At 41.2% G+C, this 144,179-nt stretch overlaps 3 protein-coding genes across 3 annotated transcripts in view; all 3 read left to right on the top strand.

Moving 5' to 3' along the window:
- The first annotated feature begins 9,774 nt into the window (after positions 1-9,774).
- On the top strand, positions 9,775-11,251 carry LOC128446366 (uncharacterized). The gene is made up of 3 exons (XM_053429395.1): positions 9,775-10,077; positions 10,176-10,458; positions 10,598-11,251. Exons 1-3 carry the CDS (start codon positions 9,896-9,898, stop codon positions 11,249-11,251), a joined length of 1,119 nt encoding a protein of 372 aa, XP_053285370.1. The 5' UTR covers positions 9,775-9,895.
- Positions 11,252-30,922: 19,671 nt separating this feature from the next.
- On the top strand, positions 30,923-115,187 carry suclg2 (succinate-CoA ligase GDP-forming subunit beta). The gene is made up of 11 exons (XM_053442613.1): positions 30,923-31,069; positions 52,032-52,173; positions 67,139-67,238; positions 68,305-68,395; positions 69,901-70,053; positions 71,047-71,136; positions 71,869-71,965; positions 75,469-75,630; positions 77,222-77,364; positions 105,750-105,870; positions 114,176-115,187. Exons 1-11 carry the CDS (start codon positions 30,923-30,925, stop codon positions 114,286-114,288), a joined length of 1,359 nt encoding a protein of 452 aa, XP_053298588.1. The 3' UTR covers positions 114,289-115,187.
- Positions 115,188-143,170: 27,983 nt separating this feature from the next.
- The window catches only part of LOC128446361 (serine/threonine-protein kinase pim-2-like), a 1,938-nt gene continuing 929 nt past the window's right edge, over positions 143,171-144,179 (top strand). Inside the window, exons 1-4 of the mRNA XM_053429385.1 lie at positions 143,171-143,306; positions 143,507-143,601; positions 143,858-143,905; positions 144,021-144,179. The exon at positions 144,021-144,179 is cut by the window's right edge and continues 63 nt beyond it. Of these exons, the coding sequence (XP_053285360.1) occupies positions 143,171-143,306; positions 143,507-143,601; positions 143,858-143,905; positions 144,021-144,179 (438 nt within the window). The remainder of the gene's footprint in view (positions 143,307-143,506; positions 143,602-143,857; positions 143,906-144,020) is intronic.

The following is a 144,179-nucleotide window of genomic DNA, read 5'->3' as shown; positions in this document are numbered from 1 at the left end:
GTCACTCCTATTTGTTATATTGTTAGCAGCGTATACAATTAGAAAGAAATGGGGGCGAGTGAAGGGAACGAACAGAATAAAACCACCATTTTTCTTGAATGTCACGTGTGTGTGAATAGATGGCTTAAGAACTCTCTTATTGTTAAAACTAACATTATTTTCATTATGTAAGGTTCTGAGATCATGCAGCGATACCAGTAAGAAATCGGACACATCAAGAAACATGAGCAGTCACGCGATAAGTCAAAATGTCTGTTGTAATCAACCAATGTATTTTACCAACTGCCACAGTGTGTCCTTGTGTGGGTTTGTATATGTGTGTACCTATCCTGTGTCACAAGGAGTCATTACCAGCATGTCTTGTGCTTTTAGTGCAGAACCTTTCAAAATGTGTAATCTGATTGTTAATTAATTTGTCTAAACGTCTGAATGCTGGATTGTTTTTTAACCACAGTTTAAATGACCTAGCTCTCACCAGTTACCTTCATTAGTGTGATTTCATCACTCTAAATTAATTTAGGCCCAAGCTATAAAAATAAGAGCCATGTACATTTGTCTAAGGTGAGTTACAGACAGAACGTGAGCTAATTGCATGTGATGGCAGTGTAGAAATAAGACAGAGCAATTTGAAGGGAGACGAAAAGAGCAGCTTTATGATCAACCTCATATCAGAGACAAGGGAATTATATGAGTTCCTGAGGGTTAAACACACACACACACACACACACACACACACTCACAAACACACACATTCAATGTTAGCACAATGTGTTAGCTATGTTACAGCTTTCATTTGTAGTTGGTCAATGTGTTTGTTCAGGACCAATAAACACAGACTGGAGAAATACAGCAGTGGTCAAATGAGTTTGTTAAGTGAGGTGTGAATATACCATCACAGAAGTACTGAGAGAAAAAAAAACTAAAAAAAATTAAATAAGGTAATGAAAACAAAATCGATATAAAAGGAGCATACTCACAATATGTCTTTGTGTCGTTTAAGTTTGAAAATGTTGTCTCATATAATATGTGCTTTTTATATATTTAACTTTTTAATTTTTCTTTTCCCCCACTGGTTATGGTTGTACATCACTGAGCAGGAGACATGCGTCTGCATCATTTAACCTCATTAAACCTGGAAAAATGCAAGAGATGTCCCACAGCTCTTACCTATTCTCCTCTATATGTGCATCATACAGCGTCTTGATTATGCATCATGAATCATCTACATAAGCTCAATCTTTGTATGCAAACACACAGACCCAAAGTAACTCAGTAATTGGTTTTATGTGATAAAACTTTTTTTTGCCAGTATTTCCAGCGAGTATTCCTTCCTGTGTGTGTTTGCGTGTGTATGTGTATGTGACCCAAAGTTATCAACCGACAACCAGACTGGATTGGGGATTTAAGATGAATAACACAAATCAGCTTACTCACAATAACACAAAAGGTCTTGCTGAATGCGGAGAGGCGCTGTCAGCACTTTGCGAGAGGCGGTGGGAGGAAACGAGCTCCACCGATGGTGTAAATCATAGATCAGTTCATTAGCAAAATGGCACTGATGGATTTACAATGGGGTCAGAACATTACCGTGCGCCTGGAGGATCCCGACTCTTTCTACAACCTTGTGTAATGTTCCAGCTCTGTATCCTTTTTTGCTGAACATTTCAATTCTATGTTCCCCCCCCCCCTCAGGCGCAAGTGGAGGAGATATATGTGTCGGGGAAAAAGAAGGCCAGGCATGAATGTATCTTTCTCCGATTCAAGCATGACATGCAAGCTCACAGCATGGAGAAGATAATTTATGTAATGGCAAAAATCTGTATATAGCTGTCTTATTTGCATTCTGTCACATAATCCTCCAAATTTATACACCATGAGAAAACCTGTTACTGACAAAACAATTCTGTATGTCAGCATGAATATGCAACACATGTTACCAAGCAACAACATGCGTGTCTTTGAACTGACCACAATAACGTACGTATCGACGCCACACAAAGTTGCTGCCTTTCTGCTCGGGGCTTGTGAAATGTTCATGTTCTCCCTTTATGTATATCAATGGGTGTGGATTTGAATGTGAATACGTGCAATGGGATAAACTGTCAGTTCTTCATCCTGCCTTTTTTGCCCAAAGCATGCTGATAAATGGCTCAGATTTGCCTGAACGGCTGGAAAAAGGCAAGAAAAGGGAGTGAATGAATAGAAAACTCAGGACCAATCTTTTACCCCACAATCAATCACAATGAGTAGTTCAGATGGAACAGGCCAGTTGTGATCCTATTATAGAACACACAATTGTTCCTGGGTGATTTGTGCCCCTGGCAAAAAAAAAAAGGCCTCAGTTTATGTGACATGAGGCTGAAGTAGGCTCCGAGTCACAGAATACTTTCTCCTGCCCACTCACAGGTTTCGTTCTTTTCTTCTCAGGCATGAATCACTTTGGCCTGGAGCCCTGAGTTTTGAAAGTCAAAAAGGGTTTTCATACAGCGCGTAGAAACTCTCAAACTGAATTACATTTCTGTTGTGGAATGGAGTATGATAATTGATCTCGGGGCAGTTAATTGAAAATGTATTTCGCTGGTCATAGCTTCATGTAGGGAATGTCTGCAGGTGATCAGTGACTCCTTTAACAGCTGTGCTTTCAGACGCGTACACAGCCACTGTATTATTATCATTTAGTTCTTCATAACAGCCTGTAACCCATCTGACCCCAATACAGTCAGCCGCCTCGAGGGGATGTGTGTGTGTCATTGTCGTTGTTCAGTGCTGACGGTGTAGGAGCTCAGGCGAGAGTATTTCAGAGGATTTCATTTCAGAGCTGCAGTGCCCTGTCTTCGCCTGCTGACCGATATCTAGACCATACAAGGTCAGGTAGAGGTGAAGCACTAGCCTCTTTGGCCCTGGTGTACAGTCTCCCATGCTGCTGTGTGAGAAGTGTATTGTAGGCTCTGCTCACACTCCAATAGACTAGAATGAGTGTCACTCCCCTGAGAGGAGCTGTCATGGGGGGGGCAGTGTGCTCCGAGAGGAGGAAGGCACAGCCACCGCAACCGCCAGCCCGCAGAGGAAATGAATGGGAGTGTGGACTGGAGCAGCTAAGGCAGTGGCTCTTAATTAGAGAGCGTTAGCTGAGGAGGTTTTTATCAAATCTTGCGGCAGGTGTTTATGGAACAAGAAATAGATTATGTTCAGAGTTGAACACTCCCTCTGTCAGGACCCTGGAGAGGTCTGCACCGCGGTGACCGGTGAAGTGATTAAAAAACATCAAATCTGAGGTGGTCTCCTGTGAATCTTGGCAGCGCTGCCGTGCTGTAACTCATTGTTTTATGATCTCTAAGTGGCTGTAGATATTTCAAATGCGATCTGGAATGGGATTATTGTCACCATTATCAATTTGATATTATTTGCTCAGATTCACATTTCACAGTCTGCTCAGGATTGTTCTCTCGCTTTAAAAGAGACATTCTATCAGCGTTCCCCTTTTTATAGGTTTTTCTAAATGTAAAAGGTTACCAAAGTAAAAAAAAGGTAAAGTTACCAATAGGTAAAGGGAGCTTTTCTATCTCATAGAAAACACTGATCCTGATGCTCTTCCACATTTACACCATTCACCGCTAGTGTAGTGGACACGTGATAAGACAGAATTCACCAAAGACTGTTACAGTGGTTTACACTAATTGATTGCACTATGTGGTTTGCACGCTTACATACCATATAAGGAGCTGTGGGGCTACCAGGGTAACAAGGGCACTGGGAGTGGTTAACAGCGGATGTTTTGGTGACAAGTTCTCTGTAGCGGTAAAATGTTTGTGAAATAAAACGCACAACGAGAGGTGCACAAAACTAGAGATCTCCTGACTACTTCATCCCACAACTCCTACATTGGTGAACTTGATTTTCTCTGGACGTATCCAGAGAGGGACATGGTGACGAACGCAGTCTCGCTTAAGCTCCCAGAGTTGTAGGAATTGTAAGCAGAGACGCAGTATGCGCACAGAGACATTACAGCAGATACAACAAAGTATTATTATGTCGTCGCAGCTCTCAATAGCACAACAGCGGGCAGAGTGTTAAGCATACTGGAGAATCAACAAACAAAGCCAGTTAGTCTTAATTGCACATGTGTTGAAGGTTTGTATTTGGACCTTAGAGCTTATTTTGGGCTGTTTGACTATTTTATGGACTTTGACGTTTTGTTTTGCTTGGTTTTGGATGTATATTGTTGCACTTTGAGTTCATTATATCCTGTTTCATTTTGAAACTTCTTTTCCATATCACTTCTCAATTTACATTCTGTCTTTGGCTGTTTTTCTTCCTTTTCTTATTATCTTCCCCACCTTAATTTATTTCCTTTGTCTTGTTATCTTGGTGTATTTAGTCTCAGTGTTGCTCTTTGTTCAGTGCCAGTTTGTCTCTATGATGGTCAGCGCAGTTTCCCTAGTGTTTCTCTCTTGTGAGCTTGTTTCCCCATGAGTTTTTGACCTTGCACCAATACCTTCCTCAATGCCTGTTCACCTAACTTTTAAGTCATGATAAAGTGACTATAATATATATACAGTAAAATATATATAATTTACTGGCTGGGGGCTGACATTTCCTACACATACAGGAAGGGGTTCACCAATCACAACAGAGGGGGCATGCGCGCTGGCCAATCAGAGCAGATTGGGCTATGACAAGGGGGACATTAAAGAGACAGGAGCTAAACCCAAGTGTTTCAGGCAGAGGCTGAGAAGAGGAGCTGCAGCAATGGACAGTGTAAAGAAAGTGATGAGTTTGCTGAACATTCGAGCATGTAGACCATGTCAAGTAATAACCCTAATTAAAATGTTGAACCTGATTATTAGCATTACATTACTTTTTTAATGCATGATCAGCCATTATGAAGTATGTACATAAGTAAGAAGTATGGATGAAATTTCCAAACAAATATATTTAGCTTCATATCTCGACAACAACGATCACAGTGTGTAAAAAAGACAAAGTATAAGTAAAAAAATAAAAAATGTTGAACTTGTTGCTGCTTATGACAGAGGTGGTCTTAGACATGGCTGACATCTTTTCTCACACACTCCTAAAAGTGGGAACACACTGTGCACCGCGTAGAGCGCTCTAAAAAACCCTCCAGGTGGAGTGATAACTGATTGATAACTGTTTCAGTTATCAACTGTCTTATGACAAAGTGATGGTTTGAAACCATCCTTGGAGCAGGGATCATACTGGGCCATTCCCATCACTGCTGGAAAGGATGACTTATTTTAAGACAACTGTATTGGGATGAGTCATGTAACTTTGCCTTCTGTGCTTCTTCACAGCTCTATGATGCAGCCACTCTCTTTCTGCCACAGACATAAAAAATTATATTGCATGCAGGTCCCACTGTTGGAAGATGCAGTCTTCTTGCTAAAGGTTACAATCATAAGCTGGTTAAGTTGAGATAAAAAAAGGTTCGCGAAAATACATTTTTGGGGGATAAAATTGACCCTTCTACAATGTGAACCATGTGCAAAGGCTTTCTGGCAGAAGGACTGAAGAAAAACCCATGTGCCCAGGTCCTGGGATTGAGGTCACTCATATCCAACATAATCCACTGCACAAACTGTGTCGCTCCAAGGACGTTGATTGTGGCTCCCTTCCAAAATGGTGTATCAAAAAGAGGAGAGAACAACAAGAAACAGAAACTCAGCGTGTGTGTTTTTTTTCCCTGCAGGACAAGAGAAGAGACAAAATCAATGGAAGTCTATTGTGCAGGCGTGAATGGTACAAATGTTTGCAAGTGAAGGCAAGAATGGACACACACATTATGGGTGGGCAGTAATGGTCAGAAATCCAGTGGGAGAGGGGAGAAGGAGGATCAAGAAAACAGTCCCGTGCAGCGTTTCTAGACTGGGTCTTTCAGCGTGAGTCAGTGGTAACAGACAGAGAACTGTGTGCTCTGTAGACGGGAAACACAGACTGGCTTCAACCAAAACAAATCCAACAGATACTGAATCAGAGGGAGCAGTGTGCAGGATCTCTCTATGTGGTCGACAGCGCTGGGGAGTCATGAGGTAGATCATTTAAAAGGTTGTTACAGTTATGGTAGCTTGGATTTAATTCATCTGCATTCATATTATAATGCATCAAGAAGTCAAATTTCTTTGTCTGTGGTTAACTATAGAAACTACAAACAATTTTGAGTCATGAAAGCAAAGTAATGATTTTTTAAATCTTTATTTCACCCCCTCTGACCAGACCCACCCACTGTCTCTTTCATCCTGACCGCTGTGAAGGCCTGCCCAGGCCCTGCATTCATCAGGCAGTCACCATCACACGCTTGAGACTCCATGTCCAGGTTTGCCAGGTCTGCGGTTTTCCCACGGAAATGGGCTACTTTGAAGTGATGCCGATGTTTGAATTTATTTTGCCAACAGCTTTATATGCAAATTACATGAAGGACATCGATAGATCAAAACAATATTTTAAAATAAATAATTTATTTTTGATCAAATCCTATGAGACTGACTCCAGATTAAAACGTACGCACGTGCTAACATGTCTCCCACATACACAGATACAGTGTGATGTAATGCATGGTACCTGCCTCTCAATCTCAACTGTGGGTATTGTGTAGATTTTGTCACAACAATGTTTGTGTAGTGCTTGTGCAAAGTACAAATATTTAGGTGAGTGTAGTAACACTGACTTTTCTAGCCAATTTTCGGGAAAACTTCAATAAGTTACCCACATTCTAATTAAAAAAATCTGTAGCATCATCTGGCAATAATTATGTTCTATCAAAATCCATCATGTCACTAACAAGCTAATTGCAGGTATGGCGGAGCAAACATCAACTAATGTCAGCCGAGCTAGTCATACTGTTCCAATTATGTGTTTTGTTGCCTGTACAGTGAGGCACAATAAAGTACTGGTCTTTCTTGACACCTACCAGGCTCCTCACCTGTGGAGACAGATTCCATCTTGGCTTCAGAGGGCAGACACCATCTCTACATGCAAGGACATTTTCAGATGTTTAGATATGGTTGTTAGAGCTGTTCTAAAACAGTGCAAAATGAAGACTGTTTTGTTGTTAAGATGTTCAGATGTTACAAAAAAACAGCCCCATATTAGACCACTGCACAGGTAAAACAAAAAAAAAAGCAGATAAATCAAAATACAGCAAACTTCACATTCCTTGAAATTTCATTTTAGTCTAAAACAAAAAAATATTCAAGGTATATGGATGGTTAGTTATAAAAAAAATATGTTTATCAATAGTTATTTAGTGTCTAATGTTTTGAACTAAACATGTAAATATTAGATGTTAATAACTAATGTTTATTGTGTTCAGCGTGTTGCTATTTTAGAAGCTACCTGTCTGACCTTTTTATTCTTACATGTATTTATATACAAATATATTTATTTTTGGTTCATGAACAAGCAGGTATGATCTGCAATAAATTCAATCAAGTAGCACTTTTTGCTGGAATTTGCCTCATTTCGTTTCAGATTTAATTCAAATTATGTATAACCTGCCAACTTGATTGTTTTTCTCTAAGCAGTTTGAACTAGTTTTTCTAAGTCACTTAAGTTAACCAAACTAGATTTCTTCCGGGAGCAGCTTTCCTTTAAGTCAACTTCTTCCAGGGTTGAGTAATTGGTGTCTTGCTAAGCTTTGCTTCCAATGTAGTTTCTCAACAATAGCTGTGTTTAATGCTGTCTTGTAAAGACAGTGGTTCCAGCCAGGACAAAACCCAATGTTTTGGTCCAAAATATTCAGCACAAGCGATAAGAATGTCCTACCCACGTAGAGAGGGAGGACTTACCTGCTAACCAGCATGACAGAAGAACCATGTTGCTGCCAAGTGACACTGCTGCATGAGAAAGTAGATTTCATTTGCATATTATTTACATATCTGTTTATTGCACTACTGCTGGAGAGCAGTGCTCGGTGCTTGCTCATTGTAGTAACTGTTGGGCTTCTGCCTATGATATTTCAAGGTTTTAAGCGTACATGTAATGCGTAATGTATTATACCATGATACAATATATAATGTGATTTAGTGTTGTGTAAATAAAACTGAATTGACTGGATAGAGCCCTGACTCTCCTGTGAGCATGTTGGTCCGAATGAGATGAGGCGGCTCAATGGCTTCACTACAATCCATAACACTCCAGACCTTTCCCTCACCAGCAAATCGATGGAGGAACCTTGCAGTCCAGACAGCCAAAGGGTCCAAAGCACACACAGACTTACAAGGCTAGCTGAGGTCTTCCCCTCCTCCTGTGCAGCCTTGAGCAATTCCTTTTCTGTTTTCCTTAATATACATCTTTCCATTCACCTTGGGTGCATTTGGGCTTCCACGCAATTCAGTATTTGCCTCAATTTCTCTCAGGAGTCCAATGGTTTACTCATTGGTTGAAACTTAATTAAAACCTAAAGTTTGCAGTGAAAGACAACTTAACTTAACATCACGATAACATTAATATATCTAACAACAACCAGTAGTTTACTTATAACATTAAACATAAATCTAAAGCGACTATAGCGGCATTAGTCTTTAGAACACTTTATTTACGATGTTATGTCAGAGTAAATGCATGTGTGAAGCCATAGATGCATGTGTGCTTTATTGGTTTATATTTTTTCTATTTATACAGCGGCTTTCATAGGTCTGAGACCACCTAGAGGTGGACTCAGACTTTTGCTCAGCTGGTGACCCCACACATCACCGACCTCCAGGCTCTCCCTCCTCAGATAGAATATTTTACTGCGCCTCTCTAAGCAGTGGGCTGTGGAATGGCAGCCTCCCAAGAAAAATCCACATGTACGCACACTTCATAAAGTGTGCGTATGTGGGAGAGCTGGCAGATATGGTAAAAATAGTGGCTTTAGGTGCCACATTTAGCTCCGTCAAAGGTTTTGAAACAGTCCGATTATGAAAGCTTTGTGTCAGTGTGGGGGTGTGGGAATGGAAGGATTTCATTTCCATTGTACATTTACATCGGGCCGCTATTACAGTTTTTTTCAGTCGCTAACAAACGTTTTTCTAAACAGTAGTCACATTTTCAAAACTCTAAACACGATTAGCACAACATCGGTCCTTTGTGGCCATACCATTCACACATTTCATGTTGTTTTCACACAATATGCAGTCAGTGAACACATTTATATAATGCTTACATTTTCTTAACAGACAAGCTATACCTCCAAACAAAATTATGGATTGTTTTTGTATTATTTACAAATGTTAACACACAACATCCCACAATTGCAAACACAATATTCCAAACCTTAGATACAGTATAAAAACCTCTGCTTCTGTAATACAGTAATATCAGTTCTAAAACAATATATCTCAGCTGATAATAAACAAACAATTGAATAATTGACACACAGCTGATGTATGTTGGGTATATTGGGTCAACCACAGCTGATTCCACTCTGGCTTAGAATCAATGGCATTACTAAAAGGAGGACTTTGAGTAGTGATGTTTTTGGAAACAGAAACCGAAAAAGATGTCTGGACGAGGAAGAGTTAGAGCAAGGGGCCCAGGGAGAAGAGCAGGCCCAGTGAGAGGAGCAGTGAGAGGTGTAGTAGTGAGAGGAGCAGGAGTAGTGAGAGGAGCAGGAGAAGTGAGAGGAGCAGGAGTAGTGAGAGGAGCAGGAGTAGTGAGAGGAGCAGGAGTAGTGAGAGGAGCAGGAGTAGTGAGAGGAGCAGGAGTAGTGAGAGGAGCAGGAGTAGTGAGAGGAGCAGGAGAAGTGAGAGGAGCAGGAGTAGTGAGAGGAGCAGGAGTAGTGAGAGGAGCAGGAGTAGTGAGAGGAGCAGGAGTAGTGAGAGGAGCAGGAGTAGTGAGAGGAGCAGGTCCAGGGAGAAGAGCAGGCCTAAGGAGAGGGCAAGGTAGAGGTATAAGAATGCGTGGTGGTGGCATTCTAAGGGCTACAAGGGCAGTGGTGAGTGATGGAATTCGTGCCACTATCATTGACCATGTGATAAACCACGGTCTTTCACTAAGGGAGGCTGGTGAAAGAGTACAGCCCAATTTGGGGCGGTCAACGGTTGCGTCAATTATACGCATCTTTCAACAAACCAACAGGTAAGTTTGCATTTTACATGGATTGTTTCTATTCTCACTTGACATGTCAATGAGGCCATACAGTAATGCATATGTTGATTTTTTTTGTCCCTCAAAAGAATGCAACGTCTTCCTCCCTCTGGGGGAAGAGGTAAGCTCCTTAATCATCAACAAGAGCTTGCCATAGTAGATATGGTTGTTGCAAATAACGCAATTAAACTGCATGAGATTCAAAGCAGAATTTTGGAGGACCAAGAGATATTTCACAATATCAATAGCATCAGCCTCGCAACCATTACGCGGACATTGTCCAAACACAGAGTGCGGATGAAACAGCTCTACACTGTTCCCTTTGAGAGGAACAGTGAGCGAGTCAAGGTGCTACGACAACAATATGTCCAGGTATAGTGTGTATATTCAATTCAATGTACAGTTCTATAAGCTTTGCACTTTTCAAGTAGGTAACCTACTCAGTAATAGGTTACAGTACTGTATGGTATATAGTACTATAATGGCATGATTTACATAAATTTTGTTTCAGAGAGTTATGGAATTGGAGGCCAACCAGGCCCCTCATGAATTCGTATACGTGGATGAGGCAGGATTTAATCTGGCCAAAAGGCGTCGACGTGGAAGAAATGTCATTGGAAAAAGTGCCACAGTTGATGTTCCTGGACAGAGAGGGGCAAATATCACTATGTGTGCGGCAATTTCAAATGCAGGATCACTCCTCCACAAATGTCAGGTTGGACCTTACAACACCGAGCGCCTCCTTGCTTTTCTCGATGATCTCCACCAGCGCCTGGTTCCAGAGCAGGATCAGGAGGGTGAAAACAGGAGGACCTTCGTTATCACCTGGGACAACGTGGCCTTCCATCACTCACAAGCAGTTACAGCATGGTTTGAGGTCCATCCAAGACTGATTCGTCTATTTCTTCCACCCTATTCACCTTTCCTCAACCCCATAGAGGAGTTCTTTTCTACATGGAGGTGGAAATTCTATGACCATCAGCCACATGACCAGCTGTCCCTCCTTGAAGCCATGGATGCTGGCTGCAGGGACATCACAGTTGATGATTGTCAAGGGTGGATCAGGCATTCCAAGCGGTTTTATCCAAGGTGTATCACCTTGGATAACATCAGATGCGATGTGGATGAAAACTTGTGGCCTAACCCTGAAGATCGCAGGGATTAGATAAAGGAATTTTGTGCTTTTTTTTAGTTCTCCCTTTTTACTGGGCTTTTTGCTGTTGCTTTTTTGTTCATGGATATTTTGTTAACTTTACAGTAAACAATACTGTAAAACGTTTTCTGTTGTATCATACTGTAAACAGTATTTCTACTATACCTCCTGTAGTAAACAGTAAAGAAAAAAAAACTGATTAGCTTTTTACTGGAATGCTTTTGAATGTGAACATTACATGTGGATATACAGTACAGTTCCCAACCAAAAAATTTGGCGTAAAAAACCGTGGATTGCATGTTTTGCATGCAAATACCTGTAAAACTGAAACATAAAAGTCTATGCAGTTTTTGTAATGTCCACAATAGCCAGTATTTTGAAACCTGGTGTACTTTGATTGGCTGCATGTTCCTTGTGAAGTGAAAACAAGAGTTATTCTTTGAAAGAATAATTTCATTTTGAGTCAGATGTCCAGTGTTTTGGTAAAATTAGTGTGTGCAGAGAAAGATGTCTTCTATTTTGAAATGAAGAGTTAGTATATAGTTAACAAAATGTGCTTTTGAGAAGAAAATGATCTATTTGTAGGTGTAAGTCTGTGTTAAGAGTTTAGAAAAAGTATTTTAAGTATAGGTAAGCGCTCGTTAGCGATGGAAAAAAACTGTATTTGTGTAGCCTACCTTGTCATAGGAGCAGTGATTTGTGTTTCAATGTATAGGCCTATATGCCTTTTCCAGAGAACTGCACCAAAGGCAACTGATAAACACCAGTTAGGCACTTTGCAGCCTGTGCATGAGACTGAGAGCTACAAATGTAGTTTATTATAGACATCAGGCCAAAACGGATAGAATCTAATATAACAACTCCCTTAATGAAGGTTAAAATGTTCAGTCATTACTAATATTGTTTTTTAGAGGGTTGATGATCATTTTGTCAGGTGTAGTTTGTGGTGCTATATTGCATTATACACACAGACACGTTTACTCACTGATATCAATAGTTTGCAAAATGTAATAGATACACCTGAACCCAATGGCCGAGGTCCATAGACTTTATGTAGCGATTAAGTGGTGCGTTAAATCAGTGATTAATTAAGGGTAAATGCAACCTATTTTATCTATGCCAAGGTAATGCTAATCGACCTTAACCACGGCCACATAATGATACCGTCTTTAACTTTATTGCATAATTAGACCTGGCCAACCAGACACACCCCTGGCACCCCCTGATGCTCAGACAATAAATGTAAAGATAAAGTACAGTGAGAGCGGCTCCTCCCTGAATACTGAGCTCTACTTTCCATTGACCTCAGACCATTATGCTGCAACTAACAAGCAGTTAGTCTAAGAATGTCGTTTTTTTCTATTTATTTTTTTCACTTTCTTTAAGATAACAGAATCATAATTTATGGATCTTAATGAAAAATCACTCATGTTAAGGGGACTAATATGTATGACAGTGTGGAATGTGGTGCAGATCGAAATAAAAATTTGGATCGAGTGAATTTGAATGTGGTTTCATAGGGGGAATTCTGGGTCTTGGCCTAGTTCCTAGGTCAAGGCTGGCTAGTGGCTACCCAAGGTGAAAGGGTTTTCTCTGTCAGGGTCCCGAGGCTCTGGAACTCCCTGCCTGATGAGGTTCGGCTCGCAAAATTAACAACAATCTTACAGGAAAGCATTTCTGAAACGCGACTTGTTATTTTTTTCATTACAACAATCAGTCTTATATAGTTCCAGTGGGATGTTCCTGACCATGGCTCAGTTAACGAGAGAAAGAAGGGATACAACAGCCACTGGCAGTCTCTCTGAGGACACATGCACAGAGAAAAACGAAAGGATTCATGTAAATGTGGTAGATGATGCATTGAGTGAGAGATGAGATGCTGTTGTTAATAAACAGAGAATATCTATGCCAAATGACTTCAGGGAAAGTTTAGCATGGGTCTCATTCATTAGAATAGTTTCTTATTTTTATCTACCTCTCCAGTGAGCATGTTGGGTACAGATGCTTTATGTGCACTGAATGCAGTTATTTACTCTGCGCTTTATAAAAAATAACTTCTGTACATTCAACTGTGTTGCAGTTATATTGGTGGCCAGCTCAATCTCAGGATTTGTCTTCTATGTTGATGATGCAGAATGTTCAGTTTGGCTAAATCATATCCAGCCTTAGGACACACACACACACACACACACACACACACACACATGAGACTGATGTTATTTCCATTAAGGCCTCTTTACCACTCAATTTTCTGTTCCATAACATGGTGAAATTTTGTTCAGCTTTCTTTTCTGTTCCATTGCATCCTAAATGCCAGTATCTCTTTGCTTTCACCTCTGAAGGTCAGCAACATTTATGGCAGAGAACTGTCCAGAGTTTCTGAAAATTGATTGCAATATATGCCACAGGGATAAATGGAGTTTTTGATTATGCTCCCATGTTGGAAGTGCATTCTGTCAGTATGTGAATGATCTCCCAGTGGGTTCCTTCTGCGGAATCATGCAAATCCATTCCCATTCCCCTCCTAAAACATTTCAACAAACAATGTCACAGAGTATTACTTGCCAAGCTGCTGCTTAGTCAGCCAAGGGTACACTTTTGAAAATGGATGCCATCTCTTCACCAGACAAACTGCTGTCTATAGCACCTCCTCCTCACACAAAGACAGGAATGCCCTCTCTCCTCGGCATAACTCAGTACTTCATGCAACAATACTGAAGAGGACATTGTCCTTCTCGCGGCCACACTGAACTCTGCACCTGATCCTCCATCAGTGAACTGAACACACGCTCTTACATCTGCCTCAGCCTTGGGCTTGAGAGACTATATGTTCCCTTTAACCTGTATTTGCATGAAAAGGCTGGCTTCTCCTTGGGCATTGTGGTTTATAATCATGTCTCTCAACTCTGCCCTATGGCTTTTTATTCTTTAAAGCTGGGCCTTGTAGTCCAGGGAATGACAGTTTGTTTGCAACCTCTGCTCAACAAGCTGAGTTGTATGCCCTGAGATATGCCTCGGTTTTGGCTGAGATGTAAACTCAACAATGACACCTCACGGAGATACCCTGATATGGATAGAGGCATCCATAACTATGTGCTAACTCTATCTTACATTTTGAGAAAGTTTCACTTACAGGTTTTTGCTAACTGACCAGAACTTAGTAGCTATCCATCCTTTATACGAGACATTGGGTTTGTAGAATAACCAAAGTTTCTCTTAGATGGGAAAGACCATATCAGGAGTTGCTGACCACGGTGAGGGTGGGAGGGAAAGCAGAACTGATCAATGCCACGAGGTGCCAAAAAGAACAGATCAAGATAAAAAGGTTGTACTGTGCAAAATGACGGAAGACAGAGATTTCACAATAGTAGACAACAATCATCAATGGACATTAAGCTTACACAGTTTTATAATTTGGCCATGACACAGATCAAAACATAGCGAATTCCAACATTGTCAACAAGTCAGCGATGCACCTCTAGGTACGACTGTTGCAACAAGACAACAGAGCAAGAGGAGTCATGATCCTAAGCACTCAATTGATAAAAGTGTTTGGGCCTATACACACATTGATCTTTTATGTTTAGATTCCTTCCAATCAGTTTCTACTGGATTATAGCTGTTGATTCTAATAACTTGCAAATGGCAGTTGCATGTACATGTAGTATCAGTTGTAAATGATTTCAAAGCCAATTTCTGGAGGCCTTTTCTAATAAGCAGCCAAGTTTGTTAGCAAGAGTTTTCAGGATCATCGAGATGGTTCACTTCTGGGTAAAAGCAATGCCTACTGACCAATCAATTCTCTCGCAACATGGCTTCACTATTCATAGATGATGAACGGCTTTGATGGTGAGAGGGTTTCTTCGGAGAACAATTTGCTCAGAGACCAACAAACCTCTTTGGCTTTTCCCTATTTGTATAAGAGGAACCCTCATTATTGCAGAGGACCACATCATCAGCAGGAGTGCACGCCTGTGTAGGAGGGACACTCCTGTCTTCTTCATTTAATTCTTTTTTTCTTTTGGCTGCAAGCAACATCAAAGCCATTTTATTTTGCTTTTGTACACTGACTACTCTATCATCCTACAACAGAGACTGATTGAAGAACTAAAGCCTGTTGTACTTATAGGATATGAAATAAAGTATGTTTCATATGTATTTGTTTGTCTGCCTCCAAGTGGTTTTGATACCGCCCGTTTTGGAGCTGAACGAATAAACAAAACATTTTCATACAAAGCCATCAGAAAATATCTAAACAAAATTATTGATTGGAATACAGAAATATTATAGGTTGCTTGAAAATATATCCTTGCAAGTTGACTTGCGCATATTTAAGATTATACTGAAAGACAACCAGTGTAACATCTTGTGGTTCTTAAAGAAGTTTCAGGGTTGTTTTATTCACATCATTTTCATTATTTTACTTATTCACCTTCATTTGAAATGTTTTTGTGCTTAAACCCATTTTTTTGAATTATAAAGATCGAAAAAGGTATTGTCATTGTGATCAGTCAGTGCATTAACATGTTTGAGTGAAATTATTCATGTTTATGTGACTAAGACATCGCATTTAGTCGGTCGGAAAGGCAATAGAGATTTATATCTCTCTGGAGCTTTTACCCTTTCCTTGGAAAAGTTAAGTGGTGTGGGGGCCTAATGTGATCAGGGATCCTTACTTTTTGGGAAAATGACCACTGTTTGGTTATGTTATATGGAACTCAGACCATCTGTAGGATAGATATTTGTGTTTGATGTTGAGCTCTTGATTAAAAAGAGAGAACTGCTGTTCAATTTGCTTTTGTAATAACGCATAAGTGCCATTGTTATCTTTGATGTCAGACTGGCTAGTCATTAAAACAAATTGTTTCTAGGTATCCGAGATATCATTGTCAACTGGGCTTAGTGGGAGCTGTTATTCTAAGAAGAGGCCAACTATAACCTTATCTTAATTGAAGTTTGGTTGGGGAATAATGGTTAAATAGATTAAATTGTGTATCTCACATATGGGTCTTTATATAAATATATCTACATTCATCCAAGTCAACACAGAGTGTGTTGTTTTATTCGTTTGTTTTCATGATCAAATATTCAAGCGTAAAACTCACTGCCTCCACAGGGACTCACTGTGAAACTAACAAAAATCTCTACATTATCTCACATAATGGTAGAAAATTTGTTCTGCTGTCACATCACCTGAACTTCATGGAAAAGTCTTACAATGCTGCTGTCTGTCAGCGTAACTAAAGCTGAGTTTGCACAAACAGAAACAGCAAAAAATCTGAGGCAGATGGAGTAAGAGGTGGGGCATGAGTCTGAGAATAAGGGGATGGTGCACAAACACAAAACAACATAAGAATGATAGTATCACACTGGAATCCAATTTGGAGGCCCAATCAGAGCAATGTGAAAGGAGTGTCAAGCTGAGGTGAGGTGGAACGACTTGTCTGATGAGACTCTGTGAGCGCACATCAGCAACCATCTCGCTTCACGGATAAGAGAGAGATTGTTGGCTGGGAAAATCTCTGAATGGTTGTGAATCTGACATAGTTGTTTAATAGAAAGGGTTGATCTATTTGAATCAGGGTTTGGATCATGAACTGTCAGAGAAAGAGTAGAGCAGAATTGTACCTTTTATAAAAGCTTGTTGCCAGAGCAACCATACGTATGCTAACCTTTCCTTCAAGTCCGTTTCTTTTACTTTGCTATTAGTGCCCTCAGAAGCACAGTGAAAGTGAAAATCAAGTGTTGAAAGCGATCATAATGAATTAAGCAGCACTGAGAAAATAAATGTGTTATATATAGTCCTATTTATTCCTTTATCTCATTTACAAGTCAGTTTCTTTGCCAGTTCTTCATCCTGAACTAAATTCACATTGGATCATTCTGCACCATTAAGTCCAACGCAAATGTTCACTGCACAATCTTTCTCTGTTGCTTTAACTCAACCATACCTCAACACATTTGGTTATTTTCCAAAACGACAATCTCTCCATTAGCTTAACCATTCTGTGTGGCACATACACTGCAGAAGTTAAAAACTTTTTCAGAGATAGTCCACTAATTACCTACTCACTACTAGGAGAAGTGAGTACATGGACGCGGCTCCAAAAGAGGCTAACAAAGTACATTTACGCTAAAAACATGGTGTGAATGGCACAATTTTAGTCAAATTTGAATGTCTGTGCTTTTGTTTCATACGTTTGTATGAGAGCACAGTACGGAGGAGTTTTCTGTTGTTTTTTTCTGTCGTTTTTGTACGTTTGAAGAAGTGATCACCATTTATTTCAATTGTATTGGATTCGAATGCAACGCTGTTTACCCCAGAAACGTGTTTTGTGGAATCAAACATTTCACCAACCGCTCCATCTGCATAGTGGTGAGAAGATAATGAGGGGATTTAGATTTTTGGGTGAACTATCCCTTTAAAATATTGGTGTTGGATAAAAATCCTGAAACAATTGAAGGTGGCGGTTCCTGGTTCTAATCCCAGTTCTGCCGGTGTCTTTCTGTGTGGAGTTTGCATGTCTTCCTCATGTCTGCCTCGGTTGTCTCCAGGAAGTCTTCATACCACAGCCCAAAGACATGCAGATTGTTGTGAATGTGTGCATGAATGGTTGTTTGTCTCTGTGTGTTGGCCTTGCAATGCACTGATGACTTATCCAGGGTGTACCTCGCCTGGCCCAATGTCCGCTGGCATTGGCTCCAGCTCAATCTGCGACCCTAAAAAGATAAGCGTTGAGATAATAGATGGAAGAAACAATTGTCTGGTGTCAACATCCTTCATCTTGGCTCAGGGAGGATTTTGACAGAAGAAGTAAGTGTGTACAGAACAATCAGTGGGGGTTGCCAGCTCTGCAACAAGGTCATGATCTCACTGAATTCCCACTAAACCATCTTTGTTGTATAGGTTCTCATAGACACTGCGGTCCGGCATGGAAGCCTGGTGGATGAGTGACTTGCTCACCTGCAACATTTGCTGTCAGATAAGAGAAACTATACCTTTAGCTGCACTGTTTTATCAAATACCCAACTCTTTTCAAACATAAGGAGCAATTGATCCTGAATTTATACATTGGAAAGTAGAGATGCACTTGTATATTTCTGAATGCAGTTCTCAATGCTTTTTTAAGTATAAGTATCTCACTGCCAGCAAAGGGTCAGAGCTATAAGATGATTAAAGATCTTTCATGGCCATGTAATGTTTTCTTAAAAACCTGAACTTGTCATGACAGTGGCCTGACACGGAACTGTCTTGTAACCGTGGCCTAACCTCAGAGTACACCTTGTTAATGTTCTTGTAAACGTCTTTCAACTCTCCCGAAGCCAGATCATATTTCATTTTTCTATTGAAAAGAGTGCACATTTTAGTTCATAATCGCCTCTGCATTACGCCAGGGGCCCATTCGTCTCTGGCTCCTCTGATTTATGTTTCACTAATCTCTGCTCGTGGGCTTGTACGGAGTGTGAATGGAGCTAGTGGCTGACCTGGATATCTGAGAGCATTATACAGCATTGCAGGGACTCTCCAGCTTTGGGAAATTGTGAGGATGGCACAGTGCTGTGAGTACACATTGTTAACACGTCCTGTGCTTGGAGAGCCAGCTCCATGGGCAAGTTAGTGGCTGCACTTATCAATTAGCTCCAACTTACTGTTGCTGCAAGAGGAAATCACAAAACCACTTTGAGGTGTTTTATTTTCTATGTATCCTTTATACATATAGATGATGAGGTGCAAGACTTTTTTTCCAAGGGAGTCATTAAAATGTTGCACTAACCAACCAGCTATATTTGAGATGAAAGTATTTCTTAATTTCTGTGGTTTATGTGGGGTCTGTGCAAACTGATGTGAAGGTTGGGGTTCTGTGTTGAAGTGGACTAACTCGGCTTTGGCTGTGGTTGTTTTCTGGAGTGTAATTTGCACATCAGGGAGAGCATTCCAGCTGTGATGAAAGGAAGCTGATTCATAATTCATGGAGTTGTAAATGTGGGTGCAACGGGCTAATGGGCAATGTGCTGTTATGTAATGAAACACAGCATAATGAAATTTAGCAATATTGTCTGACCCCTGTGATAGGAACTGGGGATTTCTAATGAATTTAAGACTTATGGTTTATCATGTCAAGATTGATTTAATTTCTCCGTAAAATACGGCAACCCCCCTTTGTGCGAAGGTGAAGTCATTATGAAGAGTATATATCCAACTCTCACATTCTCTCTATATCCATCTCTCATCTTCTCACTGTCACCGCCTGCAATGGAAATAATTGACATGGGTCTCACTTTTGAAAGTGACACTTTAAGACTCTGTTGGAGCACAGGTCAAACATTCTTGAAAAAATAAATCATTAAAACGGAGAGATAAAAGAAAGGCAGGAGGACAGATTATAGAGGGAAAAGGATAAACAGAGAAAGGGTGGGAGAAAGGGACGGCAGCAGCATGCTAAAGAAGTGCAGTTCCTTTGTTCTCATGCCACACGCAGGAAAAGGCCACATCAATGCTGTTGGCTGTTTCCAGTGAATAGCAGGGAAATTTAAAAAAAAGAGTGGCGAGAGAGAGCTCGGCGAGAAAGTGAGCATATGAGATTCTGGAAGGGACTCAGTCCTCCCTGTCACTCGACCACCCTCCCCAGAAAACACAAAGAGCATTATGCATGAAGCCCAGAAGGTCTCTGAGCACGCACCATGCTGTCGCCCAGCTCCGCCATTACAAAGTCGCTCCGACACCATTCCTCCAGGAATTCACAGTGCTGCATAACACAATGAAATATGTTCAAATCAATGAGGAGGTTAAGAGGTGATAATTCTTACAGCTTTCAGCCTTGACCACCTCCTCGCTGCCCCTATTGAAGTGTGACTAACAGCCACCTTTCAGATATGACATCTCCTTCCCTCTGGGTGGAGGCAGAATAGAAATGGCATGCCGGAGCCATAAAAGATATTCAAATACATTGTGTCCTTTTTCCTTTTGAAGTCTCAAAGTGCTGTCTTGGATTTTTCAGATTTTTGTGGATTTTCTCCTGGGTAGAGGAGCAAAACTGCCTTATTCTGCAGTAAAGTTTATAGTGTTGGGACACCAGATATGGGTGTGGCAATCACCCAAACGTTGTGCAGATATTTTTTAGCAGACACAATTAGAAAAGGAAAAAAGACAAAGATAAAAACCTGAATCAGACTGAATGAGCTATGTGATGGCATGTGCTGATAAAAGGGCACCTCATAACACAACTACCGGCACAAATCCCAGCGTGTCAAGGAGTCTCTTGGATAAACCCAGTCAAAGATCTTTACTTTCTGCTCGCTGATATGCATGTTAATGCTGATATATTTCTGGGGTTTCCTTTTCCTGTATTCATCTGCACGGCTCGAGGTTTGTTCTCATTATACCTTTACTGTGCTGTTATAGGGTAAGAAAATATGACTTGAAATTCATATGATGACACAGTCTTGACACTTATAATTAATTTATCTATATACTTTTCACCCTATTCATCTGAAATTAATACATGTGTAACCAAGGACGTGTGCGACACCATTCAGCGCGTGGTGAGACAGTGAACTCTTCCCCTGAAGACTTTAAGAACATCTTGTTCTATGAAAATTGATAACACATACTCTGTATTGCTGTCTTTATATTCAGCAATACATAGTAAATACTTTGAGAAGCTGCAAACATTTTTTATTCGAGAGCCTTTTCCAGTGATGTCTAGGTAATCTATACGTGGTCGAGATTAAGGCCTGAGGATGTTGAACCTCCTACATATTGTTAGGCCCTATGACAATGGATGGATACCGAAATCCAGTTCTAATCAGACACCAGGATGTGCAGCAGCAATAACCACGAACCGAGTGCTGGGAGAAACAGCCAGAGATGGTGGCGGTCTGCACGGCCAGTAAACCGAGGGAAGGAAGGGAGGAGCATACTGCTTGTGTGACACCTGCACACCAAGCTCATCAGCCGTCAGTATGGGGGTCCCTGACCCGGCTGTGGGGAGACAACGGATGACGAATGCGAAGTGGAAATATTTTTCTGTAATAACCACTGAAGCCCTTATTTTGTGTTAAATAAATGTAGTCGGGTTAGGTTTTATTTAACATAAACTCAAAACTGTTAAAAGTGAATCTGTTAAATGTCATGTTCCAATTTAAGAAAAAAGTGTTGGTTCTGGCACCATTTCGGCACCATTATAAAAATATTGATTTAGAGCACCAGAATTGGAAAAAAAAAAAAATGATGCCCAGCCTTACATGTGATTTGTGAGAATGGACCATACAAATATATCTGGATTTGATCAAACATATTCCGCAGTTAAAATGAAGGAAACGGCAGCATTAAGCATTTGGACTTCTGCATGTTGACCCTGACTCTAACGATTCAAGAAGACGCTGTAATAGCATGGACATCTCTGATCAAAACTACATCACTGGAATACACATTCTGTTTAAAGAACCTCACAGAAACCCTTTAAGAATAAGGCCACCATGAAAAGTGCAGTGTAATGGCTGAGCTTTGTGAGGGCCAGAAAGACATGTGTCATTTAGAATTCAGCTGCGTCACCCGAGAGTCCGAGCCAGTCCAGACAAATATTGGTTTTGTGTCAAAAAGCTACTTGAAAGTAAGATGTGATAATCTTTCTGCTAATGGCCTGGCAAAGGCCTCCTTATTATTCTGGCCCGAGCCTCCCTCTACTTAGGGTGTCTCCACAAGGTTAATTAGTGGAGGGTCCCCTGAGGTTCCCCACGCGATGTAGGCTTAGGATAGTGGAGGTGCCTCTACACAAACAAGGTTAATGGAGCCTCAGATAACTGCCCTTCTTCTATTCCCCTCATCCACATGCATCCACATGGAGAGTGCATGCTACTGCTGTGCCTGGGTTATTCATCAGACTTTAAGGTGGAATGGCTGGCTGCCTTGGGAGTTTGAACTGTAGGTATTAGCTATTGAGATGACATTCACATCTGCTTGCGGTCATTGCATTATTTAAGTAATACTTCAGGTGGCTATGGGGAATGGCAGTATGGTAAACAAACAGTTCCTATTTCCGGCTATAATGTGTGTTGAAAACAAAGAGGTTTAATCATCATGTGTCAGAGTGCAGAAACAGCAACAACAGGAAACATTTTCGCTAATAAAAAATGCAGTTGGATATCATTTCGCTGGGAAAACCATTTTCCGAACTATCATCCATCAGCGATCTTGCAATGTAGCAGCTTTTCTGATGTAGGCAATAACGTCCTATTGAGCTAATCTGGAGCCCATGGATGAATCTGTCATCATTTCCCAGGAGAGAGAGAGAAGGAGAGAGAGAGAAGGAGAGAGAGAGATGCAGTAACACCAAGCCGAAATCAAAGAAATAACACACAGAGAGAGAACGGGGCCCTCCGAAGGTCAGGGTGTCACAAATGATTTTGCATCAGGAGTCACACTCCGAATCGCACCCTTGACTAAAGTGTGTCTTGGAGCCACTCCTGAGATGTATGGTTGAGCACATTGCACCTTCACATTCACACCTCGCCTGCCCCACCTTCCTCCTCCTCCCACCCCGGTGACCTCCTCCAGGAACAACATGATTTATCACACCAATATCCCCTTCAGCACCATGCCGATTGCTTTGATTTCTCTATTGACATTTCCTACCATCCTGCCCGCATGCATTTTTCATGCTCGTCCCAGAACGCTGGAGATGCACCCAGAGATGATGGTCATGAAGACCCTCTGCGTTTCAGAAGTTTTATGCGCATCAGTCATATCTACTTTTTGATCTGTAGGTTAAGACGCTGGCCAATGCAGCTCAGTCCGCCTCTGCACATCTTCTTGTCCATGTGATGACATCCCCTTCAGAGGGAAGGGGATGAGAGACATCCTGCTGCTTCTTCAAGGTCACAGGCAAGGTGGGCGCTGATGTGCTGGAGGTCTGTGAAGGGAATGAAAGGCGGGAGAGGAGCAGCTAAAAGTTTTAAAGCATGACCCAGTCTTCCTTGAGTGACGAAGGTGGCACAGCGTGTGCCGAGAGGCTTGTGAGGGAATCTGGCTCCTCTTACTCTCCTATATGCACATCTAAGCATTTTCCCAGCCTCTGCTGTCCCTGCTGCTGTGTTTATGAGTGATTGTGTTTGTGCACGTGAAGATGTATGCGTGTTTGCGGCCGTCTGTGCGTGCTCCTATGTTTATCAGGTGCAGTGCTTGGTTTTGTTTTGGTTGTGAATTCCATGCGCCACAGTGCAGTCATCCATGCTGTGTGATACTGAAGCCGGAAATAAAACGGTGGTGATCTATTGAAGCCGGCATCTCAGATGACACCTCTCCATGCTGTTGAAGTTTTTCAGCATCCGTTTCCCATTGTGGGAATACGAGGACGTCTCCATAACTCCTCCAGTTCGCAGAGCAGCAAAAACTCTTAAATGGATATGATCTGCTTGGTATCTCCAGTGTAAAGATGTTCAGCAACGTTCGCTCATGCATCCGCTCGTGTGCACAGATGATTACCAGATCGATCATCTTCATGAGTGCTTCTCTAATGTGACATCATAATGTGACATCTCTCCTGTTTGATCCAAGCCAGTTATTTCCATCCAGGGAACTGCTGCGAAAACCGTCAGGGACATGGCTCACATGTAGACCCAAAACTTCACAAGCTCTTTTTGATGCGTCCGTCTCCAAGCATGGAGACCCACCGACTGTGTCATTCCGACGCACGTTAATGGAGGGCCTCCAGCTGAGCATGGCTGACAGACATCTGGAGGAGAGAGATAGCTAAGATGTGGCAGCTCCTGTCGCTGTATTGATTCACTCTCCAGCACTGACATCCAGAGCGGACACCAGCCAGGCTTTGGCAGTCTTATGTTCTTGTGCTGTTATGGATTTAGTGAAAGTTTTTGCAGGTGATGCTGAGGTGTGTCAGTCAGCGCCGGGGGCAAAAGTCGTCCCCGCTCTTCTGCTGGAGTGAAAAATGTTTACTGTGTCATAATGTGTCCGAACTCTCAGGGAGCAAATGGTGGGATGAAAGGGTGGGCTGGAGCTCATACATATGCATGGCTGTGACATTGTGAACTCCAAAGGTTACCACACAGAAAATGATGACTAATTATGGTTGCCGTCTGTCATATCAAAGGATGTGCTGAGCACGGGGTGGCAATGACCGTCCCCTCCTCCGCCCATCTCCTTCACTTTCTCTCTTTGTCCCATCTCTGTCAGTCCTGTGTCTATGTGGTGTCTCTCTTGCCTGTTTCAATTTCCCTGTCAGGCAGTCTGCTTGCTGTCTGTGTGACTAAGCTGTTAGATTCCTGGCTTGTTGACTCAGCAGTTAAGTGCATTAATTTCCCATCCCTCTAACTCACTTTGTATTCTGTTGGTGAAAAAAAGAAAAAAAAGAAAAACTGTTCCCTGGTTCGCTAATGCCACATTAATCTATATGTAAACATATAGTAAAACAGTGTCTAAAAGTGCAGCTTTGAGCAGGATCACGGCCCCGTAACCAAGCCCAATAGCTTCTTTCAGAACTTGCATGCACTTACGCCACCTTATTCTGGGATGCGCCGTCTGTACGTCTGGCCTCAGTGTGTCATATACATATATTCACAGAGGTCAGAGTTGGTGCTTGGCAATGTCTGGTTTTCTTGAAATATGACAGACTTAGTGTGAGTGCGGCTGAAGTAAATTGACCAATCTGGATTCAGTAGGAGAAAGGGTCATTAAAGTGTCCAGACTATGTGTGTGTGAGTGTGTAAAAAAGTGTGAGGTAGGCAGGCAGGCAGGCAGGCAGGCAGGCAGGCAGGCAGGCAGGCAGGCAGGCAGGCAGGCAGGCAGGCAGGCAGGCAGACAAGCGAAAGCAAAACCGTTGGAATGCTTGCAGGCCCTTCCCTCTCCCTCTCTGGTGATCTGCTACGCCATGCTGTCACGTTAATAAGATGGGCAGAGCCGGGCTGTAATTGTCTCATTGACTTTTGGGGAGGGCCCTGCAGTCAGGAGCACGGTGCAGAATTCTCCTTTGAACCCACATCTTGGAAACGAGTTTAACAGGCAGCTCAGACAGAAGAAGACGCACAAAGAGGAGAGGGTGAGTGACAGTATAGAAACTAAGAAATACAAGGAGGACAACAGAGGGCAGGAAAAGAGGGGAAGTGTTACACAAAACAAAATAGATTTTGGCCCGGATTTGGCTCGCACTGTCATCCGGCCCACATAACACATAGAATGATGGCACTTGGGCAGTCCTCTCCTGTTTGTCAGATCTGAGCCACAAGTAAGCCATAGTAATACCGCATGACAACCAATTAATTAAATTTGTTTTGTGTTAATTGGGCCAAAGTCATTTTTTACCATATGGGCTTAGTTTAGGTTCACATCCAGATTTCACCTCACCCAGAGCTCCGCACGTTTGCCAAGGAAAGACAACATTTGATTTGGGATATTTTGGCCACATTTGCTATTTTACAGGTGGGCCACTTTCGGCTCTCATCCATTTTGTCTGGGCCATAAGGAAACCAGAAGGGCTGAGTCACCGCCTGAAGTGGCTCAGATCCGTACGATATCTGGGATCCGAGGGTGACATCTGAGACTGAAGTGGAAAAAGACAGTGGGATGACAGATAAATAGAGATAGACAGTGTGGTCTAGACTCTGGGCAGGCCTAGGGTGTTATTTCCCAGCTGTGGTGCCCTGTGGGTTATTGGCCCAGCACCACGCCGCTGTGTAAGTGTGACATGAGGGTCGGACCTGACCGCACAGCCTGTTGGGAGCTGTGGTTCTCCCTCTCTGCTACTCTGACAGCTTGCAGCTCACTGACTGTAAACTGCCGATAGATTATTGAGGGAAGCCACAAATTAGTCGATCTGCCTCCACGTTTGCTCGCATTCCTCGGGGGAGCGGAGCAGAGGGAGGAAAAGATGGTAGATGCAATGTGGTGATTACCTAGGGGCCACTACGACTGGTGACATCCAGGAAAATGATCTAAAGTCTACAAAGTCTGACTTATCACATATGTTTGGTGACTGAAATAAACATTTGCATTTCCACAGCTACACAGCCATATGTGCTGTATCTGTAAATTCAGATGTTTGATATCAACCCACACATGCCGTAAAAAGTATGAGTTTCAGTCTCAAGAATTTCAATGTGTGTTTACCCGAAATATTCAATATGTTTTTTTAAACTCCATGTATTTGATTCAGTTTCAAATTCACGTTCTCTATCTTTGAAACAAAATGCTGTTTTGCTCTTTATAAGTGATTTTTAGTCTGCTTTTTGCTCCCTTATAAATACATATTTTTTCATTTAACATAAACTAAGCTTAATTCGGTGTCATAAAGCTGTACTGGAAAAAATTCAAAAAACCTACAAGGCGAAATAGTCCAAGATATAAAATCATATAATCACTATGTAATCTTTTAAAGTGTAGGAGGAACACATGATTGCAGCAGTTAATTAAAGCTATCTTTAGCAGCTAAACTAAACTAGCTAAAGCTCTAAGATTTAAGTTTGGTGTTTAGTGTGTTGGCTTTTATCCTTTGTATTGATTTAAGTTTTAATTAAGCCTTCAAGGCAAGTAAGAACTAAATACCCGGCTTTTCTAGTCGTAGGTTTTACAAAGCATCATGGATTGTTTTATAGAGTTCATAAATTCTGAAAGCAAGAGTATCTTGATGGAAGCAATTCTGAATGTTTGGGTGAGATAATGTAAAAATATACGAGATAAGCTTCTCCTGTGAAGGGCCCACTGAGCTTTCAAATACAAAATGTAAGATGGTTTGTAAAGAAGAAACACCAGTTGCTTTGTATTCTGGCAGAATAATGACATGATTGGGATCAGACTGCAGATAAAAAAACAGAGTTTTTGTTCTGCGATAAAGGACTACATCCCAAATGAGAAAAAGTTGAATTGCATTAGTTAGGGCCGTTGATATTCTGACAGTCCTGTCTGAATATCAATACCCTCGGGAAGAGAAAACGTCCCTAGTGAAACAAAGAAACAAGAAAATGTTCAAGCGTATCATATTTTAGTCACTCTGCTCGGCTTTGATTCTTAGTGGATTCTTAGACTTAAGTTGCTAGTTCCACTCTTCACTGAAACATGGCGACAAGGGCAGGCGTTTTACGCATGCGGCAAGAATTGTTGACATATTGAAATATTATGCCTGTGCAGCTCTTTTCACTTCATTTGTGCTCTGACTCTGTTTTTACATTAGACAGCAACCAAAGAACGTTTCACTAAGAATATGGATCACTGACTGCCAAAACCTCTCGCTCAAAAGAAGAGAGTTAAGAGCAAAATATCAAATAAACATGAGGCAAATTCCCTCCTTCTTGACACTAAAATGCTTCATATTCACATTTTGAACTTGTTTCGAGGTTCTACGCTGGAGATTTGGGTATTTGACCATAGCAGGGCTTAGAAAGAAGATCTATTGGCATTTGGCTGTAACTGTTCATCATCATCATTTCCTCCCCTCTGACTTGCATACCTGCCAAATTTTTTCCCTGGAGTCTCATATTCAAGGTCACCACCTGACACCCTCCTGTTGTGTCATTTCTCTTGGGAAACTCGATTAATCTGCATGGCCCTCAAACTTTTTTACAAATTATCATCACACATGGATCCATTAGTTCTGTAAGTTTGTCTGATGTTATAAAGGAGGCAAATGGTGCATGAAACAGAAGCAAGACAATTTTAACCTATGTATCCATTAGTTAGTCACATCCCGAAATTCAAGTGGTGAGCACAGTGCAGGCAGGCTTTATTTTGCAGAATGGAAGCTACTATTCCTTCCATGGAAGGGCTCTTCCACCCATGAACTTACTATTACCATTGGCAACTCTGTGGTAGCCCCCACCCAGACCACAAGGAACCTGGGTGTGACAATCGACAGTCAACTCTCCCTTACCACCAACATTGCCGCAACAACCCACCCTACCCTCAACAAAATCCCGAATGCTTTCCTGGCCTACTAATTGGTAAAACGAGCTCCCCATTGACATAAGGAGAGTAGAAAGTCTGCACATCTTCCGCCTCAGGCCAAAGACACATCTCCTCGGACTACACCTTGGTTAAGAAGATGATGTCTAATAAACCACTTTCAACTCTGATGTTGTTGCACTTTATACATTGCACTTCAATGTAGCACTTTGTAGGTTGGCTTTTTTAAGCTAATTTACTTGCATGATTCTTGTTGTTTTGGGTTTTTCCCCTCATTGTTGAATGCACTTACTGGAAGTCCCTTTGGATGAATGCGTCAGCTAAATTAGATTTAATGTAATGGATACTTACAGCGTATGTAGCTCGAAATGTCAGGGCCGGTGCGGACCAGTGGATAAGACTGCTGCAAAGTCTTAATTTTAATATGCGTAAAAATATATATGTATTGCGGTGTTGGTTTTAAAACCGCTTAATCTCCGAACGTGATCGCACATTTAGAAAATGTAATTATCATTTAGAAAAAATTCTGATGTTGTTAAAGAAACTACTGTGAACTTGCATCCTGACGGAAAAATTGCAAAGAATACAGAAACACATGTGAACCCTGATAATAAATAAGGAACAGAAGAAACAAATACATATCGTGTAATACCAAACTTTAATGTTGGAGGGTATGGTCTTGTCCTCCTCCGCTTCCTGACCCATATGGCTTCTCAAAGAGAATCTCATCCCCTTCTCTCTCTCCCTGTGTCATAATCACAGCTCTTTATGATTGGTTTGCCCTCTCTGCCCTTTCAAGGCGCGGCATGTAATGAGGGCTCTGGAGGAATGTGTGAGTGGGCTATTTAGTTATTCAGACAAGATCAGCTCACACATCCCACACTCTCTAACTTGACTCCCTACCAATACCTCTCAGCTGAGCACAGTGACTCTCTGTCCCGCTCACAAGGTCACATGCTGGATGAAGCTGCGGACAATTAACATCTGCGTCTGGACATGAAGAGTCTGATGAGTGTGTGTAATCACATGGTTAAAAGTATCCATTAGAATATTTAACTCCAGTCCACTGACAAATGTAAAGATGGATTGTGATTGTTTTAGAGTTTAATTGCTATAAACCCATCTAAAAGAATTATCTCTGCTAAATTACAAGTAACCAAACTACAAAAATGCAAAAAATAATCCATTAGTGTCCAAAGACCTATTACATGTTTGAATAGATTATTCCATTTTTGTGCCTGCTTATTTACAGAATCCATTCCTCATGTGTTATTTAGAACCACAATTCCTGCACACACATACACACACACACACACACACACACGCACACAGACAGACACACACACACACACACACACACACACACACACATACACATCCACTAACACTGAGTGAACTTTGTCACGATTCAAAGTTACATGATGCACACAGAACCTGACCTTTTCTCTAATGGGATTATCCAGATACATTAATCAGCAACTATAACTAAGATAACTATTTTTAAGCTGCACTCATTAACATCTTACAGCACAGCAACAAACAAAAATAGCATATTGGCCTCATGAATCCTTAAACATATACACACAGTCTGCTTATATAAAACCCCAAAAGAGCTCCAACAGTGGGATTTGAATAAACACATGCACACATCCCTGTGTAGGCATTCATCCATCCTTGCATGAATCCAACATGCACAGCCATAATACGAAAAATGCATAGCCTATATGCAGCAATTCAATCTCCAGGAATGTTTTATGAGCCAAATTCAAGTCCTACATACTTACCTAAACCTAATCCCTAAAACATTTAAATTTTATTTTTCTTTCTTGTCTTACAATTAGTTTAGTATCATTTCCCCTCTTGTTTTAGCATTCTAATCTTCTATTCATTCAGTCATCCTTCGAATATGAAAATATAAGTCATCTGTGTCATCATTATCTCAATTCTGGAGAACACATTATATATAAATAGATAATACATTAATAATAATTTCAATAATTTAATCATATTAAGACGCGAAAGTCAGAGGCCAAGCCAAAACAGACACACATGCACGTACACTCACACAGAGGTTTGTGAAGGTATCCTAATGAGCCGTGCTGAGGAGAATATTTTTTCATCTGTATTATTTATTTTTATTATATATTTTTGTCAGCTAGTTTGCAGGATTTCGCAAAAACTACTGAGTGGATTATCACAAAAGTTGTTTGAAGGATTCATTTTCAGTGCATGTAATTTGGCAGAGTTATGTGCTCTCTGAGTGCCCTTTAGCTTAGGACATTGTACTGACTTCTATTCATTGCATATAGCCTATCAAACCTTGTTCCCAACCTTAACCGAGACCAATCCATGTCTAACACTAACGTTCACCTAACCACACATCACACACAAACACATATTACTGAGAACATGACCTTGGTGTCATGGTGGCGTCGACCTTTGCAGGAGAGGTTTCCTTTTCTTCATATCAGTTTTAACATGAGCAGAGCAACAGTGGTGAACATCATATCATGTATATGTGTTTGTCAGGAAGATCATTTTCTAAAAGCAGTAAATAATGTGTTTGTAGCTACAAATAAAAAGTCAGAAGCAGACCTGAGAACTTTTCATGGGACAGAACTTTCAGGCTCTAACCTCTAACATGTAACTACACTGTATGGTTGGTTCACAGTTCACAGTGCACGTGTGTTCGCGTGCACACTGGACTGTGAGTGTTCACGTGGTGCATGTGTGTGTGTATCCCTGGAGCTCCGCCTCCCTCTGCCCGTTGACCTATGAACGGCTCAGCGTTAACGCGCACATGCTCGCTACGTCATTACTCCGTGGCTCTCCGTGTCAACATGGCGGCATCCATGGCATCCCAGGCTGCGAGAGGACTGAGGACAGCAGCTTCTAAACACGTCCTCCTCGACAAACTCAAGGTACAGCTGCAGCGGACATGACCGGGGATGAATGTTCCTCCTCTCCCAGCTCTGGTTGGCTGACGTATGTTTGTTGTCATCGTCTCAGGGAGCTGTCAGAGTCGTTAGCTTGCTAGCTAGGTTAGCATGTGTAAGAGGTGTCAGATCAGAGTTAAAGGGGGGGGCAGACCTCTGCTCACAGCTCATGTCCTCACTGTGACCTACAGCTCCTGTAATGACTTTAGCATTCATATGATGGAGTTTTAGTAGTGTTCGTTAAAATAACGCGGACTTTGCTGGGACTTAAACTGGCCAGTTATGCACTCTTGTCTTGTTGCTACAGTCTTTTTCTACCACTCTTGACTAAAGTGTAAAATACATCATGTTTAATAGCTTTGACTAACCTGTGGATCTGAATCAATCCCTATGCAGAGGCTCCTCATTAACAGAACAGACAGTCCATGTTCTCAGTGTGGCCATAAAGCTCAGAGAGATAATGCTGTGCCTATAGTTTCAGATAAGAAGTGTAAAGGTGAACTCCTGCACTTCGATCCCGATCTGTCCCTGAGCTGCAAACAACTGCACAATTCTCCTGGTTTGTCTGTTTGTCAAATGATCCCGGTTAACGTTGTCTTCTGCTTTGCAAACCGAGCATTAGACCGAATATTTAAAAACAGGGTTTCTCAGAGGGCTGAGGTACTTTGATGGTGTTTTCACACGTATACATTATGGATGAAAGGTTCATTGTGTAGAATTTAGTGACATGCATCCACGTTGCAGCTGATAACCCCTCACCTCCACCTCCCCCTCCAAACATGAAAGAGAACCTGTGGTAGCCTTCAGTTTTTATAAAAAACTCAAAAGTTGTTAAGTCTGTCCAGTTTGGACTACAGTCAAAAACATTGCAACCTTTGTAGAGGACCCGCTCTAGATGTAAGTATTTAAAGGATAAATAAACAGCAATTAATACAATTGAGATGATTACTATCTGGTGAAAACGTCACTAGGATGACTAGTTTTGGCCAATAGATCCCTTTCACGTAAATCTTAAACACTGGACCTTTTTTAAAGCAAAACACATGTTGTTTTAACAACATCTGCCCTGACTGCTCCGACCAGGATTTGTCGGTGCTAAGTACAGCTGTGAACAGACCCAAATGTGTCCTGTGATCCCATCACTCAAACCACATTCAGAGGGGATCTGGGAAGCATGTGGCAACATCCTCTTTGCTGAGTGTACGCAAATGATGTCTGCTGATCTACAGTTTCACAATGAATCAAACACCCCGTTTCTCTGTAATTGCTCTCGCTTATAGTGACACACACACACATTGACAATAGACACATCTGTAAACTCTGTACTGGGTAAAAACAACATCATTTAGTCTTCCCAAACAGAAATGATGTACGTGTGTCTTTGCATATAAAGCAGGGAAGTGAGATCTAATCACAAGTGGTCACAGCAGAGACATTCAGGATACATTTTAATGCCATGTGTTACCAGACACACTTTAAGTCCTCTTGTGATCAGATCTCTCAGCAGAGATGTTAATACCAGTTCAAAACAGGACATTAGACATTGGCTAGAGGAAGAAAAGTGAAACAATGATGCTCACTGGGGAAGTGAACACTTTTTTCTGATATAATCCTTCAAATTTTACATGTGATGCACTGGCATTGGTAACACAAGCCATATGGTGAATGGACTTCAACTCCAATGTCCTCATCATTTCATTGATATCTGAAAATCTAACAGTGTTTCCCCAGAATTCAGTTAAGTTGGACGCCTGTAGACAGCCCAGTGTCCCAGTGGTCTCCAGGCAGCTTACTGAGATGCTGTGGAATTAGCTCAGTCTTTTTGAAACCTTTATCTTTGACAGATTGAGTTCTTGACTGTTTGACATATTTTCTCAGTTTCATTTCTGCAGTAAAGATGTCAGGAGATGCTACAAATTCCCTTTTCACTCCCCATGAGTTTACCTTCTCTCTGGCAACAGAACAGGTTACATCCGCCTTCTGAAACTCCTGCAGTTTACACTGGACTGACCAAACAATGATTAAGTCTGGAAGACTCTCTGTGAATAGACTCAAACACTTGCTAGTACAGCAACATTAAGCTGCAAGCAACCCATAATGCAACACTCTGTAAAAGACTGTAATGGAATATTAGAAATAAGAGACAAGATACAGTTTTATAATATGTCCGATTGTTGTTTTTTATGTCCAATGCACCACACCATGGCAATTTCCTGTATGTTCAAATATACTTGGCAGTAAAAATAATTCTGATCATAAGACAGCATATGTATAAAAAAATTTCATTTTATATATAAAATGAATCACTTTATAGATATAATAAGAAAATATTTATTTGAGTTTAAGTTATTGAAATATAAATTGAGGCAATATATTGATTTATAACACATTAAAAGAAAATGTATTGTCTTATATATATATATATATGATAAAACAATGTCTTATTTATAGGACAATATATTGTCTTACATTAGAGTCATTACCGTTTTTTCCCCTTCACGAGGTGTGGACAATTCTCGGCAAAGTTTATTTCTATTCACTTGGTTGAGGTGCTGCATCTGTAGCACCTCAACCAAGTGACAACTGTGAACAGATTGCTCCCAAAGCCACAAAAAGGAACCAGAAACACGTTTCCCTGTCTTGTATTGACTAACCAAGAAATTCCCCCTTACAGTTATGAAAGCAGAATGGTGTTTTTGTCATTTAATTTTAAGCTGTAAGACACGCGCCTAAATAAATCAGCATGTTCTTCTACAAGCTGCTCCTCGGTTTGAGGTTTTTCTTCTGAGTTAGTAGGAGAGATCTGGTCTTTATTGGAAGTGTGCATGTGTAAATGTCCGTAGCACTAGTGTTGACACCCTGCCTGAAAGGACAGAGCAGGATCCTGTCCCCTCAAGTAGGGACACTCAGTTAGGCACTGTTTTTACTGTACAAATGGATTTCTGGGAATAAGAAGGCTGTGTTCAGTTAGAGGTCTCTCAATCTATCATAATTCCCTTTTTATAAAATATTTTATCAAGTTTATAAAGTAATGAGATTCTCCAATGTAAGTCTCCAGAATTTTCAACAAACAATAGTTAAACAGTTAACTACTTTAAACAATGATAATTCCAGTGCTATACTAGGTTTTTGCGTCCTAACTAAAGTATCATAACCCAAAAAAGGGAGATTTCATATCCAGGCGACACAAAATATTGTTACTCATGTGTCGTTATTGTAGATTGAGGTCATGTCATAACAGCTGTAACTTGAAGGTCATTACCTCCCGTGGGCAAAAGAAAATTGCAATATCTGCGGCTGAGTTTTGTTTTGAGCACTCAACTGTGACTCTCGTCCATTGGCTCTGTCCATCCTGTTTGACATGATTGTTGCAGATATACAAATATTGCTGTAAAGAGTGTGCTTTATAATCCAGGGGAATATAAGGTGGACTGCTTTATGAAACGATTTACAAAAAAAAAAGGGTTTTCTCTTTTCCTATGATACTGTTGTGTCGCACTATGTTCATTGGCTGAAATCAGGGAAGTGAGTTTAACGACCATTTAGGATAAATGAGGTAACAAGAAGTTGGAGGTCTGGGTGTACCTTTTTGAATGCAACCTTTTACCGATAATCCATGCACCAAAGATACATTTTACAAAGGTTTGGCATTTAGCCATTCTTTTTAATTTACAACCCTGAAAGGATGTCTAGCAGATTTCCCTGTAGGTCACTCCTCAAACAACCAAAGAAATGTCTGGTTGGAGAGTGATTCATTAGCCTCGGAAACACTGTTCAGAGTATGTCGAGCACAGAAAGCCGCTCAGAAGGCACAGGATGACCCAATTAGGTTGCCGACAGGTATTGTTAGGTTTTGGTGTCAGTTCAAATAAAAACTAAATGAATAGTTGAAATTACAAAGTACAAGTTTAAAATTCAGCCAAAGAATTCTTATCCACACCCATCGTTTTTGACCCACATTAAATGATCTAATCGCATACAAAGAAGCTTTCATCAGAAATGATTATCTTTTTTTGATATTGTCTGTCTCTCTGTCTGTTTGTCTGTCTGTCTGTCTGTTTGTCTATGTTCCAGTTTTTCTCTGTCCATGTAATGAAAGTGATGGTCGTAGTTGTTCTGTAGCACTGTATCAGATACTGAACTGATTGTCAACAAGGTGTTTCTACAACAGAATCTCATCAGCCCGGACAGTATCAGCTAAGCTTTGGGATAATTTGTAAACAACAATGCACAATATTCGTGTCAGGATTCACGATGCTCTTAGAGGGGAACTGGGATGTAGTTTTTTTCCCGCTGCCCTCGCGCTCATTCTCCCTCTCTCATAAATCAAATCTCCTGAATTCTTGTCTGCCCAGCGAGATAATCCTCAGGCTGTTTTTCACTGTCGCTGCACAGTGGTGAATTTGTAAACGTTTGCTAAGTTTTTTTCTTGCGTAAGGTGTTCCTGCTTTGTAATAACCTAACGGCGTTGAAGCCCAGCATGTTTTGATGGGAAACACTGGGAAGAGAGGTGGCTCAACGAGACTCAGTCCTGAATATTTTACAGAGGGGGGTGGAGAGCCCTCTGCTTGCAACGACTTCTTTTGCTGGAACTTCAAACGACGGGCGGCTTCCCCATCTGTCTCAGCAAGAACACATTTACATTTCCTCGCCGCAAGGGATACTGGAGGACAAAGTTAGCTCTAACTGGATTTGAATATCGCTTCACCAAGGTTAATAGCCATTTCTGTAGCTGGTGAGGTGCTTAGGCTTTTTCAATAATTTAGAAGGGCTGCAGTCATTAGGAAATGTTGGCAGCCGCTGAAATGGGGAATACAATGAGTGAATGCACTCCTATCAGCTTAACTTCGGCTGTTGTACCAGCGTAGATAATGAGGGAGAAGGGGGAGTGATGCTGAGAATTAGTTGCGAAAACAATGCCAGTGATTGCTGACAGCTGTAATTCATTAAAAGTGCAGTATGTTGAAGATTATGTTCAGCTGCCATATTAACATATACATCATCTTTGAATTAAGATATTCAAACATATTATAAGTGTAATTTGGATTTCCTAATTGAGTTTGCTAGAGGCCACTCCCTGCGAATTTCAATTTTCTAGTCATGCCGTCCTGACTTGCCCTCGTCCACGGCTGAATCTGGTCACCTCATTGTGTGTCATGAAGACAGTGACAGTGCTACAACCGTGTCCGTGGTGTGAATACACCTGATCCTGGTCATTGCTTTCATTTGCATATGTCATGTGTCAAAAGTGGACGACCCTTAAAACGCCAGTTCATACCGGGCTAGATGATTTGTCTCCACATATGTCCCCAGCGATCACTTGCTATAGGATCTCGCTTGCAAGCTTATTTTCGAATAAAGATACATAATTTCTGTCAGTCTAAATGATGAGAGACCAGAGAGAGGCACACCTTCACACCTGCACACCTCTAAAAGGAAACATGATTTTATATCTTATACAGAATTGATACAGTCGGTGAGAATGTCTTTTGAGTAATTGCTAGTCAAATGCCTCCTCACTGTTTTCCTACTTGTTCTCAGAACTGGCAACTTGTTATCAGATCACCTTAAATGAATGCTAGTTCTGAACAAGGCCCATGTTGTAGAGCAACATCACTGCTGCTATTGGTAATTGAGACTCCAAAGAACAAGATACCAAATATGTAATAAATTGTATCAGTGATTTGATTCTTTTATTTTGTATTATAAATTTAGACTGTTAAGGCACCCGGTGATATGAGTTTACTGGCATGAGTGGATGTACGTTGTTGCCATAGCGATTCAGGAGTTATGGCTTCAGGTAAATTCTTGTTGTGGATTTATAAGGAATTGAACTTGATGCCTTCTTGTATTGCCACCTTCTTATTCTTGTTATCTTCCCTTAAGACTAAACACCTTTTTGAATATTACTCAGTACACCCTCCCTTATTAGCTATGCTAATTACTGAAATGCCTATCTGCAGAGACACAACAGTCAGGTTTTCCTTTCTTAAGCCTGTCTGCAGGAGATTAGACCTGCCATGCCTAAAGACCTGCCAATGATGCAAATCGCACTGATCTAAATCCTGGAGCCATGCTCTACTGCTCTCGCCTCTGTCTCAGCTCCTCTGTTCTATTCCTGGATCTTGAACAGACAGATGTCATTTCTCGCTCGCTACTTTAATGGTCTGGATATGACCTTAGCCTCTAACAGGCAAAGACATAGAAAGCTACAAGTGAGAGATTGTGAATGGTCCATGTGATTTCTGACATCATTAGTGAGCAGCCTGGACATGATAGATTTATAAAGAAAGTAAATCTTAGAAACACCTTTCTGTAGCAGCTCCAACAGAAAGTATAGGCTAATCAGTCAGAGTGCCTTTCAGGAAGATGCATTTAGATCCTTTACTAAAAATAAAAATATAGCAATGAAAAAACTGCTCTGTTACAAGTCCTCCATGTCAGATCCTACTAAGATAAAAGTACATGAATAATAGGAGCAATATGTAGTTTAGGTATTAAGGTCAAATATATAATAAAATTACAGTCTGTAGATTAGTAATTTAGCATCACTCCAAGCAACTTGTAACTTTTGCTGAAGCTGAAGCTAATTTATACACAGTTTCATATTCAAGGACAACAGACACATTTTGTATTCACATGACTATTAAGAAGAAGGAAAAACTAAGTTTTGAATCACAAATGTTTCTGCTCTCACACCCCCCCCCCCCTCATCCTCAGTTTCTGAGTTATAGATATTAGATCACTTGAACATTTATTGAAATGAAACCACGTGACAAAGTTCAGACGAAATATTCTGCCGTCAGCCCTCAAGTACTTGATTAATTAAAGGGGACAAGGCTAGATGGTTTTCTGAATTAGCCCACTAATGCTTCATGAGCCATGCTCCTGCTACATAGCTGGATGTAAGTGGAAGTATGCCTGTGATTCAGACTAGCCTGTTTATACAGAAAATCCACATTAACTCTGCCTCTTTGCCTCCTCCATTTCCTTTTACTGTGTGTCACCTCCATCACAGCTTACTGCGCAGTGCTTGTCTAATTGCAAGACTGCTTGTATTTATGAGTGGCAACTAAGTAGCAAACTGCCACCTCGTTAGCAGGAAAACATTCGACTGCAATCAGTGTGGCAATGATTTTGATAGGCGTTCAGAGTACTGCACTCTCTGATTCAGCCTGTGCTCATGGAAGTGGACACTATGAAGTTCCCCTTTAAATTCCCTCCGGATGGTTAGCTAAATGGATCGGGAAAAGAGACGAGTTCATGACCTGAATGGGAACAAATCAATTACATAGAATTGGTGAACTGGCAATCTGTTAATTTCTTAAACATTTGATAATGCGCCTTAAGGGGCATTCTGGTTAATTAACTCTGCAGTCATTTGTCGTCACTAATTAGGCAGTGTCATTTCAAAGGGGTTAGGGTCTAGCCATGACAAATAATGAAGATTTTAACCCCACCAGACATCTGTGGATACGGCTTCATAATACAAGATCTTCTGTGCCTCTGGAAACTCCAGTTCTCCCATCGCTGCAGTTTGGAACTAAGTGCTCAGCTTTGTGCAAGAGTTAGGGATTTTGTTTGAGCAGGGGGAAAAAATATTTCTTTTTATTCTGCAGAATTGCGCATCACATTTTCTGTTCCCACAATGTGGTGATTCATGATAAATAATGGGTTTTTGTTTGGAATGATGTGTGAATATTTAAAGGTCCCAGCTCTACTATGAGATTAAATGTTCCCATTATTAATATTCATTTACACATAAATTGTTTACATTCTCAAGGTTTAATGATTTCCTGAAATGTAATAAGTTACTGAACAGTTTACTTTTACTGAGAGGGAAAAAACTATACAAAACCCCCCCCCTATAAACAGCAAATAGCAACAAAAAAAAGTATGCTTCAAGTACATCACTGCACAGTAAGCCAGACTAAGAGACTGTAGCCGTCATAAATGCTGATGACTCTTGGTTAAATGCCCATATTTGGTCATTGACGAAAGTATTTAACAATGTTTGCAAATCTCATGGCAATTCATCCACTGGATTTAATTGTAATGGAGATATTACAGTTTTGAGTGAAGCCTTGGAAAGATGGATTGGAACTGTAGACTGGCCAGCAGACGGACATTTCTGAATCATCTTCACTGATGAGCTTTTAAAGGATAAAATACACAACAATTTTGCTTAAATTTCGCTGCTTTGTCTATTTTTCAGTTTTATTTGTTACTATATAATATTTTAAATTTTCTTTTTTCCTTTTTGGACATTTTAGCAAATATCCATCAAAGAAGATAAGCAAGTGATATGCTGCGGTTAGGACTGTCACTGTTAAGATTGTCAAAGATTATTTGCGATTGGAAAATTCATTCAAACAAGGGATTTGTTTATATATCCGAACTGTAATGACCTGTTCTGTTCAGTCTAGCACTGAAGTAGACCATGTTAAATGGTTTTAAATAGTTTTAAAGACCATCTTGAATAAACCTTTACATATTTGATTACATTATATCATTTAGCTGATGTTTTTATCCAAAGTGACTTACGATAAATGCATTAATTTAAATGCTCAACAACATTGCAATACACTTGAATAGAAACTATGAAGACTCTCCTTGACTTTCCTTGTGATCCTCCGGAATTGGAGTCTTCTAAGTTCATCCTCTTGTTCTTCATGGAGTGTCATGGAGGCCAAATCAATACAGATTTGCAATATATCCTCATGAATATGCCTCCTTAAAATTGCGCCTTTGACTCAGTAGAGTTGAAAGTTATAGCCTTTCTTTATTTCGCATAGGCTTTCAAAGGAACTAACCCTGTATTGAAATATTGAAATGTTCCCATAATGGAGCCCCACTATGTTTAGCCTTTGAACACTTGTTAATGTTTATAGCCTGTGTGTTAGTGGGAATTTTGTCTTGTGCTCAAGCTATATTCTGAATTGCTGCCATTCTTTAATGTAGCTCTTTGTTGTGCATGTAAAAGCTTTATATATATTTATAATTTATAAATGGCTGGAATAAAACGCCAATGAATAATGAATAACAAGGGTAATTTATAAAAAATGTATTTGCTTCTGAAGGTTGGTGAGTGATTAAGGCTCTTGTTCAGGTGTCCTATTAGGTATCGATTGGCTCATGCTGCAGCAGCTTCTTTGCATGTGTTTTCCACATCATCAGTCAGAGCAGTCTTTTCACGACCCGTAGTTCTTTATCAAACAGAGCACTGGGTACTAGGTCTGCCAGTTGTTATTCAAACTTCAAACGCTAACTCGTATGTGGGAAAATTATATTCAAATTACTGACCTGTTTAAATTCTAAACTTGCAGTCTATATATGCATCTGAGCATTTGCCTTGTGTTCCAGAGGAGAGTAGTTCTTAAAGTCCGCTTGACTAATTGCTACTTATTGACCTATCAGTAAAACTTAGCTAATAAATAATAATGACACGTGGCAAGCAAAGCAGTGCTGATGGGTTAACCAGGGCATTAAAACATCTGTCTTGTGATCATATGGAGTACAAGTGTTGCATTTGAATTAGTTCGAATGTATAATGTTCCATTTTCATATTTGTTTAAAAGTGACTTTTGTTGTTGTTGTAACAGCACACCTAGATACCAGAGCTATGTCATTTAAATACAGAAAACCTGAAAGCACTGTAGGTCATATTTGTAACAATTAGGTTGGACATAGTATGAACACAAATTTGGCTCTTCAAACATCCTTCACCCGTAAGTTCAAAACTTTAGAGCAAACAACCCCCGCATAAATACTGACTTACATCAATAAATATTTAACATCATGAAGATTCTGGTTTTAACTATCGCCACGATTGGTATAGAGCATCGGTTCCCAAACTGGGGTACATGTACCCCAAGGGGTACGCAAAGTGGTTTAGGGGGTACGCGGGGAGAACATTTTATTTGCGTTTTCAAATTGAAAAAGCCCATTACTTTTTCAAACTGAGCAATAAATAATCATGCAATATTAAATAGTCTGAATAGCCAAGTAGCATTGCCAAAAATACTCATGTATACCCATATTCAGCGAAATAATTACACTGCCAAAAATAGTTACAGGTAGGTTAGTGACCGTTAGTCAAAACTAGGGATGGGCATAATTAATCGACAATCGATTAATTGATCATTAAGAATTTCGTCAATGACATTATTTTGGCATTCTCTCAAGCACTCCCGTCTCATTAACCTGTGCCGTGGTGATTATTTCTGGCTGAACTCAGCTCCGGCCACGCCCCCCTTTTAAAAAGGGGTACGTAGCTGGAGATTGAATGTCTGAAGGGGTACGGGACTGTAAAAAGTTTGGGAACCACTGGTATAGAGTATGCATGCTGTCCCCATCCCTGCCTCGGATTTCATTTAGTGCAGTCCAAAGACATGCAGTTTAGGGTTAATTGGCCACTCTAAATTGTTCGTAGGCGTGAATGGTTGTCTGTATGTATCACCTCTGAAATAGACTAGCGTCCTCAGTGGTCTTTCCCTTCGTGCATCGATCATGAGTGCAATGCTTGACACAGTCCATTTAGCTGTTAACATGTCCCAGAGATGAAGCGGCCTATAGCTGATTATTTTAAAGAACAAATGAGGACAGAGAGAGAAGAAGAGAAATAATCAACCAAATGCTCAATCCTACTTACAAGTAGTTACTTGTTTTGCACGGTATTCTGGGAATTTTCTTCTACAATTCTGAATGCTCTGTTCGAAGGGCCATCTAGACTACTACTCATTGATCTCTAAAAGAAATGGGACATGCAACCCTATATGGTAGTGCTAAGGATGCTGAAGAGGGGACTGCTAAGACAATATTTGTTACGATCTACTGTCTAATGAATACATGTATTTTGGATTAATTTCCCCCACGCACCACATCAACATATATGAATTTTGCATTGTAACTAAAAGATAGCCTTGGCTGGATGGTTAAAACCACATTCCTGCCATCCTTAGTTTGATAAATAGCCCGTGTTCCGACACAATGTTCCCTTAGTGTTACAGCTGCCGGTGCAGAATCACATCTTCACTTACTACTCACTGGATCCTGACCTGACTTCACTTCCACTCAAGGAATGAATGAGTTTTTTGACCTGCCATTTCAACCCTTTGAATTTTTGAGTGACAGATTAATGAGCGCTGCAGCATTGACTGGCTGCTGTTTATGGGCCTGATCAGAGGTGATTGTCTGCTTTGTAACCTTCCACTGTAAATTAGGGCTTATGGCTCTAATAAATTTCCAGGGGAGCCAGAACAACTCTGTCAGATGGCGACTTTTTGACATTGTTTCACTCTCTCACAGTGATAAAGACAACTTCTTTAAATTAGCCCTAGGTTATTGACTCCTTAAGTTTGACAGAAGGGCAAACGACAAAGTACTGGCATGTCTTAAAATGACTTTGCAAAGTGCCGAGATCAGACGTCCCGTCACTGTGATGACACTTCTCACAACAAGTGTGGTTTGACATTGTGCACGCTGCTCTCAATCAAACATGAGACTGCACACTTTGGGCCTCTTAGGAGGAGTCCTGATTTTGCATGATGTTGGGCTGAATACCATATGGACTAGCCAAAGTAGTGTTGGAGTATCGTTGACTGCACCAAGATTTTGTCCTTCAATGCCACTCATGGATTAGCACCACATAGACAAGGACATGTCAACCTGATGCAGCTGCTTCCATAGCACTGTCTGTCCTCTGTGTGCCTTTGTGTGGCCGTATGGTGACTTGGTTTATTCAGCACTTTCCATTGCTCCAACTATTTTTTTTAACAAATGCATTTCAACATAATTTAGTGTTAGGAAAAGTATTGGTCAGCTTTTGTCTAAATGTCTGTTACCCCACTGTTCTGCTGTAGATTTTTGTATTTATCTTAACATTATTCCACTACATGCTAGTTTGAGGTCTAATTGGTTTTATACGCTGCATCACTTTTCATTCTAGATATTGTTAACCCTTTTTAGAAAAAGGTCATGTAATGTTTTCTACTACTAACTGTATGATTGCAAGGGGTTAAACTATAAGGTCATGAGTTCATAATTTTACAAATATGATAACCATGGGAACATGTTTTAAGACACAATTTAGGCGAGGGCTATGGAAAGCCATCAAGATGAAAAGGATGCTGTCCAGCTCCTTTCAAATAAACTTTGCTTTACAGTTTACCTGAAATAACCTCAGAAACCTCAGACAAACTGCTCAATTTTGATGGATTTGATACTTGCACTGGTCCGCACCTCACTATGTGAGCATTCCCTCATTTAGAAGGTTTGATCAATCATAAATCAAAAGCATCATTAAGATCTCACTGAAAGTACGACTTTTGTCTTCGGCTTTAAACAAAAAGCTCTTCAAGAAAGAAAGAAAGAAAGTCAGTAGCCACCTCAGCTGCAGTGTATTGCCTCGACATTGTCTGATCACTCACTGAATATCAAGATTCTTGCTGTAAGCCTGCTGAAAGCTAAACTCCTCAATGAATTAAGTGCTTCTACAATATGACTTCAGATTCTTTCTCCTCTGCCAAGTTTAATTTTGTTAAAAGAGGTATTTGCTTTGCGGTAAAACATATTGGAGATCATGAGGCTATTATTAGACTAGTGTCACATTAATTCTATGTCTTCATGGATTGAGTCATGGCTTATTTTTACCCCCTTTAAACTCCTGACGTAAAGGGAAAAGCCCTGTTTATTTCTTTATAAAAGGAGAATATTGCTGTTTTTCAATGTGTCCCACTTCTCTCCAGTTAGATACATTTATGAGGAAGACCTTGAGTGCTTCTTTGTGTAGACATGTTTGCTGTGAATACTTTATCCCATCCAGGACCTATATCAGAGCATACGACTTTGTTTGTGCTGTAGTGTCTCTTCATCAGTGGGCACAGCACATCCCGTGTGTCTATTCTAGTCGTGTGTGTGCGTTTTTTGTGTGTGTGTGTTTATTAAGATAAAGTAGAGCAGTAGTTAGGTAGAGGCAGTGGGTAAGGTTGTCTCCAGAGTGCTGCTGATGATAATTACTGTAGAGAGAGTGTCTCCTGGGACTGGAGGCCAGCTGCTTGCTTGCTTGCATGCATGCCGAGCTGCCACACTGCCTTCCACCACTTCAGGGCAGACATGCAGCACTCAGATTATTCTTCTCCTGTCTTGTGCTGACTGCAGCAAGATCATGATGTGACTTACTGATGGGATTTAGGAGGACTAGGAGTGACTGGAACCGTAACTAATTCTTTAGTTTTTATTTAATCTTGGCTTCGGAGATGTCCAGTTTAGTCTTTAACTGTAGGATGGCCAAAAGCTGCAGTTACTACAGTACCCAGGAACCTCAGCCATAATTGCTACAAACGAAGTCAGTTCAGATTTGATCAGTCAATTAAATTAGATGAGATAAGAGCCACAGCCAATTCAGAATGGATTGTTATTGCAGAACATTACATTTAAATTGACAAACTGACATAGAGTGTCAAAGTATTTGGGCCAGAATCTTTATGGGTTATTGGGTTTCTACAAAGTGTCATTTTTTTAAGCTTCAGATCACCTTTAGATGCACAGAAAACAGAATTAGGTTTGTAAAGTTGACTTTTTACAACCCAACCAAGACTAGTTTTATCATAATATTAGTAGCACTTTTTCATAAACCTTCAAACACCGATGTAGATTTTTTATCAATGAATGTTATGATCATCTTATATTGTCTTTTAAAGGGATAGTTCACCAAAATATGAGAATGCACTCATTATCCATCTTCATAAGAAATCTTTAGAGTTATAATCTCATTCTATAAATAATGTGAAAATAACTCACAGGTCACAGTATGTTGGGAGGTAAAGCAACAAGTTGCTTGTTGTTTGGTATTCAACTCTGCCTGATGTTGAGCCAGATGTGCCGACATTAAGCTTCTGTTTTAGCATAGCTTTACTTTGAAATGACAGGTTTCACATACAGCTGTGAAAATCAAGTTTCACTTCATCTTTTAAATTTGGATTTCAAATATTCAAGAATACTTGCACATCAGAAAGTCATCTGAACATCCTAAAGTAGTAAACAATGTAATAAAATAACAACTGTTGTTCTTCATGGCTCATTACTGATGGGAGTTTCTGGCTTCAGGCTGCCATCACAGCATAATAAAGAAACTCATAAGAGTAATCGATTCACACATGGAGAAAAGAAAGTTGAACAATGCAAGTAATCACGTCTACAAATAATGACAGCCAAGTCAAACTGATTTCTTGACTTAGATTTAGTAAATCGGTGGCAAAACCCCTATATAGTGAATGTGCAGTTTCAACCACGTGCCATTTTATGCACTTTGGTCAAATAAAAACCTCAATAATAAACCAACTACATGCCTCAAATGCTGGCTATAATTATTGATTCTGAAGTTATTGTAGTGTATTAAAGCTCCTCAAGAACGAAAGACAATTTGTTTCTGATTACCTTTTTATCCAGCATCCCAATGCTTTCACATTGCAGTCTTTACCTGCCAGCATACTGTTGACGACACCTTGCGTCAGTAAGTTAGTTTGGTAGCTCAGTTGTCACCTGTGTGGAAAATTGTGTTCAGCTTCAGTTCTCACAACGTAAATTACAAATAATAAATAAAAAAATGTACTGGAAATGTAAAAACATTAAAATTTGTCAACATGAATGCACTGAATTATAATAATTCACTGTAGGATGTAGAGGACCAGCGTTTTGCCATCACTATCAAGATTACTATTTAAATATGACACATACACATTATTTGGCTTGTCATTTCCTGTCTCTGCAGGTAAATTGTCAATGTGTCTGTGCAAGGAGAGAACGATTCTGAACATCATTTTTTTATGTATAGTAGGAATTACTTGCTCAGTCAATTTATTTTTACATATAGTTATATACTAATGTATAGAAGGTGCAGTGTAGAGTTGTGAGAGCGACACAGACTGCGGCCGTCCATCAATCAGGCCTTAACCACGTTGGGTAAAAGGCATCTGAAAACCAACTTGGAGTTTACCAAGAGGCATTTAAAGGACAGCCTAGGGGGAAAGATTATTGAGACTGATGAGGCAAAAAAAACTTTGGGAAGAACTCCAAGCACCATGTCCGGTGAACATCAAGTAATGGTCACCACCTGGCTAAAGCCATCCTATGGTGAAGCTTGGTGGTGGCAGTATCATGCTACAGGGAGTGCTTGACAGCAGGGAGGACAGGGAGAGGGATCAGATTTGAGATAAGGATGAGTGCATTTTTTTAAATGTTAGATTAGAGTTTTTGATTCTGAATAAATCTGCAAAAATTCGGTATATTAATTTCAGAAAAAAGTGAACAAAGGAAAGTGCCTGAATACTTCCTACAGTGAATATATTGCAATGGCCAAGTAGAAGTCCATCTTTGATCAGGATTATCTAAGTGTCTGGTACATACTAGAAAGTGCCCTAGGTTCCTTTCCACTCCCTGGTGTTTTGCCTCAGGTAACTGTCAGTGCCTGGAGGGACACCTCCAGCCCCACTTGACTTCCCCAGTAAGCAGTAGCTGTTATTTTGGAAAGTCTGCATAGCTTCTTTGTAGCCTTATCTCCACTCCTTCTTTATTTGGTTGACAGAAGAGCCATTTCATTCTGAAAATGTATTTATATTGGATTATGAGGTCTTGGAAGGTTAACAGCAGATATGCATGGTTATGCTTATCTTAAATTGTGTGTCTTTGGCAGGAGTTGAGATTTGAGTAGTCTTGTCCTTTTAGACCAAGAACGCTTCATGTCACATTATTGTCATCTACCTGTGATTTTATAATATTTTCTATTTTTAAGTGTTTCTTCTGTATGCATATTCCTCAATTGAACCAATACAGTTTAGATTGCGATGCTGATATAACCACCATTTTCTCCCTATCAAGTAATGTTACATGGTGAATCCACTTGTATAGCCTCTTTTTACCTTTGTGGTTTACAAAAGCTCTTACAATTTTTGCCTCTCATTCACCAAGGCCAGTTTTTTTACCACCAAACTTGCATTGAATGGACAACCTGCTACCCGAGCAACATCTACCTCAAGGTCCATCATCTGATTGCAGTTCAAACTTGTCCTTATTTTGATGTGTTTTGGGATCTTTGAATTCAAACTTCTATCTTAACGGTTAGCTCTGTTAGTTAATGTGTCTCAGTGTGATCTGCTGGTACCTTCTGTTGAAAAGATGTGTAGCCTGGTCCTGTGACAGGCTCTCATCTGGCATTTTCTTTAGTCAGATGTAGACCAAAAGGAGGACTGACAGATAGAGACATGCACCCTGGCAGCAATGCACATCCTCCCAAGGCGAACAGTTTGAATGGCAAGGGAAGTGGATGCTTATAGAGTGGAGGCCCTGCAGGTACCTGACAGCAGTCAAATGAGTCCACAAAACAGAGAAAACCTGCTTGGCAGCTTGGCTTGTTAAGGTTGTATGGATAGGCTCTGCTAAAACGGACATGTGGGAAGGACTGGTAGAAAAAGAGTGAGACAAGCAAAGTTTTACTCAAAGATAGAAACATAAAGACATATCCATGTTGTCCAAATTCATTTGACTTTTCGGAAATTATCTCCAGTTTTTCCACATACATTTTTTGTTATTAGTGTTGCTTTTCAGATCCTAATGCAGTTCTGCAGTTAAGATATTGCCCTGGCTTTGAACCAAGTCTGCTGAGAGGAAGTCACATCATCATCATCAATATCGGCTGTTATAGAATGTCATGGAGGATAGATAGCACCACGCGTACACATACAGAACACTATAAGTGAAATGCATGAATGGTAGGGTACCACAGACGACACTGCAGAGGTGACCCACAGATGCCCCTCATTACTGCATTCAGTTATGCGAGACAAGAGGCCAATGTGGATCAGTATGTATGGTTCCCCTAGAAAACAGGCAATTTTGGCTCCGTAGAAGTCTCCTGACAGGCTCTCACAGGAGTTGGAGTGGAAAGGCTTGCTAATACAGTGAGTAGTGGCACAGAGAAAGTTGGTCTTGGCATGAATTCTGGATCTGTGGTTTTGTTTTCTGTTGAGGCACGTTGGCATTTGTGTTTTTAATTTTAGATTAGAACTTGGCTTTCCTCCATATAGCAACCATGTCTACCTAAGTAATTACTAATAACGACTTAGGGTTAGTTGGGGGTCGCATTTTAATCCCCCCATTATATAATGGTTGAAAAAATTCACTACCATGCAAACCCTCCACCTTTGTGTTCCTATTCTTTTCCCCTCATGAATGATGGAGTGACTGACGTCCTAAAAAAGTATAGAGAGGGCTTGTCGTGCCCCATGCACCACTGAATCAAATTGCGGTTTAAAGTTGCACGCACAGTTTTCTTTGAATCCAATCCATCTTTAGTCTGTCATCTTTGCAGTGGTTATATATATGTTGGCACACATGCTGACATGTATATGCACTTTATATGCACACATTCAAACACTTTCAGGCTTATCTTGTGCTATCCTAAACTAGTTTCGGTCACGTGATCAACAATTTTAGCCTAATAAAAATAATAAACAAAATTCAAGTAACACTGTTTTGCCCTAGAGTGAAAGTTAAAGAAATCTGAAACTTAATTGTGGGTAAACTTGTCTTTATGGGCAGTAAAATATAAACTGGCAGCTATACTTCAAGCTGTGAGTAAGAGAGTCTTTAGACCATTCCTCTGTAGCTCTTCTCTAAATGAAGCTGTTAGAAGTCAAGTTACCCAACATTAAACCTGTTTACTCCTAAACATTCAGAACGTGCTCTGAATCCTGAATGCTGCAGGTTTATAGATGTGTTTCTTTTAGTTCCCTTAACCTAAAAGTCTTTGTTCAATAATTGTACTTCAGTGTTCACCCTTCCAAACGAGACAGGACATTTTCTTAGGTGTAAAATTCACAGCTCTGAGGAAACACAATGAAGAGTTTTCATAGTTATTTAGCTGCTCTGGATACCTCTTTTAAGTAAATATATCTCATATTGCATATGAGATTTGTGGCTGTAATGAAAATGGTGGTTAAAGCTGTAACTTTTCATCAACCCAGCCTCTTAGCCGGCTGTTCGAGTGAAATAAATCCACTCCGACTGCCATAATTCTCATCAGTCAGTTTACAAGGACCCAGATTCAATTTCAAGGTGTAGTGAGCTGCTTGATCCTTTTGCCATATTATGGTTGTGTGTTTGTCCCCGCTGTCAAGCGCAGACGCAACCTGGAACAGCTGCTACTTCTTTTAAACAACTGGTGATGATTGTTAGGAGCAGAGTATCGACTGTGCAGACTTAAGCTGAGTTGGTGAGATGGAGCGTTTGATTTTTCTGTATTGATGTTGTATTGAAATTGTTTTACTAACAATATTCTGGTAGTGTAATGATGAAAAATGCAAACTAAAACATCTTAAAAGTATCACAAGATGTCATTGTTCTCTAAACTACAATATGCACATGCCTATTGTCTTGTGAAGAGTGGATAACAGCTTTAATTTGACTTAGTCAGCAATGTTATTATGTTAGTTTAATCCTCAGTGGGTGAGGAAATATACACACTGAGGCATCCTTTACATGCTGAGCCATAATTTACCCCGCAATCCTTGTTTTCACTTTACTTTAATGGCCTTTCTCTTCTTAATGACTCCCCGAAGATCTTTTTTCTGCGAAATCATCTGCATGCATGCACACACATCCATGCACGTAGTGTGTGCCATTGCGGAGGGATTCTAGCTCTACCACAGATCGTGTTCCTCTGTCACATTAAAAAGCCAATTTATTTTTAATAGCAAAAACAGCCGGAGCTGATGGGCCTTATGTCTGCTGATGGAGCAGACAGCTCCTGAGTTTGTCCTGCAGCCAGGGTTCGAATAACAGGGGAGCTCTGCTAGGTTTATGTAGTAAACTGAACTCATCACTGATCTGGTGCATGCTATTTGAATGGAATTGATTTTAATGTTTCATGCAGTATTTTGGGCGGGTTATAATCAAGTCAGAACGTCAAAACAGAAACAAGGTTCTCTCTGACAATTTGGATTCACCAAACGATCAAAGATAACAACAGCGAGTGCACTTTTAGAGCTAGCCCGGCCTAGCATCACCAACAACCTACAGCAGCGAACCTGCGTCTGACCATGGTGATGTATCAATGCCTTTTAAATTGAACAAGGAAGCAATGGAGCGATTGGAAAAGCAGGAATACCTGCTCCCCAAAAATCTAAAGTTAGGGTTTGTACAGTATATGCTTGAAGGTAAAAACCCTGCTGCTCGCCGAAAGGGCAACCAGAATACCCCTGTACTGGAAGAATGGATAAATGGAGATGTTGGTAGTTGGTCACAGAATAACCTACGGATTTGTTTTTACAAACATTGAGATAGTGTGGCCCATATAAGAGCAGTTGAGATTCCGAGGGATTTGAGGGGAAGAGATGAGCTCCCAAACCAGGTACTTGAAGGAAATGCACATTTAATGCAGGAAATGTCTGTATTTCAGATCTGCCTATATGGTGCAAAGGAAAAATATTCTGCAGAAATTATCCAAAGCACAGTTCATAGGCTGGCATACCTGATAATTAACATCTGGTGGAAAGGGGAAGGTGGACGATCCTTTTTTGGTATTGTTGAGCTTTCAGAAGGCACGGATGCTGAATCAATTTACAAGAAGTTTGAGGAACAGCTTGAGACAATCGGAACTGGACGATGGGTTTATGGGGAAAAAAAATCGCCCTCCTGGTCCAAGAGGCGGCTGCAGATTTACACACATAAATCCTTAAAATAGGCCAAATCTTAACCGTGCATAGTATAACTAGTAGTTCTAACACTGTGAAAGTAGTATGGAAAGATTATCCGGCATTGGCATGCCAGTTCAGAATGATGGGAGACATCTCGCTGTGTCACAGAGAGGCAGAAATTTCGGGGCCTGCTCAAACTCCTCACAAGCACAGGATTTTTGGCTGATATGGCTTGTATGACGGATGTTCTGAATTGCAAAGCCTCTCGCTAAAGCTGCAATGCAGAGAAACATATGTGGTAGATGCATATGTTTCAACATTCACCACACCATTGACATCTTGACAGCAATGACAACCAGCGGCAGGAAATCGATGCAAATGCAGATGCGCACATGGGCTGGCCTGTTCAACGACTATCCCGTCTCCAGTTCAGTCAGTCTATAATCTGCACTGTATTGGGAAAGCTATTGTTTCAGCACCATGGACAGCTTCAGTGCTGTTTGTTGTGTGCCGCCTGAGCAGAGACCACTTAGTTCGATGTTTGTTTTTTCGTGGTTGTAAAAATAACTTTCGGCCCTACTTCCTTTTTCTATTGTTTCGTTGCTATACCCAGACTGAAGTGTAACCTCGGGGGGGGGGGGAGGGAGAGAGGGAGAGAGAGAGAGAGGGAGAGGGAGAGGGGGAGAGAGAGAGAGGGAATTTTTTTGTTCAAATGATGTGTTGTTTTTGGGGTGTAAATTGTGTATTGTCCTTTTGTGATTTCTTTTTTTCACTTGCTCTGATTATGCAATTAAATGTATTCGTTGATTGTTATGTAGCTGTTAGTTAACCTGCTGACACTATTAACTGCCTGTAGTAATAGTAGTAGTAAGTACTGGCCTGGTGCACACCGGAAAATAGGGCTCCCTCTAGAACCCTGCCTGCAGCTCAGTTTGGGCTGCTTGTCTCATTCCAGGATAATTAGAGGGACTAAGCTTGTAGTGTAGGGGAGGCAAGCAGGAGGGAAGAATAGAAAGGATGAGTTCTGCCCTCTCCCAGGTAGGTGTTGGCCATGTTTCGGTGTTTCTGTTTATAATGTAAAACAGCTCAGAAGATAGGGCACAGGCTTGGGAAGATGTTGAGCTGAGGAGGAAAATGTGTTGTCATTAGGCATGATGGATTCCTCAATATGGGTGCTTCATTGCTCTGTCTTCACTCTTTCTTCAAAGTCAAGCTTATTAATTCTGCTCTGCCACCCTCCCTCCCCTCCTCTCCAGAGCACCTGGTTGAATCCCAGGAGATGGCTGAATCTGCAGGAGTACCAGAGCAAGAAGTTGATGCAAGAGAGTGGCGTTGCTGTCCAGCGCTTCTATGTGGCCGACACAGCTTCTGAGGCCCTGGAGGCTGCCAAGAGACTCAGTGAGTAGGACGAACACACACATACGCTCACACACACACTCTCAAGCACACACCCACACCGCTATCCAGTTCATCTTTCTCTGGAGAGAAAGAATCCGCCTTCCTTGATAGGACTGCAAATTGGTCAATACGTTACTTATGTACTAATACTAAAATTATACCTTTCTTTGACATGTCGCAGAATATTTACCTTCAGAAAACACATGTTTTCTCTTCTAATCCTTTTAGTTCATCTAACACAACAAGCCAAAATTGTAAAACAGAAATGTTTGATGTTGTAACATCAGCAGCCAAGGCCTATGTGAAAAAAACAACATTTTAAAAGAGTATAATTTAAATGAGCAAATAATCATATCAAAGGATGCACAAGACTCAACAGAGCATTCTGATTCAGATGTTGGGTCCTTCACAGTTTTCGACACTTGGTGCAGTGTCAATGCCGTGCCCTATTTCTTACCATAATAGGTAAGCCCTGAGGTTGAGATTAACTATGTGACAAATAAACTGATGTGTCTGCGTTTGAGCGGTAGTGTCTGTTTTGGGCCCAGTCACATCCCTTTTACTTCAAACTATTTTGAAATGACATGATCTGACATTGCAATTACTACAAACGGTATCCTGATTTTTTGGCGCTCTGCTTTGCCATATGCAACACACAGGGCTTTTTGAAATACATCGGAAATGATCAGTTTGTACCTTTTTTAACAATTGGCCACATTGTTTCCTCACTGGACAAGTTTTCTTGTGTCTCCGATTTAAACATTAGTGCATTCTGTATTATTGTAGTGCTGGTAATGAGTTGAATTTCGGGTTGTGTAAACCGTGATTTGGATGTAATTGCTGTGTAATTGTACTGATGCACACTGCGAAACCTTGACAGTCCTATTTTGTGCAGCATTGATCTTCGGCCCTGCCACAAGGCGTGCAAATGGCTGTGGTTAATCAGGGCTGAAGTTTTATCAAGTTTAATCGCATCTTCATGTGTTTGCTTATGTGAGGAAGCCTGTGTTTTTTTAGCTTAGTGCCTGTGCCTGCTCAGTTTTTCATCATGTAGCTCATCCGTGATAATTTGTTTCACAACCTCTCATGTTCAGTTTCTCACGCTTTGCATGTTTTATTTGTTTTAATTCATTTATTTTTAATCCTCAGTTACAATTCAGTTTTTGCCGCCAGACACTCGCTCAAAGCCATGTCAGGAAGTGACTGGAACTCCAATATTATTCTTGTAGCACGAATCTTCACAAATGCATTTTGCGTACATGAAAAAATATGATTTCACACGCATTCTAATGCACCCACGCATAGCTTTGTCGTCCATTACCTGCCGTCCCTGTTCTTCTCTCTTGGCACACACCAAACTCCCTAACACATACAGTGTATATTTCTACCCTTAGCTATATATTTTATTCAGTGTCCTCTCCAACTATAGCAGTAATTTTCAGATAATGTATCCAGGTTCGTTGTCAGCCAGTGAGATGCCACTCTTACTGACGCCTTTGGGTTCCAGTGCTTGGGGCCCTGCTTTCAGTGGCCCTGGTTAAGATGCAGAGAAAGATAAACTGAATAGAACGAAGAGGATATATATTTTCATGACAGTATCTATATTGCTTGGAATGGGAAGAAATGGAGAAACAAAAAACTCAGGACTGAGGAGTTAGAAGGGATTAGACAGTTTAATAAAACCAAGGCTAGAATCAAGGGTTGACTTACCTAAAACTTGTCAGTTTCTTCCCATGTCAGTATAGGCATCTGGCCCAACAGTATTTTAGGACATTTCCATGTTGAAATGCAAAATACATGCAGAGGGAAAGCAGCCTGATGTCTAAAGGGGATTAATCCAGATTGTCCACAGAATTAGGCTTGTTTGCATGACTGCTGTTTTGAAATATTTGCATTATTCCCTTCAACCAATATCACTTATTAGTTTGCACTTTATTGCTTTACAGAAATGAACGAGACACGTGTTAGAAAGTCCAGCATCTGGTTTTGATAAGTGAGAGTGCATTCGGGGTAACTAGACTGTGGCCATGACACTTAGATCATGAGGGTTAGTGCCCTTAGTAAATCAACCCCTCTCTGCTGGGAACAGCGTACTTCACAGCTGCTTTATTCGCTCATCTCCATTCATGCACTTATCTTTGGTCAGGGTCCTTGTATGTGTGTGTATTTCTCACACTTTTTGTTTCCTGTGTTTATGGCTCGCTCATTATTAAAGCGTGCAAGAGAGCATCTCCCAACACTTTAATTCATGCCTCTATGCATGTATATGGCCCACATGTTGGTCACACATGAATGTTAGAGAGAGGGAAGGATGGAGATCAGTAACCTCTTAAAATCTGTTGAGCTGAAAGGCAAACTAAGACTGCCAAGTTCTCACTCCCAGAGGGTGACGCAGGGTAGGGTGTGAAGCCAGTTCTGGATGGGGCTCTGTTTTCATGGCTTCCACGGTCGAGGACATGGACTTTGTGTTGGTATGGGAGGGTTGAGGTATCTGAGCTGACCGAGAGCGACTCAGATGGATTTCTGCATGGTGCTGAAATCCTGCTGTGAGCCTCTGGTCCCCTGCATACACAACAGAGAGAACCAGTCGAGCATTAAAGCACAGACACAGATGAATGACATGTAATCCTGCACATATAAACTTGCCCGCACACACACACACACACACACACACACACACACACGCGCAAGTGCACACCAACCAACCAGTATCCTCCTCTACTCCCAACTCCCTGAACCATGAAGTGGTTAAGTTGACAGTTCAATTGCAGCTTTTCTGTATAGAAACTCTTCTCACTCCTCTTATGTAGTGTTGAGTCCACTCTCCTGAAGTGGACGCAGATTGATTGGTTCTATTACAGCTGAAGACAAAATAGCTTAAAAATGTTCTCCTTCACTGTCAAAAAAATAAATTAAAAAAAATCCGACATAGACCACTGATTCCCATTAACCTGAATGACAACTTTGACGAAAGAGTTTACATCGTGGCAGATGGGTGACTCGAAACCAGTTAATGGCTCATGGAAAGTAGGGTATGTTTTTTGTGGCACCATACTGGGTGATCTGCACAGGGAGTTATCAGAAAGTCCAGCGTTTTTGTAATGTGTGCTCCGCTGGGACACTGAGAGAGTGGCGCATTAACTCCTGCTGTCTGTCCAAAACCAGTGACCCAGATCCACACGTCCACACCCAAACTCTGCTCATTTTGTTGTTGTGTGCAGCCAAGTATCTTTATGTTTGAAAAAAACAAACAAGAAACTTTTGCAACTTGAAGTAACATCAATTAACTTTGATATTCAATTGTTGTGATTCAAAATGTTGACGATTTTTGTTTGTTTTTTGTTAACTTATCACATTTGCATGTTCTTTTGTCATGATATACAAGTATGACATGCACGAGAAATGTGCTATGCTATTCAACATCTTTTAAAACAGCAAATGCTATCTTTACATGTGGAACCCAAGGCTAAAACCAAGAGAAGACATTCAGATATTTAATGTTAAACACCCGAAACCAAAAAGCACTATTGAAACAAGAAACAGTCATATCTGCTAATGAGCGATGTGTTTATGTGTTTGTATATATATATATTTATATACATGTGTGTGTGATAGATAAATTGCTGCACATAGATGCACTGTATAAATGTGTCTGTGATTGGGTGGATGGCAAAACAATAACGCAAAGCACCTTCATTGAGTGGTCATCAAGAATAGAAAGTATATACAATCTTATACATACATACAAATACATACATGTCCAATGCATGACAGGTATGAATTTGTATGCAAGTTTTTCTACAAAGGCCTTTTACCAATCTAGCAGCCATGAGATATCATAGCAACACCATTAATGAATATAGATTTTATGTTTTCCTTGGAAGCAGATAGGTCGGGCCATGCACATGCAACACAAATAGTCACATAGATATACACATACGCCTTTGCCCAGTTACAACCAAAAAGAATGTGATTATGCAGTCCACTTTTCGTTGCCACCTGTTTGACAGATGCATCTGTTGAACAAATCTTGATGGATTTTCAGCCTGAATTCTAAATCCAAACCACATTTTCCCTCTCCTTCCTTGCTGCGAGAGCCCATCATGTCTGCCATGTCTCCTGCCTCCCCAAGCAATCATTCATTGACAAAGCGGCGATAGAAGAAAACATCGCTTCAGATCCTGATCTTCACTGCATTGAGCCTGTGTGATGAATGGGGGCTTCATACACTAGCGAATATATATACACTGAGTTGGGAATATGTTGTCCCTCTTTATTGTTGCCATCGTCCTAAAATTGTGTTGCAATTTGTATATTCATATTTTTTGTTCTCTCTGCCACGTTCTCAGTTTTTGAAGTTAAATCATTTCTCCGACTCCTTATTCACCTCACTCTACCTCTGCCTTACCTCTTCTCTTCTTTGTGCTTAGCACAGCCTCGCTGCCAGAATGACAATTAACAGAGGTAGGAATCATTTTAATTTATTTCACTTGGCTATGAATATTCAGTGTAAACAGAGCAGTTTTTATGCATGGCTGTCAAATCTCATGTGTGCTTATTAGAGGCATAGCAAGTTTGATATGTTTGCTCACTGAATAATAGCAAGCTACCTTGACATTAGCCAACTCTTTGAAGAGGCAGTTGTGTGTTTGTGTGTGTGCGTACAGATGTGCAGGTTTGTTTGTAATGTGAGTGTTTGTTAGGAGATGGGGAAAGAAAGAGATATATGGGATCCACTCCCTTTGCTTGTGTTCACCTGCAATATATTTATGTCTCAGGCAGAATTGCTTGAAAACACACAAATGTAGGTAGCTGAAGTAAATATAAGTTTAATGCTTCAGAAAAAATAAAGCATTTTATTGTTCTGGCTATATAATGCCTATTATTTGCCAGAAAGGAGAGAGGCTCTTTTTTTGGTACTGTGGATTATAAAGAGCCCTTAAGTCAAGAGAATGAGCGTCACGCTGTGCTTCAGATGATGTGTAAATACAAGTAGCTCAAGGCCAAAGGCGCTTTGTTTTGTGTATCTTAAAGTGATTGTTTTCAATCTGCTCATTTAGTTGTCGGCGCTCTGTGGCAGCTCAGACCCCCTCTATGCCTCTGGCCTGTGATCTACAAATAAAGACAGATCTCACTGTAAACCTGGAGCTAGGATCTTATCCATCCATACAATGCTGACTTAAGTGTAAGTGTATTAAGCTTTAATGCCTTAATCTAAGGGACACCTGAGCATTTGTGATTAGTTTGAGATACAATGCATGGATAAAATCTTGAGTAAATGCTCCTCTGGATAATTTAAAGATTAAAATTACTTATGTCTGCTACACAGCCGGCTTCTTACAACATCTGAGGATGGGTGATATTTGTATCTCTATCGATGAAGTCTGGTATGGTATAGGTTTTCCATTGTTCACTGAAGTACAGAGGAGACTCCCTGCACAGCAACCTCCGCTGGATGGACTTCCAGACTTATCCACTGTTTCCCCTTCAACAGTGTGGAGAGACATGGGTTACACCAGACATAGAGCCAAGGGCATGTTGAAAAGACCCAGTGGCATAGAGGGCTTGGAGAAGGGAAGTGCACAGGCTGTAAAACCCTGTGCTTTGGTGTGGAGAGGAAAGTGTATACTATTTTACCGAAATATCCTTCTACACTTGAGGTAGATGATTAGGGTTCATGGCAGGTACTGTACATTTGCTGTTCTCTTTTGACATGTGTGGAAATTAGCCAAAGACCAGAAAACAGCGGTCAAGCACAGAATGTGCGGTGCATTAACAGACAATTCTATACATCCACGCCTTTCTGAACTTGTGGATTAAATATCACAAAGGTTTAAATATTTAACAGTAATCTTGCAAGAATATCATGTTGAATGTAGGTGTGGATTTGTTGGGGAAAATGGTAATTTTGACTTTTTGCATTTAATAAAACATTCAGAGAAGTCAATCTCTAAAAAACAAGTTGTCAGTGTTGGTGATACAATAGAGTGGTTTATTAGTAATAGGGAGGGAAAAAAATGCTGAAGTCACATAAGATATGGCGTAACACCCGTTATCACACTTGGTGCGCCTCCACATTTTATCTTGCTGAGGTATCAACAGCTCTGCTTTCTGTGGCAGGGTGCAGAGAAGCATTTACACCTCCGACTGGGCCTGGCGCTGGTGTATGAGATCCTCTACATACCACCATATGCTTCCCCACCAACCCCATACACTGTCTAGTCAGTACCATCTGTCACAGAAAGGCTCCTCCCCACTATGGATATCACTACCAGCCATTCAGAGGACTTGGTTGTCCATGTGTGTCATTTTTCACTTCATCACTTTGAGTCTTTTTAAGTTGTATTTGCTTTTTGAGAAAATATCAGTCATTTTCTTGTAACTTTAATTTTCACTGATAGTACGATGAGTATATCTTGGTATGGAGATGGATGTTTAGCCTGGATGCCAGACGAACTTAGCCCCGCCCACAACATTTTTGGTCGGGCAGTTCGGTCTGGAGTCGCTCCGTTGGGAAAAAATTATGCCCGACCGGGCCAATCAGATTGTCAGGGCGGGCTTTATACGATGATTGACAGATGATCAACGGTAACGTAATCAACCACGTCATCAAAGTGCCCTTGGGTTGAATTCGTTTTCAACAAACATGCCTGCCGCTGGCGAGCTGAGATGTGTAGATGCTGCCATTGAGTCTGTTTTAGAAGACATCGACAGCGCATTCATTTTGAAAGAGGAACACAGAACGTGGAGGCGACGCCAAAGCACCGCGCTAATCCCTATCGCCCCGGCGCTTGGCTGTTCACACCGGACACTGAAGCGACGCTGAACCGCCGGGCAGCGCTAATAATATCACCCGTTGATCCAGTAGATCGCTGCACGGCTTTGTGCCAGTCACACCGGAGGCTGAAGCACCGCGCTGCGCCAAGGCTGCCTCGCGGTGCTTCAGCCTCCGGTGTGACCGGCACAAAGTTTTAACATGGGAGTGGATGGGAGCCAGCTGTTATTTAAGGCTTGGCGCTGCGCTGAAGCGTCCGGTGGGAACCCGGCGTTAGTAAATAACTCACAATGCGTTGCTTAGCATACGTCACATACTACGTTGCTCTGATTGGTTGTAGGTCTATCCAATTGAGCGAAGAAGAATTTTACTTCCTGGTCAGTTGAAACACGCCCCATAATCACAGCCCAATGGAGCGGTCTCAGACTCACATTCTGACTAGAATTGTGAGTCTGACAACGTCAGGCTAATGGATGTTGAGAGAAACATGACAATTCAAATTAACATACCGACAGATTTGCATGACACATAAATCAAATGATCAACAAAGTTTATTTGATCGTCAATGATTTGACGAGTGATTTGTACTGCATATTTGTTTTAATAGATTTTGAAGCCCGGACATGGCTGCATAATACTGGATACTGTGGCACATGAGCATCGCTCATGTTTCAATTGGTCTTTTATGTCATTTTGTCCCAACACTTGCTCAGTGATCGAGCTATTATCTTGATAATACTGGCCCTAAATTGGATGTTTTATTAAGGCTATTTCATGCTTCATGGAGCAGTGAATATATAAGCGGCAATGTAGTGACATTTCTTTTCTCTATTACTTTTCCTCTGTGTGCCTTTTTTACCTGCCTGGATTTTAATTTAGCTAAGATCCTATGTCATTGAATATTATTATGCTCAACTTTCTCTTTGTGATACCAATTAAATCTCACCAAAGTATATGTATGGACAAATTATCTGTTAAATTGCGTGCACACTAAAAAAAAAAAAAATAGGCCATGTGTTCCACCTTAAAGACACATGGGACTCCTCTTCCTTTTAAACTAGGAACAGACAATATATTACTGTCAAATATGGTTAAAGCATGAAACATAGTCAGACCTCTCCATACTGCACATCCCCTCCCTTCTCATTCGCACTGTCCCCACTGGAGCCGCCTCATGCACTCCAACACTTCAAGCGCCTTTTAAGACCACTTTCATCTTTCCCTTTCAGAAAATCAGGCAGAGTCTCTGGTGAAAAGCGCTGACAGTAGCAGTTACTGCTGAGAGGAGTTGGCTCGCCCACGACCCTGTCCCTTTTGTATGCTTCTGAAGTGATGAGGGGTGAGAAGACCCTCTTTGAGCTCTGTGTGTTTCTGTTCGAATGTACACCAGCTGGAGCCCATGTCATGTCCTCTCGTTGGTCTACTGGATAGAGGCCGCTGAAGCAGCTGCTCATCTATCGCGGCAACCAATCTTAAAATGGGTTCTTGAACTTCAAAAGAATATGCGCTCTCAGTCTTGTGGGGTATTGCAGTTTTATCGCTGCCATCTTCCATTTCCATTAGTGAACAGTTTCCATTGTCCCTTCCAATGTTTTCAATGTAACGGCTATTATCAACATTGACAAGAAAGAAGGGTCGCTTTCATCATGTCTATTTCAAATGAGTGAGCTGGTGTCGTTGTGGTCGGGCAAGTTAACAAAAAACATGATGTGTTTGACCACCTGGGACTCATTTAACACTCAAAACTGCATCTTGGTGAAAATGTGCAGTTTGCAAAAGAACAAAATTATGCATTTCTACGATAACAAAGTCTGAATTGACGTTGCTGTGGAATAATTGACTGTTATTGTTGAAGCGTATACTGTATATACTTATGAGACTGATGTGGTCTGTGCACACTAATGGGAGAATTTCACATGATCAATTTACAACCATTAACCATCCTGCTGCTTTTACGTGGCCAGAGTTTGAAACGAGTATTATGTTCATAAATTCTACGTAAATGGGTTGAGGCTCATTTCCATAGCTATTAACTGGTAATGTCAAGTCAAAACAACATTGCTCTTTCTTTCGCATTTACCCACACATTGTGACCTTTCCCTCCTCCTTTGCCTCACTCTCTCTCTTTTTAGCCCCACCATCTCATATCTCTGTCCTTCGGTTGTCACTGTCTCCTGCTTATCCTCTGCACTACAGCAGCACATCTGTGTCCTTGTTTGCCACTTTGATCAAATTGTAGATGAAATAAACGAGGGTAGCGAGTTAGCTGGAGCAAGGTGCGAGTATCCCTGCCTCACCGCAACCACTCCCTGCAGGGCTCCGGCTGATGGACAGAACACCTCCTCTCGTATGTTAGGAGGGCTGGCCTGTTACACAGAAAGACACCTGTTTGTCTGCAGTTTTTTTTTTCTGTCTTCATTACCTGCCAAGACAACACACACACCCAATGAGGGGAAAAGACGGGGACTGTCTGGTTAGAAAGAAAAAAAGGCTTGGGCAAAGTGGCCCCCTGGCAGAAACGTCCCCAGATTAATTAAAAAACCCATTCTAGAAAGGAAACACAATAATGAGAATCTGCAAAAACATAGTCAAGCACACGGACAGTACAGGAGCTAAGATTCACAATTCTCTGGCCTCTCCGAAGACCTGTTGTCATCCCATACATTAGCTGCCTCCGAGGTCTTTGATTTGGTAAGAAAAAGCCATGCAACTGAAATTATCTTAACAGCTGTAAATAGGCTTTGCAGGGTAAAGCGGCCTGTCTCTCAAAGGCCTGATTTCTGTAAGCAGCTTAGTGTTTCCACCTCCTCATTACGCACCCTAACCTATTCATATTGTGGGTGAAACTTGGAATTGTTTCTCACACATCCTTCTGCCATATTAGGATGATACTAATGTGCCAGAAGAAGTGAACATGTCGCATATTATTTGTTGTCAGGGTATTTTGCATATATGCAGCCCACATAGATGCGTTAACATGGCCTGAAGTTAAGAGTTGAGTTAAGATGGAAAGAGTGGTTGAGGGAAAATGTGTAAACACTCTTGTCTTCTTTGGTAGGGAGCTCGAGCCATCAGGTATGCTTCATTACTCACCAGTGGAAATGACTGTGACGAGTCCTCTTGGCCATCAGTGCATCAGCAGCAGCAGATGTCGGTAGCTCTATAGTTGTATCTGCTATTGTTGGTGCTGAACTGATGCAACTATTTAGTGAGAAGCTCATGTTTTCACTTATTTGAAACATTTTTTTTCGTTGACTTTCTAGAGTCTGTAGCCAGGGTTTTATTTTTCCCAGTTAACTCTCTCATGATGTGACTTCAAACAAGCATGTTCTTTTTACACAGAGGCTTCCAAGATGAATGAATCTCCATAAAGATACCGCTGTGGGCCTTTAGCACCCATTGTTCCACGACATCATCATCATTACCGTCACCTCTGTGTTTCTACGGCAATGAAAAACTCTCTGCCAGCAGTTTGAACTGCACCTCTCTGTCACTCAGACGAGAGCAGGGCCATCTCAGGATATCATTAGAAGTGCTCTCTATGTCTGAAAGGCAGGTGGACTTGTCCTCTAATGAGGAGTCAGGTATCACACAGAGCGGCCACTGTCCGTCTGGGACACTGATATTCTCCTTGCCTTACGGACATTGAGATGGCATCATTAGAGTCCGAGATGGCCACAGAGACAGAGGGATTAACCAGACAAGATAGTGAATTGGTAACGACATGGTTAGTTGTGGGGAACAGAGAGTCCTACTGTTGTTACCTCTGACTTTTTATATCTAAATTTGATTTGTTTAAGTCCCAACATTTGGTCCTACAGACATGCCACTAGCAAGAGCGGTGTTTGGATTTATTACTGCGTGTTGACTTTTCAACCTCAACCGAACTGGCAAATATATTCAGTTTTAAGAATTCCGAAGCCATTATATGTCAAGGTAGATGAAAACCTGCAGATTGTATTGCCCTATCTTTCCTTCCGGTTCATCCGGCATCAATGCATGAATGAAGAGCTATTTTTTGTCTGGCCTTTTCACAGGCAGGCAAAATTGGAAATGGTAAAAGTTTACGAATAATATCAGCTTGACCACTGAACAAAGTCATCATACTTGGAGTCAGAACTATACATATGGCCTGCTCCATTTGCTAGTCCTGCTGGCTCCAAAGTGTAATTAAAAAACATAATTTGCATCTCAGGCAATTAAACTCAATATTTAACAGAAGTGTTTTTAATACACATGCAAGGGGAACAGCATGAACATATTCACCTCCATGCTTATGCAATTATTAAAGCAAATTGCAAAGCTCTGTTTTGAGTTATTAATTCCCTTCATTGTCTATGATACTTTCAGCTACAGTACGTTATGACTTCATAGTTCCCAGTATCAGTGAGCCATGGCTGTGACACAGCTAAAGGCCCTGTGGCGAAGAGCGAGAGTCACTCCAATCGCTTTCTGTGGCTATCAATATGCAGTTGACAACCTAATTGAGCCAAAAGATGAAAGCAGCTGGAGTCAAAGATTGTTGTTTCGTCTACTCTACAGGACTTTATTACCACCTGAATTATAAGTTATAATATATGAATTACACTTTAATGGTCTCCGAGAAATAAATACCTCTGCGTTTTTTTTTTATGTAAGTTTCCACCTGCTCCATGAAGCAGTCAACACTGTCATGCAGCATAACCTAGAGTCCAGTTATAATGAGCACAGCGACTAACACTTAAGAAGTATGTTTGTGTTTTTTTTCCCTTCCCTGTAGTTTTAATAGCAGTTATTGATTGGAAGGCTCAGGTTCTTGTTGGTGTTGAATTGTGGCTGCGTTAGTTTGTGTTTGTTTTTTCCTCCCTCCCAAGAGTTTGATTAGTCCTCTCCATTTAGCTGCTACATTACTTTCATTTCAACACACATGCAGGATGGGGAGAGCCACCATGATCTTTTACTCTCCTCATGCAGATGGTAGACACATCTCTCGCTCTCTGGATTGGCACTCAGCCTACGTCTGTCCCATACCAGCCAGAATCTCCCTTATGGCACAGCCTCGAAGGTTTAATTAAATATCAGACCAACGCTAACTCTGCTGCTGGCCACCCATGGGCTACACGGAGCACAGGGGGGGTATGCCTTTTTTTAAAGTGAACAGAGAAAGGGAGAAAGGGTGAAGGAGACGGTGATTGTAGGAGTTACATCCTCTTTGCAAGCTGCTGTCACTGGCAAGCAGACTGGGAGTTGATTTGTACTCATTACTGGGAAATGAGTAAGGCCCGAGGATGATAACCGGATTACTCCGATTGCATGTGATGTGATTGGAGATGTTGTGCGATGTTAATCTCCTCCTGTGTCCCCAAGATATAGGAAATAAATGGAGATGAAAATCTTTCTCTGCATGTTCACAGTAGGTCATGTATGATACAAATGGAAGTAGATGACTATTATGCAATAGTCCCTTTCCCCAAGAGAGCTAATAATCACGTTCTGTAGCAGCTACTTGGAATCTTTTGTGGTAGAAAGTCAATAAATCATGTTTTATGCATGTAGTACATCTGTACGCCAGGCATTGCATACTGCAAGTAATGAAAACATACATTCAAGGAAACATTTTGGAAAGATTCCACAATATATTTCTGCCCTATGGAATGTACTTATTGCTCTCAGTTTACAGGACTATTATTGCATTTGTTCACTGTATGAAAACCTTGAACTTCTCCATCCGTGCTCGCTGATGTCCTTACTGATTAACTGCATCACAGTGACTGGGTTCAACATAGAAGCAGGACTTGTCTCCGGTGTTACCACTTCCACTGTCTTTCCCGCTCGCTCTCCACTTTGCTCTGCACTCATTAAGGACCAACCTTTGTCTGTTACAGGCCATCTCAAGACTGTCAAACTACCAGATAATGGTCACCCTGGTCTTTACCTTGCACCATGTACACTGTGATCTTTGAGGCCATTATTATCCCCCCCCATGTATTCCAACCGAGTGTGGTGTTCCACTGTTAATCAGAGGATAATTTTATATAATTCAACAGAGATTTATTTTTTTTTGCAGTGGGAAAATCTTGTTTTCTTATGCATTGACATTTCCGTTCCGCTCGGTTAGTCTCTTCTTTTATAAAGTTTCCACATATTATCAGCACATTGCTCCTTCAGTGCCCATTCATAATTGCTGATATTGCGACAATATCTTGTTGTGTGCCGCATAATAAGCAGGTTTGCTATCAATTACTAGTGCAGCAGGAATGAACACCTGCCTCCTTCTCACCCCATTACCTTTCCTGGCACAATACACGCTGTTTAATATATTAATATGTCATTTTAGAACCACATCTAGCTTTTTTAAGGTCATCATCAGTGGGTCGATACGATTCATCTTTGTCCACACTTCAAACAATGCAACCTCCTTTTTGGACTGCACCTTTGTTTTTTGCACTTGTTTCTTTTCTTTACAAGAGAAGTCATTTTCTCTCTACTGTCCCCCTCTGCTGCACATGCCCGCAGGACACTATTTCATCTTGCTTTGAACTCTTTCTAATTTTGCGCAGTAGCAGTTTTTTATTAACATATTTATTCATTTATGACTCCTCTCAAATCCCTTTGCATAAGAGCACACCTTTTCTCTCTCTCTCGCTCTCTCTCTCTCGCGCTCTCCCTCTCTCCCCTCTCCGCAGAGACTGGACCTCACTAATACAGTGTTAGTTTAATCCCTGCCATGCTGTCAGGGGCTATTTTCTTGGGGTCCTTGTCTTACTACAGCTGCAGTGAACACATTCAGAGTTCTTAGGTTTTCTTTGCTCACCAGCTCCTGTCTCCACTCCATCCTGTTTGTCGAGTTTTGTGCACTTTTTTGCATCTCAGTGAAGGGAGCAACTTGTCTCCAGCCCTCCCAAGGTCAAGGTGTCTTTGTAGACTTTCCACGGATCATCCCCGTCCACTCTCCCTACCACCCACTTCCCATCCCAATGGCAGACACCCGTCAATGGCTGAACTCCCCCACTTAGATACTAATAACCTAGCCAGCGACCATCTTTCATCATGTGTTCTCGCTCCATTTGAATAGAAGGAGATTCTGAATGCTGGTAGCTGAATAGAGAGCAGAGGGCCCTCCTCCTGATTTTGCAGCTCTCACAAGGTGGCAGTGACAGAGAAGGGGATGGTGTCTGGTTCAATAGTTGGAGCAAGGTCATGTGGCGATTTCCAACAGTCCTGCAAGTGCTTCTTGAACTCAAATTGTGCTCTTGGATAATAATTGTAAGAAAACCCAAGTAAACCTTTAGATATTGTGCGACTTTTGGGAGCTAATACTAATATTAGGTAATAAATAAATTCCAATGAGTTCATATATATATATTTTAAGAAATGGTAATAACTCTTAAGATTTCACCATTAAGAAATGTAATTGAGGCTTGATCTTTTACTTAAATCATAGACTTTAATAAAATAAGTCTTAATCAAAAGGAAACACAATACAACCAAATGTATAGAACTTGATTCAAGAAAACATTAGAGCATGTATTTTCTGCTTCGTGTTTTTTGTGAAAAAAGCATTTGCATTTATCATTATGGTTCTTGAGATTGCAACACAATTTTCTACAGACATTCATTTATAATCATGAGAGAATGTAGTTTACATTTTTTAATTCATTGAAATTATATCCAAAAATTGCTCTGAAATTTGGTCCAAATATCCATATTGCACAGATTATTATGGATGATGCTTGACTTTTCTGTTCGTGCTGCAAGTAAGTCTCAATATTCCAGTTGATTGTTTGGTGGCCAAATACTTATCATCAGTCTCTACTCTGCTTAGTGCTAATTAGCAAATGCTAATATATAGCACACCAATCTATGATCTTGAACATTATAACCAATAAACTAGAACATTTTAGCAGTAAACCAACATTAGCCATTCACTTAAATCATCTCTGTGCATAAGAACAGTTTCACAAAGTCCCTCTCATGGTTGTAGACTTTTAACGTTGTTTAAAACATTTTCTCTGTCCAGTTGTATTCCTACACTTTACTGTAATTAATAGTACTGCTGGCTCTGGTGTATAAACTTACTTTTTTGTGGATAAGTGGCAGACTCAAGGGGGCATTCATGGTGCTGAGTCTACTTTAGTGTTTTGTTACACATTCTCTGTCTTTCTTTCCCTTAACCCTGTCTTTCTCTCTCTCTCTCTCTCTTTCATTCAGATGCCAAGGAGATCGTGCTGAAAGCTCAGATTCTGGCTGGTGGCAGAGGCAAGGGTGTGTTCGACAGTGGCCTTAAAGGTGGAGTGCACTTAACTAAGGAGTAAGTATGCCCCTATGTGCATCTCGCACTGTGAGTTACTGCAGGAGGAAGATTTGTATTATTTTTTTCAGACGACAGCAGCTTTTAGAGTGAGGATGCTCAAAGAGCTCTCTGAAGATGTTCCCCAGGCACAAAGACACAGTCAGGATTACTTGTGCTGCAAATAAACAGTTTTTCTGTCTTCAGCGTCTTGTTTTGGAACAACTACCCTCAATTAAATGTTGAAAAAAGGATTTTAAGGTCAGCAGAAGTGTTATGCACCCCATACTGAGTTTTCCTCTCTCGGGTTGATTGGGTTTTGTGCTGCCGCTGAGGTTCATTTTGTTCTGGCTTTGAATTACAAAGTGTGATCGCTGTATTCCTTCAATCTGAGATCTTCTGTATTTTTCAAAAGGCTTAACAACACCTTGAAAGAAATTTTCTTTGCTCAGATGCTACATTCCCCTCCACCATGTTCCCATGTACAGACACAGTGCTGTCTTTTTAGTTATGGTGTCTGCCGTTAACTGATGCCTTAAAGGCAAAAAGGTGATTTATGACAATTGGCCCGGACATGTATCATCGTCAGCCTACCTCAGGGTTTGGAATGGCTGGAAACTTTTTCAAAGTGAGATATGCTAAAGTTCATCGTCCCCAGACAGTGATATGAGCGCGCAGTTCATCTTCCTCTAATCTATCAAAGGAAGAATTCAACCCCTGGCTTCATTTGTATTCACTTACAAAACCGGAGCAGGCTTAAAGAAGCAGACTCGGCATGCAGGCTGCTTTTAAAAAAGAGAGAATGAGTAGAGATTCATTCACAGTGATGTGTACATGTACCAAGTGTCTTCAAAGCTGTGCTTTGTCAGAATATGTTCCATCGATACCCAGAAAGTGCTGAGGCATATCTCGCTTCAACTGAACAAAGCTCTGGAGAGATAAATAAATACGTATTCATCTGGCAGTACACCTGCTTTCCTCAGCTTTCTTTTGGCCAGTGTCTGATTTTCAGTGATGTTTTATTCTTTTTTTTATAAAAAAAAGACTTAAAAAGGAAATTGTTTGACCTATAACCTCTCTCCTTCAGCCCTGCAGTGGTTGGTGAGCTGGCAAATAAGATGCTGGGTTTTAACCTGACGACCAAGCAGACGCCTAAAGATGGAGTAAAAGTTAAAATGGTGAGCCACTGTGCAGACGAAAAGAAAGAAATATATTCTTTTTACTCTTTGTTGTTGTTTTCTGACCTCATTTCAAGGCATTTTGAGTCCAGTAATACAGTCGTGTAAAATTAACGACCGTGAAGGCAGTCTGGCTCAATGGGTTTTTATTTCATATTACATTTTTTTCACTGTAGAAATAAGCTGTCCACTGTTGTTTACTTTGGGTTTGTGCTTCTGGTACTATAGTTCATTAAATAAATAGAAGACCTAATATTAATTCAAAGTGTTTCCATGAGCCACTAACAAGCAGGAATATCATGTTCTCTACTCGCATGCTGCATGCAGTGCCTCCTCTAAACAGACGTTTCCAGGTGATGAAGCCTTCTCACTCTGTGGCTTTTGTGTGGGTCCTGCACTCTCTGTTTGTCTCTACCCCCCCATGTTTGTTTACCCCTGCTTCTCCCAACAGGAGCTCCCACTCCTGCAGAGTTTATGTCGAATCAAATGAGTGTCACACTTTTGAGTGTCACACTTTTTTTTCATTCAGTTTTACACAATGCACCTGCAGCAGCCAGACGATAACAATCCCCCAAATAGTTCCATGACTAGGATTGAGAAGAGAAAGGTAAACAGAAAAATGTAGTTAACTGTAAAACTTACACTTGAATTGGCCATTAGATAATTGTCTCACCAAGAAAATCTTGTAGCAGACCTGGTAAGAGCAGCTGTCCACTAATCTGAAGGATCAAGCGACGTGATAGTGCAGTCAGAGGCTGGTGTATCAGATGACAGCCAGAGTTAACATGCCCAGCCCTTTCTTTACTCAGTGCTCCACAGAGCAGGGGACGCCACAGAAAACTGGGGCAGCACCTCTGCAGCTACATGGATTTGCTGTCATGACACTGATAGAGGGATGCTGTGAGAAGAACAGGACAGATGTGAATGATGGTTGTGGAAGAGGAATATTTGAGACAGAACCTTGAGAATGAGTAAGAACAAAACAGGATAGTAGGGAAAGACTCTCTTTAGTTTGACAGAATCAGGCTCCAATTCATGTGACAGGAAATGTAGGAGAACATTTGAATGTCTGGTGGATGACTTTTTTGCACTGAGGTAGGAGAGCTGTCTGTAAACATGGAGCTAAGAGGTTATCCATCCTCATGTGCTTGGATAAGTGAAACACAAGAAAGGTGTGGTTGTCCAAAACCACTCTATCTAGATTAGACAACTTGCAACACATTTACACAACCGTTCAACATAAATTTTTTCCCCAAAAGCCCCCTGCTCGCATCCTGTCTTTGCTTACCTTTGTGACACCCCCCACTAACTCTTCTCAATAAAAAGATGGGTTTCATTGAGAGATGCTTAGTAGGTATTTAACCTGCTTACTTGCCTGTGTGTTGAATCCAGTATTTGAAATGATAAAAATGTATCCTAATTTTTTGTTGTTGTTAACTGCGTAAACTTGGTATCATGGTGTCATAGTGTCATTCCTCCATGTTCTCTTGCTGTGCCATGTCCAGGTGATGGTTGCTGAGGCCCTGGACATTAGCAGGGAGACATACTTTGCCATCTTAATGGACCGCTCCTGTAATGGTCCTGTCATGGTTGGAAGCCCCCAGGGGGGTATGGATATCGAGGAGGTGGCCGCCAGCACCCCAGAACTCATCTTTAAGGTGCATGATTTGTTGTTACGCTGCAATATCAAATCAGATAAATACGACGGTGATATTTTTCTGCCGAAAAAACAGTGCATGCTAAATCTTGTTAAGCACAATGTAACTTAAACGTATTGAAATCTTGTCAGGACCTGATCACTCAGTGAGTCTTACAGATATAAGCTGGGCTCTGTTTGTATTTTCTGCAAACAAATTAAATATATCGTCCTGTCTTCATGCGCTCAGCAGCTGAACACTGCTAAAAAAACATTGGCGCATAACGTGAACAAATATGCACAGACACACATAAAAAAGCATTCTGTGTTTCATATTGCTATTAATTAGGTTCCCTTTACAGAATGTATTCCTCTTTAGTCACTTTGCTACCTGGCAACGGGACATTGTTAACAGATGTATAATGTTTGCATTACAGATGGAGTGTGCCTGCATTTACAAACGTTATGTATATCCTTCCTTTACTATAGTCCACAGATGTTGCAGCAGATTTTAAAGATCCAGCTGACATTTAGATCATCCATTATTTCTGCTCAAGATTTCAAATTATATAGGCATCCCACAGCTGTGGTATTGATATCAACATAATAGCGCAGTATACCTTTCACTCATCTCATTTTTAAAAAGTCCAGAGTTTATACAGACTTTGTCCATACCTGCTAAAGTCAGTTTCACTTTTATTCTTTTGTTTTCTTCACCGCTGAAAACCATGAAATTCCTCATGCAGTTTTATATCTATGAAAAAACGTTATCTATCTGAAAGTCAAAGATACGAGCGACTAACGATCATAAATCCGCCGTTTCAGTCCCAACTGTCGATTTTTTCCATGTCTGGCAGCTTGCCATTACTTAATTATGATGTCGGCAGTTTAATGTGAACATTCACTTTGTGTCAAATTATAGCCCAGTGTTTGAGCCTCCCATTCTCTCTCACTCCCTCTCAACGTTTTTTTCTCTCTCTCTGCCCCTCTATCACTTTCTCTGCAATTCTCATAGGAAGTCATAGATATATTCGAAGGCGTGCGCGACGACCAGGCGCTCCGCATGGCAACTAATTTGGGTTTCAAAGGACCTCTGCAGAGACAGGTAATGGGCGCTGAAGGCTTTAAAGCCACAATGCAAAATGAAGTCAAGAAAGGAAAACAACACATCGACAGCTCAGGTTAAAACCCACTAGAAGTACATGTGCTTAGCTTTAGAGTCCATGTAACTCTAGGCATCAGATCACAATTTTGTATTTTTCATTCATGACACGAGAAACCAGATTAGCTCAGAAACTGCTTGTTAGAAGCTAACTGAGAGTTGAAGATGTTTACGCTTTGGTTGCATCCCATTGTATGAGATCCTCTTTTGCAGGACAGTGAATAGGCATTGATTTTAAATGGGCAGGAGATTGTTAAGTGTCTGCATTGTCAGCCTCTCTTCGTAACCAAGAGTCAGCTGCTGCAATGTTTAATTACAGCTTGATGCTGTACAATGCCAATATTCTATGATAAGTACCTGTATTGACATTTTAAACCACAAAAAAATTTAAATCTACTTAATTTTTTTTATCTAAAGCAACTACATTAGATCATAGTCTTTGTTTTAATACATGTATTATTTTCTCATCCTCATTCCTCTTTGAAACAAGCGAATCACATTTCCCCTTCCTGCTCAGAAACATGCACATTCATGCCAAACAAGCTCAGACAGTGTGATGTTCAAGGTGATTTGCCATGTTTTATGTAGCCTGTGTCGGAGGCTGAGTGGCCTTGGCGCGGCCGGCTGCTCAGACCCGAACCATCAGGTAATTACTGTCCTCTGTGGACCACGCAGGCAGCAGATCAGATTAAGAGGCTCTATGATCTGTTCCTGAAAGTTGACGCCACTCAAGTCGAAGTCAATCCTCTCGGCGAGACTCCCGAAGGACAAGGTACCCTGTATCATAGAAAGTGCTTTTTTTATGTGAGTGTGTGTGTTTGAGTGTGTCTGTGTACTAACTTGGCTTCTGACTTGTGTGTGTCTGTGCATCCATTCATGTTTTTTCCCCTCCTGTCAATAAGTGCTCCTAAATCACATTAAAGCTCTCTGATATTTAAACACCTTAAATAATTAGACATGGCTGAAAATTAGACATCTTAGCATGAACTTGCAGCTGCCTACTAATCACTTACTGTGAGTTACAGAGACACAACCTCCTCAGGTCTGAATGAATTTAAGGATTTGTAATTGCAACATACTAACGTCAGCTTCTTGTCTGGATCCAAATCCAAGATGCTGCAGGGAGCGGAGCTTTCCATTTTCATGTTGTTGATGTTGATGTTTCTTAGTTGTTGATGATTAATTAAAGGCAGTGAGTGTATCATCAACTAGTAATGAGGAACTAGAAATTACAGCAGCGGTTACAGGCACATCCGTTATCAGTATCCACTCAGGGATATTCTATGTATGTGTAGAAAAACATCTTGTAAGCATCACATACTGTGTCGTCACACTCTTAAACATACTCAAATCCACAATTACGGATTATATATTGATTCTTTAAAGTAACCAAAATGTTACATTTGAGGTTTTATTTAAATATATTTTACTTATTATTATTTTTATAAGTGGTCAAATTCTTCAACAACATTTTAACTCTTAGTATTCACGCTATTCTCTTACCTCTGTGTCTGAGTTGTCTTAGTAGAAATACACGACTCACGTACACTAACTTGGAATAGTTCTGTTAAATGACTTTCAATGAATGAAAGGGTGATTAGAACAAATTGGAACATTAAGAAATAACCATTCTGGATTATTTATAGTAGGGTAGCCTCGTCCATTTAATTTTCAGTGTGAGATTAAATTGAAATTAACCAATTAGGTTGAGAAAGAATGTATTGTCCAGTAGAGCAATGATTACTGTTTCTATCGAATCAAGAGCTCAGACTCTGCCTCAGTCCCCGGCGATATAGTCTTTGCATTTTCCCCGGGAGATGATAACACTTGAATTAATTTTAAAAGCAGATAGGGGTAAGAATAAATATCAGTCGCCGTGTCACCACTCGACAACATCAGGAGGTGGAGAGGAGGTTCAACATTTCAAATGCTCTACATTCAGATATAACAAAGACATCACACACCGTCATGAAGCCCAGTGTAGCTGTTGTGATGCTGCTCATGCTGAACTTGAGTTGAACTTTGTTTTTTCTTCCTAAGAAATAAGAGTGATCGTCTTATGTGTGAACCTAAACACAGATTGACTGTGATGAGTGCTATCGAGACGTAGTACAGCACCCTGCTGCAGCTGCGTCACGTCTTTGATGTTATTTAGTCTGCTCAACATCAGATTCTTGTTCAAAGTATGCTTTATCAAAGACTGACAAAAGAAGTTTGTTGTTTCGTGATTCCTTATGAATATCAATAACACAAAATGGCTCCTTTCATACAGCAGAGAGGTGCGAGTTTTCTTTTCCCAGCAGCAGAGAGAGAAACTGGCTTGAGCTCAGGTGGTGCTGTGTAGACAAGCTCCACATTAAAACCAACTCTCGTTCTTTGGCTCGATTTGTTCACATGTCACAAGGGAGCGTAGCCATTTTCCGGCTGGCATTTTGACAAGATGTGTATCGTAAAGGAGAATTTCTCAAGGGTGGAAAATTTGTATATTTGTGTCTCATTCGGTAATAGCTGAATTTATTTTGTCGATGGACTGCAATAATGGATGTGTCAAAAATAAAACAAAGGGAATAGTGTAGTGGGAGAGCTACTTTACCTGCAGGACACAGTGTGTCCACTCCCTAGTCCCACAAGAGGCTGCCTGCTGCATGTGCTGTGTGTCTCTGCGTGTGTTTTAAATGTGTGTTTTAAGTTTCTCAAGTCAATTCCCATGCTCCCTTATTTTCTTTCTGTTTATTGTGTGGTGTATCTGGATTTCTACTATTAATATACTAGCTCTTCAAACCATACCGGCCATATTGAGAATGGTTTGAAGGTGTATGGCTGCTCTCTTGGTTATTTAACCAAATGGGTAGACAAATTCAAATTTACCTCAAAGTTGTAAACTCAGATTTGTTTAACTTAATTTATTGAATCAAGCATTTACAAAATGTTCAGACCTGATAATAAAATTCTTCCTGAGAGATCCAATCAGAAGGGGTCAGCATCTCAACCCTACCAAATACGTCCTCAATGCATCTTGAGATCCAATCACAACCACATTGTGTGAATGCAAATGTGTCCTGGGCCACATACGAAGGACCTCCTACTCAGCTGACGTCCTCTGACCTTGTACAGTTTCCCAAAGACACAAATGACACAAAAGGTTTTTATGCATCTCAGTGTCCATATGTTAAATTATTTGTGGTCACTGCCACAATATCAACACTAATCACCACTTAAGGAGTTATCCCTGCAGTTGATTAAAAACCTCATTTGGTCTTCGCGAATGCTAATGATGTACGTGACTATTTACATATAGGGCAGCGGAAGTGAGATCCTGTTTGAAGTGGTCAGAGAGATGGGTACAGGATGCATTTTGATAAAGGGTGTGAACACAAGAACCTAAAGCTGACCACTTGTGATCGGATCTCTCAGGATGGATGTTCATACCATGTCTGAACAGGGCCTATCTGTTACCATGAGTCGGAGAGGGCTTGATCACTTTCTTACTGACAATTGGATCAAATTAATACCACTCTCGTGTCTCAAATATGAAACTGGCACTAGCAGCTGCTTTGCTTAGCTTACCATAAAGGAAACAATATACTTTTAGGGATATGGTGCCTAACTAAGAAACAGTGTCTGCCACAGAGCTCTGTTGGAAATCACAGCTTGTTTTTGAACAAATGAAAGAAGAAGAGTTAATTAAAGAGCTTTAGGAGAGCTGGTAAGCAGAATTTCCAACCTCTGCACAGAGCCAGGCGAGCTGTTTTCTCCCATTTCCAGTCATGCTAAGCTAAGCATGGTGGCAATCTTCTCATTTACGTCTTTGCAAAAATGCAAAGAAGCGCATTTCATCTAGACATTGAACTATTCTTCTGAGTTACAGTCACAAGTGCCGTTGTGTACAGAGAAATCTCTTCGACTAATTTATTACATTTCTACCCTGATATTTTTTCAGGTAGCTCTGTGATTGCGTTCTCTTTGAAATGTACTCTCTTTGAAGTCAATTTACTATAGTGGTCTATTCCATGGAGGCAATGTCAAAAACACATGCCTTGGTGAGCCCACCTCTGAAGTAATTAAGGAAGGTAGGCCAAAGGGACACTCCTCTGTTCATTAATTTCAGGTTTTAGAAATCATAATTAGCTTTTTTATGTCAGAATCCCTGCTTCTCTTCCCTTTTCCCTCGCCTGCCGTTTTCCTCTGTTTCACTTTTGTGTTTCCTCTGTTGCCTTCTTTATTCCTAACTCTGTCTTTGTCATATCCACAATTCTTCCATGTCATTTGCCCCAGTGGTTTGCTTTGATGCAAAGATCAACTTCGACGACAACGCAGAGTTCCGTCAGAAGGCCGTGTTTGCCATGGACGACATGGCTGAGAGCGACCCCACAGAGACGGAGGCAGCCAAGTGGGACCTCAAGTATATCGGACTGGATGGAAACATTGCTTGTTTTGGTACGGAAACAAAACTTCATGACAGAACAGGCTGATTCCTGCACACAGACAGTGACACACACACACACATTCACCGAAAATGCGAACCCCCTTCTGACACAAGGCTTTAATGCGTCTCGGAAGTCACATAAGTGAAAACCTCGGACACAGTTAAAACTTAGTCAAAGTAAAGGCTGCCTGGGCTCTCCTCCAGTCCACATTTACAAGCAGCTTTCTGAAGACTCCAGAAGGAATGCTGCCATAACCAATGCATTCTAATTAGCTATAATCCGCACAGAAAGTCTCCAGTGAGCCAGATTGTTAGCATTCTCATTAAAGGCCCCCTCTCTTGTCATAAATCAAAGCTTTTACAGTGTGGAGCAGCACTAACAGGTGCTCACGCTTCTTACCCCGTAGCCTCATAAACACATTAGATGTCTGTTAGCGTTACGGCATTGCCCCCCCCCCCCCCTCCCCTCCATCCATCCTCCATCCCCAGCTCCCAGCCTCTCTTAAAGTAACAACAGCTTTTAAGGCCCTGCAGCTTCCTTGAGAGCCCTGTGAGCCACCAAAGTGACAGCTGTTAAAGCAAATTTCCCTTTTATTGAGACCTCGGTCGGGGAGCTTGCCAGGACACAAGTTCAGCTTGGCTAAACCAAATGAGGTAAGACAGTTTTGTGTGCACTTGGCTCCCACACAACTCAGCAGGGTAGCCGCGCAGGCAGTTGGCTAAATGATGACACGGGCCGCAGAGAAGCAAAGCAGAACCTCTTTTAATCATCACTCTTTTCTCTGAAGTAGAGTGTCGAGTCATAATAACATTTTCTGTGTTGCTCGACTTCACTCATTGAATGTTCCTGATTAGGAGATTTCCAGCTGATTCACTTTTGATGCGTGACTTTTTTTTCTGCCATTTGCTCTTTGGTTGTTAAATTACTGCTAGTTTCTTTTATGAGGGTTCTTACAGTACATTTCATCCGTCTTTCAGCGTGGTGATGTTATTTTAATTAGCTCACTGCTGTTGGCATCACATTTTACACTCATACACTTTTGTTTCAATCTTTTATACTTAAATAGAGCAGTGCTCGTTCTTAACTGTCTGTTTGGAATTGGTTGTTTGTTTGGCCTGTGATGCTGCTGGTTGCAGTTTTTCATTATGAAACTGTTAAAGTGACCTGCAGTAATTGAGTTGTGACAAGTGAAGACTTGCGAGAGCTGTACACACGTTGTTTATTCAAAGTTTAATATCGTATCACATATCCAAATCGCTCCAAATGCAACAAAACTTATTTCCTTTGACTCTTAACAATACGAATGCCAAGTGTGAAGCTGATTAGATGAATGGTTCACGATATGTATTCCACTTACACACATTGGCCGACTGAAATTTTAATGCTAGTTAAATACTTTTACTACATTTTATCTTCTTCAGATTATAATACCACTAACACTGGCATCATGCCTGGCATAAGCCTCACTCTGAGTAAATAAAGTAAATATATAATAAAAATATTCGATACCCTATATATCCGCTTTTTAGTTGCTGTTTTGAGTTTTTTGGTAATAACAATTTTTCGCGAATTGTTTGAACTGACATTGTGAATTTTCACAGTGAATGGAGCTGGATTGGCTATGGCCACATGTGACATCATTGACCTGCACGGGGGAAAGCCCGCTAACTTCCTCGACCTGGGCGGAGGAGTTCAAGAGAGGCAGGTGTACGAGGCATTTAAGATGCTCACTGCTGATCCTAAGGTAGGAACAAATACTTGGGGCAAAAAAGATTGATGTTTCTTTGTACTTACTGTAACTTGCAGGGTTCGTACGTCCATGGAAAACCTTGAAAAGTCATGGAATTCTAAAATGTGTATTTCCAGGCCTGGAGAAGTCATGGCAAAAATTATCTCCCAAAAGTTTTGGAAAAGTCATGGAAATTTGTTACATTCATATTTTCATGTCGTTCATTATGCTGAGTTTTAAATAATTCATATGATTTTAAGGAAATACGCTCAAAATATAAGCAGGGAACTTGGGTTTGTGTCATTTAAGTTATACTGTATGCCTTGGAATTCTCATTGTTAGTTTGAATGCTACATTTTGTCACTTTTTCGCGTATACACCGAAATTTCACAAAATGTTCGGTCTTGGAAATTTGGTTTAAAGTTATTGAAAAGTCATGGAAATCCATTGTTCAAAATGTGTATGAACCTTGAACTTGATTCAATCAAATGCAGAATTAAGTTACTATTTAATTATATAATTGCTTATTTCAAAGCGGACTTGCCACCTGATGAATCGTATTTCATGCTACAATCATGCATCTTGTCATATCACATCCATAAAGCCTTGTCTGTCTGGTTAGTGCTTTGTCACTGAGACAACAGCAATCATTAGACGAGGGACCTTGGCATATGTCCATGTTTCGCTGAGTGAAGCAGACTCTGGCAGCCTGTGTGATTATATGCCTTCGTCTTCACTTGCTGTGGCATATCAAAACTCTCCTCTGTAAAGACCTTGGCTTTCTATAGATGGCACAAAAATCGAATAAACAAGTTCAAATCAAAGCGTGTTTCTGAAAGGCTCGCAGCTCTAGTGGGTGGCAGTTTGGGGTCTTTTAGAAGTGATTCAGCTCCATGTTCAGAAAGCTAATAAGTCCAAACTAAACAATATGAGCCCTGTAACGACACTGCAGTGCTGATTGCGTGTTGACAGTCATCGCACTGCAAATACCCACCTCCTCCTCCTCGCTGTCACTCCTACACCGCTGCACTAGCCTCAAGTTGCCGCTGTATAAGCAGCTCTGACGCAGCTTGGTCGTGCAGGATGAAGATGAGCAGTTGATACTAATTAATTTTATTGACACTTGTTAATTTGATTCAGCAGTACATGCTTTCAAATCATACGTTTCACGCTAATATATCTGCTCATTTGAGGGTTGCTAGATTCGGTTACAGATCTACTAGAGATGAAATACTACAGCAAATGCACCTCAACAGTTTATTGAGGCACAAGCTGTCACAGTTTACAGAACTCAGACGTTTCCTTAACATATCTACATGTCGATTTTCTAAACTTGCTGGATCACTTGATTAATGTAAACTTTTAAAAATAATATAGAGGTTATGAACACAGATAAATCAATAATCTGCTTGTCTTTCATAGTCTGCTCTTAAAATAAAGCTTCTGTCAATATTACACTATGGGAATACTTGAATATATCCAATACCTAATACACAGTTGGATGTTTTTTCTCAGTGTTAGTGGTGAGGGCCTGTAAATGACATTAACAGTATCTGCACCATATTTATCACACAGCAGTGAACAGACCAATGTTAAAGCCCACCAACCACGACCCCCCAGCAGGGGATATATTGCCTTACTCACATTTCCACTGTGTGCAGATTCTGTTCAGTGAATTCGTGTGGTGGGAAATAAAACTGAATAATTGTGATCAATGATGGAAACAGAAAACTTGTACTTGTTATTGAACCCTTTGTAACCAAGGTAGGAAAAATCTGATTTTAAAATCTGCACCCCCCCCCAAAAAACCCCACAGGAGTGACTTTCCTCCACCTCCTCCTGGTCCTCCTTCTTTTTCTGTCTTGGGCCGATTCCCCTGATCAAGATGGGGGAGTAAGTCTGCTGCCTGTCCCTCCTGCTGCTGTGTATGGAAATAGAGATAGGGCGCTCCTCCCCAACGGGGGGGGGGTAGTAAAGTAGGATTGACATTAAACTGGGTTGTAAGCACCATTAGCATTTCAACAAGGGGAGTTGAGAAACCTGCTCTGATATGTGGATGGAATTTTAATCATTTCAAAGTAAGAATGAGAGAGGGAGCTGCTCATTTGCCTTTAGTTTATTTTTATTTTCCATTCCCAAAGTCCAAAATATGAGATGAGCATTTTATATTAAAATGTAACATCAGCCAGGTGAAGGTGACGAGGCAAAAAGTATTGATTTAGTTCGTGAATAAGATATGATGTCCTATTTATCTTAATTCTAAAGACAATCATTACTCATGGTCTTCAGATATCCAACCCCTTTGTTGATTATTTATACAAAGCCTCACATTTTTCATTGTTATTGCACTAAAAGATGGGAGAACAATATTTCTTCTCCTCCAAGTTAATAGTTTGGAGCACGAGGACGCCTGCTTTCACCGGCACGGCATGAAATGAGTTTAATAGCTGCTGCAGGGAAGGCCATTACTGTTATGCCGCATATATATGAGTCTGTTCTTTTTATTAGAGACCACTGTGACTTTTGACTGGGAAGATTTAAATAGTTTATGTGCTGTGGAAAAGAGAGAAGTGCATCGAGCGGCCAGGCAGATGGTGCAGCAGGGAATATCCTGCTGCAATGACAACACACATTTCCCCAAAAACAGGTATTATGGTGTCCGTCTACTCCTTCCATCTTTCTTCCTCGTTCAGTTTCCACACTTTTGTCCCCTCCCCACCCCTCTGCTCTGTCTCCTCTCGCGCTCTCCCTCTCGGTCTCCGCTTTGAAGTCTCAGGCTCATTGTGCTGAGACGAGTGGAAGCGATGTGAGTCTACTGCTGGCACCGAATAGCAGAGACGGAGCCTGAGATGACAAAGCCTCCTTTTTCTTTTTACCTCACTTTCCTCTCTATCTACCCGCACAGCATTCATTAACTTAAACATTATTATTCTCTGAAAGAAAGGGGATACTGTATTTGAAGTTGCAACAACATGAAGATGGAAAAATAGTCCAAATTATATCATCAGAAGAAAGGATGGAATCATAACGCAATTGTGTAGCCTAGTGTGTGTGTTTAATGTGTGAGATGTTATGTCGCTCTGCTAAACAACTCGGCTTTGTTGAATTTTGGCCCCCGGCTTTAACAGCGTAGACACATTTATTTTTCATGCTAAAATAAATAGCTCCACTTTCTTCATATCCACATAAGGAACAGTTTGTTGACAGAATGGCTGAATTTATTGAGGTTTCCCTCACATCACCTGTAGGCAAGCAGGACCAGGCAGCAAATACCAACAGCCAAATAACCTCGTTATTGCCTTGTGCCTCTGTCGTACTGAAAAGTGGCAGATGGATGTTTTGTCCATCTCAACATCCATTTGTTCTTAGGGCTTAAGGCTATTCTCTGTAATTTTTTGTTTTTGAGTAAATTATGACATTTTTATACAGCAAAACATTATTGTTAGTGTGTCTGTATTAGAGCTGTCGCTGTATCACACCAAAAAAAATGTATATCACAAATTAAAATCCATTTTTATATTGCTCTCTTTTTGTTGCCACATTTAATATCTTTTGTGCTAATACTTTGTTCTAAACCTAAGCAATGTGTTTCTCTATATATATATATATATATATATATATATTTCAACATTGATATATTTAAAAGTAGAGTTAAATGGCTTCACCACAAATTAAGGTGTTTAACATTTTCTATCGAAAGGATTAGCAGTGTTGTGACAGTAGAGAGAAATGACGTCCCACGGTTACATTTTTGTTTAAGTTCCTAATCATTTATTTGATTTTTTGTTTTGATCTGCAATCTTTAAAACCTTTATCCTTAGTTCATGCCCATCGTCTATGCATTGGATTCATGAGCCTCCATTGTTTTTGCGGTCTGGGTTGTTACCTGCTTGTTCCATGCTATAGCCGCATCCTTGTGTAAGACCAGTCAGGCATGCAACATGCTCTGCTCCAATTAGCACTATTTCAGCTAGGTCACACACCTCCCAGACAAATATGGAGGAATGTGCATTTGTTAATGTTGCATAATCACATTGCTTTCTTTTGCCCCTTGGTGCTTTAGCCCCTGAGAAAAGTGCCAGAGTATTTTGCTTCTTTCCAGCTCAGTGACTCTGCTTTGACTCACCTGTGGTCCCCCTTTAACCACTCTCCTCGTTGTCGCAGTAAAACATCCAAAGTCTCATCTCCACCTCTGCAGGAGAGGCACCACTGTTACTCCCTCTCCAGCCCTCTTTCCTGTTTTCTCTCAAGGAGTCTTTATTGATATTATTCACCGGTGATACTCACCTGGACATTTACTGAGTAGTGGCACTCTGGTGTGTCACCTACCAATCTCTCATCTAACTATTTCATCAACTGGGTCTTCCCCTCCCTCCTCGTCTTCCTATTCCTTCTTTGTATCCCTCTGCTTCTTTGTAGCCCTCTTTTCTTCCCTGTTGCCTTTCATCCAGCTAAATCCTATTAAAGTCACTGTGAGGAGCTCCCGTCAGTTGCATGCCTGCTAGCTAAATCCTGTAAGAGCCCAGGAACTGTCTTTCTCATGCTCGTATGGAGATGTCTGAGCCCATGTCTAATGTGCTTCAACATGTATGAAGTAACAGAGAGCCAGTGCCCCTGGTTCAAACCAGAGGATAATGTTATGAAAAGTGCATCATCCTCTCCTGCAGAGGAAAGAAGAGAAACAGTCCTATTTTACAAGGCGGTGTCTCTTGAATGTTGCGACAAACGACAGAGATGGAAATCACACGGAAACACAGGCGGGTGCGAAAAACATGCTTGTGTTGTGGCACCTACGTCATACATATATCTGCACAAACATGCGGCCCCCCCATGGAACCCAACAGCTTTTAATCACAAGAGTCACCTGTGATGTGACAGCCCCATTCTGTGTTATTTTAGAGGGAAATAAATCCCCTCTGCCTGAGGCGGAAGACCTGTGGGAGATGCCACCTCCCTGTGTTATAAACACGAGCGACGTAAAGCCACAGAGCGAAGGAAAGAAGGAGAAAAAGAGTGAAGGAGAGAAGGGAGAAAACATGCTACCACGGTAATGGAGTTTATTCCCAGCGTGTAGAATATTATACAAGTACTAAATAGGGACCCAGCCATGGAGGGACGAGTACTTAGCCCAGCCATCACACTGGGGCTTCCATATTGAGGCCAAGCCAGAGGAAGAATGAGCATTGCTTATAAAAGGCAGATAGTTTAGGGGGCGGCTGTGTGCTTTAAGGGAGAAGTGACTCTCTGCCTGATATATTTCTTATTTGTTCAGTTATGGGCTGTTTAGGTCATTGCATTGGTTTGCCATTATATGAAAAAAGCTCCACCTCATATAATGGTTTTTCCTGCAGATTTGCTTACAGTGCATTAAAGTCCTGTGTTAGTGACAGATATAGGCTGGGTTTTTCCTGTATCTTGGGACCTCTTCTGCTCCAGCACATTTAAAATCGCTGCAGTAATGTAGCCTGTGTTATGAGCTAAACCCAGACTCCACTGACCCTGTGTTAGACCTTGAAATATATATTCACCCACAGCTGAATAAATGTAATTGCTCTGTGTGTAGGTACATATTGCAATTCTCTTCAGCCCACTGTATTATTGTGTTTTCATTTGTGCATATAGCTTGTGGGTGTGTAGGTGCACCCGAGGCTGCTGATTCAAAGCCTCTTACATATAGGGACCAAAGTTCAACACTCATTTGTGCAACATTAATGAAGGACAGATCTATAGAATGAGGTGGAGTTGATGCGCTGTCCTTCCTTCTCTTCCGTTTCTCTTATTTCATTCTCTTTTGCACACATTGAAATAGACAAGCCTATAGGGACCATGAAACAAATTGAATATACTTTACATTTACAGCAGATGTATGTTTGTTGTGTCAAAATATTGATTTAAGTTGTTGAGATTTCTCCAAATACAATTTAAGCTTTTTAAACTGCCATTTATTTATAAAAATGTAACCTTGTTAGCAAATGTGGGGTTTGGCCTAGTTTTTTTATATGTCATATCAGTGCTGTAATTGGAACATGATGGAATCATAGATGGCGTCTGATATTTGATCTCATTGAGTCAAATAGATGCAATATATACATAAAGTATAAGTATGTCACACTGCTCACTTTAATGGTATTGGCCTGCATTAATCCAGTTTGCAGCAAATAAGTTGACACAAATCACCCATTCGAGAAACATACTGAATATACAAAGGTATCAAGCCTCTGTTAATGTACAGGCTGTGGTTCAGAAGTGTGTGTGAGCAGTTTTTAAACCATGCTCTCAGATTTTATAGTCCGTGTCCTCAGATTAGAGAACTGCCCTCAAAACTACTTAGTTGGCGTCTGAAAAGCACAGTAAATAAAACATTACACTATGACAGAGGTGAAACGTCCAATGCACAACCCAATATAGCATAGAAAAACCGACCACTTGGTATGCAAGAGAAAACAAGCGCAGTTAATGCAATGTAACCCAATGAGATTAAAATGGCAAATTGCCCTTGCAATTTTTTTTCTCAAGGACCACTCATCAAAACAACTTCACAGGCAACTCCACTTTACGGGGGTCCTCAGAAATACACCTTTCAAGTTTGAAGTCTAACAGATGAGTTATGGAGAAATCCTAAATGGACTAACAGTCAAAAATGTATGGTTAAATTGTTGATCTCACTAGTACATACCATATAATTGGTCATCAGCACAATTATTCAAAAATATATATATATATATGTATTGAGTGCTGCAGAGAAGATTTTTATAAGGTAACCAAGAATTTTGTATTACACTGTTTACCTTTACAAAAAGTGATTTGGATTTTTTTCTATTGGTTTTTTGGTTATTGCAGAACATAACATCTGAAAAACAAGTTTATTATACTTGCACATCTTTGACAGTAAGGTAATCTCTACAAATACCTTTTTTAATGCTTGTAGTCTTAATACAATTGCCTGAATTAAAAATCAAATGTTGGACTATATAGCTACTACACCACTGTCACATGACTTCAATATTACCACAACTAAACCTTTAACCACTACCAACTTGTACCTCAGTAAGGCATGCAAGAAAGTGAGTGTAAACACAATTTGGGTAACTGAAAGTGTTTTATTTAATGGAATAAATTGCAAATACTGTGTATGTCTTGAGCTTGTGTTAACGGCACATCCTATTTCAGGCATCTAACAAAACCCTGTTATAATGAAAACCCTTGGACATGGGAACCAGATGTGCCGAAATGTTAACAAACTTCCAGGTTGTAGCACTCTGTGTTTATGCTTTACCTGTGACTCTTAGAGACACACTCAACTTTGATGATCACTTCTTTGATAAGATGAGATTGGAAAACACACCTCAAAGTAGTGGAATAAATTTTTGAATCTGAATTAAATCTCAAATTGACTTGAAAATGTATTGCCCAGACTTCAGAGCTCCATCCCATAGAGCTTCCAGGACTTGAATAAAGTAAGGGAGAAGAGTTGATAATACTGAACTTACAGGTCGATACAGCTGAATTAAAGCATTCCAGAAGTTAAAAACAGAATACCTTATGAAGCAGTTACTAATGTAACAGGCAGTGATATGATTCTATTTGGAGGAAGTTGCTATGATACTTGTGCAAAACAGAGTAAGTGTTATAGAATAAGTTTATATTTTTGCCATACACACACAATGTGTTATATTTATACAGTGATGTGCTATAGGCATGTTCTGGGAAACTTTGAAGATAATTGTTTTGCAGTTGATCTGAATGGGTGATGGAAACACTGCTCCTGACCAAGGCTTAATGCATGTTGGAAACTGACTGGGAATTTCAGAAAAAGACAGAAAAAAGTAAGAACGACACAGTAAGACCCAGCTGGACATATAGTACACAAGTGGGTGAGCAATTCTGCAGAGTTGTGCATGTGTTAGATGAAGTGTAACACCATAAGTGGTATTCATTTATGCATGTAACTCAATTACCCCCTTGGGTTTGGACAGGGTTAGGCTTTGGGTTAGGTTAGTATCTCTTACTTGAACATTGGACATAACAAATGAGGTCACATCAACGCTCCCTCACATACACCCTCGATTGCCTAAACTCTTTTACCCACACTCTGAAAATACAAACATCTGTACACTCTAATGGACTAAATAACAAATTGGTTTAAATGTCTGAATTTGGGCTTAAGGCTCAAGCCATAAGTGAAGGACAGATGGGGTTGTCACAGCCTATACATGCCTCTCCTGAAGGTTAATTTGAGGAAGTGAAGGAATTGTCCAGAGACTCACCAGGCAGCCGATGACTTTCAGATTGATTCGCCCATCAGGAAACTAATGCCATGTCTATCTATTTTTCCATTTGATTTGGGTGAGGACAGCGCAGCACCGTATAGGGTTATGGTGAGTGTTAGCCCCACCATAAGACAACACTATCACGTAACTATCATGTATGCAGAAAGATTATGGATTGCTAATGTAATAATACTGATCCCAGCGCATCAGTCTGGCACCAATTTATCCCCTGGTGATTATCACACTCTCTCACACACTTGCATACAGAGAGAGAGAGAGACAAGTCTCGTGGGCATGTCTGATTGAGCTTTCTCCTGTCTGCCATTCCTCATCCCTGCGAAATCAATAGAGGATCTGGGATTGGAGCTCGGGCTAATTGAGCTCTGCGCTCTCTGTTCTCTTATTGCTGCCAGGAGTGTTTTGTCATCGCAGCACCTGGTTCACACCATGGGGCCAGGGGGAAGCAGCCAGTGATCAGATGGAGCCTTTGGATGCCACAGGAAGGGGAGCTCCGTGTGATTGAGCGACCTTGTGAAGTCGAGCACTCAGGGAAGGGCATAGCAAGGAAAGGTTTCATTATTCTCATGCACCTCAAAGGGAGCAGCTTGATGTTCCTTGCTCTTCACCGGCTGGTTGAAGAAGCTCAAGGGTTCTTCTTTTGCACAAAGTCCGAATCATTACAGTAGTGAGATTATCAGTCAGGATTTCATGCTACTCTTCTCTTTCAGCGGCACAATGGTGTGGTGGTTTCCACAGTAGCGTCACAGCAAGAATCTTTCTGTATATAATTGGCATGTTCTACCAATATCTGCATCGGGTGTCTCTGGGTTCTTCTTACAACAGTCCAAAGACAAGCAGATTGGGTTTTGGTTAACTGAAGACTCTAATTAGCCGTAGGCATTGGTGTAAGTCTGAATGGTTGTTTGTCTCTGTAGGTTGGCCCAGTGATACATTAGCGACCTGTCCAGGGTGAGCCTCGGGTTGACATCAGCTTCCCTGCAACCCTGAGCGCATAAGCGGTTCAGATATTAGATGGATGGATGGAATGGATCTACTCTTTTAACATTTTTAGTTTTAGCTTCATTGAGGCATGTCCTTGTTAGAATACTTCATAATAGTAACTGCATTCATTTGTTAATCAACCTCAAACCAAGAGACAGTGGTTGCCTTAAAGACAATGTCCATGATAATTTTTCACATTGAATTTAAGGTATTTATATAAATTGAGATTCCAACCATCCAAACCTTCAGCTTTCATTGTGCTACCATTGCAGTGCTCCATCTGTCCAGGACTTGAACGAGTATCACCGTCACAGGCAACCCTGTCCAGTGCTGGGAAACATTGCTGCAGAAGCCCCCCCCCCTCATTTCACGCTACTCTGGCACTTATGTGTGCACATGCTGAGGGATTATGGGAGGCCACTCAAACAGTTGATGAGATCATTTGTGTTCTCTGAGCCATGTAGCAACACCACAAACACTGTGCCCTTTACTGTTCTCGAGGGCTATTATTTTTAGAGTTACTTGTAGAGGTTAAGCCACATGATGAAACTCAGGTTAACTGCAGGGAGAGCTGTTGAATGTTTCTGTGAATTAATTAGCCAGTTACAGCAAGCAAACAAACAAATTAGAGATGCCATTGGCTTGAAAATGCTTTCCCTTCAAATCGATAAAGCCTTCCCTTTCAGAAACATACCTTTTTTTTAAATGGACGTTATTTCGGTCAGGATTATTTGTTGAATTTTTTAAAGCTGCCATGAGAAGGTCGTATACAGCTTGGTAATATTTCAGTCTGCATCACAGGTAGACTGAGCTTTATTTGTGAAATCAATGGAGAGTCTGAAAATGGTAGACAACTACTTACCCTTATTGAAAATGCTTGACACTCACAAAAAGGGGATTGAGGCTATCAAATTGTGCAAATTGCACTTTGGAATTAATGGGTTTTAAGGTAAAGTTGAACCGTTTTGTGCCGTTTTCATTTATCTGTAGCTGCTGTATGATTATATCTGATCCACACAACTTAGTGGATGCATTCAGCTGATCTTAGTGCTGTCATGCAGATTGCAAGCTTGTGCCCAAGGCTGTGTTCCAAGAAGGCCATAGCTATCTACCGACCCATATTATCCTTTTGGTTTCGGTCATACACAGGTCTCAAATCTTCCAGTCTTCCTGTCCTCTGTCTTGTAGAGAACCCCTGGGTTTTAGACAGGGTCATGCAATGATGTTACAGTTCACCTAAACCTCATTGCTGTCCATCCACACATGCCATAGTATGACAGTCGCAAACACAGTGTTGCAATGTGTCTTAACATTTTTTCACTTTAGTCTCTAATCAAGATTTTGTTAATCTTAATAAACAGAAAGATATTCATTAGACGGCAAGCAAACTCCAAAAATGGCTCTGCTGACTCAAATATGACATATTTTTCTTACTAACTGTGTTACCTAATGAGCAAGCATCCACAAACACACTTTGTCTGTTTAAGTGTCTTGTCTTCCAGCAATGGCCCTCCACTGGTCCTTGTATTTCAGGTATTGGTTGCTTCGTATGGCGAGACAGGCCGGCAGCAGTACAGCAGGAGATTATTTCAGTGTAATTGGCTTTTCCAGGCCTGATTTGCTATGAGCCTCATGTTTGATCCGCACACTTCTTTATTATCGTACGTAATGGAAAGATGATGAGGCTCACATGAAACGTTCGTCTCATCATATCTCCAGAGAAATCGCCTCTTGCGTCTCGTTTCTGTGCTCGGGGTCAGGATAGAAAACAGCATCTCTTTGTGAAGATGAAGGACTCGCAGCGTACCCACATCCGTAAGAATTGTAAAAACTACCATATCTAAGTATGGTGTCCGGCATCTCGCAAGACACGTTGTTTGTGTGTGTGCTTTGTGGTGAAATTTCCTCTCGCCAGTCACGTTTTGTGTGTGTCCGGTGTGCTTGTTCGTGTTTGTGAGCCATCTACCTGAAACGTTAGTTGAGAAGAGCAAGTAATGCTGCAGCATCTTCGAGATCCTCATCTTTACCTGATCCCAGATCAATTTAAACAATTTTAACTAGCTAATGTACACTGGCCCTAAAACTCCATTGGTGCAGTTTACATTGAGAGGAGAAATCCTTGTCTACTTTCGGTTTCTGACCAGTTTGAAGGAGGACACACACACAGACACTCACACACGCTCTCTCTCTCTCTCTCTCTCTCTCTTTCTCTTTCTCTTTCTCTCTCTCTCTCTCTCTCTCTCTCTTCCTATTAACCATTGTAAATTATTTTTAAATTGCCAAATGTTACACTTTAACAACTAACTGGATATAGTGGATGATGATAGTAAATATCATCGGGAAAACTGTGAAACGGTGATATTTCCTCGCACAATATTCGTGACACCAAAATCTCATATTGTGACATCCCTGCTGCATACACTGCATTTATATATACAGTGCTTTTATATTCACTCTGTCATGCATGCAGTTAAACATTTATAATTATGCAAGCATTTGTCAAGAGATGGTATATTTGCATTGTCAGTGATAATGCATTTTTTGCCACCCCACATTTCCTTATCCAGATCTTATTGTCCATGTATTCCTGATAGGTGACAGCCGGTGCAAAGAATTTGGTATCAGATCGTGTGATCTAGTTCAGTTCCTCATACACTGCCCAAGCTGACATGACTGTCTGCTGCTGCAGCTGTCTGCCTTGTTCCCCAAGCAGCCAAGCCAATGTTGAACATGAATCTCCTACACTATTATTTCAGTCAATATCTGCTCCTGCCAGAGGAAGACACAGATGGATAAGAGATTTGGATTGGGATAACTGAGAGGCACTGGGAGAGAAGAGCAAAGGATGAGATCTTGCAGAAGCACAATGTAGAATCAGATGTTTGTGGATACCATTTACATATTAACGGAAATCTTGTTTGTCATCACAGTGAAAATGGGAAGGTTTTTCTTTAAAGAATAAAATCGTGGATAAGGAATGTTAACTTTCTCATGTAATTTTCAAGCAGCAGATATCGTCAGATTGTTCTGTCTTTGTCTTTTCTAAAATGTAGTGGCATATGTCTAAACTACACAAGACGATGTATTAAGATGTTCTTAATACTTGATTTATATCTGTACAGAATTTGATTCCATCTTTTCATTGCCACTCTCACATTGTTATGGATGATGCGACATTTTCTTTATAGAGGTTTGGTTGCCAAGACAACAACCTCTGAGGCCTTTTACCCTCAGATTTATTTTAAGCACAGTTGCTCACAATATCAGTTAACTAGTACACAGATTTATTGGTAATACTCGATAATGGAGAAATACCTGCCTAACACTTAATGTGCTTGAGTGCATTCTCTATAAAAATGCTCTCTCACCTTTATGGAACTTAATGTATCAGAGTAGCCACTCATTTTAAAGAAGTTCATTTTTTATATGTGACACCCTCTTTGTGAACTTTTAGCAAAGGGTTTGGGAGAAAAAAGTGCAGAGCACCATCAGAATTGTTTTTATAATCCAAAGTGAAAGATGTGACTATGACGTGCACATTTTGTTGAAAGAAGTATCCACGTCACTAATAGAAGATATTATTAGTCAAGAAAATGACTAGGAAAAAGGGATTTGTATACACAAACAATGACACAAGGTTTGATTGAGTTAGATTTAATCCCCTCATGTATGTGTCTTTTCTTTATGTACCATATAAAATTATCATTCACTCTGTATGTCTCCAACAGCTTATCCTGAATTTCCTCCTTCCCTTTTGACTTTTTTTTCCTGGTCCCCCCCCCCCTATATTTACTATTTTCACCGTTTTATCCTGGTCTTATTCCTACAGCTGATTGTATCATTCAACAGTCCTGCACATTCGTAGTTGGTATGGCATAAATACTGTGAAGGGAAACGAGTATAGAAGAGGAGTACTGACAGAGAGGGATCAAGGGAGAGTGTTGTGTTGAAGAGAGTGATAAAGAAAGGAAAATGAGAGTCCAGTGGGTGAAGAGCAAGAGGGACTGGAGCAGGGAGCAGTAAAATGGTTGGAGGAGTAGGGATGAGGGTGTGGGGTGGGGGTTCCTAGCAGTGATTACATTGTCCATCAGGCCACAGGACGGCCGGCATCAGCCCACAGGATTGATGTTTGACAGAATAATTAGAAAACTGTCTCAGCCTGTAATCACTGGAGCTCATCTTGCCGAAGAAGACTTCCATTCGCTCTCTGCCACACATGCCCACACAAGCACATGTACACACACAAACAGGCTAGTCGGAGCCATCTGTGGTTGACTTGTATATGGGACAGTGAGTTGATAGTGCTAAGATGGGAGTATTCCTGTTTATTTAAGGATCTGAAAGAGTTTATCTGCAGAGACTTACCATAGCGGGTTGGCAGAATGAATCGATGTGTGACTGAACACTCCCTAACCCTCCTATAACTCTTTCAGTGCTGTGTCAAAGATCGGCGAGAGGACTATCATGTTTATTAAACAACGGTTAATAACATGATAATAATGCCCACAACATTATGTCACCATTTATTTTTACAGGGCCATATAGATAAAATGTCCAGTGGAAATAATGCAACAGTGTTTGGATTTTTCTTTTGTCTTTGACACTATAATAAACCAAAAAAAATGGACGACATAATGGTGCCCAAAAAGTGAAGCTAAAGCATTTTAATAGTCCCCCAGGTGGCTGTATGCAGTATAGATCATAAAAGCCACCACATCAATGTTAGTGGATGGAACGAGAACCAAACGAGTCAAAATGGATGTCAGATACTATGTTTTCTGTCATTTAAGGTAGTTCTTATCACAATGATTCATACCCAGGTATTGTGTAGCTGGTAAGTTTGGTTTTAATAAGTAATTTGCAAAACAAATGGGGTGGACTGTCAAAATTGACAGCTGAGACTGACTTGCAGTTGGTCGAGTATGTGTATCGGCGGGACCTTGATCCAGCGGCTCCATTCCCGATGGCTCCAAATTTGCAAGATGACAGCGTTCATATCTGTATCCATCTGTATCAGGATATGTTGGCTTTATTTATAGATGGTGAGAGAAAGTGAAAACCATTTCTAAATACAGTCTATGATGTTGGGTGGTAATTAATTGATGAATAATTAATAACAGTTTCATTAAAATAATAAATATATGCTTGTGTACAATTCAACCTCATATTGGCATGCAGACATCTTACTCCACACCCCACTGTGAGATAAAATAATTCTAGTGGTATTCCAGGTGTAGGCATACGTCTTGAATATTGAGATTGAAAGTTAATTTATGACCTTGTGGCAATTGAAGTTAACTTAACAGTCTCGCCAGGAGGTCCACTTAACTGCTCTGGTGCTTTGGATCATATCAAACAGTTTTCCTCAGCAGTTGCAGTGGGCTACTTTCATGTAACTGAAGATGTATAAGAGCACCCAAAAGACTTAATCTGTGTTGTTTTCAAAGTTTTGCCAGTAGTTGATGGAACAACGTGAGCCAGGGAGTCCCAAGCCTATAAAATGTCTTAGCCAATATCGTGTTTTTTCATGACCATTTATTTAATAGAAAGTGATAATTATATAACATATATTTTTCAGTATTATAATCTTAATAATATATTTATATCCAAATTCGACTGTGTATAAATACACCATGCATTCATTCAAAAATTCAAACAGCTTTGCTCCATGCTTTGCTGATGTGAATATGTCTGGCAAAGTTGTCAGGCAACAAGACAGTGAAAAGACAGTAAACTTACTCTATTGGATTTTATACTAAATATCTTAGGCAGCATTATAGGTAAAAGGAACCTGCCAGAAATTATATCAAATAAACAAATGTCAATTGTTTGTTGTTTCAACATATAAAGTGTCTTGTTGTGGAATCAGGTATCTCATACCAGTTGCCATTCTCAGCTAGAAGATGCAGAAAATACATGTGGATTATAGTTTTTAATAAATTTCAACCCAAAAATCGGCTTGAAATAATTTGCATTCGGGAATTTAAAGATTTTTACACATTCCTTTTTATTATTTAACTCTCACCAGGAAAATGATGGATTATCTTTTCCATTGTTGTTACTGGTCTGATCAACAACCGCTCTCCAAATCAAGAAAGCTTGAAGCTCTGAAGGTCATAGGTCTTTATTAGGATAATAGCCCCAGCAGACACCTACAGTTCAAAGGTCACATTATTTGTCCACCTTATGTGCCTCCCCTGACACGTAGCAAGCCCCTAGATGAGACCTCCATCGATCTGGAACGTACTCAGCCTCTCCTTTTTCCTCCTGAGGCTTTTATTGGTTTCTCTAATCCCTTTAATACCTGAGCAAACCCTTAATGGCTAATTTATATGCTGCTCTGTTCTCTGGAGCTCCATCAGAAGTCTGTGGAGCAAAATGTCAGCCTTGGAGCCATTGGCCACCCCCCTCCCAAGAAAGACAACTAAATATCTTCCCTATTAGCATATGCAAGCAGACCACTTCTATATTTGATGAGGCTTGAGGACAAGGAAAAAATGTCATGTAACAGCTCCCACTGCAGCAAAAAAGTGAGCACGCTAACACTCCCAATCAGTATATCGATGTCTGGCTTTTAGAAAATTAAACCTTGATTGTGCCCATCTGTTTCTACCAGATTTGGGTGTTTCTGGCAATTTAGCATGCACATACCCAGACCTCACAGCAGCGGGGGAGGAGGGGATGGAAGACTGGAGTGGAGTGCAAAATATGTCTATTCTATCAATTTCTAAATTACTCATTTAGCCAGAGCTGAGGGGTGTCGAAAAGCAGGCATCGCCTTTCAATAAATGCCTTGTTTCAGTCATTGACGAGGGTGAAAAAGAAATCAGTGGGTTTGTAGAGAGGGGTTCTATAGATAGAGGCGTAGAGGGGGCTGCCAAAGGTTGAGGATGTAATATGAAGATAACCTTTCATTAATCAGAATTACAGCTCGCTGAGGTTATTCCAGTCCTACTAAAGTGCCTCTCAAGCGAAACAGAAAATATTTTTATTTTCTTTATTCACTTGTCATGTGTCCTGTCTTTTTATAATGGCACCAATTGGAAACCTTTTACTTCAGTCCATCTGCAAATTCGATGCTGCTAAGTGTTTTATTTTGTTCTCTGTCATTGCCCATAAGTTTGGTAACATACTGTATGTTGTTTGTACTTGTACTTAAGTCCTCGCCGTGAAAGTCGCACCTGACGACTACGGTTTGCTTGTACGTTTAATTGGCTGCTTTTGCGTTTCCTTACAGCTCTGACAAAACTCCTACTGTCCTGTTAATGAACATTTATTCTTAGAATGTTATTGAGTTGTGTCTCTACCGGACTCTTAATAGGCTTTAAGGAGAAAATGGCAGGAATGCGTTAGAAGGTAGTTCAGTTGAAAAGAGTGAAGAAGCTATGTAAACAGTCAAAGCATTTCCTGTTAGGACAAATTAGTGAGATGACAGGAACACATGACTTCATAGATTTCTCATATCTACACTGGGAATATGTAAAGAAGACTCTGAATACAACTTTATTAATCATAATTATTTCTCTCTATTTGTCTTCTTAATAATGATATGACTCAGTGCTCAGTATGATATAATCAAGAGCAAGTGTTTATTTTCTTTGCTTACTATTTATCAAATTATCTTTAGGTGTTTTTGTGTAGCAGTTGCCCGTAGCTGCACTTACTGTATCTTGTTCCGTGGCTTGGCTCTACACAAGTTAAATGCTAAGTTGTTTATCGATTGTGAAATAAATTTTTCAAAAGGTGAGCGGATGGCATGCACATTTAGACATGCAAATAGTGGGGAGGTGACAAAAGAAGAGGGCTGGGGCAAGGATTTGCCTTGCAAAGCACACCCATCTGCCCTTTCGACGGCTCATTGGCTCCCAAGATCAGGTGCAATCTGAACTGGAATCATTTGGATAATTGACCTTCTGTGTGCATACATTAGAATAAATTCATTTTTATTGGCTATGCAGCATTAGGAACAAAGCAGGAAATGTTGGCTATTTTATATTCAGCTGCTGGTATGTTGTAGCCAGTCTCTGAGATGATTATGTATGCCTTTCCCCAACTATTATGCATTTCTTCAGTTTAATAAAATAATTCTTGAGTAGAGCACAACATAGCTAGAGACACATAAAAGTCAACTTTTTAAGTAAACCTTTAATCTTACTTAGTAAAAGTCTGTTAATGTGAGTGGGTGCATATGAATGTAAATTTATCCTAAAATGTTCTGGTGTGTGGGTGATATTTTGTACATAACTCTCAGATTCTCATGTAAACATGCTGAAGCAGAGTATTCACGCCTGCGTCGTGTTGCTTCCTGTCCACTGAGTTTTTTTCCCCAATCACCATAAATGACCTTGCAAGTGGGGTGAAAGTGCCCACACTGTGTGTCTACGTCAGGCACATGCTGCTCTGAATGTCTCTTTGCTGCCTGATGGACAGCCGTTAACCCTTGGTGAAGGGGTTGAGGAATATTTATGTCTACTTGTCAGCAGTGACTCGACACCCTCCGGGGATGAATAATATGCCTGCCCTACACCGGCTCCAATTGTTGAGTCCAATTCACGGCAAAGTGGTTTGTGTGTGCATGCTGAGGGTGGGGTGTGTGGGCATGTGTCTGCTCATAGGTGTACAGTGTGTGCTTCGCTGCATGTATAGGAAGTGTGTGTGTGTGGGGGGGGGGGGTTCAGGGGCATGGTGATACCCTGATGTGAGCAACGGGAGACAACTTCCACATCCATCACTGACATCTGACAGACCACCCACTCACCGCAGAGGTCTGCATCATGCATTACAACTCTCTATTGCATTGTATCTGTATCTGTTTTCTGTGCATCGCTCCAAAGGCTTAATAACACCCTAAACATAATAAATGCACCTAAAAAATATTGTTTTCCGTGTTTAAAGTTGCTCTCCTTGCATTAATTAAAACCCCAAAACATACATATGTTCCTCAAAAGTACATATTTAGGAACTTTATTCCCAGGAGAAAAAAATTCCTTTGTATTGAAATTACTTGATTGCAACTTGACTCTTTTTCTCATTTATTATTAATACAGCTATCAATATGATAAAACTGTGAAACCCTGCCTCTACATATCCCTACACCACATTTGCTTGATAATGATACTGAATTTATTTCTATTTTACTTGTTTGACTATAATAATAATGAAAGCACAGTTTTTCTATATCATCATAATTGAAATTCCGAATATCTCATAATTCAACGTGCCAACCTAACTTCTGAAACCAGACCTTGATATGATTATAATGGAGTGAAAAACGTATATTCTTTGCAATAGTCTTTATTTCTTAAGAATTTCCTCTGCTGCTTTTAAAATAATTTATTTAAATTCGTAATTCTTAAAAAAACGAGTGTGCACATGAGCAGCAAGTGGTGCATTCATAGCATAACAGTGCCGTGCTACACGTGCACTATCCACCAATGTCCGAGTGTTTTAACAGGTCCTTCAAAACATTCAACAACAAAGTTATCCAAACACTATGCACAGTCAGACTATCTCCATGACAGAGAAAACTAAATATCAGAGTCAGCTTCCAGGGGATCAGGCTCCTCAGGTGAATGAATAAAGTCAGTCAATGACCCTATGAAAAGTCTAATCTATCGATACAAATTTATTTTATCATTGGAATGTCTGTATTTAATTAGTATATACTACTGTGGGAATGTTTCACAACTTTAACCTCTCAAATAATAAAGCAGTCTAGTACAATGCTAGATTTAACACTGTAAGACAGCAGTACATGCAAGATGAACTACAAAACCAAGCGCATCCTCACAAACATTTTCAGTTTAGCCCAAGGCAGCAAACAGTCAGTCTTAAATTCAAACTGTGTGAGAGCTTGTTTTTTTATGGGAATCATAATAATGTAAATGATGACTGGATGTTTTCCCAGTGTGTTGTCAGATTTTCGTTCACGGATACTACACTTTTCTTGAACTTGTCATGTCGTGTCTTGATTGGTCACACGACTTCCACTTGAATGTGCCATTTGCCGATATATAACACCCCCACACAAATTAACTATATGTGAAATAGCTGAGGGCAGCTGAGACTGATGCATCAACACTGTGACGGCATATGGAGACTGAGTGGAGCATTGGCAATCTTTCATTTTAATACATCGACTTTGTGTATTTTCTAATGGCAACTATAAACTCTGTCTCAACTACGTCCAGGGAGATAGTGATCCAAGTTATAAAACACAGATTGCCTCAACAGTCAGAATCTCAGTTGACTTCTATTTACTATCGGCATTTTTCCAAACCATTAGCAACACGCCTGCTGAGCCATCTCCACCATTAGCAGCCACAATCAAGCTCGTGATGTGTTTTCGGCTTGAGTGTTCCTATGACAGGATGCAATGGTAAAACAGACAACGATAACATGTTCACTGGTTTCTTGGGGTCGTTTACTAAAGTGGTAAATACCATTTTATGTCCCGTTACTGATTCACAATAAAGGTCTCTCTGTGGCTCAGCATCAGGCAAGGCAGTTTGACATAGGACATGGCATGGCTTTGGGAGGGGACGTCACAGTTTGGCCTTGATCCATATATACATGTATTGGTAAGCCATATGGCTAAAAACTGTTATACTGAGCTTAGATTGGCCATTTAGCCTAATCCTGCGCTGGCTCAGGCAAAATGACACTTACACAGAAAAAAACTAGCATTATAAGAACAAAAACCAGCTAAAGCAGAAACTACCAATGCTCGTTAAGATCTCCCTGTCGGAAAAGGACATTCATATTTTTAAAATTTTAAATATGATGGCTACATGTGTTAATAGGCAAACCCCAAGTCCCGGTCATATGACTGCAGCAAACACAGAAATGGGTATCCATCAGCTTCCTTTGCTCATATGCTGCGTTTTCACAGAAAAGTCCAAATAAAGGTTAAAAGGAAAAGAGACTAATATCGGGGATATGAGGGAGACATAACACACTGCTCTACTTTTGTCTTTGATCACCATTTTAGACAGTTTTTTTATTGGATTGGTATTCTTTTGCCATTCACACCAGTCCAAATTAAGTCAGTGGCAATGGATGGCAGTGACTGGCAAAAGACGAAGGATTGCAATCATTAAACACCACATGCTGTATGGTTTTTATCTCCCAACTGTCAACACCAACTGCCCCAGACTGGAACAGACTTGAATCCACTTCAAACACCCATTATATCCAAATCATGAGCGGCCCAAATATTGTCAGATTTAGTTTGGCAGTGACTTAATCTCCCACCACAAACATGGCCCTGGTCATATTCTCACTGGGACCATGTCAAAGAAACCTGGCCCATACTCCAACAGGATGGCTGATTCATAACACTGTCTACACATCTCATCCATAACACATCTTCCAAGCTACCCTGTGCAACAACTCTTCACCCGAAACCCCATCTTCTTAACGTCTGAACCTCTCTTGGAATTTGATGATATGAAGAACCTTTCCGTTTTAAACGCATGCAAAGCCCATTGAATCATGGCATGTGATATTGTGCTACTCAAGTAAACCTGAAGCTCAGTGTGTAAAATACTGGCTTACTTATGACAGAGGACAGGTCCAGAATGGTTAGTTACACACAGCTTAGAGGCAGCTGACATGGCCCATGACCCTGCTGCTCACTCACAAGAGAAGGCCAACCTGAAGGACCATCTCCAGGATCCTTGGTCTGGTCACATGGGTTCTGCCAGATCTCACCTTTCCTCATCTCACTCCCTCTCCTTACCTTACTGATGCCTTTGCACAAGCCTCTCTTGGCTGGAGGCAAAGTCATTCTTGCCTTTATTTCGTTTTCCTGGAGTCAGAGGGGCCAGGAGGTAGCTCAATGGTCATGTAGTACTCTTGGGCAGATGTGAGAAGACTAAAGGAGATGTGAGTGTGACATATCGATGCACAGCAGGGTTCACACTGTAAAATAGCACAGTAACCTCGTAGGACATGAGAACGCTGGTCTTATGTGGCTTTAAAAATAATCCCTAAAGCGCTAAGCACAATTTCTTAACTGGATTGTGTATATTTGTCATAACATTAAGTCAATGCAAAGGCTAGACCATTCAAATGGCACATGCAAACATTAGTAAATTAGGTGTATGTACATCGTAAACTTAGTTTAGTGATCACATCTTTACCTCCTCCACATGAAACCTCATCTCCACCAGGGATCGATCAGGCAGGTATCCAGCTGCCTGATGTGGTGGATGTTTTACCGTCAAGTGAAATTTCAGATGCCACTGTCTGTCAAGAGGTGTCTTCGCAAGTGACATGGCCCATCTTTGACATAATGCTCAGTCTGTCTCTCCACACTTCCAAGAAGGGGCTGTCATGCTCCAGCAGGCCAGATAATTATTTGCTTCTTATCCCTCTTTGCCAGGACCAATCCTAGCCCTCAATAGAAGCCAGAGACCGCACCACTTCCCATCACCTCTCTCTCCGTCTCTTTTATTCTCCATCTTCCCTCTTCCATCTGTTTCACTTCGCCTCACTCTCTGACTTCAAGACCCTCTTTTCCCTCAGTCGTCCTTTGTGTCATTCTCTTTCTAGTACCGTATCCTCTCTAAGAATAGATTTGCACAGGCAATATTTCTCCTCGATTTGCCAGAGCAGATGCTCAAAGTAGTAAACACTACATAAAAGATTGCCATATGAGCATCTTTATTACATGGCTTGCATTACTCATTTGATCCTTCCTGCATGTGCGTCAAAGAACACATGACACTGTGCTCTCCCTTCTATTCATAGCATTATCGTGTTGAAAGAAAAACATTTACACAGTGTGAGTTGTTTTCAAAGAATTTAGCTGTCACATCAGTTAAAATAAATCTCGGGAGCCAAGTTCTGTACTGTCGGGTCTGGATACTACTTGACATTTAGCTGTAATGTCAAGTCAAAACCAAAGTTTAAAGTAATCTAAAATAACACACTGACCATAGAAGGTAATCATGGAGAGAAATAGAATAATTGTTTCTTGCCATCAGCAGTCCAGTGATTCCAAGATGTCCGATTAGAGCCAGCAGGCCCTCCTTGATTTGGAAGCCTTGAATGTTAACCTGTGGCCCCAGGGCCGAGTGAAGGGCCCCCAGCAGATTGAAAACAAACAAGGCCTGCCAGCACAGGCTGTGACAGTACAGGCTGTCTCCAGTAGATAAGAGGGAACAATAGCCCTTAATAGGACACAGAGAGACACACACCCATATCAATCCCTGCTTTTTTCCCATTCCTATCTGCTCGCTGGTAACAAAGGAAACAAGATGCTTTCCTCTTCTTCTCTCTCCTGCAGAAGATTAGCAGTGCTTAACAGGGGTATGGGCATGAAAATGTGTATTTGAGTGATAATTCTGCAATGCACGCTTAACTCGTGACAAGAAGCCTTACAGAATGAGAAGGATAACAATGCTTTTATTCCCCCTTTGGTTGAAACTTAGAGGAGAAAAGTACAGCATGTTTGTTTATTATATATTAGTCTATGGAAAGAATATGAAGACTTTCTGAACATGTAATGTTGCTTTCCGTTGTTATCTTCATGTTTCATTCTGTTCAGATGACTATCAACGTATAATTTGCCAATTTTATACTAAGACCTTGTGTCTACGATAATAGCTCACATGTTTTGTCAAACATGAATCCAAGCCACGTTTCATGAAAACTTGAGTGGGTATATACAGCAGTATAATTCAAGGCCACGTGAGCATTTCAAATTCTCTGGGTTACATTTCTTTTTTGTCCTAAATGCAGTTAGTGGGGCGTATAATAGAAGGCAGAAAATCCTGTTTCTCCTGTGAAGGCCCTTTTTTGACTTTGACGTAAAAAAGCCTAGGCTGGGTATCGCACTGCCGGCAGCAACGATCGTATATTGTAAAATTTGATAAATTTTGCCGTCACCCAGGTAGAAAGCACTGGCTCATGCTGTAACACTGCCTGAAAGAACACACAAAGATACTCTAAAAAGGGTAAGTTGGCACGGTATACCTGATGCCTTTATGCTGAGCTCTGATGAAAGAAATCCACCCTGCCGCCAGGTTAGCTCACCTGAAATGAATGCCTTGAAGGAAAGAGCCTGATATTGGTTCTGTGACAGGAGGTAAAATGCTACTGAGTGTGATGTTGGAGATTTTAGATGGATTGAAGTGTGCAATGCTTTTTCATACCTTAAGGCTGGATTTCTGAGATGCTGAGAGCTGAATGGAGCAGAGCAGAGTTGGACTTTTGATTGTAAATGGCTTCAAACCAAGGGGACTTACCTTAAATTGAGCTTCAATTCTTTCGGCCGGTTCTTTCAGTTTGTCATTTTGTCGTTTTAACCCTGTATAAACCAAAAAGAAGCAATATATTTTATTACTATACCATGGAAGGACCAAAGCCTGTATTACATACAAGAAATAAATGAGCCATACTCAAAGTGAGAACATATTTATATATACATATATATCCACAAATACGCTCTTTTTTTTGAGTGGTGTTGCAGGTCTGGATCTGTGATTTTCATTTGGAATAGACAAAAGCGGTATAACTTTATGACAAAACACCTGCTCATTTTGGTTGTGGGTTGGTGCAGGGGAAACGATGTCTCCTAGGCTGCACATTCGCTACTAAACCTAAACCTGAGAAACTATATGGAATAAGAAAACAAACTCTCAGCGAAATGCAACTCGGTTCTCAACACATCCATATTTCTATAAACTGCATTTACTTCTGTGCCAAGCAGCATAAATCATGCCTTATGTATCATTAATATACATCGGTGTCAATAGGAGATGCATGAATGGAAGAAATATGGTTCTTCCCAATAGAGGCAGAGTTGAAAAATGGGCTGCAGATAGAGGCGAGAATGGAACTCTATATTGAGGCAGCAAAAAGCCATCTAAATCTCTGCTGCCCCCTAGTGGGGACCAGCCAATGGTCTGTGTGTGAGTGTGGGTGAGAGAGAGAGATAGAGAGAGACAGCGGGAACCAATTCAACCCTTCGTCTACCTAGTTGTCTTTTTGCAAAAACGTGGCATCTCGTAATTTATAATGATATATATATATATATATATTATATATATATAATAATTGAACTTTAGGAGCACTATTTATATATTGTAGAATACATTCTTCTGTCTCCACATTCCACTTTGCATGTGTTGTTGATTCAAGGATAAACCAGTAAATAGTTTTTGCTCTCTTTTGTGCATGTACAGTTTTTATATTTTTGTTGTTATTCATGAAAATCAATATTGTATTGCTATTACAATATTAAGCTATTTAATCAATTGCAGATCAGTGATGTTCAGGCTAAAAGATGTGGTCAGTTGTAATTGACTGTGTACAAATTATTATGGCAGCAGCAGTGTTGACTTTGTGCCTGTGCTATGAGCCACACCTGCACAGGGCAGTGGCTGTGAAGAAGCATGCACTCACACGTGTGCCCTCAGGCAGCAGAGAATATAGATTAATATACACACACATATAATGAACCGCAGATCGTACCGCACAGGCTGTCAGACAATTTTCACACTTTTACTTCCACACCAATTAGATGGAAGAATATATATTTCTGATATAATTGATTTCTTGAGAGTGGGAATGTAGCTTCTTTCGACAGAGCATTTTCTTCTATAGTGGGACTAACAGGGGAGTGTGTGTGTATCTACAGTACATCTGACTTCGCACCACGAAGCTGTGATCACCCACGGTCCTACCTGCTGGGTTTGCCAGTGCAGGGCGTTCACATCGGTGGCTGCAGTTACATGCACATTTTTTCATTCTGATTGAAGTTTTCAGGTCAACTGTTTACGTATCTATCTCTTATTCTGCTTTTTGCTGAAAAAAAGCTTGCTCCTCTTGTGTAAATGCTGTTGACAGTTTTTACTCAATATTATCTGTTGTGTGTTTTTGTGTTTCACCTTATCTGGCAAATAAATAACTTAGTTCATGTTTGAAGATACCTAGGTGTGTTTTAAGAGGGGCATACGAGTTTTGTTATATTCAGAAAGGAAACCCGATGTAAGCATGTCAGCAGAACTGCATTGAACATGTTAACAATATATTCAACCTGGATGGATCTGAAGGGGGATGGAGAATTTTTTTTTTCTTGGGGGGGGGGGGGGGGGTTGGGTACGAGCTGGGTGAGACGGGGACAGGTAGGGGTTTCAGATATAGGGATGTGCTTTTGTAGCCAACCCCTGTTCAACTTTTTCTTCCCGTTCTTTTTGTTTGTCTTTTTTTTTCCTCATTCATTTTTTGTGTCCTCAGTCCGCTCTGTCTCCTCCTCCACCGCCTCACCGTCTTTGTTCTCCATCTTTTTATCTTTTTGAGTCTTGTTCTTCCCCGGTTTTACTTTTTGAATCCTCTTCTCCTCCAGTTCTTTTTGTACTCTCTGAGCCAGCTTCTGTCACCTTCAGTGCATCACACTTGCTTTTCCACTTCTTCTTGACTCCTCTTTACTTCACTTTCTTTTGACTGAGGACGGTCAGCCAGCCTTATGTACTCTTTTTTTGCGAGCCAGCCTCTTTCTTATGACTGTTTTTGGGGAGCTTATTGCTCCATCTGCTGCCATCCATTTTCCAGCAGGTTAACTTGCTCTATTAGAGCCTTGTTTTCCTCTGTGAGACATGAACTCTGCAATAAAAGAGTAGAGAACATCTCTGAGGCCCTGTACATCAGTGTTTTGAGGGAACTGGTCAATGTACTGCAGCCCGTCTGTTCTTCCTTGGCCCATGCGCGGCCCTAAACTGTATTTTATTTTCTACTGTCCCTTAACCATGATCTTTAAGTAACCCAGTGGATGTGACCTATAAATGTCTACAACACTGCTTAACATACAAAATATTTGAAATTACAAATTGTTGTGAAATGCTAACAGCACTGAATGACAATTGTGTGTTTTTAAATTGTTACATTTACATCTGATATGTTGAAGACCCATTTATGCATTGGAAATACTTCCTGTCCTATCTCTCTAATATTAAGAAGTGTGTGTATTTTTTCGAGCTGAAAGCTGCTGTAACAAAGTCCTACCCTATTTATGTACTGCGTATTTATTTTTCCAACACCTATTATTATTATTATTATTATTATTATTATTATTATTATTATTATATATTATTATTGAATCAAGGATTCGGTTCTGCTTCCCACTTTGAGACTTCAAGACACAAGAGGGAGGGCAACTGTCTATCACAAACGGCTCACGTTCACTGTGTAAGGAGCCAGCCATTTCTTTTTTTGGATGGCAGATTTCACCACTTCATAAACTGCAAATCATTCTCTCCCATTTTGTTCTATTACCACTTGTTTCTACACGCTTTTCGTGACTGCACATGTAATTTAATTTGGTACGCTGTACACTGTTTACAGACTGACTAGTTTCTTTCATGACACGAGTCGAACACTTTTCCAGGCATACATCCGCCAAGGCCAGTCAACAGTCGACTTATGAAACCAAATTCACTAGAACCAGATATTTATTTGATTTTGCACAAAAGTAGTTATTCGTATCCTAAACATTACTGTTTTTTTCCCATTAAGATATATAAGTTACTGTAAAAAAAAGAAAACATTCAATCTCACAATCACAAAAAAAAAAACTGAAAAAGAATGCCTGGATCCGAACCCTGATATGGATCTATACCAAAGTTTAATGAGAACCCCTCATCTCTTCTTATCACTTGAAATCTGAATTTTCCATGTAAACATCCTGTTTGTGCTCAGTTGCATTTGCAGCTACTGTCTTATTCTTCCTCTCTGTCTTTGCGAACCTCATCCCATCCCCAAGACGATGTATCGGCATGAAACAGTTCTCAGTGTTGACCCAACAGCTTGCTCAATTTCCTCGCACGGCGCCTGAATCTTTATGCCTTCTGCCTGTGTTTGTTTTGGTGCTCTCTCCTGGTCTTGTGTCACTCTCTCTGCTGTTTATAAGGAGATGCTCATTTGGATAGCATGTAGAGGACAATGTCATGGCTGTCGCTCTAATAGCTCTACAAGTCCTTGATCTTCTCTCCCTGTAAACATCATTACCACACACTGAAAACATACACATTCACAGCAGGCCTGCATACACACACACGAACCCACACGCACACAAGCTGCTCATCCAAATCGGCGCTAACAGATTAGCAGTGATTATAAACAAACATGGGGGATTAATCCTGTGTGCTCTCAGTCTACTTTTCCACTGAGCTAGCCAGGGTAATTACCAAGTGCTAGATTGTTAGTGTAACCACACACACCACACACACACACACACACACACAAACACACTGCCTGCTTCACTACCAAGTGATATCAGTTTCATACTTATTTTGAAAGAAAGTTGAAAATGTCTTTTATAAAAAAGCAGCAGCTTAAGTGACCATAATACCAGCAGTTAGGTTGTTTGGCACAATTTCAAAAACTTAAAGGTATGCACTCAGTTAGCTGTTTGAGAAATGTGGACTTACTTTTAGAGAATGAGGTCAAGAACTGACGACTTGACCTTCTGACCAATGTGTGTGTACTTGATTGGGTTCTATGCTTGTAGGCAGTCGTATTATTTTTTTCAACACACAAGGTATGTAAATCAGTTATAAAGGCTAAATATGATGCATGGCTCAGCTACGTTAAAGGGTTTGAAAACCAGCCAGGTTTGCAGCTGCTGTTGTTTGTCTTGTCACCACTTCCCATAGAAATATTGCTTTCTAATTTGGCTCCAGTGTTGCCTCTTTCTTTTGCTGCTGGCCTCTTCACTTCAACAATTTATTGCTTTATCCTGCCTCCATTGTGACAGTGTTGTATCGCCTCGGGTGCATAGCCTCTGGGTGCATGACCCATTGTACACAAGGTTGGTGGTGAGGCTGCTCCACTGGATGTATAGAGAGATTTGAGTCTTGAAACTGTTTTTGCACCAATGCGATAAAAGGTCCTACAACAATATTTGAGCAGATACTGCAAATGTTATTATTATAATGTTGCAAATGATTTGGCTAATCATTGACCGCTGTGTTATTAGTTTGGGAGTTCGTCAACTCCCCACAGTTTTTTTGGGCACTGTGATTTTTAGCATCACAACCCTGTTCTGATATGCTTGAATGATATTATTGAATTTTCCTTCTGCGACACTTGTGTTAAATCCTATCCTTCCTTCTTCTTTCACAGGTAGAGGCCATACTGGTCAACATTTTTGGTGGGATCGTCAACTGTGCCATCATCGCCAACGGCATCACCAAAGCTTGTCGAGAGTTGGAGCTGAAGGTGCCTCTGGTGGTCAGGCTTGAAGGTACGAGAACAAAAGTACTTCATGTGTGCGTTCACACGTACACACTCACACATTTAGGCATGTTCTGTTAGTTGTTAAGTTGAATTGAAGTCTGATACTTTTATTTTAACATGTAAGTATCAGACCTTTTTGGACTTGTTGCTGGGATAAGTGCAATGAATCCTGGGATATGTTGACCTGAGATGGATCCTTCTAGAGTCTGTGTTCCTTTGGGATGAAAGGATGCATTTTTCTGCTGTATTTGAAGGAGCCTTTAAAATGGAACAGCTTAGATGCATCCCATTTGGCCTTCAAGCACAGCCTCTGTTGGAGGTCGCCCCTGACCTGAGACACAACAAGTCTCAAGACCAAGTGCGTCTTCAAATGGGTCTTTTTCAATAGCTCTTATTATTACCCTGACCTTCCTGACCTTGTTCGCCACCATAACAAATATGGCCATGGCATAAAAGCACAAGTCAATAATGACTCATTTTCTGTTACTGAGGTGACAAATGTATATGATTTATTGCCACTTAGGTGTTGCTGTTAGAGAGCAGGGTTAATGCTCCTCGTTCCCACCTTGTTTCAAACTTTGGAGCCATTTGATTACAACTGCTGTGTTTCCTGGGTCCTATCCATCTTCTTTTGGTTCAGTGTCCCAGTCAGAACAGCAGTGAATTTCTCATACGTGTCATATTCTGCCGCACCCATCATTAGCGGCAGAAGAATACACTAGAGTCGACACTGATTGTCTCACCCCTCACCTGTAAATGCTAATGAAATGTGTGTGTGAGTGTGGTGGCATCGGTGACTCCCAGAGGCAAGGGGCCAGTTGGTGGTTAGCTTAATTGTCAAGATCCTGCTGAGTAGTGTGTCCAAAGCATAGAGAAGGGGGAGGTGTGTGTGTGTGTGTGTGTGTGTGTGTGTGTGTGTGTGTGTGTGTGTGTGTGTGTGTGTGTGTGTGTGTGTGTGTGTGTGTGTGTGTGTGTGTGTGTGTGTGTGTGTGTGTGTGTGTGTGTGTGTGTGTGTGTGTGTGTGTGTGTGAGCTCTCTGCACTTATTACTCTATGTCCTCACTGCTAATATGGTTTGTAGGTCAGGTCGTGGAAGATGTTTCTGTGCAGCTGAGGTAAAGTAGTGTAGGATGAATGTGGCTGTTCAGAGCTCAATAGAGGGGGAAAGTTAAGTTGTCAGATTCACTCTTCAACTTTAAAGTTAGGGAGGTTGTGAACAAACTCAATGTGCGATCTGTCTGACTAAGGCCGACGCAATACACATCTCGATATGCAGCAGACAGTCCAATAGATATGAAGCAGTTACTAATGCAACACATCTTCTTTGGAGTGGCCTGCTGGGGCAGCAGCATCTCGACAGCCGACAGGAAGAGACTTTACAAGCTCATCAGGAAGGCCAGCAGTGTGCTGGGGTGTCCACTGGATACGGTGGAGGTGGTAGGAGACAGGAGGATGGTTGCTAAGCTATCCTCCCTGATGGACAACTCCTCCCACCCCATGCAGGACACCCTGGCAGCTCTAAACAGCTCCTTTAGCCACCGGCTGATTCACCCCCGGTGTGTGAGGGAGAGGCACCGCAGGTCCTTCCTTCCTGCTGCTGTCAGACTGTACAACCAGCTGTGATCCCATTGAACACGCAACACAATTTGTGCAATTTGTGCAATTTATTTAATTATTTAATTGTATTATTTAATTGTATTATTTAGTTGTTCTACTACTTACTATTTATTTACTTATTTACTATTTACTTTTTTGGCTCATTGTTGTTTTTGTTTCTTACTATGTTGTTTTGCTCTTTCTTCTGCTCTTGTTGCACTGTACCTGCGCTGCTGCTGTAAACCCTCACATATCCCCACTGTGGGACTATTAAAGGATTCTAATAATAATAATTTTAGGCCCATTGTGATGCAGTGCGATTCACCATAGATGGATTCAACACAATGCAACACAACGAGACACTATGCAATGCAAGCAAATTTGATGGCAGGCAAGTCAAAATGGAACAGTTTTATTCTATTTCATTAGTAGACAGCAAATCCTAAATTAACTTTTTGACTGAATATATCTATCTGTCAAAGTAGATGCATTAAAAAGTATATTGAATATGTATACAGAAATATGAAATATTTAACATTTCAGGTGCACTGGAAGTTAAATTATTATAAGGGTGTTGCAGAATCAAGCTCTCAGAAAGTCACAACACAAACAAAAAAGAACTGGGAGCAAGTTGAAATATGTAAGTTTTGTTTTTGTTAACTAGCACGAGCAAATAATTATGAATGCATCATAAATGTATGATCCTGATGGCAAAAATAAGTGAATGTCCCAGTTCTGAGGCCAAAAAAGGATTATCTTTTGACAGCGATCAGCATCGTTTTCTGATGTGTGATGTTCAAACACTCAAGGTGCAAAATATGTAACTGTGAAATCTCTAGCCACCTCTATGTCTTCATATTGCTTATTGAGCACACGGCTAAACATAGAGTAGTGTGAGGTGAGTGCACCACTGCTGTTTTGTGTCACTGTAGAACAGATTCTATTGGCAATTATAACAGAACCTTTATTAGTCACCACACATTTCTCATACTGGACCATGTAATTGAACCTGACGCGCAGAAAGGCTGCGTCCAGAGGGTCACTGCTGGTGGTCGGTCCAACCACATTTTCCTGGCCCGGGTCTAATCCAAGCTTTAGCTGTGGGTCATTACATCCTGGGCTGCAGTCTCGTGGAGTAGATTGGTTCAGAATCAATCAGCTCAGCTTGCTAGGCTGAGTGCAGTGCAGAAAGAACGGCCCAGCGCTCTTCAACGGGATCAGGATGGATTAACTGGCACACTTTTAATTGGGGAGGCTCTTTTCAAATGCCTGGGCTGATTACATTTGGGTCATCCCTTTACAAATCAACAGAGGCATCCTGACTGACCATCTTGGATTTGCTTCATACTAAATAATGTAATTGTGCCCAGCAATTAAATTCAGCTCGTATCTTCTTCAGATATGGAGGCTTTTTAAAATGGCTTGTTGACCTGAGAAATGAGTGTTGCCAAAAAAATTGCTCCATAATTTCCAAGTCATTACTTTAGTATAGTTTTGTTTATGTTGTTAATGTTGCAGTCAATTGTTCTACATCATTAAATATCTCTAACTTGTTAAGCCTATAGTTGTTTATTTAATATGACTGATCCACGTTAAAAAATTATATACAAACGGGCTTTCATATCTACTAGGTGCATGTCTGAAAGAATACAACATTTCGGATTCATGAAGCATTAAAATGAACACACACCTATATTTCAATGGTATATTTCCCAGTATGACTAATTCTAAACTCAAAACAGTCATTCCACTGTAAAAGGCATATCTTAAATATTCATCACATACAATAAGAAGTTAGAACATTGAACCAAACTTGCTCTGTAAACTTGTATTTACATAGCCACATGCTTCTGTCCCTTGTGTTTCCATCTCTGCATATTCACTTATTCTTTTTAGCAACACAGACCATGACATGTCAAACACTCAAGCACAAGAGGGACATGTGAAAACAGTGAGTCAGTGACACGCTATCAAACACCATAAACATGTCTTATAGATGCTTATTTGGTTTAATTAGTTATAAGTATTAAGTCTTGGTTGTGGCCTGACAGTCTAACTAAAATTCACCTCTCCTGTAAGATCCAGAAGGTCCACTCGTGTCCATCCACTGTAAATTGACGCAACATTTCAAGAACAGACAGGAAATATAGACACTTGCCCACAGACTTGTTTAAGGTGTGATAAGGAGAGTTCCCTGAGGAAGTACTGCACTGCCCCCTTTGGCCACAGTGTGAACATGGACATACTTCACTGTTCTCTGACGATGCAGTCTTCCACTGAGGAGAGGAAATAAAAATAGAAATACAGGTGCCTACATTCACTTTACTCTGCTCCCCAGCCTTTTGATTTACTGAGCCATCTCACCAGTGTCTTTTCAACCAGGAGGCTGATTTCTTCCTAAAACGAGATATGGCCATTTTGTAATTACAAGCAGATACAAGATCCGGATGTAAGATTTAAATGTCTAATCACTCCTGACTCTGTTACTACATTAAACTTTATTAGGCATTGGCTGCAGCCGTATACACACAAATACACATATTTTTGTCTAAATTTAATAAAGGGTTTCTGTCGCCTTTGTGACTCATGAGAATGAAAGCTTCACATTCACAAATTCCTAAAGCAGTTATGTAATTCGTTAACACAAGTTTCTTAGTTAACACTGATTGAAAGCTATATAAAGTGTATAAACTGTTGTTTAAATCTAATATAGTCTAATATAATGTGCGTCACTCACTAACAACAGTCTAGACAGCGTAGGAAACATGAAAACTCTGATTAATGAATGGCTAGCACATCAAAAGAGAAAAAAAAACATCTGCACTGTTTAGGCGTCTCCTGCTCTGCCTGCTAATGAGAAGCATTTGATGTTTGACACAGGATGAGGGAGGGAGGAGCAGACCTCATCCATTTTTGGCTGTGAAGGAAAAACACTCACTGTTTGCTGCTGATTATCGTTAGGATTAATAATCAAAGTCAGGACGAGAAAGTGTTTTTAAACCAATTATTTGAGGTAACTTGGGTTGCATCTTTTTCTCCTCCAGGGTATTAAGTGATATGATGGACCTTTTTTAATTTGAATTTTTATCTATATCAGCTGTTGTAATCATCTAGGTCTTCATCAGGTAATCTACTATCAGACTAGTTTGGAGTGTTGGTATAAAATAACTGTAGATTAAGAATTACAGTAGTGGAGATAGAAAAGAAAAAAGCCAAATGAGATTCTCCCTCATCTGTTTCAAACTAACTTCATTAGCAGCCACACTGCACTGCTCAACAAAATGAAAACAAGCTATGTAAATTTAAACTGGCCAAAAATATTCCTAATTGAATTGATATAAAGCTAATTATAAAGTCAAATTGGTTATGATTTGCCTTTTTTCTCTCAATCTAATGAAGCATCTTTTGCACAGGTCCTGCACTCAAGGCTAGTCTAAGGATACAGTACATCAGCTCTACTACGTTTGAAAAAGCATCAAATCTACTTGCTGATTGGGTCTTTTCAGTCACGATGTAGCCTTCACTGATTTTGTCAGGTACAAACCACATGATCGCCTTGGCTACCAGTGTTGAACGCAGCATGTATAATCAATTACAATCGTTATTTACCTCATTGTCTTTGCTAACAGCTGTTGTGCAATCAAATTCTGCATTTTACAATGATGCCAACTGCTGTCATGTGAAGGAGACAAGCTACTTTTTGAGGAAACTGTGATAAGTTCTAAGTCCCGGATGCCCATGCCTTCCTGTTTATGTCTGCATGCAAGCAGGGGCAGTGTTTGAGAGCAGTCACATGATTTGCCTTTTCAGCGATGCTAGAATGGGTTGTTTAGTTTAGTAGTATGTCATCAAAATGACTCTGCAACGTCACTAACATAACAATATGCGGTAAAAATGTACTAACATTAGCTTCTAGGCAGACGAACGATTAAAATCGGTCAAGAGTTGAAATATCTCTTGTGCGCACCAGCCCTAAGATATCAAGCTTTGCATCCTTTCTTCTCTTAGGACACACAAACACATACACATATACTGGCAGAGTCTATGTCAGACTCCCATCAGACTTGACCTTGTTCAGACAGAATTCGTCACTATTTGACAAACTGCAGCATCGACACAAATTCCTCCAGCTCAACTCTCTGGCTCAGCCCCAAACCCCATTATCCTGTTGAAGTATGGTGGCCTGCAATTGACGAACACATTAAAGTGACATTTAACAATGGTCACAAGTCAGCTTGCTAATTAGAGCAGAGATCCAACATAAATGTTGGTGGCAATACATCTAAAAACAATGGGCGCTGCCTGGTCTCTTGTTTTGGCCAGAAGTATGACATCCAGAGATCCAACCTGCTTTAGGGATTAACAAGTCAGTGGTACTTATGAGTAACCCTGTCTAACCCTGGAGATTGTATATATATTATGCTTGTACTATTTAAGACCTTTTTTACCTTTTTACATTTAATCCGCATGAATTTCACATTAAAATAAAAGGTGTTTTGTGTGCCTTTTCATTTATGCATACGTTATGTCCCTACTGAGGCTGTGAGTAGGTCTCTGGCAGCACCTAGTGGTTGCAGGTGAACACACACATTCATATGCTCGGCATACTCTACACTGAGGCTATCACGCACACCCACCCCAACACGCACACACATAGTGGTGCTGTATCCAGCTGGGCTCTGTCCTTGCCTCTGCTGCTGTGAGCTATCAGTGCTCCCTACTGCTCACAGTGGAACTGCAGTCAGCCCACACACACACACACACACACACACACACACATGCATCTCTTCTTTCTCACTCCCACAGAGGTGTGAGTCCCTCATACACCACATGGAAAACACAGGTAACATGAATGCAGTATTGTGTGAGCATTGCCAAAAACACTTTATCTGCTCATGAATATAAATGGAATGAAAACATATATAAACTGCATGTGTTGCTCATTTTCTTTCAGTGTGCGTTTTAGTCTTTTCAGATTATCTTTTTGCATTATGTATCAGCTGTGGACTTCTCCTGTTGTTTCAACTTTCTTGTACCGTAACTTTGTTTCAGTCGTCTGAGACTGTCAGTGTGGTAACATGGATCCTTAAATCCTGACGAAGTTCACTGTTCCGCCTGAATCATGTAAATCACACAACACTGCCCCCCTCTCCTGACTCAGCAGCAACATCGTCAATTAAAACTATAGATTTGTGTGTGCGCGCATACACAAACACACACACACACACACACACACACACACACTGATAGAAAATATTCTGTGCAACCTGATGAGAAAATGTCCTCGGACACTCAATCCCCTGACGGCGTGCCAGAGCAAGGTCTCTTCCTGCTCCTATTCTAATTAATTACATTGCAGCATTGATTGTTTGGGGTGTGATGCTGCAGAAATGTGTTTGGAATGACTTATTATCTGGCTGGACAAAAGAGATGAAATATTAGGCGTTAAGTGGCACTGGTAATAGAATTCCTCATGAAAAGTCTCTTGATCAGGTTGGTCGGGCCTCCGGAGAATTCCCACATCATGCAGTCTTAATTACACGCCAGCTAGAGGAGCTAAGGTCAACCTGGGAGTGTCAAAGCATGCACGTGCACACACACCCACACAAAACACATTCATACCTCCACTCATTTAACACAGATTTAGTGAGAGTGACTGCAGAGAGACAGTAATGCCCATATCACATCACACATATTAGGTGAACATACAGTAAATACTGATCGTGTTTGTTGGGCTGAAGCTAATGATCTTTACAAGCCTTTGCTTAATCTGCAGATTATTTTTCTCAGGTGATGTTTCAGTCACGTGAGAAGTTTTCAGAACCTTTGGAGACTTTTTCAAATGTCCTGTTCTGTTCAGCCGATACAAGATATATTAAGTTTAATGACAAAACCATGTATGTGTAAATGGTGGATCTTTCTGAGAGCTTAAAAAAAAAAAGTCAGATTCCTTTATGCAGTCTTCCTTTTTATATGCAGGAAAAAAGAATGGGAGGTAATTAGAAAAAGTAAATAAACAAATGCTCTCCGAAACAAACTCTAAATGCTCTTTTCCTAGAGACCATATTCATGTAAATACGATATAAACAGCTGACTTTTGCCGTTAAAGCAGCAGGGGGTCTATATCTGCTTCAGTTGACCTTCTGCTCCCCCGCTCTCTTTTTCTCATTCACACACTCTCTCCTCCATTGTCCTCTCGTGTCATGTGTCCTTCCGTCCGACGCGGCGCCCCCTGCCCCGTGTTGTGACAGGCTTGTCAGGCTTATGTTAGGCTGCGCAGTGTGCAGCGCTGGGAGGCAGCCAGTTCACTGTGTAGAGCCACCGGGCTGAGCAGAGTGTCTCCTGGTCTCTCTGCTGGGTCGCAGGTCTATCAGGGCCCAGGCACCACCGCACCATCCAGCACCTGCCTCCCCTGACCTCTGTACAACCAGTGGCGTACACACATACACCATTCACAAATTGTCCTTCTGCCTCGCTGATGTCGTTCACAGACAAAGCCGCCCTTTGGATCGGCAGTTGAATTTGCCACCGCTCACCCATAGCTCCATCCATCTGTCGCGAGTTTGGATTGATTCCTCCAAAGGAACTCTTCGTCTTTCACACAGTGCGGTTTTTACCATCAGTGCAGATGGGAGTCTGCGTTCGACCTCGTTAGGCCTGTTGTTTTCTTTGTCAGTTTCCTGTTGTAACGGGGGTTTTCTTTTCTCTTTCTGCCAGGGACCAACGTTCTTGAGGCCAAGAGGATTCTGAACGAGAGCGGCCTGCCCATCACAGCAGCTGAGAACCTGGACGACGCCGCCAAGAAAGCAGTGGCTGCGATCCAAAAATAGAAGTGCCTCTGTGTAACCTCAGTGCACTCTTCACACCATTACTTACCTTCATTACAGCCTCAGATCACAAGCTCTATTTTTGCTGTTAAACCGGCAGACCTCCATAACCTTAAGCCTTCACTTCTTTTTTTTTATCGCCACCTCTCAAATCATAATTTTTGTTGCCATATCACAGTTTCTAAGGTGCTGTATCACCTCGGTGTCGCCCTTATCTTCCCCGTGCAGCGCCAATTAGCTGCTTTGAACTTAAATGTGTTTCAACTCAGATAAATCACTCAGTAGCTGTCAGGCTTGTTATTATCGTAAAGTTGGAACTCATCTCGTCACAGAACATCATAAAGCTTTACCGTCCTCTACCAGAGATGAGATTGGGCACAACACTTTGTGCATTCCGTTTTCCCGAGTTGAAAGACGTGGCTTTCTCTCTGCGTATTATAGCATTTGTGTGGAATATTAATTAAGAGGAGCATTTTTCCATTATCAACTCCCCTGCTCCGTTAAAAGAAGAGCGTGACTGACGGACAGCCCGCTCATGAGACGTGAAATCGTTTGATGGCACTCAGCTGAAATGGATTGAAGCAGTTGACTTTTATTGTTCATGTGAGTCCACGTCTGTTAATCCATCCGATGCCTTATCTGTGCCACAAACCAGGCGGAAGAAATGCCTGTGAGTTTGTAAAGTGCTACTTCACTCTGATACACAGTGTGTCCACTGCTGCCTGTTCAATGAAGGCTTAAGGGTTTTTGTAAACTGTGCTGCCAGCGAAGGTTTCAGACTGAGGGGTTGAGAAAAAATATATAATAGTTATTTTTATCATGAATGTATATCAATAGAATATCTTGGATACAGTGTAAAAACTGTGTATATAATTTGAGAGATTAAAAACAAAACAATTCTGAGTAAATGTTGTGTTTATTTTTTCACTTCCACATCAGAGTGTCCTGGGGAAAAAGACAGAGACGGACTGAAGAGGGGAAATTAATAATTGTGAATCAGTGTGGGAAAGTGAACCCTCAGCAGTTTGTACACTCTGTGTGTCTTTGAGGCCTTAATGCTTAACCACCTGAGCAAAGGAAACACGGTATCATGCATGCTTTTCTGAGAGACAATGATCCCTCTATAAATTAATTGTCATCAATCTCATAATTATTAATGATAAGATTACAATCGGTTTCATAATCCACAGACATTTTAGTTTCGTTTGAATAAAAGTTTGTTTTAATGCGTCAGGCCATGTGTATTAATCTGCATTAGTTTGAAACATTTCCACTGAGCTCAAAGAACTCAACATGTATAGGCAACATGCAAAATATGCTCTACAGAATATTATATAATTTACACCATTGTCCTCAGTGCCTTGCGTCTTCATCTGCAGATTAGCAGACACACTTTAACTCCTCGATCGCCCACCTTCAAGTGTACGTCATCCCAGGAGAGAAGAGTGACTGTCCTTCAAAGCCTGTGTGCAAGTGCTATGGAGGGAGAGAGAGTTGAATGAGACCTCTTCCTGTCAGACACACTGACTGTGTGATGGATTATCTGTCAGGCAATCTGAGAGGACGCCCAGGATCTACTGCCACCTCCACGAAAGACACACACACACATTTTTCTTTCCCTCCTGTTTGCACCAAAGAGAAACCCTCAGAAAACGGAGTCTCTGTCTCACACTGAGCTCGACTCTCAAACTCCAACCAACTTGTTTTTCTTTTGGACAAATTCAAGGGGACCCTGTGGTCCTCGCTGCCTCCCAACTCTGTTTCTGTATGAACTGCCAACCTTGACAAAAAAGTAACGGCATTTATTAGGAGAAAATGTATTTATTTGTTATGTTTTAATTTCCAGCGTCACTATCACCAAGAGTCATCTGAAGACACAAACTCCGAGGTCTGTGTCTCTTATCCGCACCGTGCCCACCGGCCGAGCCGTAGAAATGGGCTGAAGGGTTCGATAATTGCTTTATTTCATGCTCTTCCCTCTGTGTGTCAGAAATATCCCCGCTGATGGATTGGACAGAGGAATTTAAGGCTTGTTAAAGCGGGCTTCTCGGGCCCTCATATTGTTTAATTCAGTGTCAAGCTGGAGGTCACAATAAAGTGTGCACACTGATTTACTGGGCAAAATTAGTGCCGCTCCTTCATATAAATATAGATGAGGGGGAGAGAAGCTTTGGAGGTCAGCCTGAAGACTTCCATCATGTCGCCCGCTGCTCATAACTCGGCTTATACCTCCGGAGGTGAGGGGGAGGTGTTTTAAACCACCCTCTGGGCAGGCTCCTCCTTTAATTAAGCTGAATTATTATGCCAGGCGACTTTTATTTTTCACCCTTGGTGCTTCACTTTGTTTGTCTCTGTAATTGTCCATTTTGCTTTACTCAAAACGCGTCAGGTTCTTTTTATGAAGCTCTGAATGGATGTCAAAACGGTAATTGCCACTTTATGAAGCTGCCTTCAGTGTTTAAGTGCGCTAGCAGAGTCGCTGCTCGTGAAAAAGCGTTTTTCAGACAACAGGGTCAAGGCCGTCTCTCAGGAAGTGTTGGATATTTATTGAGTAATTTGGAAGCAACAGCTACGAACATATTAGTTCATAAAAAAAAGCAATAGCAGTATGAATTGGCTCCGGAGATTGTACTTCATCTTTCAGGGACAAGGGGTTGCTCAATATTTACAATTTTCTGCCAGCGCCCCACGTCAACCAGTGGGCTGACCGATAAGGGCCACGAGCATGTGTGTGCGCACGTATGAGATCGATCCTCTGCTGAGCTGTTGGAAGCAGAAGAAAACGTCAAGAGTGAAGTAGGAGGTGAGTCTGTCGGCGGCAGCGCGCTCTTACTGCGCTGCAGTAGCGGTCCTCAGCTTTGGCCTTGGCTCACGGATGAGCAGAAAAATCCATTTCCCTCTCTCCAAACTCTTGTGCGTGTGTCTGTAATTGAAGGACTCGGAATCGATTTAAATTACCTTGGCCGTCTCCAGAAATTGAGCGAGGTGGAGGCAGATTTAAAAAAGTTGCAATAAGCAAACACACCTCCTGGATCGTCCACTTTCCATGACAATCGCTTGTTTTCGAGCTGCTCGCACAATCAATACAATTTTGAGGCTCTCTATTTAGTTTCCAGTGCAAAGTTTGAACACACAAGTTTGCTAAGAAATCAAGATGGGGGTGTTTCCAGCAGATTATATTAGTTTCCCCATCATTCTTCTCATCAATTGGACTTTCAGTTGTCATATCCCTCCCTCAGTAACAACTCTCTTTTTTCCTTAAATTCTGTCCACATTACTTTGCACCTCCTGTCTCTCACTTTGGGCTTTTTTCCTTCCTTCTTTAAGTAATTTGTCTCATCTGTTCCATTTTTATTTAAATCATTCTCCTTCTTCGTCTACTTTCGTGACCTACACTATATTATCCAGCTTCAATTCAATTCATGCCATGTCTCCATTTTTTCTATTTAAACTTAAGGAAGTTCATTTATAATATTTTCCTCTGTCAGGCTTTCACTCACGCTTTCCTTAGGGCACTTCTCATGTTCATACTGTTTTGCTTCTGTCTGTACTTCTTAAACTCCCATCTCTCCACGCTCCACTCTTCCACTCATCTGTTCTTGTTTCCCTCGTGCATTTATTAGTCTCTGTTTTCCTTCATTTCATCATCCCTTCTTTATTGTCAGCATTTCTTACCTGAATACTCAAGGAAGGAAGGAAGGAAGAAAGGAAACAGTCATTTCAAAAGCATCATTCCATCCATGATCCAACCCTTTTGATTTTGTCATCCCATCTCTCCACGATATTTCCTTCTCTCCTGCCACACCTCTGCCCTTTCTATCCATTCATTACTTCAGCCATTGTGCTTCCTTTTATTACTTCTTCCTTCCTCCCTTCCTTTATCTCTGTCAAATCCTCATTACCCCCCACTGTTCTTACTCTCTTGCCTCCGTGCAAATTCTGTTTCCTTCCTTTACTTCACACCTTTATATACCATTTGAGTCGGCTTTTTGTGTACATTATTCATTTTATCTATTCAGATTTCCTTCCTTCCTTCCTTCCTTCCTTCCCTCCTGACTTCTTCCGTAGTAAAGTCCTTTTAGAAAACTAATAAAGACGATGGGGAAAGTGAGGATGACAACATCCAACTCTTAGTCATTTTTCATTTTGCTTAGCTGCAGGATAATCTTTTTGCTTTTGTTGCTTTTGGCCGGATGCCCACGGTGCACAGCAGCATCCGGAGAAAACAGATCCAGGAGGACGACAGTAGTTAAAAGCTCATTTGGTGTGACCTCTGAGAGCCGACGCCCCCTATTTAAAACAGCGGCCGAAGCAACAGAATGCTGTTTGAATTGCTTGATAATTAGGCTCCCGAGTTATCCTGGTGGAGCGCTCGGCAGGTGTTCAGCTGACACGCTCAGACACTCCATTATCCCACAATGCTTCGCTCTCAGGCCGTCTGCTGAGTAAAAACAAAGGTGAGACACAATCCGGCGGGGATGATGACAACGAGGTGCAGAAATTCATGGAGACACTTTGTTTGTTTCTGAGTTGTTTTTCTTTCCTGCATCCTTCGTGTGTTTGTTGAACAGTGAGGTGTGCTGATCAAATCCTAAGACTTGAAGTAGCTGTGTGTGCGTGTGTGCATGCATATGTGTGTGTGGCGTGCTCAGTCCAGCCTGTGCCTCAGGTTGAAGGTGACTTTGACAGTTAATAGCGATAACCGTAGCTTTTCACTGCTTCCTTTTCTCCCTGTGCCGCCTCATACTCAGACTGAATATATGAAACCTGTGCATGTCGGGTGCTATCGCCGTCAAATGGCTCTGCCTGCAGCGAACGCCGAGAGGAGGGTTTGTGTCGTGCGCCGGGGAAAAGTGGCCTGTCACCTGTGATTTTGGCAACAATATAAAGCGGAGCGGTAATGGCAAGATGAAGGCTGCCGCGGCGCTGAGGCGCTCTCGCTGATCCAGCTATAAACGGACGCGGTAAACAAGGTGAAGAAGTTTAGCATGCGTGCTGAGGTGTGCCACGTTGAGGATCTTCTGATGCAGGAGCTGTGGGTAATCAGAGTAGGTGTGTTTGTGTTTATTTATACTTGGGTTCTGTGGATGAGTGTCAAAACCACATGAACATCAGGTCTGTTTGTGTGTGTGTGTGTGTGTGTGTGTCTGTGTGCATTTATCCTCTGTGGAACAATGGGATGAGCTGCTTGTGTGCTCAAATATGCTTGAAGGTTTGTTTGCTAGTGAATTGCATTCTCACCACAAGGTAAACTCCTCTCCAGCTTAAAGCGTCTGGAATATTTGAATCAAACAGAAGCGAATTTGCATGAGATGAATACGTTGGACAAAACAATGACTAATTGTTTGCTGAACACACAGTCTCAGAGCGTTTGCACTGAAGCACACATTCATTAGTGGAGCTTTCCACCGACTGTAGTCCTCAGCCTTTTCTCCTTTCCCTCTGCCTGCTGAAGTGCTGCAGAGTCTTGGTTCATCACTGTTCCTGAATATTCAGAGCAAAAAACATCATGAAGACCAGCTCAAGCTGCAGATCTGTGAGTCTGGAGGTTTATTCAACACCAGCTACACTCCACAGTGAATAATCCTCTAAGACCAGTTATGATACAAGTTGCATTCAGTTACTTCATCTTGTCTTTACTTCAAAACTGAGTGTATCTGCAGCTCATTTCACTCATGTTCCTTCTATGAAAATCAAGTTCAAAGCCTAAAATAACACCAAAACTGAGTAAGACTTCCATTTCCTGAATTCTTTGGGGTTTATTTAGTCCCGTAAATCAATCTACTAAATCCAAATGTCTGTCTGTCAGTATGCGGAATGCCTATCTCAACATCTTATTACTTCACACTTGCCGTGAGTATTGATGAGAGCCTGACGAAGTGCAGTGTCAAATTTGGGGAGATTTGGACACCCAGAAATTGTAATCAACAGACAAATAGCACCTATACAGAGGCAATAACCCAAAGCTGCAGTTAAGCTTCATGGACAGGTCATTGCTCTCCAATTGCGATGTCAACACAACATCCGGCTTTACAGGGCGTTGAGTTGAACATGTTTACATCTTCATTAATAACAAGCAGAAGCAGATGATCCACAGGAACAGCATTCCTATCGAAACATTTAATTGTAAGTTTGCCATGCTTCCTCCACGGGTAGATTCCAGATATCTGTCTTTCTGCTGTGGCTCACGTGACTGTTCATTTGATTAGGTTCACACTTGACATACGTATTAAGGGTGCAAGATTATAGAGAAATAAACAGACAACCAGCAGCAGGGACTTGTGACCGGAACAAACAGCACGTTCACGTCAACGACGAGGGATTTTCCAAGATGGGGTTCTGCAAGTTGAGCTTCACTGAATTTACTTAGCAGGTGTGTAATGTTTCTGTTAAACTGAAATATAATCGTCCAAACAAACAGAAGGTATTTATGATACGTTTACTGCAGGCGTCAATCTGTTACAACTGTCGACTTAATCCAAAACACTCCACAACACCACAAGGGGAAGTGCTCTTTGTGCAGCAGCGGTGATGCAGCATCATGGTTCTTGCTGCAGCTCAATTACTGCAGGTCACTTATGCAGTTTCAGAAAGAAAACTACAACCTGTATAACCACAGGCCAAACAAACAGCCCATTCCAAACAGTCATGTCGAGAACAGCCACTGTGCTATAAAACGAGAAATATACGCAGGCTATGAGATACTTCATTTAGCTGTATATATGATATGTATTATATTCTAATGTGTTTGTGTAAGAGGTAGCGACAGATTGTAAAGGGATGAGAACAGGGCCCACAGATGAACACATTACCTACATCCAAAGGATATTTCAAACACTTCCCCTGGAAGAATTCTCCATTACATGGGTCAATAGAGGGCAATGGGAGAAGAATAAATACCCACACCTCTCCCAAAGCCTCTCTGTTGCCTGCACACACACACACACTGACTGACACTTGCTGTCAGCTCATCTGATTGCCTGTTAGGGAGCCTCACCCATCACGACAAGTGCCCTTTTTTCGCCAAGAACCATTTTCCCCACCGTGTCAGATGTGGGAGATATTAATGAATGCACAATGACAGTACTTATGGAGCCGAGCAGCCATCCTGCCTCGGCAAATTTACCCGCAGGTCACTTTTTGTACAACAGGAAAAAGAAACAGCGGAAACAAAACAGGTGCGGGTCAGAAACTCATCTCCGTTCGCAGATTAAAAACTCATCTCTCAAAGCGGTGCGGTGTTATTGAGACTGATTCTTGGTGCTGTCCATGCAAATAGAGGTGTGATTAGGCACATGGAGGAGGGAGGAGGGAGGGGGGGCATTGTCCCTCATTCTCCTTCCGTCCAATTACCTGTGTTAGGATAACTCAGAGAGAGAGAGAGAGGGAGGGACAAAGGTGGCCTCTGCATCCAAAATCATCGATCAGGAGTTAGAATTTGTGTATTTTTGAGACAAAATCCATTTCATACTCGCACACCCTCGCCATATGTTTAGATAACGGTAACCACCACTTCAGTTTCAGAAAGTTACGACTACTGTTGTTATACCGCCGGAAATGCTAACGTCACTTTCTCACAGGAAGTTATACCCAAAATCATTTTCACGACATAGCGCTCCAAATTAAAAGTGCTGAAGCACCGCAAACTGTAGCTAACACAAAGAAGACAGTTTAATAACGAAAGGGCAAAGACCAATGTGGAAATCAGAAGAGAGACCACCGGAAGTTGCCTCTGCCTCTGGCTGCAGCCTGTCACTAGCTCCGGTGGTACAACGTTAACGGTACATAAGTGCCTGCTTCATCAAGGGCAGACAAACACCAACTGCTGCGGCTGAATCGTGTCACTGATCAGTGCTGAACATTGGCAATGCATGAGTGTTGGGGGTGGAACTTCCGAAGGAGCAGTGGAGGGAGGCGTGTATTTGTTTTCAAATATCAGCAGCCGTTCCCCCAGGATCAGTAACTCCACCTTTAATGTCATGGCTCAGACAGGGCAGGTTGGCCGTTCCTTCCCTGGCTCCCCAGACCCAGGCCGCATCAGGGAAATAATCTGATGTAAAAGACCTTTGTAAAATCAGAAATGCATCATGTCCGTATCTTCTGTGTTTTAAGATGTATGTGATCTTACAGTATGTCAGCGTTGGTGGATAGCAACATGGAAAGATTGGTTGGAAAGGGCTGGAGAGGTTAGTGCCTCTTTTCTCACTGATCCACGGCTGCTAAATTAGACTGAGCAGCTCTTTCAAAAGAGGAAACATACACTCTCACATTCACGCACGTGCCGTAATGTAAAATGAGGTGAGACTTTGATGAATTCACAGATTATTAAAGCACTGTCTCTGATGCCTTTTTAATGAAAAGCACCACGGTGGAGCGAAGCCAAAAATGAGGAGAGAGATAGTGTCGGCTGTTGTTTCCTCATTAACCTTAAATTATGCAAACCAGCACCGTGCAGTCCACATTCCAGTTAGTGGACAGTGCGCGTTCACCCTCCTCCCCCTCCTCGCCCCGATAGCAGAACGCTTTCATGTTGGCTCCAACAATCCCAGGGTCATGTCTGCTTTAAATTGCCACCGATTCCTCTGCTGCTTTCTTCAGTAATGAGCTCTGGTAAGTCGACAAGGTCATATGGCATAGATACACGGAATATGTTTTCTTTTGTATGTGAAGAGTGGTTGTGTTTGCACAGTCTCATCTCTCCATCTATAGGCATATAGATGGAGGGGAACATCACACAAACACAAACACACACACACACACACACACACACACACACACACACACACAAGTCTCTCGTATAACCCTGTACTCCCTTTCCCTGACACTACAGGCACTTCCTGTTCTGTGCTGGTATTAGGTGGAAGCTCTGCTGTACTCAGTGTACCTCAGTGTACTGCTTCTAAAGATGTGCACATATTTATCAGCTCTGCGGCCATCGATGATTCTGTCTGGATCGATGAGGAGGATTAGTGTTTCATACCAAATCTGATGCACCCTGAGGCCTGAATAGCAGCTACTGGCCATTTAATGCAGGTTCATAATAGAGAGAGGAATATAATAGTATTATAAGTAAGGGATGAGGGGGGATGCCACCCCCTTTAAACCAAAATGACAAAAAAGTCACCCCCCTTGATTACTTATCAATTCTACTCTGCACGACCATCCCTGTCCTCGATGAGAGACGGCTGCCTGTGCAGATGTAGAAATTGTGTGTGCAGGTGAGTATCCGATAGTTAATGCTGATATCTAAATAACTGGATCCGCAATTTGTTTTTTAGCAGAATTAAATATGTGTCTTGCTCGCCTTCTCTCCCCACCACAAACCCATTGATTGACTGTCACAGACACAGTGATCATTAGCAGCACCAGGAGAAATTATACCGGCTTCAGCGCCCGTTAAATGGTTTAATGGTAAAAAGATTTTACCGTCTTCGGTAGGCAGTCAGGATTTGGCAGAAACTCGATAGGTACCGCTTTCGCTGTGAGTGTTCACGCAACAAGTATACCCCTCTCTACTGCAGCTGAAGGGGTGTCAATCACCACACCCACACCCCCAAGTGATCAGCTCCGAGTTCAGTTTAAGGAAAATCCATCCATGCATTGTCAAGTTGATTTGCTCTTGCATAAACACACATACAAACACACACAGGGGTGAATACCGTATCACCTACTGATTATAAGCATGGAGCTATAGCATGAACCTGTGGTGTAATGAATAACTCAACATTATACCACCATATAAATACAAATACCAAGATAATTGATCATCTTGGTGCTACAAGAACATGGCATGAAATGAGTGGTCAGATCCAATGTATGACCTTACTGCAAGAAAACCTAAATTTCTATAATATTGACTTATTCTTCATGTCAAACCAGGAAGTTAGTCTTATCTGTGATGGACATTTTTCACGGACAACATGGATTAACATGCCTACATCACCCACTGTTCTTCATGAGCCATTCCACCGCTGTGAGGAGAGAACAGGAAAAAATAAGAATTTCAAAACAGGCCTCTCAAGCAGGGAAACAGCTGTCAATTTGTCGTCTTGGTGGAGCTACAAAGCGGCGGCTGCGAGCTGGGAGATCCCTCCTGTCTTCCTCCACCTGGATCCATCGCGCTTTACGCACACTTGCCAAGGACACCTGACAAACTTCACGCTGGAGTTTGATAATGTAGGCAATGATCCCGAAGAGCCTCAACCAGCAGCTGCTTAGGCATCCGCTCGGGGAGGTGTGTGTGCGTGTGCGTGTGTGTGTGTGGTGTGTGGTGTGTGGTGTGTGGTGTGTGTGTGTGTGTGAGGGAGAGAGTATTTTCATAGAGATCGTGTTTATGTAGATTTATCTAATGATCCAGGAACAATTAGTTATTTTGAAGGTCCCAGGAGTAGTGGGTCACTTGAAGAGGAAAAAAAAAAAAAGGGACACATGAAAACACTAAAATTACAATAAAGTGAACAATAAGCCCATTAGGTACCAAGCTGTATTTATGATCTTATTTATTGTGACATGTGCTTTAAAGTGCCCACATGGACTGAAGAGACCAAAAACATGGATACTGAACTTTGTCTCTTGTCCTAGAAAAAAATACAACAAAATGTCCCCTGCCTTAAACAAAAGTCAAGAAATGAAAGGCAATTAATTTAAGAGAGAGCAGCTCAAAGTTCCCGAACCTGGCGGACCAGGTGCAAAATGCATCATCATCCTCGTCATCACTACCATCTGACATCAGGTGTCCCGCCAGAGAGAAGGAGTTCCAGCCATCGCATTGCAGCGGTTAGATTAATGTTTGTGTTCAATCATTAAATATTGCCATCATGGACTGTCACACAAATGGGCCTTGATTGGAGAAAGGTTCCTTCTTCTTGCTCTGCACTGTTTTCAAAAGACGTCTGACCACCTCCTCATATACAAATGGAACAATTTTGCATTTGAACATCATGAATATTACTTCACATCTGTTTAAAAAAAGAATCAGTCATGCAGAGTAAAGGTTTCACCTCACTAATCAACAGAAATCCATGAAATGGGCTTCAGTTAAAGATCTTTCATGAGAGCTGCTTTTCAGACACTCAAATTGTGTGTCTAATGTTGCATCAGTGCGTTGTAATGGATTGTTTGTGTGGGAGAAGCCGTGTGAAAGGACCCAGGGGAGCAACAAAATAGCCGGAGGTCTGATTGACTGACAGGTTTCTTTGTCAAGCAACTTACAAGTCGCATCACTGGCAAACAGAAGAGCGGCAGAGCAGATCACTTTTCATATTCAAACAACATTTATTGGCAGATTCTGAAAGTCTCAAAGGACGTGATGGCTTCTCAAAATCTGCCGGTCTCTGTGTGGGACCTTTAGGATCATGTTCATGGAGGATGTGGCCAACCGCAAACATGTCGTAGAACTGTAAGTCATCATATTTATGATGACTTACAGTTCTATGACATGTTTGCAGTTTGTCATGAAGAATTCCCTATGGACCCTCTGCAAAGAAAACACTGTTTGTTTAGCATATATTCTGCTGCCTGATATTATGATCCCTTCTTCTGTGCATACGTGTTTGTGTGTGTGTGTGTGTGTGTGTGTGTGTGAAAGCCACGCCCTCTTCTCACCCCCCTCCCAGCACCTCAGAGCAGCGGTGACATTTCATTAAATATTTATGAAAAACAATCTCTGAACTGTGTAATTAGAGGCCGGGTTTAATGTCGGCACTAATCCTCGGTCTCCTGTTTCGCCGCTGTCCTTGCTGTGTGGTTATGGGAGCCAGTGCCGCAGTGTCTCCAGCCAAACGGGCGGGCCAATGAGCACCCTGCCCGGTTATGTCACGCAGAGCACCTCCTTGGTGCCTCACCTATGAATCAACATTTTAGGTCTCCCCTCTCTCCCCTTTCTACTGTCGTTCCTATTTATCTCACTCCTAGATATGCATGAATCGGCCGCACTGAAACACACACAAATGCACAAACACACACACTTGGCAGCAGCCACTACATTGCCCCTGAATGGTGGTTTGCACAAGAAGAGCTGCTGCTGAGCACATTATTATATTTGCAGGTTATTAATTACTTTCCAATTACTAAAACAAATATGCTACATTGAGGGCCTAATTTCCCTGCTAAACTGCAGCAGATGGATGTGGCTTTGGCTCAAGCCGGCTATCGCTCGGTAACTCAGCAAAAAAGGGAAGCGCAGAGATGGAGGGGAACATCACGCACTGGCAGAGGCTGTGTGCTGTCCTCGATGTAGCACATTAGTTCATTAGTGAACCCTTTAGCAGGGCAGCAGGACTTGGATGTTTTCTGTCCAGCTTTGCAGAGAAGCAGCTGTTATTTATCATTCATGTACCTTAAAGAAGAAAACGTGCTGATCTGTAGTTTTGTTCTCAGTTTTGCAAATATATATATTTGCAATAAATGCCATGTTGTTTGGATGGCTGGTTATCGCCTTGGGAACATAATTCTTCTTGTTCATCTTTATCTTGAAATACATGTACATACATCGACCACATGCAGCAGCAAACGTGTGTGTGTGTTTGTGCTCATCTGTTTCCACACACTCACACGGACTCTCGCCCAACATAGGAGCAAAACTCTACGGTCACATTTAAAAGCCTAATGGGAAATCTCTCCCCCTAATTAAGATGCATGAATAATTCAAGTGGTGGCACGCTAATTAGTATTCCATCAGTCCTCTGTGGTGATGACGGCCTGTCGAGGCACATCGCAGCTAGTTACCCCCTGTGCGCGGGGAGGACTGCTGAAGTGAAGGAATGCAGACGTCTTGAGAGCTGCTTGACAGAGTATCCTATCATTATTGTAGAGAGCATGACAAAAGCTTCCTGCTTGCCTCCTCCGCTGTAATCAACAACAACACAAACGCTTTGTCTGCGCAGAATCTGCTGAATAAGATTTAATTTGAGGGGGGAAATGGGCCTCGGGTGATTGACTTGGGCCGGGGAAAGGCCACGTTACATTTATTTGTCTGCCTGTGTACTTCTCCATTCACCCTGGGCGCGGTGAAAACTTGTCTAATCCACACACTGAACTGCTTTAAATGCACAATTTAGCTGTGTTATGCCCCCGCAGTTATTGCCTCTCTCTCAGAGGGGCTGTTTAATGCTAGTAAAAGCAATAAAGAGGTGTTAAGATAGGAATTAAGTCTGGATAAATCACCAAGGTTAACTCTGCTTCAGCTCACAATTACACTCCTCCCTCACTGACATTCATTACTTTATTTACAACAGTGGAATTAACCCCCGCAATGGAAATGTGCTAATCCAGCTGTCATGCTGTATAATCCCTGACAGTATTGTTTTCAATGCTAGAATCTGACCCCATGTCAGCTTTAATTTAATTACAGCTATAGTGACGTATAAAAAATGATTCGAAATATGGGAAAAAGAGTTAAGTGTTGGCTTCTGTCGAGGCCTGTGGTGATATGTGAGTTGACTGTTTAGTTGCTAAAAGGCACACACACACACACACACACACACACACACACACACACACACACACACACACACACACACCGTCTCTCACACACACACACCATCTCTGTCTCCACACATGGAAAGAAGAAAGGCTCCTGTGAGACCTTGTGTGAGTGTATGTAGCCCCGGGGAGGCAGGCTGAGGTTTTGTGGCGTCTTTGTGCGGGGTTTAACCTTGGCTCTGGGCTAAACACACAGGGAATGTTCTGAGAGGACCTTCAGCCATCAGCGGCGGCTTTTCATATACTGCTTCACTCCTGTGGGAGCGACGCCACAAACACAACTATTGATCCACTGTCATACTCTCACACACTCCGCCCCTTGGCATTTCTCTTTTCTCTTAGCCGCCTGGTTAGTGTGTGCGTGCGTGCATGCATGTGTGTGTGTTTACGCGTGTGTCAGTCAGGCTTAAACTCTCCGAAGTTGTCACAGATCCCATGATGTGGCTTTGGGGGGTATTGATATGTTATTGGTGTCCTGTGTCCTTGCACCATGTTTCTATTTATTATCATCTATTTATTTTTCTAATCTATTTATACACATTCATACAGAGGATGTGTTCAATATATGAGCTATGATCATATAGAGCCCACTATACAAGGACTTCCTGGAAAACTGAATAATTCATGGTGACCCTAGGATGGTTCTTGTATTACCTTTTTGTTTTTATCATCTTTATTTTCCTTTTTTAAGAACTCATCCTGCTCCACCTCTCCTATCCATCAAACCAAAAGTAATGACACATGGAACAATAACAAATCAATACTTTTTTTATGTGATGCCTTTTTCTAGCATATATAACCAATATGAAATGTTGTTAGCATGTGCATTCTAAATATTTTTGTTGGAAAAAACTATGTAATGCTGACAGATTTATGTATTTATTCAGAATTGTTTTACTTAGTTTTGTAGAATTTAGAAGTTGTGATTGAAGCTCCATATGAACCCAGGCCACTATTAATTGAAGTTTCTTTTTCAATATTTATAAGTGGGATAATTAAACACTGTCTCAATTTTCTCTTAAATAGTGTTAGTATTATCTATAATTATAATAACAAAAATGTTTAACCACTTAAATTTGTTACGCTTGTTAAAGTTAACAATATGTGTTCACACTATTGCTAACTTTAATTTGAAAAGCTTAATTCATTTGTGCGTTGCCAACTGAAATATTTTTTTAAGCTGGTAAACAATTTTTCTTTTTTCATTTAAGAATCATTGCTGATTCACTTGTGTAGAATCTGTCAGTCCTGTACAAGCAGATACATAAACCTCACACACTCAAATCAGCACAAGCAGATTTAAGAGAGTTGTAGAGTATAGGTATTAATACAAATACACTATAATCAAGATATAAGATGGAGTCTGATTTACCCAAATAAACTTGATATTTATAGCCAGATCAGATGAAAGATTTGAGTTATACAATTTTGAGAAAATATATTGTGGAAAAGTATATAATGATTTTCCAAAACTTACAGTGGCACCACAGTCTGCCTATAAAGCTGAAGCACAGTATTTTAAGTAAAAGGGTTTCATGTGCTTCTCCGATGCAATAACCTTAGAAAGCTTTGTTATCCATTTGTCAACTACCCTAAACTGATGGGTCTGTTATATTTGGAAATCTGCGCAAGCATTTCTCTGTCACCAGGCTACCACACATTACTTTAGCAACAGTAAGAAAGAAAAGATATAATAAAGAATTGAATGATAATATCTGTGCTGTAAAAAATCACCTTTCACTTATCAGCTGACCCACAGCTTCACCTCAGCACCCTCAGACTGTGACTCACCCTGTGCATCAATAATGTAATAAACTCAGAGTTGTAGCCACACTGGGAGTCTTTCAAAGTATGGATAAGGGAAATCTGGACAGAAACTGAGGCAGGCAAAGAAAGGTGGGGGAGGGAGTAAAAATGGAGAGGAGGAGAAAAGAGTTGAGAACGATTTGTGGGGGAAAAATAGATAGAGAGAAAGAGAAGTCTGAAGGACTGCGATGAATCGTCTCCACATCCTCTGTGTGCTGAATAAATAGCAGAGCATTTCCACATCATAAATATCATCCCAGCTTAATGTGCTGAGCTCCAAGGTGGGCCCAGACCCTGCTACCTTGGGGGGCGGGGGGACTGGGGCTGGCTACCAGAGAGGATTCCTTACCTGCAGCCTCAGGAGAGGGGCGAAGAGCAGCTTAATCCCTGAAGCAGGTACCGTATCTGTCCTGGTCCCAGTGGGGCAGATGTGCTCCAGATGCCAGGATGGACAAAAAGGGGCATTAATCATTTTCAGCCTGATGACTCCGCTTCATCCCCTCAACCTGGACGTGTGTGTGTGTGTGTGTGTGTGTGTGTGTGTGTGTGTGTGTGTGTGTGTGTGTGTGTGTGTGTGAGAGAGAGACTGAGACTGAGAGACATACACATGTGTAGTTTTACCAAAATGACTCGTCATACCTCTGCCAAAAAGACCAATCTCCAGGCAGTGCCTGTCAGAAATTGAACAAAAATAGAAGAGGATACGATATGGTTATTTCTTATCTCTTTTATTCCTTTTGAATGGAGACCTCTCATGCTGAGCGAGTCGGTGACATTGGGCTCCTGACTTGTGGAGGGTTGAGCTCATTTTTCTGGATGTCAAACCTCGTCCCCTCTGATGAATCCTGGGGCCCGGGGCCTGGGTGGATTGGCTAGCACAACGGCTACAGGCAGGTGATTGATGACTGTGGAGGCGTAGTATTCAGCTCTGCTCTGATTTCCCCCGACCGGCCTATCTGACAGCCCCAATCGCCGGGCGGACATCTGAATCAGGCCCTCCGCCATCCGACACCTCAACCACTGGCAGATCTCACTGCTCTGCGTTTTGTAACGGTGGAAAATCTAAGCTTGAAATGCCTGTTCAGCAGGAGGCTGTGGAGTATTACACCTGTGCACACTGACATGAAACAACCATAAGCTAGCTTTTTTTCCACATTGAAGTTCAATTAGGATGAAATTTAGAATATCTGGGGTCCCATTCAGATCGGTTTCTCTTTGCATCCTTATGGGGGAGGAAAGCAGTGAGACAGACCCTCACCTCACTGCCTAGGAATACACACAGGTTGAGCATCGCCTCCTCAATTAGCACCTTGTCCAAAGCCCCCCATGTCTTATTCCCTCCCACAGTACAGGCTTGAAATTTAAAAATCCTCCACACTGCTCTTCTCTTCAGGAACCCGTGCCGCTGAAGCAGCATAATGACAACCAGCACAGTGGCCCAGGACAACAGAGCTAAATAACAGGGGTGTTAACAGAGGCAAGCCGGACTCAACGAGGAGCCGAGAGACAGTGGCTCGACAATGGAATTAGGAGTAACGTACCGCAGCTCTCCGATGGCTCATCAGTGTTTCTTGGCCACACTTCTCTGTGCCAGTCCTGACTGTCTGTTTGTTCCAGGACGATATCCCTTATTCCCTTCCCCTTCCACCCTTCCCTCATTTCAGACTTCTCCCTACCTCCCTGTCTCCCATGGCAGCTTGCAAGTTGGGTAAAGTTGCGCCTGGCAATTACCGCCCACCCACCTGGGAGCGAGGGTAAACGTCTGGTTGGTTTGAAGAGCTTTGATTGGCTGCACCTGTCCCAGCTGATGAATGGCTTCTTGCTTACCTTTGGGCATCTCAGTGGAAGAGAGAGAAGATAGTAGGTGAGGTTGGTGTTTCTTTTGAAGTGTTTTTTTTTTAGGTATTTCTGTGTTTTATCCAAAACTGGAGCTGCTTTCACCTTTTAGTACTTTTACTCCTCAGATCTGTGCCTCATTGGCTGTGGAGGATGTTAACAACACAAAAACTATACATCACAATGGAAAAGCCATGAGTTGTGAAATGTACGGCTTTTTTTGCTGACATGTTTTAAAACAACGGCCCTGACTGGAACATATTGTTTTATGCTAAACCTTGGAAGCTATATTTCATCTGTATGGATAATTGTGTGTGAATGTAACTTTAATTGAATTGTACTTTTCTTTAGCTCAGGTATTCGGGAAACAACAGATTTTAGGAAGTGTCCTGTGCCAAAGGGTTATTTGGTGAAGAGAAGAGACTCACGTTAAATGGATGGTGATCCAACAGAGACAACAATAAAAAACAATGATCGGGCCCCTGAATGGACACTTTGGGACATATCTTAGGTGTAACTATGGTTTGATGCCTCTGGCTGATGAAGCGTTTTTTTTATTTAACCTGTGATCCTACAAAATGAAGAAGGTATAGTTTAACATGCTACACTGGTTATCTTCACATATTTACAGCTTGCTATGGATATAAAGAAATATCTTTCTGGGCTGACAAACAGGAAATAACAACTTTGGTCAGTACATGTACTGTATGTGTGTACCTGACCAAGTGGATTATCTCATTATTCTTTTATGGACACAGTCCAGCGAGTCTCCACCCACAGCCCAGGTGAAGCCATTAATTCCTCTGCTGACACCTCCAGTTATTCACCTTCAGTTTAATAAACAACATTTGTCATGTTGTTAGCATCTTTTGTCAGACCACGGGAAGCCCGGGGTCCTGTTTCCGGGCCCCCAGACCCTTGGGCTGCGGCGCCAAGGAGCAAATATTATTAAATCATAACCTGCAGCTAGATGAACATGAGAATCAGGAGGAGGGTATGGGGAGGGAGAGGGAAGAAATGCCCTCCTCCAGCCAAGCCCAGACATATTACTATGACAGGCTTTCCAGTGTCCTGTACATCAGAGTCCAATCAAATATTCTATTACATTATTCTCCAATTTCTGCCCCCTATCTGCCTCGGGGCCCAGGGGCCTCGCTAGCACCATCGGCCCAGGAAATGTTAACTCCGCAGCCATCTGTGGTGATAGGAGGACGTATTGGAAATCAAAGCAGGAACAGGAGGAGGGTGCAGAGGCCAGGTCCCCCGGCTCTGGGCAGGCTCCTCTTTGGCCAGGAATTACCACTCCATGGAAGAAAATAGTAGGAAGAGGTGATGTGTGCACTGCATACACACAAATAGCTGACTGTACTGCACATACATATGGTAATGCATATGGGTGAACATTACACATACATGAGAAATACAAGTCATCACATTTTTTTTTTAACTGCAAAACTACAAAGTCGGAACAGGTGAGGCAAAGACAAAAGAGAAAACAATCTTAAACAAGTGATCTCAATGTGCATACTGTAAATCTGCTGTAATTTGAACCAATACTAATAGTGTTGGCAGGATTGTACTGATATGATATTAAACTTTGCATGAATATTGTCATAAAATGAAATAATTTTGTTTATTTGTATTGAAGTAAAGGCCAAAGTACATATATCATGGTGAATCAGAATTTAAGAATCACAAAATGTTAAAATAAATGTTTTTTTAATAATCATTTTAATAAATAAAGTAAAATTTATGAACAGAGTAACAAAATATGACTATATATATATACATATACTGTATGTGTACGTACTGCTAAATTAAATGTATTCATCTGCAGCCTTTATTTCTAAATATTCATGTGAATGTAACTTGTTTTAAATAATAATCAATCATATTTTATTTGAAAAGTCCAGTAACAAAGAGAACTTCATTACTAGGAGCTGTAGGCGTATGCCTAGTAAATATTGCACAATTGTTGTTCTGTATTAATTGCACTTTAACAAATATTTGAACTATGCACATAAATAACAGCACTTCACACTTTCATAACATTATTGCTACTTTATTAGCAGGATTTGCACAGAACAATTTCAACTTTGAATAGCATACTTCCAATCAGGTAATCGACTGCATTAGAGTATATTAATTGTAAATAGGCTTTTTCAAGTGCTTTATAAAATTGTGTCTAAAAATCTAGCAGATACTAAGAAATAAGGAACACCTGGGAATAGTAGATCCAGTGGCCTAGTATTTAAGGCGCCAGTTTACCATCATTTTGTGGCTGCTTGGAACATAAGCAAAATATAAATATTTACAACATTGATGAGAGGAAACCGTTTGTCACAAAACAATAAGGCAGTTCTTCCAGAAGAGGGCGCTGTTGCGTTCGCGGACCACTAGTTCCTCCTTCTATACAGCTCTCGATTGTCACATGGTGTGACCGTGGCGTGGCGTCAAAGTTTGATAACACGTCATCAAAACACGATGTTCTGTATCTCGGACATACACGTACCATGAATCCTTTGATGCTGAGCCGTCAACAAACAACTCCACTCCTTTAGTGACAGTGTCAGTGGCTATAGACCTATACGAATCTCTATGTCTTGCAAAGTCGACATCTCTCTCTCTCTCTCTCAGAATAGGGACATTTCCACAAACCTTGTTAACATCGAGATATGACAAAGATTCATCCTTAACCAAGAGTTTATTTAATTTAATGGAGAAAGGAGAAGGAAAGGATCAAGTCCCGGCAGTGTGAGCAATGCTCACCGAGCGGCTCACGGCGGCGGGGGAGGAGATCCTCGCGCGGCTTGAGGAAACCTTTGCAGAGTACGAAGACAGAGAGGAGCGGTCCCAGCGGGTGATCAGCCATCAGAAGAGGCTGCTCGATGACGTGATGAAGGATATAGTCCAGCTGCAAAGAGCAGGTCAGTCCGTAGAAAAAACGCTTCCCTAGGATTTGATGCTGTTGTGAACAAGTCTGTGCAGACAACCTGCTGCTGTGTTGCTCATGTCTGAAACAGAAAGTATGGACACATTTCTCTGAGTTTTACCCACAGATCTTGTCTGAAAGCAGCTTCACCAACTAGCTAACGTCCCCTCGCCCTGGCCTCCAAATAACAATTGGTTATTTGGCCTCAAACTGTAAACGACCTCATCATCTCTACTTCCTGAATGTGATCGTTCAAAATCACAACAGTTGACATTAAAGGACACAAAACTAGTTTTTCAAAACACTTCAGGAAACTCTGAAATGATAAACGTGTGTATTTGTGTTTCAGTGTGTCCTGCAGACGTCCAGCAACTGATGGTGAATGAAGAAGAGGTTCCCCCTGAGCAGCAGAAGTGGAGCCCCCTTGTGGACCGGGAGGACCCAATGCCCCCCTACATTAAAGAGGAACAGGAGGAACCCTGGACCAATCAGGATGGACAGCAGCTTCAAGGACTGGAGGAGGCTGATATCAAGTTCACATTGACTCATGTCGCTGTGAAGAGTGAAGAAGCTGAAGAGAAACTTAAATCGTCAAAGCTTAATTCGAGTGAGACAAAGGTGAACATAGCTGACTGTGGAGGACGAGAATCAGCCAGGAACTCAGGTTCTGATGGACATTTACAACAAGGTACTGAGGACAAGACTGGAGAGTCTTCTGAGACTGAAGACAGTGAGGATTGGATGGAGACCAGGGAACCTCAGACTGGTTTAAATGCAAGAAATAACAAACAGTCTCTAAGTGATATTGGATTTAAGACAGAAAAAAAATTGTTTAGTTGCTCTGAGTGTGGTAAAAGATTTATCCGTAGGGGCGATCTAAATAGACATATGAGGATTCATACAGGAGAGAAACCATTTAGTTGCTCTGAGTGTGGTAAAAAATTTATCCAAAAGTGCCATCTAAATACACATATGGGGATTCATACAGGATTGAAACCGTTTAGTTGCTCTGAGTGTGATAAAGGATTTAACCAAAGGAGCTATCTAAATAGACATATGGGGATTCATACAGGATTGAAACCGTTTAGTTGCTCTGAGTGTGATAAAGGATTTAACCAAAGGAGCTATCTAAATAGACATATGGGGATTCATACAGGATTGAAACCGTTTAGTTGCTCTGAGTGTGATAAAGGATTTAACCAAAGGAGCCATCTAAATAGACATATGAGGATTCATACAGGAGAGAAACCGTTTAGTTGCTCTGACTGTGATAAAGGATTTCGCCAAAGGGACCATCTAAAAAAACATATGAGGAATCATACATGAGAGAAACCCTTTGTCCTACATTACATTGTACGACAAAGCTCTGGAGCAGTCACGTGCCCCAGCAGCTGATTCACAATCAAGGCTGTCCATTTACAATATGACAAACTGGTCCCTGCTCCACCAGTGCTGCCTCACACCACTGTCACTGGTTTAACCTCCACTATCCAAGCCTCCACCTTTTCTAGTTCCGAGTCATTACAAGGATTTCCAAAGTGTAAAATGTTCATCAGTGTCCTGGGGATTTTTCTGCATTGTCCTGGGAGCGTTTATACAAGTGGAGCCTGTTCCTGACTGAACTTTTATAAAAGCGATATTCCATGTTATTTTATTTTAAATACATTTGATTTTGTCATTGTGAGTTATTGAGTGTGTGTTGATGGTGAACGTGACATCTTCTATCAGCTTGTTTGTCTTTGTGGGATGTATCATTGTTGTCCATTTACAGTCAATTAAAATGTTTAATGTTAATGAGATAGAACATTTTCTATCAAGTGATCTCAATGTGCATACTGTAAATCTGCTGCAATTTGAACAAATACTAACAGTGTTAGCAGGATTGTACTGATCTGATATCTAACTTTGCATGAAGATTGTCATAAAATGAGATAGTGTTTTTAGGAAAGATCTTAGCAGCGGTTTGTACTGGATAGTGAATAATTTTGTTTATTTTGTATTGAAGTATAGGCTTAAGTACATATATCATGGTCAATCAGAATTTTAGAATCACAAAATGTTAAAATAAATGTTTTTAATAATCATTTATATAAATAAAATAAAACAAGACATAAAGATTCCTTTGATCTTTGAACAATGACACTGAAGGAGTGGAGTTGTTTGTCTACGGCTCAGCATCAAAGGATTCATGGTCCAGAACATCATAATATAATGGCTTGTAATCAAACTTTGACACCACGCCACGGTCACATCGTGTGATGAAATCAAGTTACCCAGTCAGTTTATATTTCCATCTTGTTTAGGTGACATTCCCAGAAGTTGAAGTTCATCTGATGAAAGCCCTATGACTAGTTCATTAGAGTAAAATTGTAGAAAATGTCCAAAATGGCCACCAAATACAAAATGGCGGGCTTCCTTTTTGGTCTAGCATATCTATCCAAGAGACTTATTTCTTTGTCATGAAAAGACACATGTCCCTATCCATTTTTGTAGATGTAGGCCAATCGTTGTGCCGGGGATGCCCTATAGGGGGCGCTAGTCAGTGATTTTGCCACGCTCATTCCTTAAAACCATCTGAATGTCTGCAGGGAGGGGAGAAGCTGTTAATACACACATGTAGTCTGAGGGAGATAGACCAATGAATACTCATCTGAATTTTAAGTTGATCTGATGAAAGCCCTAGGACAAGTATGTCAAAGTAAAAATGCGGATAGTATAAAATAGAATAAAATAGAATATTGTGGCGTGCACTCAGGGGTGTGTCCTCTCACCCAGTGGGTTGATGGGTAATGTTAGAGGCTGTAGCTATATATACTTCCCGTATGGGGAACATGTGGAGTTCTTCCTTGTTACTGAATAAACCACAGTAAACAGTACCTGCGTCTCTGCCTTTCCTTGTCTTGCCACAATATCAACATTTAAAATAGAAAATTAAATATATATATATATAAATATATATATTTACAGATGAAGAGAGAAATAAAAAAAAAAACAATAGTGCAATTTGTGCAAATATGCAAATACATTGAAGCCCTCAAAAAGCCCATTCACTATGCTCAGAATAATCCTTACAATTTCAATAGGGCCTCCCACTGTCAGTGCTCGGGCCATAAAAAGCTATAAAGGCTGGAGAGGACATCCAGTCAGGGCTGTCGCCAATAAATAAAAATTCTACTTACTGGAGAAAGTGCAAGGACGTAAAGATTGTGGCAATTCAGCAGTTTTGGTTGAAGATAGATTGCATGCATTAAACAAAACAATTGTTGCATTACATGGATCCAAAGACCCTATTACAGGAATAGCAGGTTTTTTGTGTCAAAATACCAGATTAAAAATGTCAGTGAACAGGAGAACCTTGGACCAATTGTCAGTTTACATGGTGAAGATGGTAGCGATTTCCGGCAGCATTACAGTTACAGGTCAGGAAGGTGCTTTTGTTTACATATTCGTGCTCATCATTAGTTTCGCTAAAGTAATTAGTGTCCTATGTGGATACCGGCACATAGAGTAATAAGGGGCAATGAAGGGGTGAATTTATTGGCTTAGCAAGCAATACATCATGAAGAAGTCATGAACATTTCACTTAGCAAGTAACAAAAACAATAATCAAAAGGAAACATTATGAAAGAATGGCAGCAGAGCTGGGATGTAGTTCAGAAAGGGAGACACCTTTATGCAGTACAGCAGGAAGTGAGCACAGTGAGGACTGACAGAAGGACCGAAGTGGGACATACTAGACTCAATAACACACTACACATACTAAACATACACCCAACAGGCTTATATGAATACTTTACTAAATATATTAGTGAGAGAGATAAGCTACAGATAGTAAAAGTGGAAGAACTGGGATTAGAAATATTTTTTACCATTGAAATATGTATCTTAAATTAAGCATTTATTTGAATGTGCATCTTTGGGGGGGGGGGGGATTCTGGCTGCTGTTTGGAGCTGTGTACAGCAGGTTCATCACAGCAGTTTCTGTTTTTCTGTGTGAGTGACATACTAATTTAATCAATTTTAGGAAATAAGAGTACAGAAAACATATCACTGGATTCAAATTTGTATATTGTGTTGTTTGTATTAGATAGTAGGGCTTTACAATGGAAATCAGGACACACAGAAGAAAAAAAACTCAAAGAACTCAATGCAGAACTCAAAGATATTTATTGTAAAAATTGCAGAAGGATAAATACTTTGGCAACAATGTGAGACAGCGATTATGTGTGGGCTTGTTGGTGAAGAAGTAGCTTCCTGATGTATTGTTTTCTCCCTTTTTGTGCGTGTGTGTGTGTGTGTGTGTGTACGTGTGCTTGCGTGCATGTGTAGCCACTGTTCTGTTTCCATTAACGGTGGCCAGGCCTGAAGATCAAGACAAGGGCGCTCAAGCCAGGTATGAGCCAGCCTTGTCTCTAGTGAACAATTGTGTGTGTGTGTGTGTGTGTGTGTGTGTGTGTGTGTGTGTGTGTGTGTGTGTGTGTGTGTGTTGGAGGGGCAACTTGTCACCACACATGGTTTTGTCTCTGTATCTGTTTGTATCTAATAATATGTTTGTGTGTGTGCGTGCGTGTGTGTTGGGAGGGGCGACTTGTCACCACACATGGTTCCGTCTCTGTATGTGTGTGTGTGTGTGTGTGTGTTCCTCACCTCTGACCAGCTCTGCTTGCTCGGAGGCAGCTCTTTGTCTTTGTGCTGACAGGGTGAAGATGACCGAACGCTTTGCTCCTCCAGTTTTATGCCACAGAGACTCACAACTTTACACCGAGAACAGGCAAATATGTGCTGGAACCTTTCTCCGTTCTCACACATCGTCAAATGTTAAATATTCATTGAGCAAAGTTTTGGGAACAATTCAGCCTCCTTCAGCTGTTCAGTGATACTCTCAGCCTACAGAGGGATTATATTATCTTTCACTGTCATTAGTTTATTAATATTAATGTCTTAATATATTTAAGAAACATTTAGAAGATATCTAATACTGAATACTTAAAAACTGTATCCATCCATCCCTTATCTGTGCCGCTTATCCTTCGTACAACTTTGTATCCTTCTTTTATTGTGCTGAGATGAGAATAAATGGTCAATTGAGTTTCACTGCAGCAGGAAAGTGTGCAGTGACACTGTGAATGTTAGCTCTACTCATGTAGTCATAGTTGTGATATTTTTCTTGAAAAGTCTTCAGATATCTAATGTTAGATTAAGAAATAATTGTTGTTGTATGCTCCTGTATCCAAGCAAATCTTTGGTTCACAGTGGGATTTGTCTTAATAAAGTAACGTAATTTTGCAGTAACTGCACACACAAACGAACACAGGTACAAAAAGCACTTAAATAAAGTGCATGAGGAGAAGGAGAAATACTGAAAATCAGTTAAATGGCAACACTCCACTCACTGCCATGATCATGAAACCAGTTGGAAACTCTTGCTTCGTGACATCATGCATTATCCTGCTAGAAGTATCAATTAGAGGAAGGTTAACTGTGGCCATAGGGGGATGAACACGGTCAGCAACAAGACTCAGAAAGGCTTTGACATTCAGACCATGATTAAATGGCTGGGTCCTATTTGTGACAAGAAAAGATTCCCCTCACCAGCATCATCAGACATTTGTCCAGTCTTCACCTGTCTGCTTTTAGTGAGCCTGATGTCTTAGTGCAGTGAATTTCAACCTTTTTTGAGCCGCGGCACATTTTTTACATTTACAAAATCCTGGGGCACACCACCAACCAAAATGACACTCTATGGACTAACACAGTACATATAATACATATAGTTAGTAATATAATTTCTAAATGTATTAAAAAGCACTATTTTAAATTATTTCAGCCCTTTCTTACTCTTACCTTTTAATGAGCACAAATTGAATCAGATTTATGAAACAATCTTTGATTTAACTAAACTTTATTTAACGGAGACATATTATACCCATTTTATCACAGTTGATATGGTTCTTTGGGGTCTTAATGAAATGTCTGTAACATATTTTGGTCAAAATACCACAAGGATCATTTAAAACAGGACCTTCTAACCCTGTCTAAAACAGATTGACCTGTTTTGAGTGCCAATAGTTACTCCCGCCGTTTACCCGCGCTTCATTGAATTTCTTCACTTTGACATTCAGAGCACCGGGCAGAAATCACATCGAGTCAACACCCACCGTGGGCCTTCGCGATGCTTTGTTTTAATTAAACAGTCGGATTCCCCTGGTCCGCACCAGAGTCAGCTGCTAGGCGCCAGCGGAGGCGCACCGCCGGAAGGGGCCCCCCGCGCTAACGGAGGGTTCCCCCAGCAGGCGCTGTAGCTGAGGTGATCCGCGAGAAGGGCCCGACACGCGTCCAGAGTCGCCGCCGCCGACCGCCGTACCCGGTCCCCTCCAACGGACCGCCTTCCGCACCGGCGACGGACACCGCCCCACGGTCCAAGAGAAAGAAAGCACCCCGCACCACTGACGCCGTGAGGCACAGCGGAATAGGACCCCCCCCCCCCCCCCAAAAAAAAAAAACGTTGAGGCGTGCCGCACGCCGAGTCTCCGGCCGTGGAGAGGAGGGCGACTGCTCCCCCAGCCGCGGCACCTGCCCAGCGGTTTAACCACAAATACCAATGATATCGGTGAAAGTCAAGTTTATTACCGATGTGCAGATGTCGGTAAACGAGGCAAATATCTGCCGATACTTCGGTGCAACACTAGATATTAGATAATTTCCCACGGCACACCTGACGATCTCTCACGGCACACTGTGCCGCGGCACACTGGTTGAAAATCACTGTCTTAGTGAGCTCCTTCACTTCAAGGTTCAACATGTTGTTTACTCAGTCAGACAATTGAAATGTTTACTGCAGCAGCAGAAGTTAGTGTTTACCGTTTTGGCTCCCATTACTGCCGTAAATATGATTACTACGATATAATAGGAGTGATGAGCAAATACTTATAACCCCCCTGTCGGAGCTCACATTTGAATGATGGGGTGGTGGAGGGGCTGGAACAACCGGCAGCAACACTGACGCAGCAGCGTGGGGGGGGGCAAGCAAAGGGGATGATGGGAAATTTGTGCAGCTTGATAAGGCTGCCAAATGAGGGGGGTGTGTATTATGGAGGATTGTGGAGGATGAGGCATTTCACATGATTGTAGCAGCGCAGCTCAAATTGGCTGCCTGAACTAGTTCGCAAGCATCGCTCCATTTCTAAGAATGCTTACCTGCTCTCCACAGCTGAAACAAGTGGTTAACGGACACAACAAAGCTTTTCTTTCAGCTCCATCCAGTCTGGTCCCTTCTCTAATCGACTGTGTTCACTGAACTGCTGCTGGTTCGATTGTTTCTCGTTACCTAGAGACCAGGGTGTGGACATCCGGTGATATCAGGAGTTTTAGAAATACCCAAATCAACCAAAGTTGCCAAAATATCACATTTCTCCGCCATTCTGATGAACTGCAGCCGCTGACGTGTATCTGCACGATTGCATGCATTGGACTGCAGCCTCGTGATTGGCTGACTGGATAACTTCCAGAAATAAGCAGTTGAACAGGTGTTCCTAGTAAAGTCCATGGTTGTGTGTGTCAGCAGTAACACTTACACCTGCCATACCCTGTGAAAAAAGAGATAAGGAAAAGGGTTTATCCATCCATCCATCATCTATATCGCTTATCCTTTGAGGGTCACGGTGGGGCACGAGCCAATCCCAGCTGACATTGGTGAAAGACGGGTTCACCCAGGACAGGTCACCAGTAAATCTGAGAGCCAACATGCAAACTGGGAGCCCCCTTGCTGTTAGGTGAGAGTGCTACCCACTTCATCACAATGCTCCTCCAAAAGGATACATACATACACGTGGGCAAACATGCTCAGATACAGAAGCCAAAAAGCAATAGAAAACAACATCTTCATGGCTTTTTCTCCACCAAACGAGATAAACAAAATCAGGTTTACATTGGTGTAAACAGATGGGAAAATGCATTCAGGTTTTAGAGCCTAACACACACACACACACACACACACACATACACACATCAAATCAACAAACAAATCCGAAAGGGCATTATGAAGCCCAGAGAGATTTTTTTATTCCATTGGCGGCCTCTTCCTCTCCCTTTCTTTTTATGGTAAACCTCCAGTGCGTAAGATGAGATCAGTATTCTTCTCTGGTTGTCAGCAAACAGAGAGGGTGGCGTAGCCGTGACCCTCTTGATACGCTCAGACCCCGGTGCCTCCTCACTGTGGCTGCCGTCACTCCTATCCCGCGCCACAGCCTGTCTCTAATTAAGAGCCACCCATTGGAGTAGTGTGGACGTGTGTGCATCACTCAGTGTAACGATACCAAGTCAATGTCTATAATGCCTGAAAGTAAACTGTGAAATATATTTAAATTTATAGGACTATATCTATGTATTCATTTCTGCCAAAAAGCTTCATCTTTGCCTCAAAGCACATTAATGAGATCAATGAGCCACATTGTAGGAGAAAATAGTTTCAGTTGTATTTATTAGGTCCCGAGCACCCTTTTTGGGCTTTTTCAGGTCCTAGACAAGCTCAAATTCCCACCAAAGCTGGCAGGAAATTCAAAACCCCACAAAGTAATTTTTTCTGGAGTAATTTGTAATGCGCAGTTGTGTATCATAAACTAATGCCTCAGCCTCCAAACAGTGTGGCAACAAAGTCATCAAAGGCAGCTTCCTTTACATATCAGTGGCAGTTTCTTTTTAAACCAGAAGTGTATCTACGAGGTGCATCCGGGCTGGCTGACACTCCATAATGTGTACATGTCGTTTCCCATGAAAAGAGTTGCCACCTAAGAAGAGGATTCACCAGGCAAAAAGTGGAGAGGTTCCAGCATGGTCCTTGAGTTGCAGTTGTACAACACTGATGCCAACAATGGTGAATCAGCCAAGATGCCAGCGGAGAGCGCCCCAAGCTCAGATGGATTCTCCCAAGATGAGATCAAGTTGCTATTGGGCAATACCTACAGAAGTAGGGTAGCTGCTTTTGAATTGAAGCAATAAGATCAGGCTTAAATTGAGATCAGTAGTTGCTCTCAATACTCACTCGCAGAGAATTCTATGGAGGACTTCCTGCTGTGTCAGTCCTGGAAAAATATTAAATGTTAAATTAGACGCACTAATGTCGTCAGTTTTTTAATGACTATAGTAAAACTGTGTTTGTCTGTGTAGGTGACCTCGAGGCCAAATACCAGTGGGGTCTAAGGCTTGAACAGTCAAGCTCTGTATGTGTTTATGCTGGCGTGAGAACATCAGATGGATTTTCAGTAAGTATAACCAGTCTAGGATTTTTCTAAATCAGGGGCCATAAAGGGGCCACAATTAACACAGAGGGGCCAATTATATATCCAACATCATTGTGCATTGATGATTCATTAAGGTGCACCATTAAGTCATTCCTTGTTTACCATTCGTTAAAAAGCAAATAGTTTAATATATTTGGAAATTGTTCCACGGTTACCTGCTTTTCTGTGTATAATTTGTGTACTCTCACAACTCACATGCTCATGATCTGTCCTGTAGGTGGTGATAAAATACCTCCGTGAACCCAAAGTGGTACGTCTTGCAGTGGTGAGTGACCTGACCTGATGACTCAGCACTAAACTGTTGAAATCACTCTTGAGCTTTTTTGTTTTCCTTGTGTCTCTGTTGTTGATTAGGAAAACGCATGTGCTTTTTCCTTTAGAGGTTAAGGGGGAGGCGGTATTATATCCCCACAGAGGTCGTCCTTATGCACAAAGCCGCCGGTGGACCAGAGTTGGTGGGCAAATCTGCGGCCGTGAATTTACTGGAGTGGTATGACTTGGACACTGTTATTGTTTTAGTGATGGAGAAACCAATCCTC

This window comes from Pleuronectes platessa, chromosome 2 (genome assembly GCF_947347685.1).
Source record: "Pleuronectes platessa chromosome 2, fPlePla1.1, whole genome shotgun sequence".
Classification (NCBI taxonomy): domain Eukaryota; kingdom Metazoa; phylum Chordata; class Actinopteri; order Pleuronectiformes; family Pleuronectidae; genus Pleuronectes; species Pleuronectes platessa.
The sequence above is the reverse complement of the archived record's forward strand: the minus strand, read 5'-3'. Positions and strand labels throughout refer to the sequence as shown.

Excerpts from the sequence above, each read along its gene's own strand:
- LOC128446366 (XM_053429395.1), top strand. The coding sequence starts at position 9,896 with ATGCGTGGTGGTGGCATTCTAAGGGCTACAAGGGCAGTGGTGAGTGAT. Across the intron at positions 10,078-10,175 it reads ATCTTTCAACAAACCAACAG|AATGCAACGTCTTCCTCCCT; the intron begins GTAAGTTTGCAT and ends GTCCCTCAAAAG. Across the intron at positions 10,459-10,597 it reads TACGACAACAATATGTCCAG|AGAGTTATGGAATTGGAGGC; the intron begins GTATAGTGTGTA and ends ATTTTGTTTCAG.
- suclg2 (XM_053442613.1), top strand. The coding sequence starts at position 30,923 with ATGAACGGCTCAGCGTTAACGCGCACATGCTCGCTACGTCATTACTCC. Across the intron at positions 31,070-52,031 it reads TCCTCCTCGACAAACTCAAG|AGCACCTGGTTGAATCCCAG; the intron begins GTACAGCTGCAG and ends CCTCCTCTCCAG. Across the intron at positions 68,396-69,900 it reads ATGGAGTAAAAGTTAAAATG|GTGATGGTTGCTGAGGCCCT; the intron begins GTGAGCCACTGT and ends TGCCATGTCCAG.